This window comes from Furipterus horrens, unplaced genomic scaffold (genome assembly GCF_987537825.1).
Source record: "Furipterus horrens unplaced genomic scaffold, mFurHor1.1.pri manual_scaffold_3, whole genome shotgun sequence".
Classification (NCBI taxonomy): Eukaryota; Metazoa; Chordata; class Mammalia; order Chiroptera; family Furipteridae; genus Furipterus; species Furipterus horrens.
Window position 1 is genome coordinate 167687429 of NW_028327173.1, and position 124296 is coordinate 167811724.

The following is a 124296-nucleotide window of genomic DNA, read 5'->3' on the forward strand; positions in this document are numbered from 1 at the left end:
CGGAAAGGGAGAATCCAAAGGACTTATATGCATAACCCATCAACACGCACTAAGGAGGGGATTGCTGGAAGGAATTGGGGTAGTGGGTGGAGTGGGGCAAAGGGGGAAAATTGGGACAATTGTAATAGTATAATCAATAAAATATACATTTTAAAAAAGAATAAGGAGAAATAGCCCCTAAGTGGGTGGCCAGAAAACAGCAATGACCACCACAATCTCCCTCTGTCACCTCTGTTGGCTGCCCTATGTTCATTCTGTTGCTCCCTAGCTGCAGTGTCAAGTCCAAATTCTTCCAGGTCCAGTCCCCACCTTCCAGGTACATTGAGGAGCTCCCCATGTCCCTCTCTTGTCCCAGGTTGTCTCACGCCTGAGTGACTGTAGCCTGGAATTTCCTTCCTCTACTTCTCCATGTAAAGAAGTCCTGCTCACCCTGCAAGGCCTGGCTCAGTTGTGGCCCCTCCTAGGAGGTGCCTTGTGCCAGCCTGAAGCTGGCCTCTCAGCCTAGCTCAATTTCCTGCAGTGCGGGGTCTTACGTCTGCCCGGAAGCCACCTTCACTGCGCCAGAATTTATGGCTTATGAGCTCTCTGTCCCCATGGTAGAGTCCCTGAGGGTCTCTCCACCTTTAAGCCTTCCTGTGCCCAGCATAGGGCCTGCCGAAGTTCACCGAATTATTTAGCTGCTGAGGATATTCAGAACCTGTGACTCAGATTCTGGGGCCCTGACTCCCCAACCCCCAGCTTTCATCCTTCCATCTTCACCTGGCGCCCAGTTCATCTCTCTGCTAAGCCTGAAACACTTTCTTAATGACAAAAAAATCATATATTAGAAATCTTGAGCAGTAGAACAGCAGATGACGCTGTGTGGGCAACCTCCCAGAGGACAAAGAACACACGTCCCCTGAGTGGGTGGCCTTATAAGGACAGGTTCAGGAGGAGAGTGGGCAGGAGGCAGGGCCACCCGCCAGGAGAGGGGGATTCTGGGGTGGAGATGGATGCCCCACCGCTGGCCTGGGAGTGGAGCCAGCAGGGGTGCTGGCTAGGACCCAGTTCCGCAGGGGAAGTTGGCAAAGCACCACCTCCAGAGGCCGTCATTGGGCCAAAGTCTGCCTGTCCTCCTTCACTGCCATCATCACCAGCACAGGCACTGACCCGTGCTCAGCCAGTTGCCACACTAACCCACACTGCCCGGCTAGCACTGGGAACCCTCCACCTCAGGACAGGCCATTTCTCTTTCTTCGTTCCACGTTCCCCCATCCCTGGTCCCAGCTGGGCCAGGCACCCAGCTGATATGCGATAAAAGCTTGCTGGGTGGAAGAATGAGTAAGTGAAGGATCTTCAGTGGTAGTTTTGGCTCACCAGCTGGGCTGCCTCACCAGGGCAGTGTCTTCTCAAAGGCACCAGTGCAGAGCTGAGTGCAGGGTAGAGGCTTAACAAAGGGTTTGGTGGTGGAGTGGGCCTTGCCTTTGAGCAGAGCTGAATGGTCAGTTCTTGCCCCATTCAGGATCACACTTGTCCCCAACATGAAGGCATGCACACTGCAAAACTCCTCCAGGTAATGCCTGTGGCAGGGGGTTGACTCCCCTTGAGGACAGTGTGTGTGTGAGGGAGAGGAGGGAAGAGAGAGAGACAGACAGGAGAGAAAGAGAGAGTTATTTAGTTTCTGGGAGAGCCCTGGTTGTCGAAGTGTTCCTCTGACCCCAGCATATCTGGGAACAAAGCCAGAGGGCCCTTAGGATCTGAGGGTGAGAAGAGGTGGGCACCAGCAGGTCCCTGTGCTGAGGGAAGGGCTCTGGAAGCCTTTCCCAACCTCATTCGGGAAAGCTTTCCAGAGCTCCCCAAAGACCCAAATCCTCCTGGAGTCTTACCTGAAGACAGCATGGGTGGTCAGATGAGAGGAAGAGCTGTTGGGGGGGCACCCCTTTCCTTTGCCAACTTTTACCAGGCCTGAAACCCCACAATTTATGAGCCATGATTCATGAGTTAAACATTGTCCTCTCCCTAAATCCTCTTAAAAGGCAAATAGTGTTCCCTGCAGGGACCGACAAAGGAATTCTCTAAACACCAGATAAGACAGAAGGACAGGGCAGCTAGAGGTCAGGCTGGGGAGAGGGGCTGGGAGGAAGGGTGGAAGGGAGAGGGCTGACGGGGGAGGACGGTCTGGGAAGAGGAAGCTCCCGACTTCTCCACTTGATCCTGGGAGGCCAACTGTGACCTGAGGGGACACCCCCCTCCACCATCCCCAGAACGGAAGGGTCAGGGCTGAGAAGAGGCTCTGGCAGCCCCTCAGCTGGCCCTGCTTCCGGTGCCAGGAGAATGTTGTCAGCTGTAGGAGGTTGACCCAAGTTGAGGCAAGAGCCCCGGAGGATCCAAGCAGAGGTGAGACAGGATCAGAGCTGGCTGTGTCAGCTTGGGCCTGGGGAGGGTCCAGCCTTGCCTGAAACCCTGACTTCAGGGTAAGGCCTACTGCACTGTCATTCTGCTCCAAAATAGAAATGTCCCTTGTATAACAAAACACAACAAAACTCCTAGATGACTGCCTGAAATTCCACCGTTAGTCATCTATTATTTTGGGTTAAGCATTGCTCCTCTGTGATAGGCTGAAGAATGGTCCCCCAAAGATGTTCATGTCCTAATCCCTGGAATTATGTTACCTTACATGGTAAAAGGGACTTTGCAGATGTGAATAAATTAAAGATTTTGCAATGTGAGATTATCCTGGATTATCGAGGTGGGCCCAATGTAATTTCATTAGAGTCCAGAGGCCTTCTTCAACCTGCTGGCACTGGGCCTCTGAGGAAGGAAACGTAGTGGGGACACCGAAGAGGAAACAGAGCGTAAGAGGACAGAAGTGAGAGCAAGAATCGAGGCAGAACTTCCTTCATTTTGCATTCTTGGTTCAGACCTTGGTTCACAACCTGGCACCCAGGATTTGCCATCCTCCTTGCCATCTCTTCAAGATCCTCCCTTCAGGGAGCTGAGTGTGTTGTCTGCTGCTATTTCAAAGAGCCACTAATGCAGACATCTGACTCTAAGTATTAGCTGTAGAGATTATCATTCTGGTGCTCCCAGAATCCTTTGCTCTAGCCACCTTCTTAAACTGTCTGACCAGAGATGGAGAGAGGTTCTCCCAGGTTTTCTGAGTTTGATTGTAAATGCCAGAGATTTGTTAAGCATAACAATGAGGAGGGGCATGATCAGAGTAAAGGTAGCACTGGTTATGGAACAAGGCAGGGTATAAATATGTATAAATAAGTAGCTACTAGATACATGCCACAAGCCTCCTCTGCACTATCCTGCTTGATCATCCTAGTTGGGAAGTTTCAATATCCATATTTTATGGGTAAGGAACTGAGGCACAGAGAGGTCATGCTTCTTTCAAAAAGTGACACAGCTAATTCATGATAGGACTGTAGTTTCAACCCAGGTCAGACTTCAGAGTCCATACATTTAACTACTACACTATATTATAACTCCTAAAAATATTTTAAATTAATAATGACATCTCTTTTTAAAAGATGTTATTTATTTTTAGAGAGAGGGGAAGGGAAGGAGAAAGAGGGAGAGAAACATCAACGTGAGAGAAAAACATCTTTTGATTGCCTCTTGCTCACCCCCCACCAAGAACCTGGCCCTGACCCAGTGACCTTTGGGTTTACAGGAGGACCCCCAAGTCACTGAGCCACACCAGTCAGGGCCTAACAATGATGTCCTGATGTCTCGTTTTAAAAATCAAACAATAGTTTTCTAGGGATGGGGAGGTTTAGGGCAGGTGGGAGAAGGACAAAAGGGGTGGCATTGGGAAAGGACATGTGACATGTGTCAAGGGCCTGCCAGCTGGCCCCCGCTAGTCAAGGGGGCTTAGGAAAGTGGCACACCGAGGCCAGATTATCTTAGTCAAAACATAAATAGCTTTGAGTTTAACTTTTCATCTTAGAAATTGAACTTAATTTTACAGTCTTTTCCAAGTACACTTATCTTTTTGATCATCTTAAGGACATTTTGCTTATTTTCTTAACATAGTTTTGCATTGCTACAACTTATTCAAATCAAGTTTTAAGGCCAAAGAATATTTTTAATGTGATTTCAAGTTGGCAGGCATCGAGGCTTAGTGGAAGGCACCCAGAGGCTGGATGGGCATCAGGAGACCTGGGTTCTAGTCCCAAACTTGCTGTTTAGGCCTGCGTGGGCCCACAGAAATCCTCACTACATGCTCACACAAGGTGATTGGGTTGAAGCCATAAGAAATATGGAAGATTTTATTTGTTGTTTTTACAGGCCTCAGCTCCAGGCCCAGCTCTGTTTGCTGGGTGAAGGGGGTGAGAAGTTTTTATTTTGCGGAAATTGCTGTAGGCCTTTCACAGGGCCATCTGGGAAGGGCAGGGACACCAGTGTCTTGGCTTATGACCTCTGCTTGCCTAAATCACAGGCTGCTTCAGAAACTGGTTCCCTCAATTACTGGGGGCCTCCAGAGGGTAGGCCTGGGTGACTGGAGACAACTCTGCTCCCAACTGGCCCATTCCCCAAATGAGGACAGAATGAGATAGGACCATAGATTATCAGAGCAGAATGGAGCCCAGATCAGCTGGCCCTGAGGGTCACACACTCTAGCCATAGGTCCATTACAGTGAATAAGCATCCTGAGAGATATTGGCATAAAAATAGACACACAAATCGATGGAACAGAATAGAGAGCCCAGAAACCAACCCACACATATCTAGCTGATTAATTTATGACAAAGGAGCCAAGAATATATGATGGCAAAAGGACAGTCTCTTCAAAACTGGTGTTGGAAAAACTGGACAGCCACATTCAAAAGAATGAAACTCTACCACTACCTTATACCATACACAAAAATTTCTAGAAGAAAATGTAGGTAGTAAGCTCCTTGACATAGGTCTTGGCAATACTTTGCATATGACACCAAAAGCAAAAGCAACTAAAGCAAAAATAAATAAGTGGGACTACATCAGACTAAAAGGCTTCTGCACAGCAAAGGAAACCATCAACAAAACAAAAAGCAACCTAATGAATGGGAGAAAGTATTTGAAAATCATATATCTGATAAAGGATTAATATTTAAAATACATAAAGAACTCAACTCAATAGCAAAAAAAATCTGATTTAAAAATAGGCAGATCTATATAGACATTTTTCCAAAGAAGACATACAGATGCCCAAAAGATACATGACAAGATGCTCAACATCATTAATCATCAGAGAAATCCAAATCAAAACCATGATCTATCACCTCACACCTGTTAGAATGGCTATGATCAAAAAGATAAGAAATAATCTGTTGGCAAGATGTGGAGAAAAGGGAACCCTTGTGCACTGCTGGTGGGAATGTAAATTGGTGCAGCCACTATGGAAAGTAGTATGGAGGTTCCCTAAAAATTTAAAAATAGAAAAACCATATGATCCAGCAATCTTGATTCTGGATATTTATCCAGAGAAATAAAAACACAAACTCAAAAAGATATATACACCCATCCATATTCATTGCAGTATTATTTACAATAGCCAAGATATGGAAATAATCTAAGTGTCTATCAACAGATCAATAGATGAATGGATAAAGAAATTTTGGCCCTGGCTGGTGTAGCTCAGTTTGTTGGTTGTTGTCCCACAAACCAAAACATCTTGGGTTTGATTCCTGGTTAGGGCATATGCCTAGGTTGCGGGTTTGGTTCTCGGTTGGGGTGCCTATGAAAAGCAACCAATTGATGTTTCTCTCCCTCTTTCTCCCCCACTTACCCTCTCTCTAAAATCAATAAGCATGTCCTCAAGTGAGGATATAAATAAATAAGAAATTGTGATTTTTATATATATGACTATTATTCAGCTATAAAAGAGAATGAAATCTTGCCATTTGTAACAACATGGATGAACCTCAAGGGCATTATGCTAAATGAAACTCATAGGTGCAGATAACAGATGAGCAGTTGCCAGAGGTGGGGATAGGAGGTAGCGGTGAGGGGGGTGGGTAGAAATGGGTGAAGGGAATCAGGGACAACAAACAGCAAAAAATTTTAAAAGGTTTTTAAAAAAAGAATCCTCAGAGAGCTTCTTATAAAAACAGAACAGATCCCTAGGGGCTACCAAGTTGAACTTTCTGAGTCAGATTATCCAGGAGTGAGGCCTGGGACTCTTTTAACAAACTCCCCAGGGAATTCTAATGAATGGCATCCAGGTCCAGTCTCTACTTTTCCTGGGGAAGCAGGGTCAGTCATAAGCAGAAACAAAATCAGGAATTAGATCTTTGGACCCACAGTTAAGTGTCCTTTCCACAACAAGACCAGGAGCCCACAGGACCCAAAAGAATAGCCAATCATTTTTTTTGGTTTGTTTTAATTTTCTTAAAATCAAAGTCACTAATGCACACAGTTTAAAGAATCAAATAGTTTTACAAGGCTTGTATGAGAAAACACAGCTCCTTGTCCATGCCCTCCCTTCTGCCCCTCCCCACAGGCAACCACTTTTAGCTCTTTAGTTGACTCTTGTGGTATTGAAAGAGACCACAATGTCACCCCAAAATATGCCTCTTTGACATGAAAATTATTTTTAGCTGAAGACAATGAAGAAGCAGCAAATGCAGGAAAAGTCTCCCTACCTGTCTCCCTTTTCTGTCTAAAGGCAGGATATAAATTCTTCTTTTCTTGAGATAGATTTTTATCCTCCCAGAGATGTGCCAGAGGAATCTGCAAACAAACCCTACTACATGAGTTCCCTCCTGTATGTTTACCTTCCAACAATTTGCCATCCTTGGAAGCCTAAAACTGATTTCTTTTGTCCTGTCATCTTTCTACAAGTTTGTTCTTTGTTGATGCTATATAAGCCAGAGTTCTAAACTGCTGCTTTGAGTTACTTTTCATTAAGGTTTCTCCCACATGATGTGTGCTGCATGTATTAATAAACTGTTTTTCTCTTGCTAATTGGTCTAGCTGAAAACCTAAGATGCCATGTTTTGCTTCCCCTGGAGTATTTTCTCCTGCCCTTGAAATTGTTTGCATTTTTATAATGAATATGCATCACCTTGTTATTCTTATGTGGTCCGTAGTTAGAATGGATTGCTGGGTTGAGCGCAGGTCACTGGGCGCAGGTCACTGGGCACAGGTCACTGGGCACAGGCCACCAGCTCCTCCAGGGCTTGCTCGCGGTGGTTGCCATGGACCAGCAGCACTTCCTTGATGCGGTCCTGCTGGAATCCCATGTCACTGAACTGTTCCCAAAGGCGCAGGAACTCCCCGGCCTGAGGAAGGGGAAGCAGAGAAACCACTGAGGCTTGGACTCCACACTGGCGAGCCCCCTCCCTGGGGTCCTCTGTATCTACTCCCAGAGAGCCGTGGCCTCCACAAGCCAGGTGAACCTGATCCTGGGCAACACCCTGTACCTCTGAAGCGACGTGGGCTTGTACTCTCTTCCTGTGCCAAGGAAGGAGGGCCCCGCCTAGTCACTGGCCTGGTTCTGGCTTTACTCCCTGCCACCAGCTCACTCCGGAATGCCTGTACTTGGGTGCTGGGGCAGGAAGAGGGACAAATACTGGTGCCCAGGGGATACACAGCCCAGGCCCCAAACTCTGCCAAGGTTTCACATGGTACGGCCTCCACTTTCCTTCCTCCTCTGGCCCCAGTGATTTAAACTTCCCTGCTTCTCCTCCCTCCCTCCTCCTCTGTATTTATCCCACCCATCTGTCCCTCTCCTCAGGAGCTGGGACCAGCTGCTGACTGTGGACAGGTCATAGTCACTGACAATGACTCATGGCCACAGCTGCCTGCACTCCGGATTCCAGGTAGGCGGCAAACTCCCTGAGCAGAAAGCCTGTCGCTCCTACCCAGGTGTCTAACAGAGGCTGGGCTTTCAATAACACTTGGGTTGATTCAGTTAAGTAATACAGAAGCTTTGCCTCTGGTTTCCCTCCCCACCTGTCCCCTCACCTCTGTGCTTCATCTCCTTGGGCTGTTTCCTTCTCCCCAGGGCTGAGCAAGCAGGCTATCTCCTTACGGTCCCCAGGCTGGCCCTGGCACCGTGCGCCCCTGCACACCAGGCTTGTGTGGACACCCTCATCCGTCCCCTCCCCTGGGGCCCAGGCTGGTGGCCCAGCTGACCTGGCTCTCAGAGAACTGGAACATCTCCATGGCCTCCTCCACCAAGCCCTCCTCGTAGCCCTGCCGAAGCAGCCGGTCACAGGCGCTAAGGTAGCTGAGAAACTGGGTCAGAAAGGGGCAAAGGGGGAGAGGCGATAAGAGGAGTGGCAGAGGCAGCGGATGGAACAAAGGAATCCCCCAGAGGACTCATTAAGGCTTGAATTCAGACCACCTGTCTAGACAACCCACCACACACGACGTGGCCCCAGGAACCTCTGGAGCCAATAGAAGAGAAACAGAGGCCTCCTCTAGAGACAGGAGGACAGCAAGTCCTTACCAACTATCCCAAACTGAGGGCTGGAATCCAGGGAAAGGACAGACAGGGTGAGCTAAGGTGTTCCTAGAACCTACGTGGGGAGCGGGACAGGCCTGCCACACAGGCGGCTCACCCACCACCGGCCCCAGCCTGCTCACCCTCCCTGCTGTGCACTGACCTGTGTGAGTGCCGTCCACACCTGTGTATCCCCACCCCACCTCTCGACACACACATCTCTGCCACCCAGGACTTCGGAAGCCCCCACAACACAACAGTCCTGGGTCAGTGCTGGAATGGGGCGGGGGCAGAGGAGGAGCTCACAGGGCAGCACACTTGGTCAGGTCACTTCCTGCTTAGTCATCAGGGCTGCTTTTTCTCTTAGGATGAAGTGCTGCCTCTGAACCAGGGCTCAAAGGCCTGCCTGCTCCCGCCCCTGTCAGCCGCCTCAGCTCTTCCCCCCGCCCCCCTAGGCTCTGTATATCCAACCCCCTGACCAATGCCAGCCCTGGGGACCCTCTCTGCCCTGTTCCCAAGGTGCCACGCTTAGCGCTGCCACAGCACATCAGCACATACAACTTTGTAACTGCTCTACTGGGTTCCTCGTCTTTCCCACCCACTGACTTTGCTCCACGAGGGAAAGGCTGTATCAGTCTTGTTCACCTCTGCTTCCCAGCACCCAGGATGTCAGGCAGAAGAAGCTCAATTAATACCTGCTGTGTTTATAAAGGGAATTAAGAGCTACCTTCAAGCTCTGTGGGGGAGATAAACCAGACACAGGGAGTCATGAGGGCCAGGCAAATCAAAGCAGGATTTACAGGGAGTCATGGCAAATGAAGCCGCCAGATCATAATAATTATGGGTATGAGTAGAGAGGAAACAGTTTGGGCTTCTGCAGACCTTCAGAGCTGGGCAGAAAGCACAGATAACACAGACTAATGGTTTTAGCTTCTGAACTGTCCAAGCCACAGGACGCCTAGACCTTGCTCTGAGCACATTTGGAAAATCACGCAGCTGAGCCTCCTTTGCACACTTGAGGAAATTGAGGTCCAAGTAACATGGGCAGCTTGCCTAGGGCCCTGGGACTAGAGCCTAGATCACCTGACCTCTTGCCAGTGCCTTGTCCATCCCAGGGCCAGCTGCCAGAGGAGGGGCTTGAGCTACCTTGGAAGTAGGCAGGGTTTCTGCAGGTGAAAATAGGAACAGGGGCAAGGGCAGGTGGGGGAGGCTCCTTTCACTTCTTAGCTCATCCACAGCAAGGGTTCTTGGCCTTGGTGCTGATTACAGCTACCTGGGAGCTTTAAAACTACCCCAGTAAACCACTGACATTGGCCTTCAGAGTCTCTGATATAACTGGCCTGGGGTGCAGCCTGGGCACTGGGATTGTCAGAGCTCTCCTGGTGACTCTAACATGCAGTCAAGGTTGAGAACCACTTATTCAAGGGACAGCTGACCTCAATCCATACCACAGGATCCCACGCCGGGGTGCACATCAAAGCCATCTACAGATCTTTTAAAATGATAGGGACCTGGGTGCACTCCAGATCCACTGACTGGGACCCTCCAGAATAGGTCCTGAAAGTCTGCATTTGTAAATATTCTGCTGCCTGGTCAGTTTGGGGGCCTATGAGACTGTAAAAACCACCAGGCCTGCCTCAGACCCCAAGATGGGGCCCCCAGAAGTCATTGATTATAAGCACATATTCTCCCTCCATTTTGTGAATAGGAAGAGGCTCACAGAGTGGCCCTAATGTGCTTGGAGTCCCACAGCAAGTCTAGGCCTGGTCTATGGGCCCTCATGTCCTGCACTTTGATCCTTGTGAGAAGAAGGAAGGAGTGATGGACAAGGCTTATCTGTTGTGTCTCCCCCATTCTCCCTGGCTCTTCTAAGTGAAGATCATCTGATGCCCTCCCCTGTGGACTGTCTCTGGCCATAAAGGGTTCACTGTAGTATATATCTTTTAAGGGGAGAAGGAAACTGAACCCAAAGGAGCTGCTTAGCTAATAGTGGAACTTTACAGACTAGAGGGAAACATTAACTTGGTGGGGGAGAATAGATGAAGTCATCTGATGGACCTTCCAGCCCACCCTTCAGGGCCTAGCCCCTGACTGCCCACCAGGGAAGAGGGCCACCCAGAGATCTGGCGGGCCAGGCAGGTGGTCAGTCTATGTCTGGAAACATAATGTTCCCGATGCAGTGGGGCTCTTCCAGCCCACCCACAGGGACGCAGTGGCTGTGCTGGCTCCTGCTGATTTTCAGATCCCCACAGCGATGGCCTGAGACCTCAGCCTTGTCCCAGGACCTAGAGACTGGGGGGGTGGGGGGGAGGAGCATGTCAGAGCCACCTCTATGGGCCTTGGTGCCTCACAATCCTCTGCTAGCTTCCTGGCCACGGCCCTGGCGCTCAGTGGCAGCTGAAGGTGGGGGCAACTTTAGATCCACTCTTAAATCTCAGATCAGTGTCGGGTGCTGCCCTGGAAGGTTTCACACAGAAAATGAGAGAAGAGCACTGTGCAACAAAGATTCAGAGTTAAACCAGCCTCAGTTTCTTCATCTGCAAAGTGGGGATAGTAATAGCAACCATGCAGAATTGAGAGGACCTAACTGTATACTTTCATATTGAGAAACTGGCACAGAGAAGGTGGTTACTAAATATTAACACTACTGATGACTGATTGATGCGGGGATATAAAGATCTGACCATTTCAGCCCCACTTAGGACGACTCTGAAGGGCCATGTACACTCCAGAGCTGTGGGTTTGGCTGATGCTGTTGTTGAGTCTACAAAGCTCAAAGTCTCCATCTATCCATTCCTGCTTCTGCCCACTCCCTTCTCCAGGAGTTGATCCCAACAGCCTCCTTAATAACTATCCTGCATACCAAACTCCACAGGAGTCTGCTTTCTGAATTCAACACACATCAGTGGCTGATTTTCCCTATACCTCCCAGTTGCATCTAAATACCAGGAAGCGCCTGATAAATACTGTTGACTAGATGGATGGATGGGTGGATGAAAAGAGAGATGGGTATGGGCAAACCATTGGTTGAGGGAAGTGGTTAGAGCTGCACCATCCAATGTAGTATCCAGTAGCCACGTGTGATTATTTTTAATTAATCACAATTAAATAAAATTCTCAGTCACACTAGCTACATTTCAAGTAACCACATATGGGTAGTGGATACTGTATTGCATAAAATAACTCTGTCATTGCAGGAAGTTCTATTGGGCAGCTCTAGAAAGCTTCTTGGCTGCCCAAAGCTCCAGCCTCCTGTATTTGGGGCAAAGACCTGGAAAGGAGTAGACAGACTGTCAAGAGTCCCCAAGTGGGCATGGGATTCCTGATAAACTCCCATGGAGACGGTAGCATTAGGACCTAGAAACTTGCTCACAATCCCCAGTAATTAATGTCAGGCTGAGATTCTGCCTCTAAAGAGAAGGAAACAAAACTTCTTCAAGTTAAAGATAAAACCGCACGGCCACACACCTGGTTCCAGCTGCACAGCCCCCCTGGACAATCACTCACCTGGCTCAGGCTCTGCCGCCCTGTCTTCTGCAGAGCCACAATGGCCCTATGCAGGGGATACCCCAGGGCGACCACTGGCCCGATGAGGTCTTGCTCCTCTTGGCTAAGGGCAGACAGCAGGTCAGCAGAATCAGGGTGTGATCTGCGGGCGATGAGAGGCTGGGGCTCCTGCCCGAGAGGTGGCAGGCAGGTGTATGGGCTGAGGGACTGAAATACAGACAAGCTGGATGTCTCAGATATCGTCTGCTGGGCAGGACATTCTTAAAGGTGTCTTTGCATGCCTCTTTCTATAGAGTGTAGGGGTTAAAGCTGTGAAGAGCTTGGAGTCCTGCAGACCTGGGTTCAAACCCCACATCTCTACTCTTTACTAAGTTTACTCATGTGTAAAATGGAGGCAAACATACAAGATACCTCAAGCGTTGTTGGTACAAGGCTATAAGACAATGTGAGAAAAGTAATTAGCAAAAGACCTGGCATACAGAAATTGCCAGTACATGTTAATAATTTTATTTATAGTTTAGAACAACCCTACAAGAGAAATAGGATAGATCCATCCTATTATCTCATTTTACAGATATTGAAATCAAGGTTCAGAGAAGTTAATGACCTGGTAAGCAACACACATTTGGGACCTGAAACCTACTCAGAATCAAATGCAGGGTTCATTATGTCACCAGTTAGGAGGATCTTCCCTGCCAGACCCTTATTCTTGAATTTGGTTGGTCTGAGGCTTGGCAGGGCATAGAGCGGGGCAGAGACTAGACATAGCTGTGGTGCTGGGGAGACCAACACAGAACCTGGGCTAAGATTGGTGACTTAAAGGCATTTCAGTTGGTCTGGCCAGTATCACCCCTAACCCTTCTCCTATGAAGAAGCATCTATCTGTCAGCCCTGAAAACACTGCCTTGTCCCCTCTACCCAAGAAAAGCCCACCTGCTCCTCTGGATCCTGGGGCAGAGTGTATGTGTGTGCATATGAATTCCCCACCCATCCCCATCTGCTCAGTGTTCCTCTGCCATGACTTCAGCTTTGGGTCTGCTCTTTACCCCCCAGAGTGGAAAATATCCAAATCTTAGGATCTGAGTCTACTCTTGTGACCTTAAAAAAGATTCTTAGCTGCTACCTGCCTCAATTTCCTTCTCTACAGAATCTCTGTCCCCAATCTCCCTACCACACACACACAGGGTTGTTGCTAGAGTTAAATTTAATCTGGATCAGGGAAGAGCCATCCTGGCATCAACATCTGGTCCTTGATGTGGACATTGCCCACCCAGGTCACAGGGCCTCTTCTCTGTGTTTGCCCCAAATAGCTGTGGGAACTGTTGCTGGTCCTTTCTACAAGGTAGGAAAGGGATGGCTCAGCACACCTCAGCGACTTGCGTAAGGTCACACTCCAGTGAGTGGAAAAGTCAGACCTGGAGTCTCTTTTGGACTTAATTTTATGTAGACCTTATTCTTTTGCACCTACTGGTTTGACTGTGGGGCTGCTGGGGGGCAGAAAGCTGTGCCCTATCCCCACCTCCTGCTACCAGTCCCAACCCACCCCATCTGAGCTGGATCGAGGTTGTGTGGAGTTTTATGCTTATACAATTTGTACCTCTTAAAGAAAAAAGATAGACATAGTTATAAATATAAAATTAGGTACAAAGCTTTGGAAGGAGCAAAGCCAGGGGCCTGAGGCTTAAGCTTCATTGTTTCCTGGTAAGTTCACTTCTGCTCCCCATTCTTCTGGGTCCAGTCCTGTCCTGAAGCCTTCCCAACCCAGAACAACCCTCCCCTCTCAACACTCCATCACTCCCCTAGTGCAGTGCTGCCTTGTACCCCTACTCCCTTGGGAAATTCTCCTCATCTAGTGGTTTTGATCTTGTCTCTTCTAACCAAGTGTCTGGCAGAAATTAAGGGACAGTGACTATTCCTTGACTGAGTCTCCAGCTCACCCCGTCTACAGCAGGCCTTGCCCCCTGGCAGGCCCTAGATTTGAGTCGCATTCATTAATTCAACAGACATTCATTGAGCACCCCCTATGGGCCAAGTTTGCTGCTGGGTGCTCTGGAAACAAAAATGAATGCAACCCAATCCTTGCTCTAAAAGAATTCATATTCCACTGGAAGAGAGAGACAGGTATGGGATAATTACAATTAAGTGACGTGCCCTAACAGAGGCAGAGCAGACACAATCGGAACCAGGGAATAAGGGCCCTCTGTGTAGGGAATATTTTGGCAAAGGGCCGCAGAAAGAACAGGATGGTGTGCAGGGCCTGGTGAGAGCAGCAGATAAGAGTAGGGAGGAGAAGCGCAGAGAGGAGGGGACCAAGGCTGGGGACCAACAGGCTGGGGACCCAGACTATAGGGGCTTCGCTACTGATCCGCAGCCTTGGAGGGGAGGGCAAGTTCCTTACTGAGACCGTGGGCTTGTGGCTCCGCAGCGGGGGCATGGCACCAGCCGTGGAGGGCCGCGGGGAAGGCGCGGGTACACTGGGGAGCAGGGGCGCGGGGTCCTGGGGCGGCTCGGGGCTGGGGCAGCGGCTCAGTGCCCGATGGCGGATGCGCTGAAGGAGGGCGCGGGGACGCGAGGCCATCTTGCCCTCCGAGAGCTTCCGCCGGGCACCGGCTAGCTCCAGCCTCATGCCGCGCAGCACATCCAGCGAGCTCCGGTGATGGCCTAGGTCAGGGCTCGCCGGAGCGCTGGGCTGGGGGCTGCAAGGACCTGGCTTTTTCTCAATGGCTGGAGAGGCATTTACTTCTTCCTCTTCTTCTTCCTCCTCCTTCTCCGGCTGCTCCTGCGGTCCAGCCTCAGGGCCTTTGGCTGCAACTGGTGCAGGCACCAGCCCGCATTCCGGGCTAACCAGCAAGTACCAGGCAGGAGGGGCTGACGCTGTCCTGGGGGCGTCACGTTGGAACTGGCAGGGACCCCGGACGACAGCCTCCACCCAGAAGAGAGTCCTCCTCTCCAGGCTGAAGTCATGCTGCTGAGAGAAGGCTGTGTGAGGCTCGGCCAGGCAAACAAGGGCTCGAGGGCACACCCTGACCCCCAGGTCTCTGGGGACCCTGTTCAGCCGAAGATTTGCCAGACCTGCACAACTTCCAATTCTGAGCCCCAGGCGGCCATCACAGCCCACCCCCGTTTTAGCTAACACTGGAGTAGATGTATATCAATAATAATTTAACAGGAAACTGCATGAAAGACAAAGTGAAGAATAAGTTAATAGGATGAAATGTAGTGAAATCTAATATCTAAGTTCCTTTGCCATTTAGTATGTAACTGAACAGTAGCAGCTTTAAAGCTTTTTCCCATAAAATTTGTTCTTAGCAAATGCACTTTCACTTGAGTGCAGCGCCATTTGTCAGTAAACAGCCGGCCTTGGAGGCTGTGTCCAGGCGCCTGAGCCTCCCTGTGGACTAATACCTGCCGCATCCTGCTGGCTGCCCTCTGAGGTTACTCTGGGGCCCAGGAAATGTAAATTTCACTAATCTTTGTTGAACCCTACTTAGTAAGTTTTAGTATCATTCCTATTTCCGGATTATGAAAATGAGGCTCATAAAATTTAATTTGCTGAAGGTCAGAGTGAAGGTAAATGGCTAAGCTGGGATTTCTCTGTCCACCTGACTGTAGGGCTTTATCTACTACATAGCAGGCCACCTAAAAAAGCAATATAGAGTACACATAAATAGTCTAACTTGAGAGTTTATAAGCGAGGCAAAAATAAAATATTCCTGGTGCCTATCTTTAAAATTAAGAACCAGGACTATAAACTGCCATTAAAAATATTTTAAATTTTTAAAGATAATTCCAATGCTCTGTGATGGCCAATTAAGGAAGAGAGGCTGAGGGAAATGTGTATGAGGGAAAGGGGAGACAGAAAGACAGACAAAAACAGACACCCTTAGATCACAGGCACTGCTACTTCCTGCCTTTGACATGACCCTAGTTTGGGGAGAGGAGCATAATTTAGCTGGTCCAGTGTGGCTCCCTGACCAAGGTCATGGACGGTGTCTTAGTCCTCTCAGTATCCTCAGGGCCCAGGGCTGGCCTGGCACCGAGTGGACATTTGTAAGTGTGTGCAGAATATATGGTTAGAGAAAGAGACTGGAGCAAAATAGATGAGTTGTGAAAAACAGAAGAAGAAAAAAGCAACTGATGAGGCAGAATTGTAGAGAAAGAGACTAATAGATAAAGATATAGCCAGTGGGACTTAGGAGATAAAATGATACAAAGACCCAATAAAAATACCAACACAATTCATGGAACTCAGCAAGATGCTTCTAAAGTTCATATGAAAAACAAATAGATAAAAATAGCCAGGATAACTCTGGAGACAAAAAGGTAAATAGAACTGGCCGACCAGCTGTTTTATTATATTAAAAAACATCAATAATTAAAACTATGGTACTGGCACAGATAGATTAAAGGTAGAGAATAGAAAGTCTAGAAATAGACCTTAATATCTATGGGGCTTTAGGAAATAATAAAGATGGCATCTCCAGCAATGGGGAAAAGAGGAACTAGTCAATAAATGGTGTTAGCTATCTGGAAGAAAATAAAGCTGGATCCATTCTCACATTATATACACAAGGATAAATTCCAAAAGGATCAAAGATTCAAATGTGTGATATTAAATCATAAAAGTACTAGGAGAAAACAGGACAGAAATCCTTTATAACCTCAAATGGGGGAGGCCTTTCTTACTCTGAATCAAAATCCAGAAGCCATAAAAATGCACACAGGCACATATCCAAAACCTGCATGGCAAATACACCTAATGAGCAAGGTCAAAGACAGATGACAAACCGGGGCAAGGGGAGAGAGCACTCACACCACACACAAAGGCTAACTTTACTAACATAGGGACTAGATAAGAAAAATACCAACAGCCAAACAGAAAATAATGGACAAAAATAATATGGACAGTCCATAGAAAAGGAAATACAAATGACTATTAAACCCAGAAAAAGATGCTCAACCTCACTCATAATAAGAGAAAGCAAAAGAAAACTACACTGAGATTCCATTTACCTGTCCCTTGGCAAAGACTCAATGCCTGATGACACTCTGTTGGGGAGTACAGGAGGTACAGGCCTCCCATAAAGTGCTGGTTGGGGTGTAAATCAGTATAACCTCTATACAGAGTGATTTGGCAATATGCTTAGGTAAATTCAAAAGGACATTTGCATATACTCATTTCCTGCAGCATTGTTTATAATCGTAAAAGACTTGGATGAACCTAAGTGTACATCAAGAGGGACTGGATTGCTAAAATGTGATGTATTCATATATTGTAATACTTCAGTGAAAAACAAAACTGAAGAAGCTTTCTATGTACAGATACGGAAGATTTTTTATATGTGAAAAAATCAAGAACAGTTTATATAAAATGCTACCTTTGGTATAAAAAAAGGAAATAGCTGTATTTGCTTCTATGTACACACATGAGAATCTCCAGAAGAATATATAACAAATGAATAATAGGTCATCAGTGAAGGGGTAGAGGTGGGGAGCAGGGAAGATGGAAAGGTATTAGTGGAAGGGTAGGCAAACTGCCTGGGGGCCAAATTGACAACCCCAACTGTATCTTTGTAAATAATGTGTTATTGAAACAGAGTCATGCCCATTCTCTCCTTTCCCTAATGTCTATAAAAACTCTGGCACTTACTCAAGCCTGCTCTTTCCCTACAATTTTTACTTCTGGCCATTTATTGAAAATATTTGTCAACCCTTGTTCTCTCTCTCTCTCTCTCTTTCTATCTATCTATATACACACACACACACATATATATACACACACATATATACACACAAAAAACAGACTTGAAGAGGCTCTAAGTATGCAAAGAAAGGCTCCTTGAGAAGGAGCAGGGTGAAGATAGACTCTTGTTGGAATCCTGGCTGCATCACTCACAAGCCATGGGACCCTATGGATCATTCCCTGTGCTATGGGTTAGGAACACCCAGCTGCTAAAAGGGTCATAAATGAGACAAAAGACTGAAAATCTAAAGAGTGCCTAGCATGGGCCTGGTGCCTTGCAGGTGCTCAATAAATGGTAGATGTTATTATTCTTCCCTTTAAGCCACTATAGGTTCATCTGGTAATCTAACTACCATGTATAACATCATTATTATTGGAAAATGCATTTCAAGTTCTTAACACTGGGAATACAGCCCATGAACTTGAAGGACTGATCAGGAGAAGCCATATATCATACTTGGAGTCTCTTACTTCTCTATTTGTTAGTTTGACCCAACAGTAAAAGAAATGGAGGCTCAGGAAGGGAAAGAGGCTCAAGGAATTGCAGGGGCCCACCGTGAAATCAGGAGGCAAAACCAGGTCAGAATTTGGCTAGGACACTAGACATGGACTTGACAGAAGAGTGTCTATTTTCTGCTACTAGAAGACTAGCCTCTTCCCAGCTTGGCTGGAGCTCAGCAGGGAAGAAAAAGCTGTGATAATTTACCTCCACTGGAGTTCAGTAAAGCAAGTTCCTCTTCTGAACAATACCAGGCTCTACTGCCAGAGAGAGCATGCTCAGCGCACAGGCTACCAGCGGAGAGCAAGGGCTCCCACCCCACAGTGAGTGCTCTGCGCTTTACTTCGCTTATGTCAACTCTGCAAACCTGACCTGAGGAGCCTCAGTGCAACTTCAGAGTCTGCAGATGAAGCAAAACTGCCCCATATCTCCTGCTCCAGTGCCCCCAGGCCATGTAAGCCCCCCTTCATGACTCTCCCCAGGCCTCTCCTTCCTGGACTGTGCTCTCGGCTCCTGACTTCTTGAAATCTTTTTCTTTTTTCTTTTTCTTTTTGCCTTCAAACATCACCTGTCTGGTACCTCTCATGTTCCAACCTTGCTCTTAGCTAATACAAATGATCTGGAGTCAGAACCTGGGTTTTAGTCGTGCCACTAACTTTGGACAAATTATTTCCTTTTTCTGGGCCTCAGATTCCTCATGTTCAAAATGACTGAGAACTGATCTAGATCCTCAAACTTTTCCACAGAGCACCCTGCACACAATGGAGAACGAGCACGCAAGAGTCTGAGGACTCAGTCCCAAGAGGCCCAATGCCAGTTCCACAGTTCTTCGCAATTTTATTCTTTCACTTTTAAACAATTCATATGAATTTTGCATCCCACCCCCTTGATACATCTGTGTTATAATTTAAATGCAATAGGTTCACCCTAAATCTTCACATAAACTTGATTCTCCTGGAAGTTAAATAATCATGTTTATCCTAAGGCCATATGTGATATGACCACATACACTGGGTGCACATCCTAGTGTGTGAGCCATGGGGTGCTTTAAGGGTGCCTCCAGGACAGACGTGGGGAATAGTAATCCTTTCTAATGTGTCCGAGGTAACTCTGCATTTTAACAGAGGATTGTAGAACTAGTGTCTTAACCAAAAGGAGTCATTCTAATGGTGAAATTTTATTTTATTATTATTATTTTTTATCCTCACCCGAGGACATTTTTTCATTGCTTTTGAAGAGTGAGGAGGAGGCAGGGGGAAGGTGGGGAGAGAGATAGAGACAGAGAGAGAGAGATGTGAGAGAGAAACATCATTTGGTTGCTTTCTCATATGTGCCCTGACTGGGACTGAACATACAACCTGGGTATGTGCCCTGACTGGAATTCAAACCCGTGGCCTTTCATTCTATGGGAAGACACTCTAACCAGGTAAGCCACACTGGCCGGGCCCTGCCTAATGGTGGAATTTTAGACATAACAGCAGGCTGATAGAGAAAAGAGGAACTGGAACATCTGTGTAATGACCCTCATTCACTTTATATAAGTGACCTTCCAGTTATCCAAAGGCTAAAATAAGACCCATTAAAGAATCCCCATCACCAGCCTTCATCACAGGCTGTTTCCAAACTCCCTGGAATATACCAGAGCAGGCCTGGCTGCCCTTTAAAATCAAGGAACAAGGCCCCATGATGCTCAGCGTCAAACCCACAGACCCAGAAACTAGGAGACAGACAGAAAGATACACTTACCATAGAACCCAGCAGAAGCTCCCTGCAGGCTGGGACACTGAGTTCTGGCCCAGGGAGAAGCTCTGTGCTCATCACAAAGCCCTTGGGCACCTTGAAAGGGACACCATCGAGGGCATTCATTCTGTCAGAGTATGGAGATGGCTGAACAGGCTGAGGCAGGCTGCCTGGCGGCAGGGAGGGAACGTAGTCCTGAGGACCAGGCTCAGGCCTCAAGTGGCCTCAGTGCTCTGTGACTTAGCTGAGTCCCCACAGCCAAGACAAAAAAGGCGAAGTGGCCAGTGCTGCGCAAAGGAGGAAATGAATGAAAACAAGAGCATTCAAACAGACAGGAATTGACTCTTTCATGTTCAAGTCTTGCTCTAGGCCACTGTTTCCCAAAACGTGGTCTACAACTCTAGTTCTAAAGTCCTGTGTCAAAAATTTTCACCACCCCAAAGATATCCAGTTTTTGTAATATACATTAAAAGTAGTGAATTAAAAATTTTTTAAAGTTTTCACTCAAACATTTAAGGAAGAAATATCAACTTACAAAACCTTTTCCAAAAAAGAAGGTAGGTAAACTTCCTAATTCATTTGGCATCACCTTGATACCAAACTTGACAAGAAAATTAGAAGCCATCTCGAATGAACACAAATGAAAGGATCTTCACAAAAATAATTATGGATAGAAAAACACTAACAAGTTGAGTTTATTACAGGAATGAGAGGTAGGCTCAACATTCCAAAATCAATCAACGAGAATAAAGATAAACATTAATAGAATAAAAACAAAAAATTATATAAAAATCTCTATAGATGCAGAAGTGCGTGATAAAATCAATACCTATTCATGATTTTAAGAAACAACAAACAAACAAACCCTTTTAGCAACTTATGAATAGAAAAGAATTTCCTTAACCTAATAAAGAACATCTCTAAAATATCTACAGCAAACATCCCACTTAATAGTGAAATACTAAAAGATATCCCCAAGATTAGAAATGAGGAGGTGAGGATGTCCCCATCATCTCTTCTGTTCAACATTCTGTGCAAAAAGAGAGGGGAAAAAAATAGATGTATGAGGACTGGAAAGAAAGAAATAAAGCCACTATTATTTATAGATCACATAATTATATGTAGAAAAAAAATTTTAATCTATGAATAAAACTCTTAGAATTAGTTAATTTATGAAGGTTGTTGGATACACAGGCAATACACAAGAATCAATTATATCTCTATATACAAACAACAAACTATATAAATGCTATCTTTAAAAAATTTCATTTGAGATTGAAATTTTAAAAAGATACCATTTATATTAGCATCAATTACCTAGGACTCAATATAACATAAGAGGTATAAGACAGGAAATTATAAAATTTATAAAATAATAAAATATTAGATTAAATGGAGGGACATACTGTGACCATGGATTGTAAGGTTCACTATTATAAAGATATTAATTCTTCCTGAATTGATTTAGAAATACCACATATCAAAATTCCATCAATTTTTTGGTGTAAGTTGGCAAACTAATTTCTAAAATTCAAATGAAATGTAAAGGTCCAAAAAAAGCCAAGACAATCTTGAAGAAGGAACAACACAGTTGGAAGATGTATACTTCTCAATATCAAGACTTACTTTAAAGTTATAGAAATTAAGACAGTGTAGTACTGACATGAGGACTTGTGAAGGGAGCAACAGAACAGAAAAGAAAGTCCAGAGACAGATCCACCCATATATGGATCCTTGACTTATGACCTTGCACAGCAGTAGAAAAATGAAGGTCATTTTCAATAAATGGTTCTGGGTCAATTGGATATCCGCCTAGAAAATAAAAATCTTGACCTCTACCTCATATCATACACAAAAATCAATTCTAGATAGACTGTAGATCTAAATATAAAAGGTAAAGCTTGAAGATAAAATTGGAGAATATATTCATGGTCTTATAATAGGCAAATATTTTTAAACAGATTCCAAAAAAGACTAACCATAAAGGAAAATACTGGTAAACTGAGTTACATTAAAGTCAAGAATGTCCATTCATCAGACGATACCAATAAGAAAGTAAAAAACCACAGAGTAGGAGAAGGTAGTTACAGTACCCATATCTGACAAAGGACTCATATCCAATATAAACAAACCAATAAGAAAAAGACCCAATAAAAAATAGACAAGAAATTTTAATAAGCACTTCACAAAAAGAGACTATCCAAATAGCCAGTAAACATAAGTTGTTTAACCACATTAGCCATCAGGGAAATGCAAAATAAAACAATGAGATATCACTACACACACAGACACACATACTCAGTTACAGTTTAAAAAGCCTGACAACATCAAGTGATGAGGACGTGGGAACATCTGGAACTCTTGTGCACTGTTGGTGAGAAAGTCAATTAGTGTTAGTCAAAAGTATATATGAACACTGAAATCTAAGAATTAAAAACTCATTCACACATGGCTTCTGGGCCTTTTGGCTAAGATCAAGTGTCGTTTATGTTAGTTTAATAATCACAATAGCCAGGGATTTGATTTTTAAATAATTTTAAACAACATTAAATGAAGATTCTGTTGCCTTAAAAAACACTCATTCACAAGAGTTCAAGCTCATGACTGCTTATAATATATGCTTTCATCCATTGTTGAGTCCTGATCACCGTCTGGCATTTTGCAAAGTCAGGGTTTATTAGACAGTACCTCTGGCTTAACACAATCTGTCCTCCCTACCAGGATGGGGCAAAGCCCTGCTGCTAGGGGTCACTGGGGCCATCCCCATGCCCATATGAGAGCATCCTGTAAAGATGTAGCGTAGGCAATCTGAGTGTAGAGGTCAAATGAGGCCAGATGGGCAAATCCCTTAATTCCCTCATCTCCACTGTAAACTCAGTCCTGTCAATGTCTTACTGTCTGTAAGACTCAAACGACTGTCTCCCAGCACGTTAAGAGTGGCTCTCTGTGCTACAGCATCAGACAGGTCCCAGTGTAACTGTTATCTGCTCCATCACCCTGTTCTTACAGGGGACATTGAGGTATAGGGGTTGTAGGGAACACAAGAAAGTTAGCAAATTTCGGCATTCTCGAATTTATCATTCATGTTTTCGGCTATCATTAGAATTTTGAGCTATGGGGAAGGACCATAATTTTATTGAGACTCAAGTGGGAACTGCCTGTCCTTTACCTCTTACCCAGAATCTGCAACCTAAATAGATATTCTCTACTCATTCTACACTTGCTTCTGAAGTAGTTTAAGAGTTTGAGGATTCTGGAAATACCAAGGGCTACAGTGATCTAGTTAGAACATAGTCTAAAATGATGATCAACACTGCTACACACAAAATGATAAGTACAGATCATTAAGTGATGAAACTTCAGAGGAAAATGAGTGTTCTAGTGCTGGAAGGGGCTGGGAGAGCTTCAGGAAAGATGGGACTTGACCTGGGACCCTGGAGGGTGGGGAGCAGCCTGTGAGCAGGGAAAAGGTGGGGTGAAGAGCAGAAGCCCAGGGAGGGAACAAGGTGAGCCAGGGAGCAGAGGCAGGGCAGAGTGAGGGGAAGCTAAGCTGCTTGACTCAAGTAGACAGTGTATGCTGGGAAGCAGTCTGTAGTAAGAGGGAAAGGGTAGGGAGGTGGGGGTAGTGCTGGGTGGGCCCTGAACTTCAGGCTGAGTGCTGACTCCATTCAGGAGGCGGTGGAGAAAGCTGACAGGGCCTAAAGGGGTGGAGTGAAGGTGGGGGAGTGGGGATATGAGGAACACCAGTCTGTGAAGCTTTAGCAAACAGCATAGGACAGGATCGCTCCAACACCAGTCCCTGGGTCTGTGCCCACTTGGCTGTGTCTGAACCTGGGAACAAGGGGCAGAGTGGATGGGGGTTATAGTTATCAGTCTACAAGGAGCCTGGACAATGACATTAGTGTCATTTTGAAAGGGCTCCATAATACTCTGTAAATTATTTCATCCTTGCCTATAGCTTCAATAATCTATGTGCCAGTGACTCACACATGAAATTATCCAATTCTCTTCTGAGATCAAACTCATGAACACAACTGCCTACAACGCACCTCTTCCACGATGTCTCAAGGGTGCTTCAAACACCACATATCCAAAGTGAACTCATTTTCCCCTTTCCCTGAACCACTCCTCATCCCCTAGGATTCCTTATCCCAAGGAATGTTTAAGGTGCACAAGCTTGGGACTCATTCCGATAATTTCCTCTCCTTCACTGCCACCCATCTCAAATCCCTGCCAACCTGGCTGGTGTGGCTCAGTAGTCTGAGCGCCAGCCTGTGAACCAAAGGATTCCCAGTCAGGGCACATGCCTGGGTTACCGGCCAAGTCCCTGGTTGGGGGCACATGAGCGGCAACCACGCATTGATGTTTCTCTCCCTCTCCTTCTCCCTCTCCTCCCCTCTGTGTTAAAAAAAATAAAAAGTAAAAAATAAATCCCTGCCAAGCAATTTTTCTTAAATCTCTGGAATCCAGCATTTTCATGTTACCTCCACTGTCGTCATGGGAATCCAATCCCCCGTTATCTATCTCGCATTTGGACAACTGGCATCGACGTATCTATCTCATGCCCTTTTATTGTAATTCTGTTTCACACACTGGGGCAAAAGTAATCATTTCAAAGCAGCTGACTAAGCCATTCCTCTGCTTAAAAGCTTCTCACGGTTCCCAGCTACTCTCAGAATCAAAGTCAAACTCCTGACACAGGCTTCCAAAGCCATGCAGTGACCAGCCCTGTCCCTCTCACCTTCTGTCTTGCTCTAGCCACGTCGACTGTCAATGCTTTGATCTCTTGGTCATGTCCTTGCGTGTGTTATTCCCGATACTTGCTACTTTCTTCCTTGTTTCTTCCCCACTAGTTAATAGCTGTTCATTCTTCAGAGCTCAGCTGAAACATCATTTCTTCAAAAAAGGGGTTCCTGCCCTGGCCAGGTGGCTGAGCTGGTTAGAGCGTCCTCCCGTACAAAGAAAATGTTGTGGGTTTGATCCCTGGTAGGCAACCTGTTTCTCTCTCACATCCATGTTTCTCCCCTCTTTGCCCCAAATCAATAAACATATAGGTCCAACTAGTCAGTGGCTTTCAAGACTTTTTTTTATTTTTTATTTTTACTGTGACCCATAGGATGAAATATACTTTGTGACCTAGCATATACACAGGTTAACTGAATAATGACAATTCCTAACCTTACTATATATTTTCTACTATTTCACTGTAATGCATTACGGAACATCCAGTTCGGAAAAAAGAAAAAAAAAAAAAAAAAAGGTCTAATTAGTCTTACAGGACCATATTTGTCCTTCAAAGCACTCAGCACATTTTAAATGATTATTGGGTTGTATCTGTCTCTCTTAAAACCAGTGTTAGGGAGCATTTGGTATTTTGCTTGTTATGATAGCCCTTGTATTTAGCAAATTATTTGAGCCTCAACAATAACTTAATAAATATTTAAACAATGAAAAATACAAATTGGTAGCTAAGTGCTTTTTCTTTTAGCACTTATCACAATTATAACTGACTCTAATTATCTGCATAATCATTAGGCTTCTCTACTCTAGACCCTAATTCCAGGATGGCAGGTATCCTGTTTGCTCCTTTTTATGTCTCTAGTACTTAACATAGTACCTGGCAAATGATAAATAAAAATCATTTCCCAAGTACACAGTTCAAATCCAGGTACCTAAATTCTGTCAAGCCTGAGTTAATAAAGTTGAGAAGTGTCTCCTGCTCTGCATAGTTATGCACTTTAACACCAATTGCCTCAAAGACTTCAATCTTTGCTTCGGGGACTGTAAGAAACCCAGTTTATTCCAAAAGGCAAATGGAACCTACACTGGAAACAAATTCTTCATGGATAGCCAGATGTGGCAGGTCAGGAACTACCCAAAAATAAAGTTAATTATACAGAAATAGCTTATTGGTTATAAGTATTTTTAAAAAACATTAAGTTGGAAATGCCTCATGTAATCTCTAGTCCTTAAGATATATAGCACTGCTAATACTTCATAGCATTCACATTCCTACTATATATTATATATTATACTTATTTGAATGGAACAAGACATGTTTTGTACTTACCTTGTAATTCCCAGGATAGCTTCCCCATGGACAAAACTCACAGAAGTGAGTGAATTGCTACAACAGATGGTATAATCCCAGCTAAGCTGCTTGATACATCCTTGCACAGACGTCACGTGGATGTAGAAACATGAATGGTTTTAAAGTGATTAAGTTGGCTGGCTTCTTTGACGTCATAAACTCAGCCACTCGGGATGAGAAAACTCTTAGTATTTAATATGTAATTAATCTCTTTATTTCATTTTCTATTCTTCCAGGTACTTAATTTCTTAAAAATAAATGCTTTTGTTAAAGTTTCTCACAAGTCCAGGGTCTCCTCTACTGGGACATAAGATAAACAATATTCTTGCATGTAGGACATAATGAATCAACATTTTTCTGGTTAGTCTTTGAGTTTCTCTATTTTCATTAATTTGTGTTTAATATATGGAACATTTATGTACAGATGTAAAAAAGACATGATTTAGAAAAGGGCTGGAGGCTTAACAAAACTGTAGTTCTTAGTTCTAACAATAAAAAAGAACTGCTAGCAATGATCAGTAATAACAATGAGCACCCCTATCATGCAGATTGTGGCCTATATATACATACACCTTTCCCACAGAAGAGGAACCAGGGGTCATTGGAGAAATGACAGCTTCCAGGCCTGGGATAGGAAGTGTGAAAAATAAATATGGAGAATACTGGGATTGAATGGGAACACACAAGGAGCTGAGTTAAAGAGGCTCCCACTGGCTGAAGGTGACACAATCAATGAAGAAAATAATAAAATAGGTTGAAAAACAAGTATGTTTAGATCTGAGTTCATACTAATACTTAAACACAAAATTCACTATTCACCTTTGGATGTGAAACCATTATTCTGAAAACTAGTAAATCTAAGAAATTACATATTTCTCTCTTGCCTTTCCTATACAAATTGTGCCCCAGAGTAAAGAAACAGTTGATGAGGGCATATTTCTTTTTTTAGAAGTATTCCAGCTAATAAAGAAAGAATGGCAGAGTTAAACTCACAATTTTGCAACTCCAACTGAATAAATCTAGGTCTTGATTATCAATGGCTGCTAAGATCACAAAGAGACAACCAGACATTAGTCCTCCTGGAGTACACAACAGGTCTATGAAAGTCTTACCAGAAAATTCCAATCTAAATGTGATCAAGTCTCTAGATCAGCACTGCGCAGTAGAAATGTGAGCCACATATGTAATTGTACATCTCAATTCAAAGTCGATTTCAATTCAAACTCTCAATTTCAGGTGCCCAATAGCCATATGCAGCTACCATATCAGACAGTATAGCTCTAACCACTAAATTATAAGAAATACGGAACAGAGGAATGCGCTATCACAAGGACGCAATTAGCGAAATCCAGACTAGGAACTTTTCAGGAAAAAATGATCTGATTTTTTCAAGTAACACATTACAAGGGAGACAGAGTGGAAGAGTACACAGGAGTAAGAAGGCCCTATATATGATCAGAAACTTGACGTATCAACCAGCAATACAGAGATTTCATCTAGGTCTTGATTTGGGCAAAGTACAAAACACACATTTATGAGGTAAGAAAATTTGATCACAGACTGGATTTTGGATGCTATTAAGGATTTTATTCATTTTGATAGGTGTGATGAGGGCATTATGGCTAAAATTTTAAATTATTCTTTAGAGCTATATATTGAAAAACTTATGAAGTAATATAATGCCCGGATTTGCTTCAAAATAATCCAGTGGTGGGGGTACAGATGAAACAGGATTGTCCATGAGTTGACAAGCTTGATGATGGGTACATGGGAAAAAATTATATTATTCTCTTTACTTTTGATGTGTTTACAATTTTCCACAATAATTTTTCTTAAGACTGTGGTATAAGATTACAGTGACACTGTCCATATTTTCAGATGTTTAATTTGTTAAAGATACCACTGTCTTTCTTTCTAAACCCATGAAGTACCAGAAGTTGCTGCGATGCCACTATCCAAGGCAACAAACCAAGGAAAACTTACAAAACAAAAATCACGCAAAGATAACTCACTTTATTAAAACTTTGTAAAAGCTGCCAGAAAGGAAAGAGGGAATGTTTTTTTCCACCTGGAATTAAATGCCTTCTCCCGAGGTTGTACTGCCTGAGTTTTCCTACGTCCCTGCCCTATCAATGCAGATGTCTCAGTGACAAGGCTGTCCGGACACCAAACATACAACATACAAGTCATTTTTATTTCTACTTTCCCTGCACCTCATCATAGAGCAAATGGTGGAGAGTTATAACAAAAGGGGACACAGGCCTGTGGGGTTATGCAAGGCTAATCACATCAGATTTTCAGGTTTATGAGCTTAGACACACTTTGGAGGCATGCTGGCTCCCATACCCTGGTGACTATGTAATGCACTCTACACACACTTAACAGTGCAAATTAAGCAACAGAAAGGCACAAAGGTGTTAGCATCTTGCACCCAACAGCTTCCAACTACATAAAATCATTTCCAAAGTTGATGGTATCCTTTCCTGTCTATCCAGAGTTGAATTCCACAAAGTCTGGTATTAGAGATACAACTGTGGCAAAATGTCTATTTAATAAATTTGAATTTTAGAGTGAAAAATGTGTTTTATCAATGTGAAAGTCTGTGTAGTGATCCGGAAGGCAACAAATTGGGGACAAAGGCGCCAACTAAAAAATAAAAATAATATTTATTTAGTTTTGTAAATATAAATAACAATAAATGACAAAAAGCAAAACAAAATAAAGAACTGACATGTTACATCACTGATCAACTCCAGGCACAAGAGCATTTATTAATGAATATAAAAAATAAATTGTATTATTTTCATCTGCTTTCCCCCCAGCTTTAACTATTGAATACATAGATATTTTTGGAGCTGGAGTTCCTAAGAAAATTCCATAGCTACACCGGCCCCTCCTGAGTGCATGAGGTCAAGGTCTAACTCCCATTGAGAAATAAAATTTCTATCCTTGGGAATTCTGCACAACCAGACCTCTAGAAACTTAAAAAGTTAGTTCCTTTCATTAGGACCCTTCTAATGTAAGGAGAAAAGGCAGCCATCATCCACTAACATACAAGCTAAATCTGGGTACTGTTCAGGGCTCCTAGTTCTCCACATGACCGGCCGACAGAGCCACCAGCTTTTCTGCCAGCCCAGGCTGCAGCCTACAGCCTCTCAAGCCGCACCAAAAGGGGACCCATAAAACAAAAGATAAAGCATTTTGACCTTTTTTCCTGGAGGTCATAGGGCTATTTGCGTAGGAAGGGTAAGGTTCTGCATCAAGCCTGCCTTCACACTCAGTACTGGGGAAGGGCTGCTACACTACCCAGTGCACACCTATATCGAGTGTATGCCCATCACCACACAAAGAAGTTCGGTAAATTAACAAGTCACTCTGGACCAGGCCCCTCAAAATAGGGGCAAATTCAGTGAACCAAGGCATGTGGCCATAGCCCCAGTTTACCTAGGTCCTCTCCTAAAGAACCATATGAATATCCTGATTGAAGAAGCACTGCTGGTCAGAAGAGAGCGTGGAAGGAAACTGTAATTTCTGGGTAGGGCCACGGCATGTGGAGTCGACAGGTTGTTGTTTAGTCTCTGGCATGAGAAGATGGCAGCATCACTAATATTTAGAGCTGGAAAGAGCGTTGCCTGGTCCACACTCCTGGAGCATCTTCACTATTGCATCTTAATGGCGGTTGCCCAGATGTCGTTGCTGGGGGGCGGGGGAAGGACCCACCCTTGGGGAACGGAGCTGCCTTTAGGATGATCAGATGGCACCAGGTACTGATCCCAATCATGCCTTAATAAAAACATTGTAGAACAACCATTTATTTCTGTTTTAGTGCAAGCAAGATGTTCAGCAACTAAATATTCTATTTCAGGACTTACCTTTTCAATGAATGACTGATGTACTAGTCCACTAAAGAACTAGATTACTGGGAATTATGCAAAAGACTGTAATTCTTAAATGTGCATATAAAAGGGAAAAACCTCCAAAGAACTTATAATCTTACTGATAACCAAATAATTTAATATAGAGTCAATCCTCCTTATTTGCAGATTCCATGTTTATAAATCTGCCTATTCACTAAAATTTATTTGTAACCCCAAAATCATTACTTGTGGTGCTTTTGTGGTCACTTGCCAACATGCACAGGGCAGTGAAAAATCTGAGTCACCCACAGGCACATTCCCAACTGAGGCCGGACAAGGTGACACTCTGCCTTCTTGTTTTTAGCTCACAGATTGTAAACAAGTGTCCTTTTTGCGGTCTATTTGGTACCATATATTTTTTGCATTTTTGTGCTTTTTACTAGTGATTTTGCTATTTAAAATGGCCCAAGTATGGTACTGAAGTGCTAGTTAGCTTGAGAAGACTGTGATATGCCTTACAGAGAATATATGTATGTTAGATAAGCTACACTAAGGCATAAGTTATGCTGTTAGCCATGAGTTCAATGCTAATGAATCAGCAAGATATATTAAATAAGGTGTCTTTTAAAAGAAATATACAGCCCTGGCTGGTGTGGCTCAGTGGATTGAGCACTGGCCTGTGAACCAAGTGTCGCTGGTTCGATTCCCAGTCAGGGCACATGCCTGGGGGCATGCCAAGTCCCCAGTTGGGGGTGTGAGAGGCAACCACACGTTGATGTTTCTCTCCCTCTCTTTTTCCCTTCCCCTCTCTCTAAAAAAGACAAATAAAAAAATCTTTAAAAATAGTAGTGTATAATTTAAAAAAACAAACAAAAAAACAAAGAAAACAATTTCATGTATTGATCAGCTGATAAAAATGTTGTGGCCAAATGCTCATAGAAACCTAACACTGTATTTCCTTTAGGAGCAGCACTTCGTATTCTCTAATTCAGTGTCTGTGGCTCTATAGAATACAGCTACTGTGAGTAACGAGAATGACTGTACTCATATTTAAAAGCTAAAACTTGTATAGTAGCCAGAAATACATACACTTTTCCAAGAACATAAACTTGGTATGCAAAAGAGCAGTGTTTGTGGGAGCTTTGGAAGGAACCTCAGAGATCACTTGGATCAATGATTTTCAATCCAGGCTTTGAAGACCCCCTGAGCCCCAAGTAAATGCCTTAAGGGGTCTCTAGACACAACACAGTGCTTCTAGTCAATAACAGATGCAAGCTGCCCGTAGAACCCATATCTTCCTTCATTCTGTTTTATAAACCGATCTGTCCAAAGATTGCATTTGGGAAGAGTATTATTGCCAAAAGTTTGAAGGCCACATTCTAGTCCACCATTTTCATTTTACAGGTGAGGAAAGTGGGACCCAGAGACCTGCAAAGTTTAGTTCATCAGTAACTGCATGTAAAGATGAGACTCCTTGTTCCTAGCTCTCTTGACTCTGACCTGTAACAACTCACAAGTCAGCAGCAAGGGTCTTAAAGAGTCTCCACAGGCAAGTGGAGGGTCTGTTTAGCAGCAAAAGAGAACTAGACAAAGAAAAATGCTTTGAGTCAGCATAACAGCACAGCCTGGGAGAATACAAAAGGCAAGCCACAAGCTGAGTTTGTTTCGTCCCCTGTTAAAATAGGGACATCTATATACTTTTCAAGGATGAAACAAGACTAAACAAGACATTTGTGGCATCCCTGAAATTTGGAAACTTTATAAAAATCCAAAAGAAACTTGAAAAAACCAGGCACAGGCATCACGGAGAGGGCCCCTCTCACCTTATCTGGATGAGCGCTGGCAGGGAGTGCTCAGCTTGGAGGTAATACTGTCGGAAAGGCTGCAAGAGGTGAGCGAGTGGGAACTCATCTGAAAAAGAAAAGGCACCATACCTCATCATCAAGCTTCCTAGTCCCAATGTGTTTCTTAAGGCAAGATGACTGAGCCTTTGATGACAATAGGATCAAATGTGTTTCATCCTTATCCATGATTTTCAGACCCTGAAGGTGTCATTGTTGCCTACCACCTCTTAGCTTAGGTTGAGGTCGCCCATGAGGAAAAGTCAATCTAGTATTTTCCTTTTCTCCACTGGTGACAGAGGAACTTACCTGGATCCCCAAATAATTTGGACTCAATTTCACGCTTCTGCTGTAAAATTTTCTCTTTTTCTTTTCTCTGTTTTTTTTCTAGTTCTCTTTTCCTCTCTTCCTCTTGTTCTCCTTCCAACATAACTCTGAGAGCTCTCTCTTCAGCTTCATATAGTTCAGAGCGTTTTTTAATGAGTTTTCTCAGTCGCTGAAGATGATGCTCAAAAGTCTCATCTGCTGAGGCTGGAGGGCAGACCCCTGGGCAAAAAAATCCAAATAGTATTTTAGTTACAACCTTTTCTTATCCTTAAATCCGTGTTTGAAGGAGCAGACCCAAAGTCCTACTTACAGTATGAATTTGTAAATTCTAACCAAGCTTCAAGGATGAATTTGATCTTTATAAATCTCCAATCAATCTGACCTTACCCTGACTTTCTCTTTTCCCCAAGTTCTCCCTCTGGAGCATACCACTTCACCTTTGATTTTGTTTATTTCTAATGGTTTTGATCCTGCAGTTAGAGAGTGGGCTCACTAAAGGAACTGTCTTATACTTTTTCATTGTGAAGTTCCCACAGCTATTAAACAACTCTCCCACTGAGTCTGAAGTTCTAGGAGAGCACATGTGGATACTGAGGAAGAAATACACCTAACCAACCACAATGACCTCATAGTCTGCTGCTGAGAGTAGGGTGACTAACTACTTCAGTTTGCCTGGTTTTAGCACTTAAAGCCCAGTGTCCTGAGAAACCTGGGACGGTTAGTCACCCTGATTTATCTGTGAGGTCAGCTGGTAGTATAGCCAACATAGCCACAACTGGGAACATTTTAGGCTGGTTACTAAGTGATATCCAAAAAGTATTACCAATGTTATGTGATAATGGCATAATTGATGACAGGTATTTTATTTAGGTATTGTGTTTTTGTGCACGTGTGAAATTTTTCAAAAAAATCTCATAAGGAAAATCTTAAATTTAATGAATACTCAAGTAGGTTGCAGAGGTGCACTCACTACCATGATGGCCCTGCAACGCAAGAGTTGCTGAAGCTGCCAGGTGAGTCATCCTAGAGTGATGCAAGTGTGGTCCATCCTGTTAGTCCTTGAAGATTTTAATGGAAAATGTATTTATTCTGGCAGCACCTTACCAATACCAGATACACGGAAGAAAAAAAATCCTAATCTCACCGACATAATTAACCATTTTTATCCCCCAACCGTTTTCGTCCATATATTAACAGCTTCACGTAGTTCAACATGTGTGTAATTTCCACATCTCCATATCAATTTTCTACATTCTTTCCCTCTCTCTGTAATTATTTGATGGCTCTATCCTGTTTCACCAAATCAATGTATCTACCATAATTTATGTAATAAGCTCCCTCCTCCTGGACACTTAGGCTGCTCCAAATGACCTGTTGTCATACAATGCTACAATCAACACTCCCGCGCATGTTACTTTTTTCTTTTGTATGGATTATTTGTATAACAAATTCTCAAGAGTGGAAATTTTAAGACTACTTGCAAGATTACCTAAGACCTATGGATAGTGCTAAAATGTTTCTTTAAAAAGTTACACATTTACTCAGTACCTAATACTTCGCACAAAGAAAGTAACAGATAAATACTTATTTCTTTAACAAATGATATTCAACAGGGCTTTGGCACTAAATTTTCCATTTGGCTGAAAATGGCAACTAAGTGGTTGTGGAATTTGCTCTCCTCTGAGGCTAAGAGTTCTCCAGATCATTTTCTCATGACTTCTTTGCTTGAACAGACTTCTATTCATTTATTCCCAACTGAGGATGGAAACTCTACAATTCAGCTCTATCTTCTACTAGGTTGCTGGGCTCTTATTGTCCAAATACAGATACACATAAAATTCTTACGTGCAGAGAAATCTGAGCTGGCACTATGTTGTCTGTAATAATTTCATGGTTTTAGTTTCTATACCTAGAACAGGGGTTAGCAAACTTTTTCTGTAAAGGCTAAAACAGTAAATATTTTAGGCTTGTGGGCCATATAATCTCTGTTGCAACTACTAAAATCTGCCCGTATATTGAAAATATATAGACACTCCTTCAGCCCATAAGTGCTCCAGACCACAGAAGCTGTGGCCTGCTCCTGTCTCAGGATGCTGGGCCTGCACAACCCACCCACATCTCCCTCCACCTTTCATGGATCACTCCTAGGTAACTTGACACATTCGCTTGGAGATGGCACTTCTTGCTCAATCTTCCTCTTGACCCCATGTGCTGACATGGTTTACTCCACCTCTACCACTTACTCCTATAGTTCCTGCAGCTGCCTTTATTCCCCTCCAGCTACCCGCCCCATGGGGCTTCATGCAGTCTTTGGACGTTGGCATAATCAGAAAAAACTTTCCAACTCTGCGATCTTAAACCTGTTATTCTCTTCTCTTACAACTTTGTATCCTTTCAGTAGTCTCACCTTCTTCTCCCATCTCAGGAATCAGATTCCATCCTTTTTATATTCGTTCTCACCAAAACTTGTGGTCACCCACAAAGTGAAACCCCAGCAGCCAGGTGCTCTGTGCTCACGTGCCAGCTGCAGAGTTCTCCTGGAAGAAGCTGTCTGATTGTGACCTGGTGCCAGTGTAATTACCACAGCACCTCCCTGCAGCCGCACTCCCGTGGGTCTCTGCAGTGAGTTCCCTGCTCTCTGAAAGCCCTACTTCTCTACCAACTCTCAGAGCAAACCACCTAACCCATCTCCCGGAGGAGACAGGCCACCGGGCAGGAAAATCCTTTAACTTGCTGCCCCCGATTTCACTCAACCGCATTACTACCCATCCTTGTGTCCCTCCACTGGCATCTGAATGTCACTACCTCCTGCAAGATCTTGAGCCATCAACTATTCCTCTGCTTCTCTTTGACCCTTCACCCTCTATTCATTCCTTGGCTCAGCATTTAAACATGCAAGTTTTTCCCATGACCCCAAGATACTTCCCTATCCCACCCCCCACACATATACACACTGCCAGATGTAGATCTTTCACTCTCCTCTCTTCACATGCAAATGTTAGTAAGTTGAACTCACTGTCTGCTTGTCTTATGCCCTACTCCCTCTTTAAGTCACCCTAGTCAGGCTTCTACTCCTACCACTCCACTGAAACACCCCTAGTGTAGGTCACTAATGATCTGCTGGGTACGGATTCCCGTGGGTGTTTCTCACGCTTTTTATTAATTGATAATAAAAATAAGATGAAACACTTAATACAGCATTTACTATGTGCCAGGACTGTTTTAAGCACTTTACTCATGTTTACTGATTTAACCACAATGACCCATGGGTAGGTACCATTGTTATTCCCTTCTTACAGATGAGGAAACCAAGGCACAAAGAAGTTTAAGTAGACATGCCAAGACTGCACAATCTCTCTAAGCATCTGCCACTCTGCAGAAGAAGGTAGCAGTTCTACCTTTTCCTCCTATCTCTCTGACCTCTCTTGATCTCTTTTGTGGCCTCCTCTTTACTCATCTTGATTTTAACATTCCCCTAGATTTTGTCGTTTTGGCTTTCATCTCAAACTGCACAACCTCTTCAATGTCTGTTTACATGCTGATGAACCCTTATCCAGGATGTCCCATAGCCACCTCACACTTAAGAGGTCCCAAACTGAACTCATCAACCCAAAGCCTCCTCCTCCTCCTCTGGTTTTCCTGGTCAATTAGAATGGTATCATCATTCATTCAGTAGATCAAGCTAGAACCTGGAAGTCATTTTTTTTCCCATTCAGCTCCCACATGCTGAGATCCCCAAGTTACTTATTTATATGTACACACACACAAAAAAACACTCTACTTCATTCATAGCTCTTAAATCTGTTTACTTTTCTCCAACTCACCATCTGGCCCTTAGTTCACCCTCCCGTACTATCCCTGCCCAGACTGTAACAGTCTTACCAGTCTCTCTTGCTGGGTGCTTCAAACCTTTCTCTGCTCTTCCAGCTCTGATCTTTGTCATCACTTCACTCTCTGCTTAAAACCTTGCAATGGTTCCCCTCAGCTTTAAGCATAGGGGAGAAGTCTAGCCCAGCCCATAAGACACTTTGTGATGTGGCCCTACTTACATATCCAGCCTCGTTCTCTCAGCACTTACCTGGAGGTACATACACCTTGAAAAGAGAAGTTACAAAGCTGTTTGTTTTCTTTTAAAGTACACAATGCAACAAGTTGCTAGTTATCAAATCATTTTACATTCAAGTCAGTTAACACCACAGAGCTTGCTTATTTTTATAGATCACAATTCCTCCTAAAATTTCCTCTTTCTTTTGGACCAAATAGAGGGAGACTAATAGTGAGAAATTATGCTGGCAAATTCACTTGGCAAAAGATCATTGGCCCTCACCTCCCGGAGGACATGGAATAGGGGAACATCAGGCAGCAGCTGCGGGTTTTGTATCCTCATAAGGAAGAGCCCTGGGCAGACACAGCAGATGCAAACTCCAGATGGCTCACAGCAGAGGCTGCACGAATGCCCTATGGCACCGTCTGATTCTGAGGCCTAATCTGAATCAGCCACCCTAAAGGCTGGCGTGCAGAGCTCATCACTTAGTGAGTGAATGAGCCTGGCAGAATGCACAATGGTCACAACCCAACAAAACTTTATTAAGGGTCTGAGTCAAAGATTTCCTTTACAGTTTACACCACACAGAGGAATCCATTTGATGTCATGGTATTTGTTAATCTGTGTACTCTCAATATCCCTGGTGATTGTCAATGGCTTACAACCTACCAAATAAGGCAGCATGTGGCCCAAATCAGGTTCAAGTGAAATGGGACAGGAGGTCACCTCAGCCCAGAGCAGAGAAGGACGGTGGATACTGCATCTAAATTTGGTTTTGAAGGATAGTGAGAGCTCAAAATAGCAAAGATGAGACTGGGGGCCCTCCAGCCAGGTAGATTAGCAAGAGCAAAGATCCGGAGGCGAATGGAAAGCACAGCTGGGGAGCTCTAGAGGCTAGAGAAGACCACTGAGATTTTCTGAGTCCAAAAGTGACATGCAGATAAGGGGGGTTGTGGGGAACCCATGCAGTCTGCAGGGCATTCACTCCCTGCTTGGTCCAACTATTCACACCTCTTCAAATATCCATGTTTCAGGTTTGAAATGAATCTGAAGGAACAGGCAAAGTTTTCAACACCTTCTGAAGCACCAAGTTAAGAATAGGACAGGATAGTTTTCAGCCTGGCACATGGGTAAAGTTGACCAGCCACATCCACCTCACTGGGAAAAGTGTGGCCAGGAATGCCAGAGTAGCACTGATGAGGCAAGGGGAAGACGGTGCAGTGGGTTCCCACACCTGCTTCTCTTCTCAACCTTGGCTACAAAGAGCTCAAGTTCTGAGGTACTGCTGACATGCTGTTACCCTACCGGGTGAGAGTAATGAGGTATCAAGCATTTTTCTGTAAATTTTTGGCGAGGGCAAACACTATGGTAAAGAAAGGGAGGGAACAAAGGAAGAAATGCAAGTGGAGATGCAAAGTCATGGTTACCTTTCCTTGCTGCAGCCTCTTTCCTGAGTTTCCTCAACTTCTCCAAGGCCCGAAGAATGTCCACCATTCTTTTGGTGTCTGCTTGCTTTTTCCTCACTTCAGATAAGACACCATCGGCAGCAGCTTTAAGTTCCTGCTCCTGGAAGAGATAGAGAGCCCATGAGAACCACTGCTTGGCAGCAAGATTTTAGAGGATCAGAAAGTCCAAGGGTTAAGACTTTACTGGACCTACGTCACAGTTTCCTGGGCCGTGCATGCAACACCCCTCTAAACTGGTCCAGTCAAAGGATTATCCTCTCCACAGCTTCCAAGTAGGCATTAGTCTTTGTTTCTCCCTCAGTTTCTCCAAGTGCGGTCCAAGAACACCTGCATTCAATTTACCTTAAGTTGGGGCTCTCATTAAAAATGCAGACCTGTGGGCACTAAGATTGAGGTTAGCAGGGAAGATAAGGAATGTGGTTGGAAAGGCCCAGCACTACAATGCTCAGTGACAACCTAAAAAACTGCCAAGGATCTCTTAGACATGACAGCCTTTCACAAATCTGAATACCCTATCCTACTTTTCTTAAGTTGATTCACATGTAGACTAAGTAATTCTGGGTCCTCAAGCCACTACTCAAGGGACTCTATCTCCAACACCCTCTCTATAGGTGGCAGGGAGGATGCTCTTTCCTAAAACCCCCTTGCCCATCTGTCAGATCAGCGCCTGTAACACCACCATTTCAGCTAAAGCATGCTGTTTCACTCTTCTCTGTGCATTACTCCCTGCCTGAGCTGCACCTGTGGCTCACTTGGCTTTCACATTTCCTTCAAGCTCAGTTCAGCTGTCACTTTATCATCCAAGCCTTCCCTGACACCTTCCCCAAAGCACTAGATATTCCTTTTCTGGGCTCTTATAACACCTAGAGTTGAAATCTTAACACAGAATGCTATACAGACATGATCCCCCATGGGGCTCTAAGCCCCTCAAGAACAAGCACTATGTCCTATTATCTCTATCCCCAGCACCCAGCACGGGGCCTGGTACATAAGGGGCCCTCTTTAAATGTCTGAACTGACTCAAACTCTCTTAGATTAAGGCCTTGCCTCCAAGTATTAGTCTTAAAAGCACTGATGTTTTCGGGAGCTTGAAGACAAAGCTGGCCATCATTACACTTCATAGGGAGAGTTAAATCATACTCTAGGGCAGAAGCAGACACCAGGAGGAAGAGGAGGAAACACTAGCTGGTAGAGGAGAGTGGTGGATGGTGGCAAGTGTCTAGAGGCATTCAAAAGTAATGACAATGTCTTAAATGACAGTATGACCAATTTCCAGGTTCACCCTGGCCCCCACTTAAAGAGCTTGAGGTCAACAGACTTTGGAATCACACGATGTGCGCTCGGATCAGGAATGAAACTGCCATAAACCAGTTGTGTGATTGTTGGCAGGTTAACCTCCCTGTGCCTTAATTTCCTAATCTGTAAAATTGAGATAATACTGGGTTGGCCAAAAAGTTTTTTTCCATAAGATGGCTCTAGTAGCACTTAGTTGTCAATAACTTCATTCGAAACAATTTCATTAGACTGTGACAGCTGTCATATCAGCATGCATCTAAAAAACTTACCATACTTGGTGAATTTTTGTATAGCCATTTTAATATTAAATATGGTAGAAAATACACATTTTTGGCATATGATGCTTTATTATTTCAAGAAAGGTAAAAATGCAACTGAAACGCAAAAAAATAAAAGGATTTGTGTTGTGTATGGAGAAGGTGCTGTGACTGATTGAACTTGTCAAAAGTGGTTTGCAAAGTTTCCTGCTGGATTTCTTGCTGGAGGATGCTCCATGTTCGGATAGACCAGTTGAAATTGACAGAGATCAATTCGAAATATTGAGAACAATCAATGTTCTACCACCCAGGAGATAGCTGACATACTCAAAATATCCAAATCAATAAAGTTATTAGTGAAAATGAAAAATGTCTCTTATTTTACGGAAAAAAACTAAATGAACTTTTTGTCCAACCCAATACCGCCTACGTCTCAGGGTTGTTACAAGAATTCAAGATCTGGTGTATTCAACAACCTTAGCATAGCGCCTAGTCTATATAGCAAGTATCAAAAACACCACTGTTGAACTTCAGCCTGAATCCTGAGGAAATCATCACTATTGACTCACCAGCCAATTATGGTGCATGTTCCTTGAGGAAAGGCCCCAGGTTCTCTATATTTTGTATTCTTAAAATCACCCAGGTCCCATAGGCTTATTAGTCTTGACATCCCTGCAACGCCCCTGTGTAATCCACTTTGTTTGCAGGGCTTTGCAGTGCACCTGTGTTGTGTACTATACATCATTAACACGTAATCAGCACGGAGATACGAGGTAGGAAAGGCAAGCTATCTTATTTTACAAATGAGGACATAGGCTTCGTCCTGGGAAATGGCAGCTCAAAGCCTCATGCCCCTTCATGTTGCAAACACCGCTACCCTTACTCTCAGGCGTAACATCTAGTCTTACCCGCTTCTTCTCCTCCACCTCCTGCACGCACTTGACCCTCCAGAGATCAATCTCCTGTTCGCGCTCCGCAGCTCGCGCGGCCTCCGCCTCCCGCTCGGCCTCGCGTTCCCGGGCCCTCTCACGAAGCCGCAGCCGGCGGCGCCGGACCCTCTCCAGCCTCCGCCGGGCCTCGCCCACATAGGCGGCCTGGGTCAGCAACTGCAGTCGCTCAGCCAGTTCGGCGCGCAGAGGCACCGCCTGGGCGTGCAGCAGTGCCCAGGCCGCGCCGTCCGCCTCAGCCTCGCGCAGGGCCTGGCCCAGGTCGCGCAGCCTCCTCACCAGGCGCAGAGCCCCGCGTAACCGCTCGCGCACTTCGCCCAGGCTGGGCCTGGGCGCGCGCGGGGGCACCGGGCAGCCAGCCCGCCGCGGGGTTCCGAACACCGCCTCTAGCCACTGCCGGTCGCGCAGGCGCTGCAGGGACGCGTCCCCAAGCACGTCGGGCGGCGGCGCCTCAGGCCAGCGTGGGCTCCAGGGAGGCCCCGGGCCTGGAGGCGGCGGCCGCGGGCGCTCGCCGGCATCGATCCCCGGGAAGGGCCGGCACTGGGCAGGCGGCGGAGGCAACGGCGGTGGAGGCACTGGGTAGAAGGAGCCGCCGCCCCCGCCACGGGAGGCTTCCCCAGGGGCCCGGGGCTGCAGAGCCAGCGGGGGCTGGAGGAAGGGGGAGGGAGTCCCCGGAAAGGGGCCGGGCCGCTGGGGAAGAGGCGGTGGGAAAGCGGGAGAGGGCAGCGGCGGTGGCGGACAGCCAAAGGGAGCAGGGGGCAGCGGCTGCGGAGGTGGCGGGCCCGGGCGACCAGGGGCGAAGAAGGGCGGCAGAGCCATGATTACCACCGAAGGATTCTGAGAAGTGACTGGAATCGGAGTGGTTTCCCGAGAAAGTCTTCCGGGAGGAAGTGACGTATCTACGCGCGACGCCTGTGTAACGCGCCCGGCGCAAGGGTGGGCAGTCATACAATCCTATTAATACGGGTGGTAATTGAGCGTTCTAAGTGTGGCAAGAGCTGCTTTGCAGGCAATGAGACTAACATACAGTTTCTGTCCTGTGGAACTACCTGTCCAGTAAAGAAAACATTAATCAAATAATTGTGCGAACAAATGTGAAAGTGCTGCGGTGAATATAAGTACAGTAGTCGTCGTCGGCAGCCGTCCGTCTCGAGAGACGATGGTGTAGCTTCTTAAGAGTCTATCTGCACCGCCGAGAATGGCTGTGCAGTCCGACTCGGGAGTGACACGGTATCTGTCTCCTCCCGTGTTGAATCGACATCTTGCGATGACGCTGGAGTGTCCCCTCCAGTGAAGCTGAAGCTACAGAGCCTGGGCAGGGTGATATGGAGGGTCTGCTGTTGCCCATGCAGCAGACCCCCCCTCTCTTCGCAGCTGAAGGGTCCAAGGGAAAGACGGAGTCAATACAGCTTGGCTTCAGGTGCGCCGCAGGAGTTGCCGGTGTTGACTACAACGTCAAACCGCCTTAGGGACTCCGGCTCCGGATTTTCTGTCGGGGTTTACTCCCTTAGCCTTTCCCCTGAAGAGGTATGCCGCAAGGCAGCGGAGGTTTTTTGGAGTCCAAGAGGAAAACAAGGCGAAAAGAGTTTGTAGAAGAATCTGTCAGAGAAGTTAGGAAGGTTGTCCTATGGATTTATGCTTCATCTGAGGAGTTAAATAGAAGAGAGGAAGAAAGCACGGTTCAGATGGGGACAGCATTTGCAAAAGCCCCCTAGAAGACAGGAGTAGGTTTAGTGCGGGGACTGAGAGAATGAATGCCAGTGCGGATGGAGTGCATAAAGCCTGAAGGGAGCCTGGTAATCCCGGGAGGTGGACAGAGATTATAGCCTCCAGGATCTCATATCTTAAGAACAATGGGAAAACACTGGGGGGTTTTAAGCAGAAGAGTAAGGGAAAGCCATGATAACTGATTGGTTTTTAAAAATTAAACTATTTTGAGATCATTGTAGATTCACATGCAATTGTAAGAAATAATACAATACTCTACGCAGTTTCTCCAAATGGTTAATAGCTTGCAAAACTGTAGTACAGTATCACAGCCAGGATGTTTACATTGATAACAGTGAAGATACAGAATATTTATTTTCATCACTTCCAGGATCCTTCATTTGCCCTTTTATAGCCACACCCACTTCCCTTCTTTGACCACTGGCAACCACTAATCTGTTCTCCGTTTCTGTAAGTTCTGTCCTTTCAAGAATGTTATATAAATGGAATCATAACCTTTTGGGACTCCCTGTCTGCACTCAGTATAATCCTCTGGAGATTCATCCAGGTTGTATTAATAGCGTTCCTTTTTATTGCAATTGAAGTGTGCAAAAAAAAAAAAAGTGTGGGTGAAGTTAAACCACATTGTTTAATTATTCACTTGTTGAAGGGTACTTCCACTTTAGGGTTGTTTTCATTTGGGGGCTACCATGAATAAAACTGCTTATAAACATTTGTATACAGGTTTTTCTTTGAACATAAACTTTCATTTCTCTGGAGTAAGTACCAATGAGTGCAATTGCTTGGTCATATGACAGGTGCTTGTTTAGTCTTTAAATAAACTGCCAATTTATTTTTCCCAGAGAGGCTGTACTAGTTTACATTATCACCAGCAATATGAATGATCCAGTTTCTGTGCATTCCCGCATTTTTGGATATTATTTTTTTAGACATCCTGATAGGTAAGTAGTGATATTGTAATGGGGTACAGAGTGAGTGTCCCCTGAAAATAGGAGAAAACCCCCACAATCCTTGGTAGGGGGAAGTGGATGATCTGGCATTTAAGATACTTTGCAAAACAATGGCAAGTTAATAGCCATGTCTTTCCTGAAGGAAAGTGTACTGCCTACCTGGGGTAGAAGGTGTACAAGACTTGTAGAGTGTATAGGGATTCACGACATAGTCAGGGGAGGTGGATGCCCATCCCTGGTGACCCTGTGTCACGGGGAACTCTTGCCCTGACTAAAGGTGGCAGGTGAAAGAAGGTAAAAGATACAGGGGAACTGGCAAAAGTGACACATCACAGGATGGACCAGATATGAGGTCACATAGGACGTTCCTGGCTCTGCATTTAAAATAAGGGTGTAGGTAGTAGAAGCCACAGGGGCTGAAAGGGTATAGATGGGAGTAAGCTATGAGGTCCGGAATAAGACCAGAGCAGAGCTTATGAAGCTGTGCGGGGACCTGCCTAACCAAGCACAGACTGTGGGAGATGCTTGGAGCTGAAATGTGACCAAGAATTCTGAACTGCAGACTTCTCTGAAGTACGTACAGACAAGTCATTCTCTTGGGACGAATGCCTTCCTGAACTCCACCATGACCCAGTGTGACATGGCACATTTTCCTGAACCACTACGTGGAGGCTGAAGACAGTGTACTCACAGAGGTGCTGTGAGAGGATGGTGACTCTGAAACCCACAAGTGCACTTTTCCAGAGAGGATGGAGATCTATTTGTGCAGCTGGCTTAAGAACAGATAAGGATATGGGGAACTTTTGGGCATGGTTTTGGCGTATAGCCTTTTCAGGAGCAAGGGAAGTGCTGGGTCTCATGGGAGAACAATGCTCTGAGCAGGAGTGCTCTCAGCCTCCCTGAGGTTGGAACCCTGTAAATAACCTGTTTCCTTCAACACTAATTGTTGGGTCATGGATGAAGGCACCACCTGGCCAAGCCCCAGGCTGCTCAGTTACAATACCTTTTTGTAGTTTTAATTTGCAATTCCTTAATGACTAAGTATGTTGAACATCTTTTCATATGCTTATTTGCCATCTGTACATCCTCTTTGTTGAAATAGCAGATCATGTCTTTTGACTGTTTTCTAATTTATTTTACTGTTGAGGTTAGAGTTCTTTATATATATCCTAGATACTAGCTCCCTTATGACACATGCTTTGCAAATATTTTTCATTTATAGCTTGTCCTTTTATCCTCATAAATTTTTGTGTGTGTGTATGTGTGTGGAGCGAGTTCTTAATTTTGGTGAGGTCCAACTTACCAGTTTTTTTCCTTTTATGGATCATGCTTTTGGAGTCAAGAACCATGTACTTAGTCTTCGATCCTTAAATTTTTCTCCTGTACTTTCCCTAGACATTTTATAGGTTTACATTTAGATCTGTGATTCATTTGGAATTTTTGTATGAAGTGTGAGGCTTAGGCCAAGCCTGTCCCCTCATTTTGGATGTCCAATTGTTCTATCATCATATAATTAGACCTTTACTTTTTAAAGCAAAGGTAATGGATGCCACCTTGGGTAAGAACCCAGCTCTATACTATGAAAAGAACCAAGCAGAGTCTGACCCCACTTCCCAAGGGACGTCTAATATTTCTCAGAAACTTTGTAATACTCTACACAACATTTATTTGCATCTTACATATTAATTACATAATACTCTATGTAATACTTAAAGGCTAATTTTAAAATTTATTAGGTAATGCATGGCTATAACTTTATATTTTCTAGATAGGTATTCGGTTGTCATTACCATTTATTGAATATTTTTTTCGTAATTTGAAATACCACCATTTCCAATATTGAATACCCATGTATATTTGGGATCTATTTCTGGACTTCACATGCTTTTCCTTTGGTCTCTGTTCATTCACACACTAGTACACACTTAAATTTGTAAAGCTATATATGTGACTTTTTAAAAAAGAGGCAGTACCTCCCCATTCTTCTTTCAGTGTGTTGGTTAAGTAGAGAGGCTCTGGAACCCATCTATCTGGAGTTAAATTCTGACTGTTACTACTTGTGTGACCTTGGGAAAGCTACTTAACCACTGGGCTTCAGTTTCATCTATAAGAAGGGTTAATATAACCTACCTAAGTTGTTGCATTAAATGAACACAGAGTTAAGCACTACATTGAGTACACATTATCATTTTCCTTGTTTACCATTCTTGCCTACTTTTCCATATGAATTTTAGAATCCACTTGTCAATTTTAATTTAAAACCGTATTGGTATTTATTGGAACATTATATATATAAATTAATGTAGGGATAATAGATCTTTTTATAACACTGAGTTCCCCCATTGACGAACATGGGATACCACTTTTCATCAGATTTTCAAAAAGAGCTACCCATCCACTCTTCCACTGCTATCACCTTAAGTCTAATCCATCACCACCTGGGAGGCTTATTCTAATAGCCCCTGATTCAATCCTTGCTCCTTTATAGTCTATTCACTTATATTGCAACCAGAATGGTCTTTCAGAACATTAGAATAAAGCAGCTCACAACATGTGTCCTTTTAAAAATGGCACTGCATTATGGGCACATCACCACACTGACATTCATTTAGTCTGTTTGTTTTATTCAAATGTTAAAACATAACTTTCAAGATACAAATTGTAGTTATACTCAGTCGAGTTTGATTTAAAAACATCAATTATGTTTTGTTAACAACTTCCAAACCAAATGTAAGTTGTGACTAAAATATCTCCCAGTCCATTCCTGGAGGAACCCTCTTAATATATTTAGTAGCCACTTAAGATTTTCACTCTACAAAAAGGAAAATAATGATGCTATAAGAAAAAGATAACGAACAGTAATAATATGAAAGACTTCCTGAGAAAAACTTTAACCATTACTAGGGAGACTCAGAAGGATACTTGTTTCTGTTCCACACTATAGCAACCAGACATAAACACTCTGCAAAAGTGAATTTCTGGTCCTACCCCAGCCATAAATATATATCTCACATCTCTTATTAAACCATAGAAAGCCCAACTCTTCATCAACAGCATTTAGAATTTGGAAATGGCTTAAAGTTCTCTTCCTAAGAAAGATGGGGTAAAAGGAAACTTCAAGAGTCTATAAACCAAAAAATAAAAACAAATATTTCATGTACTCTGATTTAAACAATTGCAAATAAGTTTGAACTGAATGAATAGTATAGAAAATTGTGTCAACATTATAGAAGAAAAAACTTAAAAGGTACCCAAATAATTTAATACTTATGGAAACAAGTAATTTTCATTTTGAAGACCCCGAAATTTCCCCCACTGTTTTAATTTTATTATATACAGGGTTGGGTAAAAGTAGGTTTACAGTTTTGAGTACAAAAAACACAAGAGTTCATTCTTGTATTATTATTTATTAATTATTGTATTATTTTCCATATGAACTGTAAACCTTTTGCCCCACTCTATAATGAAATTACTAACATATTTTAGTGTGAACACATTAACTTATGCTGATAGCAAAGCACAATTTTCTTTAATGTTCTATGAAGCCAAAGAATTAGACCAATATCCAACATGAAACAAAACAAAAAACTAGCTCTGTACTTTTGGTAAATGCACAATATTAGAATATTTTTATTTAGTTCAGCACATGGCTGTTACTATGACTGATGCTGCATGCTGCTTTTAGAACTGGACGTAGTCTTTTTCTGAAGATTTAAGGCAGACTTCAATTCTACTTACTCATGGTATTAAAATGCATTAAAGATGGCAAATAAATCAGACAAGTCAGCAAGAGAATGGCCTTTTTTATAGTACCAATTGGAAAATTAGTGTCATGCATTAGCAGGTAAGACTAAGAATACAGCTAAAAGAATCATGAAAATATGGTTCTTCAGGGTACTTTTGCCATGAAAATTTTAAGTACTTGGAAACTACCTGTACCAATGTTTAAGATGAATAAAATTCTAATATTTTCAGGAAACAAATATGGGTAAAAAAGATTAAAGAATGCTATCTCAATCTTCAATTTTAAAGAATTTATTTTCCCATTTGTAGAGTAACATTATTGTAAAATCCACAGTTACTGCAACACCTGCAATGCTTAAAAGAACTCCTAAGAATTTTGTTTAAGCACATTTTTTAAAAAAACTGAACCAAAATAATGTACACTTTATCTCCGAACACTGTTATTAAAGACCACATAATGTCCTCTGTACCAATCAATGTGATGTTACTTAATATACATGATCTGATTTTTATCCTAAAGGCTTCTGACCATGTATGATATCCAAGATAGATCCAATGCTTTTAATGTCAGACTGTAGAGACAGTCACAATCCTAAACATGAGAAGGAAAAGCTTTATATACAGGACACAGGTCTGACAGTTTAGCTGTTCGCAGCATCTGCTTGGCGAGGCCATCCTTCTTCTTCAACGCCAGAATCATACTCCTCTTCAGAAGATTCTTTTGTTGGAGCCCTATAATAAAAAGCCATCAGTGGTTTTTTGTGTCTTTTTTTAATAAAAATTAGGGGTAAACATGATTTCTAGACTCAATAAATTAATTCACCTTCCTAAAAAAGCCACACCAAAAACATAAAAATAATAATAAGAGCACTCAATATTACGAAGGCTTAGTGCTGAAATATGGGAAACATTTAGACCACACAACCAAGAGTTATAGGTAATTTTCCAACATTTTCCATAACAAATGTACTAGTGAAATAAATTGACAATAAGGCTTCAATTGTTGAGGCTTAAAAAATCAATTTCTCCAGCAAAAAGTTAGAATCTATTATTTCAACTCAAATGCTTGACTTTTTAGCATTTGCCTATGGTAAAGAAGACTGACAGCTTCTGATCAAATCTCACTTGACTAAAACTAATCAAAGTTATGATCAGACCACCACAATCCTTTTTATAGTGATGTTGTTAAAAAACAAAAGGTTGTCTCTTTGAATAATAAAAGTTGTTCAAAATCAATCAACTGCCTCCTAAGTTACCTTTAGAAGATAAGCAAACATAAAACATATCTTGTGAAAGTTAAAACAGAAACCCTAATTTTTGTGTAGGTAAAATTAATGTCAAGCACTGTATAATAAATATTTATGGAATAAATCAGGTCAGTAAACAACATCCTAAAGGCCCATCATCTGTTTTTGTAAATATTTACTGGAAGACAGACATATTCATGTATAGATTGTCTACGGGTGCTATCATGCTATGAGGGCAGTGAGAGTAGTTGTTATACAGACTGTATGGCTCTAAAATATTTATCTAGCCCTTTAAAAAAAGTTTGCTGACCCCTGGAATAGATATAACAGTGAAAAATGTATCAAATTTGTCAACTGGTATTATACAAATGAGAGAATAATTATGTCCACAAAGCTTTGGTCTTATGAAAGACATAAAACAAGTCATTCACAAATTACAGAATTAGCAGTACAGTTCATTTAAATCTCTTCATTTGGATTACTTATATGTCTATTTTAATCTTCAGGAGAAAAAGTAGAGAGCAATTTTGAAGATAACCAATTTTGAAGATAAGTTTTCAAAAGACTCACAAATTATTATTTATAAACCAAAAGTAGAATGTTTTTCTATATAAAATGTATTATTATTGCTTCCTTTATGAATATAAAGATTTTTACGCCATTTTTATGACAAACCACTAGCACTAAAGAGCTGATCTTAAATTTTAGATCTGTTCTAGCTTGACAATATACTTTACCGGATGTATCCTGGTTCCTTTTTTCCTTCTACTACTTCCTTGTCAACCTCCACACATACAATATCAGAATTAGGGACTTCAAACATTGGTTCTAATAACAGCTTTTCCTAAAGAGATAAAAAGTAATAAATGACATGGAAAACAGAGGTTACATACAACATACTTGTATTCTACAGGCTACAAATCAGTCATTAACTCAACAAATATTACTGAGCCCCTATTATGTACCACAAACTGAATGTTGCAAAAGTCAGTGTAAAAGCTTTTATATTCTTCATATTAAAAGTTTCTGACTAAATTCAGAAAGAAGTCATTCTATAAGGGAAGGCTATTTGTCTGTACTTTTCTGCCTGCTTTTGGACTCAAATGTTTCTCAAAAGCATTCCTGGCATATTCTATGACCAAGGAGGTCAACTGGTAATCCTTACTTTGAAAATGATTTAATTCTAAATCATCTCTACTAGGCTCTTCAATTTTGACTATGACTTCAAATAAGCATTTGTCTTAAGTGCTTCAATAGCTCTAAAGTTGCTTACTAAAGAAAACTAGTTTTTCCTAGAGGTAAGGGCTGGATTATATTCCACCTTAAGGAAAATACTGGTTGAGTACATCAAATTTCCTAAAAAATGTCAATGCTATCATCTATTCTTCTATTTGGCATGTTTATATAAATATGTCCTTAATCAGTAGCACCTGAAGTGTAGGCCTTCATTAGAGAGTATAATCTCAAACTGTCCTATTGAGATGACAGAAGTAATATTTAGCAGTGAAATCCTTAAAAGAAAATAGAAACATGATCTTGCTTTGGGAGCATGTAGAGAAACAGTAATCCACTGTATAGCCAGATCTTGCAGGTAAGGCAAAGAACTCTAAGGAAGAGAGCGGGCTGTGGCTAAAAATAGGCTGCGTCTCTAGGACTTGTTAGAAAATAAAAAATAGTTCATAACACACTGAACAATTTAGGGGTACAGCGTCATGGTATCTGCAAGTTAATTTCAAGCAAACAAACAACAAAAATGAGGATTTCCATAAGTCTGAAAAGGCACTCTGGGGATTAGTCAAAAGGCCTGTGTAGAATTTTCGGTAATCCTCTCTCCTTTGATCCTGATTTTTCTCTATGTCATCAATCATACTGTGTGTCTTTTGTTGCAAACACTTTATACAGTTTCTTTCTAGAAAGAAAAATAGAATCTACTGTGACCTAAAAAAAAAAAAAATTTACAAAAACACAGCCAATTCTTTGGGTATACTTCCAAAGGAAAAACATGAAGGGTTAATATTCTCAAAACTCAGGTGAAGACCTGGCTGGTGTGGCTCAGCAGATTGAGTGCCTGCCTGCAAACCAAAGGGTTGCTGGTTTGATTCCCAGTCAGGGCACATGCCTGGGTTGTAGGCCGGGTCCCCAGTTGGGGATGTGTGAAAGGCAACCACACATTGATGTTTCTCTCCCTTTCTCCCTCCCTTCCCCTCTCTCCAAAATAAATAAATAAAATCTTAAAAAAAACAAAAAACAAAAAACAAAGAAATTCAGATAAAAAAATTATCTAGGTTTTGTAATAATAACAGCAACTTACCATTATGGACCGAAGACCTCGTGCACCTGTTTTCCGTTCCAGTGCCAATCTGGCTATAGCTTTCAAAGCATCCTCAGTAACATTCAGTTCACACTAAAAATACATTTAAAAGAAATGAGAACTTAGATAATTTTTGATGGTATTTTCCTAATATTATCATAGAGCAATTGATCTATTAACTATTACTACCTACCACCACTGCTGGTCTTTTGAGAACAAAAAGGAACCAATGCCCTGCCTTTACAGATAAAAAAGTGCCAGAGGGGTATGTACACTGATTCACTAATATGTAGAAATACAGGGCCAGAATCTTGACTGACCCTATCTGTCGCCTTTCAGAATAAAGCACTTCTAGACTATCAATTTCTTACTAGAAAACATATATTTTAGAGTGTTACTAACCCTCTCATCCTATATAACAGAGGTAAAACATTAGACAGTTCTCTCTAAATTATCACACATTTCAAAATAAGAGTTCAAATTATTGAGAATTAAAAAATAAAATAAAATCCAAGTACTTTGGAACATCCTATTTCACAAAATCTTAGTACTAAACAACTTGGTTATTAATGTCTACCTTTAGAAAATGTAAATTTTAAGTGAGGTATTTATCTCTCATGGTTTTTTAGAATATTGACTTTAAGAAGCACCACCTGTTTCTGTCAATTAACCTATAAGAAGGTATCAGTATTGTGAATAACAAGTTTGTCCTTAATCCTTGAGTAGATTTTTTCTTAGATTAACATGGACTTTCTAGGACTTCATTCAACAATCATTAAACCCCTATGTATTTGTATTTTAGAGAGAGAATGATGAATTAGACACCCTCTTTGCCCCCAAGGAGCTTAAGTTTACTGGGTGGTGACAAATAAGCGAACCTACTATTTACAACATAGCATATGCACATTGTGCTAAGGGAGCACCAAAGTAGGGACATCTAAATAAGACCAGGGTACCAATGAAGGATTTTAAGGAGGAGAATAAAATAATTACCTTTGTGTTTATTCATTCAATAAATATTTATTAAGAACTTAGTATCTGTTTGCTGGGCACTGTGTCCAATAATTTAAAAATGATCCACTCCGGAAGTAAAGTGGACCATAACGATGGTGGTGATGGTTGGACACACATTTGAGACAGGGAGACTGACCAACTGGGAACCAAATGCACAGGTCAGGGTGAAGACTGATAAAGGAGCTTGAGCTGAGGTAGTGACAATGGCAACAGAGAGAAGGGGACTAATATTTAGAGATACTAAGGTCATAAAATCCTAAACGTTTACTATCAGATTGGCTGTGAGGGCTTGAGTGACGTCCAGGTGCCTGACTGCAGAGAAGCTGATGTAGGAGCTAATAAAACTTTATAGAAAAAAGTAAAAGTACATAAAAGTACATGCAGTATATCACAACAAAAGCATTTATAGAGTATCAAGGCTGAAAGGACAATCCTGTGTGTCTGACTTAAGGGGTTGAGAGTAGGCTGCTGGAATAATATATATATATATACATATATCTTTGGATTTCAAGCTGTAGTAAAGATTTTAATTAAGAAAAAATAAAGCCAACTCCTAAATGTCTAATATAACAAAATGTACCTTCCCTGATTCCTAGATCCATATTTAGTGAGGAACAGGCGGGTACACCAGATGAACAGGACTGCTTTTTTATTTCTTATGCTAATTTAATGCAGTGTCAATAGCAAAACAAACAAACAAAAAACTCCATAATTTAACTAAGTGTGAAAAAAAAAATCTAACCTTATCCATGCTGAATAAGGCCTGGTACTGAGGAATAACAGCATTACGTGGCTCGGTTAGTATTTGTACAAGTGTTTTCTCATCTAGGCTGTGCAAAGGAACGACCACAGGCAACCGTCCCACAAACTCAGGAATCATGCCAAATTCAATGAGATCTCTGGCTTCTACATGACGTAATAATCGATCTTTTTCTTCAATGTCTTGGTGAGTATTTGATTCGCCACTTCGATTGGCAAGGTCTGCAGCAGCTGCAGCCCTTCTGCCTTTTCCCAGATTAGATGGTGTCCCAAATCCAAGATACTGCCAAAGAACAGATGGATGTTACAAATAACAGATGAAGCCGCCTTGTACTAAGTACTTTGCATGCAACTAAGTATCTTTTTAACATAAGAAAGTCCTATTATCATTCACATTTTACATATGAAGCCAGTGGGCCTAGATAGGTTAAGGATCTAATACTTTGCCCAAGCTCTCCTTGCTGTAAATAGTAAAGAAGGATTTGAACTCAGGTCTTTCTGCCTTCAGAATTTAGAACCTAACCCCTATATAATAATCAACTCTCAAAGAATGATTTCTAGTAAAAGTAGATAAGTAAGAACTATAAAGGGAAGTCCCTTAGAACTCAGATAATGATGTTGCAGGATTTTTCTGAGACCTCTGAACTACTGTGGTTTCCAAAATGTCTAAGAACTGTGGAAATGCAGATAGCAATTACTCTATAACGGAAGTTAATTTTGTAATACTGTAAACAGGAGTGCTGCCTATGGAACAAGCAGCTTTATAAAGAAATTATCCACAAGTATCTTAAGTCACTGCTGGCCCATGATTTAGGGTTGCATACATCAACCTATGAATTAGAATAATTTAAGATTAGAGTTTATAAAGAACATATAAGGATGACGTCAAACAAGAATGCTAACGGCTGCAAAAAGTTGGATATCTAAGGCATATGGTTCTTGTTTCAGTCAATAGAAAAGAATTATACTCTAGGCAATTATCAGAAAATTTAATTTTGATGTGTCATTCAGCTTTAGTCAAAAGTATAAGCCCATGATGTGTGAGAAAATTGCCTAAGTTAAAAATCAACTCCTTTGATTCTCTAAGCTGTGTACTTGGACTGTTAAGTGTATTGGAAAGCAAAATACCTTTCATTCAATAATTTAAACACTTACTAAGCATACCTTATATATAAGCATATATAGTAATAAACACACACATATTTATTATATAAACAGAAACATCAAGCATCATTATAAAACACTGGGGATACAAACCTGAATGGAGCCCTTATCCTAAAACAGCTTGTTTAGAGTGAGAACACATGAGGTAAAAAGTACCACAGATGCAGTAAAGGACAACTGTACAGGAAACAATGGCAGTGGAAAGGAGGAAAAGAGGCACATACAGGGGAGTGAGGGAAGTGGTGATCAAAAGTCTTCACAGAGGAATTTTCTAATCGTTTAACAGTCTTAAAGGATAAACATGTATTTGCCAACTAGACTGAAGGAGTGGAAGGCACAAGCTAGAGGAATAAAATTTAGGCCTACAAGTTTTGGCTGGAATACAGGTACATTACTTAATATTGTACCCAGAGCTTTCAATGAAGGTTGATAAAACAATAGCCACATGCATGTGCTTAATTCTCTATAAAATCACTGAAGATTCTTATGCCTATCTCCTTTTCATAAAGATCTGTGACAATTTTTTTAATCTTTGCCTTTCCTGAAGACCACATATGACCTAAATCTTCCTTCTACATGTTTCCAATCTCTTCTCTCACATTATTTTTAACTGTTCTTTTCTATGTGTTTCTAGCTTCAAATTCTTGTTGAAATTATTAATTATAAATAAATATCAGAACATAGTCCCTGCCACTGGTCACAGAATTTCAAGTATAAAGTTCTCTCTGTCTCTGTCTCTGTTTCTCTCTCTCTCTGTCTCACTCACACACACACACACACACACACACACACACACACACACACGGAAGTAACTTCTTTCTAATTTGTTAGGCTAATTTATTCAGAATTTCAAAACAAAAACTCCCAACAAATTAATAATATGAAAAATAAAAATATAACCCTACCTATGCTGAATAAGGCCTGGTACTGAGAAATAACAGCATCACAGGGCTCTAATAGTATACATACAAGAGTTTTCTCATTTAGACTACGCAACGAAACCACCACAGGCAACCATCCCATTAGCAGCATTACATTTTTACTACTACTAAACTGCTAATGAAACTAGTGCATGCAAAGCCAAGGAGAAAAACTTGAAGTGATACACCAAAGAGTTGATCTATGATATATTCTTTTTGTTTGTTTTTTAACATTTTATTTTTACAGAGGGGAAGGGAGGGAGAAAGAGAGGGAAAGAAACATCAATGTGTGGTTGCCTCTCGCATGCTCCCAACTGGGAACCTGACCCACAACCCATACATGTGCCCTGACTGGGAATGGAACCGGTGACCCTTCGGTTCGCAGGCCAGGCTCAATCCACTTAGCCACACCAGCCAGGGCTATGATATATTCACTTAGGTAGAATATTATGTTATATAAAAGGGATCATTTGTGATTAGCCATTATGTAAAACACAAAAACATGAAAAATACAGGTTTTCTGGGTCTCTATGTCGATATATTTTATTATAATCAATCTACAAATAGGTACCTTGAAGATATGAAGAAATATGTTCCAGTTAAAACCAAGGTTTACAAGAATGCTTAAGAAACATCTATAAAATTATGTGGGATTCACAACCCTTCCTCCAGACCCCAAACTGCTTCCTTCCATTCGTTAACGTCAGCAGTGATTTATAGGCAAGGCAATGGAGACAAGCGCTCCAGTGAACTGAGCAAGGGGAATGAATACAAACTTTACTGACATAGCACCTATCTCAAATAATAAAATAACTCCTTAAATGAAACATAATATTGAAATCATCGTTATACTTTAAAAATGCCCACATATAGGTGATATTTAGAAATCTTCTAATTTACTACTCTGAAATTAAAAAAAACAAAAACTAGAAATATGTTTTTGGTATGCCCTAAGAAAACCTAACTTAAAAATTCACAACTAGCAGCCAGCAGATATGAGAATAAGAACTGAGTGTCCACCCTCTGTAACTTCAAATGCCCTCTATCCCAGTACCCCTCAGAGAAACTTACCTTTTCATTCTTCCTCCTGCTGATGATTCTGTCTAAACCATTGAAAGCACCAGATGCAACAAACAGGATATTTGTTGTATCAACTTGTACTGTTTCTCCACGTAGCTTGCGGGAATTCTTTTCTGGAACATTGACTATTGTGCCTTCTAGTAGTTTTAATAAGCCCTAAATAAAGAGTGAATGATTTATAGCATCATCATAAGTGTATTATTTATTATATTTTAGATAATGAGATTTAATGGGGAAAATATGTGGTTATGGTCAATAAGGGTAACTAAAGATAATTCCCACATTTCTACAACATGTACTAATCATATTAATAATTCATAAATTTATGTGGAATAGTTATAGGACTCCTGATGTATTCAGGAAATTATGGTAAAGACATATTTCTGACATAAAGATAGACTTATGACTCTATAAGATAGTACCCAACCATTGTAGGAACATTCAAAATTTGAAAAAAGTTAAAGATTTGCCTTTCACATAAATAAAAGTTTTATTCTACTCCTAGTATTAAACTTTGATAATACCTATATATTTGAGATATCTTTATAAAAAAATTATCCAGCCTATTTTCTAATTGTGATTTTACTTCCTTATATCTTTGTCAATAAAAGAAAGCAATTTTCCTTACCCTGAAGTTTATGTCATAATTAGTTACCAGTAAAAGGTCATTTGAACAATATATCATTTGGACTTTAATTATGACTCTACAAGGAATGAAATACTATTTTATCCCATCTTCTAACTAAGTGAAAAGAATAAGATACATAGTTCATTGTGTCTAGTTAGAACCAGAACTTTAAGAGTCCTATAGAAATGTTTAACTAGGCCTCTGAGGGATAAAACCAACAAAAATTAAATTTCATTTTTTTAATGTTCTTTAAAATATTTTTAATTTCCTAGGAAAGGTAATTTGGTATTTAGAATCACCAATAGCTTTCTCTTAGGATCTGAACTACTTTAAAATGGTATGTGGAGCTTGGGAGTGGGAAATATTAACAAAACAGAATCTAATTAAATATGAAACCAAACGTACAATATTGGGAGGTTGATGTATTCCCTTCCTTTTAGTGGGCTTGAACAAAATATTCAACTGCTTACTTGCTGAACGCCTTCTCCACCTACATCCCGCAACTGATGAATGCCTGGCACACTGCCAATCTTATCTACTTCATCCAGAAAGACAATTCCTATAATTTAAGGAGGAGTCTATTTATAATATGAAAAAGATATACACAAGATAGATAACCTCAACTTTAAAAGACCAGATAGCCAGAGAGCAAAGTTATTTGATTTTTCACCCTTAACATATTCAGTGGCTTAATAGTATTAAAAAAAACTGCAATCGCTCCCATTCATCATTTTGTGCTAATGTTTTATAATTTATTTTATAGAATATCACTTGGGTATGATAATCAATTCTGTCTGACAATAGTTTTCTGCCCCACTAACGTTTTCAGGTTCTTAATTCTAGCAGCTAAGATAGACGTATAGTGTAGAAACAGGAGGTACCTGCAGTGCTGATACTAGCAAAAGTTTGACTCTTTCCCAACTATATTATTGTCTTAAAGGATTTTGGACAGGAAGCTGTCAAGCTCTTCACATAAACAAGGACAACTGACAGACGGGGAAAGGAGAAATGAAGCATCTATGACATCCTACAGGTAGACAGGCTAATCTGTTTCTAGATTCATCCTGTACCCTCCTGCCCTTGCTCTTGTCCTGCTCCCTTCTCCCCACACCAGCATCAGGAGTCTAGAGGACAGTCAGAGCAGCAAATACAATGACCAATGACAGTATTAAGGATCTAATGGAATAGTAATTTAGACAGTTTTCTCCCAAGTAATCATGTAAATAACAATAAGGCAAAGCAAAGTTTGTGGCCCTTAGTCAGTATACTAGAAAATGTTTAACATGCCTACTTTTATATAATTACAGAATTTTACTCAATTCAAAATAATTGTTAGCGCTTAATATCAGACTGCTTCCTCAACAGACTACATCTGGGGACAGACAAGCAAGCTATGCTGAAAACATACCTTGTTGCGCTTTTTCTACATTATAATTGGCATCTTGGAGCAGTTTGGCAATCACAGATTCAATATCTTCACCTACATATCCAGCCTGAGTCAAAGTTGTACAGTCACAGATAGCAAAAGGGACATCAAGGCATTTAGCTAACGTTTGTGCCAGCAGAGTTTTACCTACAAATAGAAACAGTAACTAAAAGTTTACTAAAAATATGTTGACAAATTCTCTACAAAAATGCAAAATAAATTTGAATAGTATATAATTTAAAAATCACTGTTACATCTTTTCTCCACTTTTATTCAGATCTAATGGTATGTTACTTTTTTTTTTTATCTCTGTTAAGATGTTAGAAGCTGGCCAAAGGGCAATATCAATGCCTCAAATCCAGCTTGAAGCCTATGCAGAAATACTGATAATGAATGCTAGGACTGGCCTTGGGTTTTCTTCTCAAGATCCAAGATCTCCCAATCACAAAATATATATTACAGAATTATTTATATTCTATTTTTAAAAATGAGTAGTAAATTTTTTCAGGAAATTACTTACCTGACCCAGTTGGTCCAAGCAGCAAAATATTACTCTTTTCAAGTTTTATGTCATCATGGGAGGAATCCAATACTTCACCTCCTCGTTTTTCCTGAGGCATTTGTTGATTTACCTGTTGCTGCATTGATGCTCCTAAAGCATTACCATGTGGACTAATTCCGGCAATCTGAAGCAATTCTGAAAAAATGCCAAAGGAATTACTAGAGTTTCATTATATTTCACTTGGAAAAAAATGACCATTAAAACCTTATATCTAAAACCAGTCACTTATTTAGAAAAATTTAATTAGGTTGGCAATCTGTTTTACCTAAAAAGAAAATTTCCAATTATCTAGTGACAAATTTATAAGACACAGTAATTTTTCAGGAAGACTCAAGCAAAGGAAATAGATTCTTTTTAATTCTCCCCTCCTTATTTATGTAAACCTGTATGAAGAATGGACTTTCACTCAAGGGAAGGCAGTATAATGGAAAAAGAATAATGGTAGGACTCAGAAAGCATTTGTTTTGATCCTTCCTTTGTCTCTAAACGGCTATATGATTTGGGGCGAGTTATGTAAACCTTAGTGCTGTTTCCTAATCTATAAAATGGCAATGATTTCTGTGCTATCAATTTAAAACACATGGTTGAAAGGTCTAAGAATAAAATGCAACTGATTTGGAGGTACTTTAAAAGATAAACAAAGGTTTTTCTGTTTTTTCAGTATAAATGAAATGAAACATGGCTATAGAGAAAGATAAAAGCATTGAACTGAAAAATAGAGAACTTGGTTCTAGCCTCAGTTCTACTGCTATGCAGTTATAAGACAGACCATGTCAAATCACTTAACCTTACTGGGCCTGCTTCCTTACAAAGTAAATACAATGAGACATAGGACAGGACCTCCACAGTCCCTTCCACACCTAAGAATGATTCTGTGAGCCTACCAGAGAAACCAAGTGTGGTAAGACTCACTATCCCTGGCCCTATCTGAATCTGATTTTATAGGATCTCAGCTGGATCTTTCTAGTCTCTTTATTAAAGATACAGTGCTTAACTAGATGGGATTGGTATTGCTGGTGAACTATCAGTTTATCAGCAGATCCCTAAAACAAAAACAAAATAAAATTTTATTCTCACTCTCCTTTGGCTGAAGGAAAGAATCCCAATAGTATTTTCAATTGTCCAGATTTGTAAATATCCATACTGCTCCTGGTTCTCAGTATTTGAGATATCTGTGCTCACACTGTACTTGCTCATATTTTCCAAATTAATTTTTAGGTTAATTCTAATAAATGGGTCAAGAATATCAGTACTTTCCATGCATTATTATTTTAATCAAAGCAATAGATAGATGTACAGCAGACACAACTATTATTATAACTATTATTAAGGTCCCATTCCATCTGGCTTCACTTTCAAACTATCACAGTGGTCGCACTTAAGGTGAGGTGTTATTCTATTCATCAAAAATATTAAGCATTTAATAAATATTTGAATTTAATTAAATTGTGCTACATTTGAGAATTAACCATTAGTGACAAATTCACAATGCTATGCTTCATTACAATCCATATCAGGCAAAAAATTTAAAAAAAGTTTTAAATGGAGTCCTCTATTGAGTGTAGTTGGTTAGCAAGCTGTCCCTAGCAAAACTGCTTAAAAAAAAAAAATTCAGCAAAATTTAGTTAGGTATTGTGACAATATAAGAAGGGGCTTGGCTCAACTGTAGATCTATCCGATAAGGAAAAAGTAATTTAACTGAATAATTTGAATAAAATTGCAAGGAGCATAGTAACTACAATGGAGTCACATGATATATGTATATAACTTCCTCAATGATTTAAGTTAAAAAAAAAAGGAATAATTTATATAGTACAGATGTGTTAATCATTATATTTTATAAAACTGTGCCACAGTAAACTTGAGATAACTGTCCTGTTCTCTTAGTCTGTGTTTCTGCATATCTCTCACTGCCTAAGCAACTCTGTAATGAGCAAGACTATGAACAGGCAGGCTAGTGTAGTGGTAAGCTGCACAAAACTCATCAGCTGTGTAGCCCTGGACAAATTACTTAAAATTTCTGTGCTTCAGTTTTATCACCTGTAAAATGAAGGTGAAAATAAGTTTCTGTCTCACAGGTGTTGGGAAGATTAAGTGAGTTAATAACACTTAGAACAGTGCCTGGCAGATACTTTTATAAGTGTCATAGAAGAAACAGCATTGCTATTTTATTAGTGTTCAAGTATTTCTATAATATAACCCTTAAAAGCAAACCAACTATTGAGTTGGCTGAAAATTTTTTTTTTTTTCCCATAAGATGACTCTAGCTTAGATGTCTCTAACTTCATTTGAAACAATTCTATTTAAATTGTATTGTGATAGCTATCTTATCAACATGCATTAAAAAAAAAACACAAGAAATCAAAATGGGTAAATTTTTGTACAGCCATTCTAATATTGAAGATGAAAGAAAATACACATTTTCAGCATATTATGCTTTATTATTTCAAGAGAGGTAAAAGTGCAACTGAAGCACAAAAAAAGATTTGTGCAGTGATAGCGGGGAGTGCTGTAACTGATCGAATGTGTCAAAGGTGGTTTGCAAAGTTTCGTGCTAGAGATATCTTGCTGGATGATGCTCCACAGTTGGGTAGACCAGCTGAAGTTGATGGCAATCAATTTGAGACATTAATTAAGAACAATCAATGTTCTACCATGCAGGAGATAGCTGACAAACTCAAAATATCCAAATCAATAAAGTTATTGGTGAAAATGAAAAATGTGTCTTTCATTTTATGGAAGAAACCATACATATTTCTTGGCCAACCCAATATTTCATCTGGTGCTCCACTTAAGAAAAACATATGTTCCAATGATGAAGGGAAAAAAAATTTTTTTTTTTTTAAGTGGGTTTTCTCTTCTTTTTGTACAAGGAAATGAACAAGCTCCTGGATAAGACCTGGGTAATGTCCCAGTGCCAATTCCCAGTCACTCTGTTCCAAATACAGACTGTAAATTTTTATGGCATGGGGTACTTCTACCATCAGCCATCAGTCTTGTTATGGTAGTATGTTGGTCTCTAACATGTGACTTCCAAAGGAACGTCCAAGATTATTTTGATTATATATGTCTTTGGCCTAATGCCTTAACTTTAGAACTTAAAACCCCACATACAACAAGACTAAACTATACATAGAAATAAATTCTATTTAAGCTTTCAAAAAATTAATTTCCAAGTCAATCTATATAATTATAAATTGTTTTTACCTAAGTTCGTAAATATAATTTTCAAAATATTCATTACAGACTTTACTACTAGTTTCACAAGCAATCTGTCTAAACTTATGGATATAATATTGATAGCATATTTAATTATATTTTTGGATTGGAAAATGTATTTTTAAATATTTTTACTTATTTATTTTTAGACAGAGGGGAAAGGAGGGAGAGAGGGAGAGAAACATCGGTTTGTGAGAGGAACATCAATGAGTTGTCTCTTGCATGCCCCCAACCATGGACCTGGCCCACAACCCAGGCATGTGCCCTAACTGGGAATTGAAACAGCAATCTTTCAGACTGCAAGCCAGTGATCCACTGAGCCACCCAGCCAAGGCTAGAAAATATTTATTGTACATGCAGTTAAAGTGTATTATTTAGATCTTACATTCTTATATGTAATCTAATTCTATTGCACTTGTTTTGTGTCTTAATTTTATCATGCATAGTATAATTATTTTCATACAATTTAAAAATAGTAACTAGAGATAATATAATTTTATTACATATAATCAATCTCATGCCAGATTTGTTACACTGGTTATAGTCTCATGGTGCATCCTACATATATTTAGAAAGTACACTTCAAACAGTAGATTTATAATACTGCTTGGTTCAAAGGCAAAGTAAAAGGATCAAACTTATGAATGAAAAATGTCCAAACTGGTTTATTATTTATTTGCTTGTATCTGTTATTTTAATTACTAAAACAAAAGGCCACATAACTCTTTTTATGATGCTCCCAGAACCTTCACCCTCTGTGCAGCAATTATAACCACCTCCAAAGGATTGGGCAGAAGACACCAGAATGGCTACTATACTGGGTGCGTCAGGTCCTTCCATACCCTCCATCAGACCTGATGCTTAGAGGGGCAATCCAGGGCTGGAAACGCTGAGTTGGGGTTTATTCATAACTTTCAAAGCTACACTAAGCTTCACATATCCCCAAAAATAAACAGTGTGGTTTCTGGCAAAGAGTTGCTGGAAGATAATGTGCCTCCCCCCAAATTTCTGCCACTTATAATTATGCAGACCAACTCTAAGGCAAAAAACACACACACACACATAATGGCAAGCTATAGATTGTTACAAATACAACTCCTGTTAATATGTAGGTCTACATTTAAAGAGAAAAACTATATATAATACTTTTTATCTCTATACATTATCTTTACAAAATACCACAACAGAAAAAATACAATCAAGTATCTGAAATAACCCAATATATACAAACTACACAAATTAGTTGTGAAAAACTGTTCCAAAATTATATATTCTATGTATGATAAACATGTTTAGATAATATACAACATCTTTCTTGGTCATACACAAGCAAATACATGCCCCCATCACTACTGCTGACTTACTTCACTGAGGTAAATCTCAAAAGAAAGAATGATTACAGAGGAGGACCTGAGGTCACTTACTTGTAAATCTGTACTCATCCTCCCGTCTTCTTATTTCTAACTCTAAGAGAGAGGATGAAAATGGCAACATGAAAAGTATTATATATTTGTTTAGGGCAACAGACAAGGAGTATCCCAGTTCTTGTCTCTCTGAATATACTTAAAGAATGTGTTCATTAACTTTTTTTAGCTTTTCAAAACTTTATGAAAGAATCTGTATGCCGCATCCTTTCCATATTAAAAAACCCCAAAAGGATTAATGATGGCTATCCATTTGCTAATAGTCAGTTGTCAAATACAAAGCTGGTATCTACTTCAAGAGTAGTAATAATTTAAGTTTTCAATAAGAGTTTAAACCCCTTATACTATAAATACCATATAACCATTGGTTTTTCTAGAACTAGAACAGCTTAATTATTGATTTGTTGACTAAAGAAACCAGAAAATATCATTTTGCTCTATGACTAGGCAGTGCTATTTGGACCTTATAAAAATGAAGGCTCAAGTCTTCCATTAGCTTTTATGACATACACTTTCTAAAAATAGAGTAACTGATACTACCACATAACTATTTTGCAGTAAGTTTAACAAGTGAACAAGTGTCTTCATTGAGACAGTTATATATTTAGTAGCTACTAAAAGTAATCAAAAGTATTGTAGTTTTATAAATGGAAGAATTTAGCAGAACTCCCTCAAAGCCTAAGTAAGAAATCAGGGCTCCATGGCCAACAACAAAACTTAAAATATTTACATTTTACTCTATTCAGTTTTTTAATAATATCATTCTATTAATGTAACACACATTACTGTCCACAGTAAGCTGAGATTACACAGTGTATTGATATACTAGAATCTATCATTAATAAGAATTATACTGATACTTTGAGTCACTTACAAATTTGCCCCTAATCTTGAGCACTGCAGCTGAGGCCCAAAAAGGATAGTGTTATCTATGTTCTGCAAGAGTTATCTTTCTATGCATATATGACTTAAGCAGATGAAATTCCATATCCTGAAAACAAAAGAAAAGAACTCCAGAGTCATACAGAGCACTGCACTGAGAGGGTCAGGGGCAACTAGTTGTGGTGAGGTCTATAATTTAAAGATGATGTCTCAACCTCTACCCCAGTGACTTTCAAACATTTTTCACTGAGATCCTTGGTAAGAAATATCTTTTACTCTGTGACTCAGAACCCATGCACATATACTAAAAGCAAAAGTTTAAGAAACAATATTTAACTACAGTTAATGTACCCTGGTATTTTCTATTAACATCTATTAACTTTTTAAAAAAATGCTGTTGGAAACCTACCAAAATCATTTAGTAATTCACTAAAGAGAAGTTACCTGTACTTTGAAAACTGCTGTACTATACTAAAAGCATTTTAAGACAAAAGCAAAGAGTTGCAATAAAAATTACTTCTAGGCATAGTAATCTCTATTTTGGCCAATTATCAAAACACTAACCTCTGGGTGTTAACGATGTCTGCTTCTCAACCTCTGCTTGCTGCCTCAGGTTAGCTGGAATATTATTATATATTCTCTTATAATGATTGTACACAGCAACTGAAAGCACCTTCTTAGCAAATGACTGGCCAACAACATACTTGTCGAGGTAGTTATAAATCTGAAAAATAATTAAGTATGAATAATGTAATATCAGCTATCATAAAAACATACAAATTAAAAAGTTACATACTAAGCATATTTGCTTCCAGTTTTAAATTTGAATAGACTCATCAAAAAGAAAATGCCAAGGACATGATACATTATATAGCAATGATTCAAGGCCCCAAGCCCTAAATTTACAAAAACATAATTTATTTGTTCTCTAGCCTAACAAAGTATCACCATCCTCTTTTTAGTGCTACTAGTGCTAGTTTCTACTCTATAAACAATGCCATTGATCCTAATTTTAAAAAGTTAACATTAAAGACACTTAGAATACCTACACATGCCACCAGAAGTCTAAAGGTATCATCATTAATGTAAATCACTAAAATTAATCCTTTCTACACTTCTCTCAAGCATTTGAATAATATTCTTCACAAAGACAACGTACTATAAAATTACTCTTTTCAAAAACAGGCATTATATCATCAAAAGTCATTATACTACCAGTATCTATGTTTTTTAATACAAACATTTAGTTTTTTATCAGATAACTTTAGTGGTACTTATTTATCTACATGGCAAAATAAAAGCTTTATTCTTAGAAGAAACTAAAGCTCTATTCAATACCTGGATATTGCCAACAGCTTGGAACCTGGGGTAAATTCCTTCAGCAAATAGAAATTAACTGTTAATATTCACCAACTCTGGAAAAAGTTAAACTGCCTAATTATTTTCTAGAACTTTGATTCAGGTGTCCAAAAGCTACACAAAGTGGTGGAGAATACAAAGCTTAATAGCTCTATTTTTTATTACATTATTTATTTTTATACAACAAATTTAGTTGTTGACCATATGCATTTTATTACGGTTTAAAAAAAATCTTCCTTCCTCATAAATTATACTCATGAAGAGAAAAATGCATTGGTATCTAAACAGAGTAGAAGAAAATGACACTGAGGCAGAGGGTGAGAAATAATCAGAGTACAAACATCTGAAATGTGGCCAGAACACAGCGCGCACAGTCCATAAGCAGGGCCCCCTGTTCTCAGAAAGGGCACACCAAGTACCCATCCACTGGAGCTGTCGTCAACTCTGTTGTTTCATTCCACCAAATCACAATCTGTCTGAGACTCCTGGAAAGAGCCCATACCACAAAAGCCACAGTACTGTAGAGGACAGTGTCCACACACTGGCCATGGAAAAATTACACTGTTCTATTGTTAGCCTGAGGCTGTTTTACCATAAAATTGACTAATTTAATGGGGGGTCAGGGGGCACAGTTTGCTGACTGGTGTTATTTACATGCTCAAACTAACAAAAATAAATCCATAGTTGTTCTATTTTTAAGGTTATCATTTTAGATTAATTTAGTAGTAACACTATTTTAATAATCATCTGACTAATTTCATTGCTACTGAATACAGTAATCGTTACATGGGAAAAATAAAAAGCAATGGACTCTATACCTAAATTCCAAGTATCAAATATCAAAAATTATTTAGCCAGATATAGTTCATATTAATTACTTACAGTATGTGTTTCGATACTAATATTAGGATCCAATATAAACTGGGGAGAGGGAAAGCAATGAAATGTTTCTAGATAAAAAGCTTGTAAGGCTGAGCTAAGACTTTATACCTTCTTGGGGGGAGGAGGTGGTTTCTGTTGGAATGCCAATTTTACAGCTTCTGCTGCTGATTCAGGTTCTTTAATTATGCTTTTCTTTGAGTCAGCTTCAGATAGCACAACAAAAAAATGATGACATTTTTCACACTTCACAAAACGGGTGGATGCTGTGAAAGAAAAAAAAAGGCATCAGAGAAAATAAATAATTCAGATAGTGTTTCACCTCAAAGACTCACTGCAAATGAAAACCACGTACTTTACAAAAACAGTAGGCTTGTAGTTCACTCCATTAGCTACAACATACAACCTATTTTACATCTAAGATAGATGATAAAGATAATATAGATGAATTTAATAAACTACATTTTTTTTATTTCCATGAGGTTCTTTCATTTTATAACTCATTAGGAGAAAAGACTGATTGAAAGTCTTTCAACTTTCCAAACACTAATTTTTAAAACCACATAAGAATATTAAATATTTATTGAAATATATGAAAAAAACCGTGAAAAGTAAAGTACATTAATCTATTTTCCCAACATTTTATTATGAAAAATTTCAAGCATATACAGAAGTTGAACAGGGGAAATCTATTTTAATCCCTAAAAATATAAATAGTATATTCTTTAGGTTCTTTTCAAACCTATGAGCATTTTATAAAACCTTAACTTGGTAAAAAAATTATTTCATACCTTCCTTATTTTCATTTTTAATACTTCAACTAATTCCTATTTCTCTGAACTAAAAACCACCAATAAACAAAGTAACAACATCCTCAGTCATATTTACCTAATGTAAAGATAATCATACAGCTTTTGAAAACAACACAAGGGCATTTAAAAGTGAGGGTAAAAATGGTTCATTAATGGCAACACATCAGCTATAGAATATCGTGTTAAAGCAAAAGTGATTTCTTCCTTTCTCTCTTTCTAAAACATGGCTTTGGGATGTAGACATATGGCCATACTGTATACTCTTAACCTTCTCCAAGCCTACCCCCACGAAAGGTAACAAGGGATCTCAGAAAGCAGCATAACAGTAGAGAAACTGACACAGACTATTAAAATACAAAGCAAAAGATACATAGGAATTAGTCGCACACTGGCAGGTCTAGGTAATTTATTTTCTGTGTAATCTAGCTGGACAGGTAAAATTGCAAAGAAAAAGAATTTTTTAAATTATGGTAATCTCTCTCCTTTAGGAATATTATAACACATTATAAGAAAAACTATACTGACAGGCATACCTAAATCTTCACAAAATAATCTAAATTAAAAAAAAATAGACAATGCCATAATTAAAACATAAATATAATTATTAATTCAATCAACTTAATTATTTTTAAAAATGTATTGTTGTTCTATTACAATTTAATTCTTATGTGTTCTTAAACACCAGGTCAATCAAAAATACATTTGGGCCCTGGCCGGATGGTTCAGTTGGTTGGAGCATCATCCCGGACACCAAGAGGTTGTGGGTTTGATTCCTGGTCAGGGCACATACCTAGTTTATGGGTTCCATCCCTGGTCAGGGTGCACAGGGGAGGCAACCGATCAATGTTTCTCATGTCAATGGTTTGCTTTCTCTCTCCCCTCCCTTGTGCCCCTGCCCCTCTCTCAAATCAATAAACATATCCACATATCTTCAGGTAAGAATTAAAAAAACATTCTGGATAAATTCTAACAGCAAATTTTAAAGTAGAAGAGCGAGTGCTTACCTAAAGAAAATAATCAAGCGATTCCAAGTACCTTCAATCACCCCAAGCCCAAATACATTATCACAATTTCTCATCAATGGAAAAAAGTCAATGCCTTTATTTTATGAGTCAATTGTTACAATTGTTAGTGATGGTAAACAGGGCAAGGATTAAAGAGCAGAGAAATCTCTGATTTCGTTCAGGCTGCATGACAAGAAAATCTGGCCTGAGAACACAGGAACAAAATATTTCTCTAAGGAAATTAGGTCAAAGGGAAAGAGATTAAATACCAATAAATCACATCCTTCTTTTGCTTACTGTTGAAAGGTTGCTTAAATTCTACTTGAATATTTGCAATACAATTTTACACTGAAACATATTCAACATGTATTCAAGTTCGAAGATGTAATTTTATTTGTCAAAATGCAATTAAAAAGAAAACAAGCATTGCAATGCATATTTTCACTCCTAAAAACTAAGGGCAAAAATCTAATTTTGTTAAATTAGAGGGAACAAATAAACCTCTTATTTTTTTTAATCTCGTTTTCTTTTTTCTATTGTTGTTCTATTACAATTATCCAAATTCCCACCCCCATAAACCTCTTTAAATGATTACAAATATCCTATTTTCCTTTATATACAGAATACTGATCCCAGTAAGCATGTTTGTATAGTATGCCAACAACAGAGACTGCCTTAGTAAAAACTTTTCTAGATTTATTTAAATGAAAGTTTTTCATGATTTCAAAGAAGTTTCAGGGTCTAACATAAAATCTCCAAACCACTGCAGAAAAGTTAAATTCCAGCCCTATGAAATATGTAAGTGCAGTAAGGCTTCAAAAACTATTATATACATAAAAGTAAAAACAACTAAAGGATCTAACTTAAAGTGGGGAGAGTATTCATGTTTGACAAGTTACTTTTTAAACTGGCTAAAGAACAGTATATCTTAGTCATTATAACCAAAATTTTCTTATAGATATTATTCTTATTTCAACTTTCAATTTTCTGTACGTTCATAATGGTATCTATAAAAAATGATCTTTCAACAAAGTCAAGCAAAAAAACATAAAAATTACTACAAACATACTTGTAAGAGTGAATATACAGCAAGGTCTATAAGCTAAAAATAAGTCTTTACATCTTGGAAAAAATGACAATGATAGTTATATGAAATTCAAATTTTAGTGTCCATATACAAGGTTTTATTGAAACACAGCCATCCTCATTCACTTACATTGTCTGTGGTTGTTTTTGCACTACAGCGAGAAAGGAAAATAGTTACAACAGAGATTGTATGGCCCACAAACCCTAAAACACTTACTATTTGGCCTTTTATAGCAAAAGTTTGCTGTCCCCTGCTATACAGCATTTGAAAGGAAAGAACTACCCATAGCATGAGAAAATATTTGGAAATCATATATCTGGATAAAGGTATAGAATTCAGAAGGGTCCTGTAACTCAACAATAAAAAGATAACTCAGCCCTGGCCAGTGTGTCTCGGTTGGTTGGGGCATCGTCCCACAGACCAAAAGGTCACGGTTTGATTCCCAGTCAGGGTAGTTACCCAGGTTGCAGGTTCAATCCCCAGCTGGGGCACGTACAGGAGACAACCAATTGAAGTTTCTCTCTCACATTTATGTTTCTCTCACTCTCTCTCTCTGAAAGCAATGGAAAAAAAATGTCCTCGGGTAAGGATTAAAAAAAAATTTTTAAAACAAAAGATAACCCAACTTAAAAGTGAACACAGAATTTATTTATTTTTAAAATATTTTATTTATTTATTGTTAGAAAGAGGGGAAGGAAGGGAGAAAGAGAGGGAGAGAAACATTGCTGTGTGAGAGATACAGCAATCGGTTGCCTCTCACATGCCCCTAACTGGGGACCTGGTCCATAACCCAGGCATGTGCCCTGACCAGGAATTGAACCAGCAACCTCTAGGTTCACAGGCTGGCACTCAATCCACTGAGCCACATCAGCCAGGGATTAAAATGAACATGGGACTTAAATATTCTTTTCTCCAAAGAAGACATACAGATGGCTAATAAACACATGAAAATATGCTTAACATCTTTACTCATTAGGGAAATGTAAAACAAATTCCTATGGTGGCTACAATAAAAAAGATAATATCTAAGTGTTGAAGAGGATGGAAAAATTGGAACCCTTATACATTGCTAGTTGGGTTGTGGGATGGTAGTCTATGTGGAAAACAGTTTGGCAGTTCCTTGAAAAGCTAAACATAGTTACCATTTCACCCAGTGATTCCATTCTTAAGCATATACCCAACAAAAGTAAAAACACAAAAACATGTACACGAATGTCCATAGTAGCATTATTCATAATTCCAACAAGTAGAAACAACCCAAATGTCCACCAATAAGACAAATGGACAATAAAATACTACCATTCCACCATAAAAAGTAATGAAGTCCTGATATATAATGCAGTACAAATGAGTCTTGAAAACGTGCTATATAAAAGATGGCAGACACAAAATGCCACATATTGTATAATTCTATTTATATAAAATAGCGAGAATAGATAAATCCATAGAGACAACAAGTAGCTTAATGGTTGCCAGGACTGGGAGGGGAAGGGTAGAAAGTGACTGCTAAAGGGGTATAGGGTTTCTTTTTGGGGTGATGAAATGTTCTAGAATTAGACAGGGGTTATAATTTACAACTTGGTGAATTTACTAAAAATCCCTGAAATGTACACTTTCAAAGGGTGAATTATATGGTATGTAAGAGATACATCGATAAAAAAATTAAAAATTAAAAGAGAGGACTATAGATGCCACAAGATAAATTTTATACCTGAATATAATTTTTATTAAATTGTGTATAAGTTTGTTCTTAGAAATGCCATACTACTATTCAAACCAAGTTAAAGAACGTTAAAAAAGAAAAGTTAAGAACTAGACCTGTATGTATTAACATACATAGCTCTCAAAACACTGCTGACTTGAAGGAAAAAAGTAATTTGCAAAAACATGAATATGATATCATGTATGCTTTTAGTTTTATGTTCAATGAAGATATATTACAGAAATATATCTTTAGCTTTATCTACAATGCTCTTTTTCATAAAGAGGTACATATAAATGTATTCCTCAGGTAATTAAAAGTAATTAAAAATGTCCTGGCTGGTGTGGATCAGTGAATTGAGCACTGGCCTGCAAACCAAAAGGTCGCTGGTTCGATTCCAGTCAGGGCACATGCCTGGGTTGTAGGCCAGGTCCCCAGTTGAGGGCATGCGAAAGACAACCAATCAATGTTTCTCTCCCTCTCTTTTTCCCTCCCTCCCCTTCTCTCTGAAAATAAAGTCTTTTAAAAAAATAATTGAAAATGACAAAAAAGTAGACAATTACCGAAACAAGCCATTCACACAAAAGAACAGTAAGTGACCAAAAGCACATAAAAAGATGCTTATGGACTAATATAGATTCAACAAAATGAATAACCTGAAATCAAACAAAACTCTTCAGAAGTAGGATGATCCAATTTTCAATGAGTAGACACAGAAAATCCTTGCATTCAAAAGAAATGCATTCTGAAGAGACTTTTATTATGGATCAGCAAAACCAAAGGAGGAAGGTCTAGTCTCACTGTGGGGCCTGTTACTCCTCAGTAGTCAAGATCCAGAGTACAGTGATATCTGTGAATTTTCTGAGCCTAGCAGTGTCTGACTCAACTAAATTATGTGTAAGTATGTACTCTTCTTTTACTCTTTTCTTCCACAGCCCCCTCTCCATTAGACCTCCCAAAGGAAACAGACTACCTCAGAACTGAGTTGATTAGCGTAGTGTTTTGCACACTAGTCTCACTGTTCTATTTACATATTCCAGAATCCTACCCAATATCTGCAGAATCTTAATCTCTAATAAGTAAAGGAAGGAATCTATGGTTAACAATCACCCTCAGTGTTCACGTAATCACTGTTAAGTAACAGTGACCTGGCAGGTTTTGAAAACATTGCATAATAGAAAAATAAACTATCTCAAGAGGACCTAGTTTATCCCTAAAGAATTCCATTTGGTAGGAATGTATGAGATGGGGAATTCTGAACAGCAAATCTTCACTACTCTGTGTGACCTTGGACAAGTAACTTAAACTTGCTCAATTTCAGCTTCTTCATTGATAAAAATGAGGATATTCTCTGTCCTGATAAAAATAAAATGGTCAGAATAAAATTATAATGTACTGGCATCAATGTTAGTTCCTTCCCTTTTCGATTCTAAGAAATTATTCCTTAGATCTATAAAAGCTAAAATCTTTCTCTGGAAAAAATAAAAGGAAAATTTTCTTGATTAAAATGCATATGACACTGCAATTATGAATTGAGTAATTTTCAGATATTTTGAAAACTTATTATATCATACCATATTTTGTTAATTGCAAATGTTATTTAGAAGTTATATCATCCAGTGCAACTGCTTTCATTTCATGTTGCAATCAAAACTAATATTCCTTCAGACTGATTTTTCTCTTTGATCTCCTACTAGGTAAAAATCACAAATGGAACCTCTAACATTCCAGCTACAGTGTAGAACTATTGGGTTGGCCAAAAAGTTTGTTTAGTTTTTTCCATACAATGGCTCCAGTAGTGCTTGGTTGTCTTTATCTTCATTCAAAACAATTTTGTTAGATTGTATTGTGACAGCTGTCCTATTAGCGTGCATTTAAAAAAACCTTATCAAAATTGGTGACTTTTTGTGCAGCCATTTTAATAATTGAAGATGGGAGAAGATACATGACATTTTTGGCCTATTATGCTTTATAATTTCAAGAAAGATAAAAACGTAACTGAAATGCAAAGAAAGATTTGTGTTGTGTATGGAGAAGGTGCTGTGACTGATCGAACGTGTCAAAAGTGGTTTGTTGGAGGGGAGCAAAGGGCAGAAAATTGGAACTGTTGTAACAATATAATCAATAAAAAACAAACAAACAAACAAAAAAAGTGGTTTGTAAAGTTTCTTGGTCCTAATGACATTTTGGCCAAGTAAGTCTTTGCTGTGGGGCTGTCTTATGCATGGGAAGGTAGTTAGCAGCACTCCTGGCCTCTACCTGCTAGAAGCCAATAGGATATAGCCGACATACTCAAAATAGCCAAATCAATAAAGTTCTTGTCGAAAATGAAAAGTGTGTTTTTTATTTTATGGAAAAAAGTCCATGGACTTTGTCTTTCCAAAACTAAAAACTTTATATATGTAGTACTTTTTCACACAGTGGCCAATTAATATTACTGATAAATGTGAACTGTAACTGAAGTCTCAATATTTGGGTTAGAATACAGAGACTCCTCTTCAGCTAATCATCAGAAACTGAAACTTCTGCCAAACCTTACCATCTACCTTTTCATAATTGGACTATACAGGAAGGCTGACATGGTAGTATAATGTAATTTACTCTTGAGTGATTACCATTAACTTTAATCATGTAGGAAATTAGCTATTTGCTTCACTAAACAAAATATCTGTAGTAACATCTTTGCACTTTAGAGAGTTATTGGCACTAACAGCAAAAGTAGGATTGTAGATTTCTTCCTTCTCTTAGTGTCTGAATCATTAATGATTTTCAGACATTTTCTAGAATTGAGAGCATAGCTCCTCTAAGAAGTACTCAGAGAAGGAAAATATCTTAATATTTGAATGATTGACTTCTCCAGTTTTATGAGATGACCAATAGGTACCTGAAGAATGGAATAATAAGTACAGACTAAATAAGCCTTAGTTCTTCTACAACTTAATGGTCACATGCATGAAAATACAAAATTTGACCCTGTGACCTCTCATTCCCTTTGCTCTCCCCCATCCTCCCAGCCTCTCAACCCCGTTCCACTCTGCCATGCTGTGCTCTGAAGAGACACCTGCCATCTGCCCCAGCAGGAAGATCTGCTGGACTCTCGGAGCATGCCACTGCCACAATCAAGGGGTCTGTGTGGGCAATGGTCTATGACCTGTAGAGTGCCTATGACTATACAGTACCACCTATGGAGAAAACCCTTGTGAAAACCGACATTCAGATAGCTCTTCCTTCTGGGTGCTATAGAGGAGTAGCTCCACATTCTGGCTTGGCTGCAAAATACTTCGTAAATGTAGGAGATGGCGTCATAAATACAGATTACATAGGAACTATTGTTGTTTAATTTTGGCAAAGAAAAGTTTGAAGTAAAAAAAGGTGACCAAATTGCACAGCTCATTTGTGCACCAACGCTTTATCCAGAAATAGAGGAAGTTCAAGTTTTGGATGACACTGAAAGGGGTTCAGTGAGCTTTGGTTCCACTGCTAAGAATGAAAATTTATGCCAAGAATAAAAAAATGAAAAAAGGCACTTTTTTGTTAAAAATAAAGAGCTTTTGTTTAGTGTTTTGCACTTCTGTAAACTTAATAGCTTTAGCTTCTAAAAATACTTGGTTCTCTTACATCAAGGAAAGGGTACTCTGTTAGGACCACATAGAACTTTACATTCTTATGTTTTTCTATATTTGACTGTTATAATTCTGCATGGTAACCTAATCAAATGTACATCAATTACAGATACCCCCACCAAAACTGTATTATTTAATTCACTAAATGCTACCCCTTCAACAACTTATTTTTCAATTACTTTGTAAATCATAAGCAAAGCCTTTCATTCAATAAATTTGAATTCTTTCACAGATAAAAATTATACACAAACTGAACTAAAAGATAATAAAAAGGTAAATTTTAAAAATTTCATAAAATCTGCCCTGGCTGGCATGGCTCAGTGGATTGAGTGCCAACTTGAGAACCAAAAAGTCACCAGTTCAATTCCCAGTCAGGGTATGTGCCTGCGTTGGGGGCCAGGTCCCTAGTTGGGGGCGTGTGAGAGGTAACCAATTGATGTTTCTCTAGCACATTGATGTTACTCTCCCTCTCTTTCTCCCTCTTCTCTTCCCCTCTCTCTGAAAGTAAATAAAATCTTTAAAAAATTTTTTCATAAAATAAAATCCATATTTAAAATACACACATAAGCAAAATAAAGAAGCAAATAGTTTTCTTAAATTCTCTCTTATACCACAGTGCAAAATATTACTAGTCCTGGGGATTTTTCGTATCTGGTGAACAGAGGAGAGAATCACGTTATGTTCAAGAGGAAAATAATCCTGGTTTACAAAATTTATATATTCTACGTAGTTAAGAATTGATAGAAAAAGTAGAAAAAAAGAACAACAGAAGTAATACTTACACACAAAGGTCTCTACATGTGTGCACAAGTCGCCACATTTAGGACAACGCAGCTGGTTTCCACCTTTCCCAGAATTCCCAGAGCCTGATTTTTTACTGCTTCCCTCACTCACTGATTTCTAATGTTTTTAGAGAAGAAAAAAAAGAGTGTCAATTATTTTCAGGCAACCACTTTATATGTAAATTTAAATATAAACAATAGTTTATAATTAACCTTATAATTTTACAATTTCTAGAATGGAATTATTTGTGTAATTTATATCTCTACTATTGCTGGCACATGTAGGTATGTGCCAGCATGTATAATAAATAGCTTTCTTTCAATGAATCAGTAAAAACTAGGGGGAAAAATTACTATAAGTAAAAAACTACATTTCAATGAAATTGAATTGGGAGTTATTATCATGGCAAGTAGCAATTCTTAACTTTCTTAAATCTAACGTTTTTTCATCTCTAAAATGAAAACATTACCTCCTTCAGAAAGTCACTGTTAGGATTAAGTCTGAATATGAGAGCAATGAGCATTTTGTCTCACATATGTTAATTCAAGTATCAGTCAAATTCATATAATAAAAGAAACTGATAATTCACTGACCCAATATAATCACCAATCATCTACTTACTAGCCACAGAGTAGTCCAGCACTGTCATAAGAGATATCCAAGATTTTTAGGTAGAGGATGAAGTGGGGTTTACACTGAGCATGAGCTATAAAAGTTGTGTGAAAGCAGGAAATGATGGCTATTTCTACAATTCAACCCTATTAACTGACTACATGGGTTACTTAAGCTTCTTTTCCACTTAGGGATGTTAATTTTCTTTTTTTTAATCCTCATCCAAGGATGTATTTATTGATCTTACAGAGAGAGAGAGAAACATCAATGTGAGACAGAAACATCTATCAGCTGTCTCTTGTCTATGCCCCAGCTGGGGATCGAACCCACCACCTAGCTATGTGACCTGACCAGGACAACCTTTTGGTGTATGGGATGATGTTCCAACCAACTAAATTACCCAGCTAGGTCTGGGGTGTTAAAATTTTTAATTACAGCTAAATGCAATGCTTATAAAACTATTTTATAGTTCAAACTGAAACACAAAATAAAATCACGTAAAGTTCTTCAGATCATTTTATATATTTCACATTTCCCATAAAAAACATGTAAACCAATGGGATACAGAGTACTATTATTATATTTAATTGCTTAAAGGAGAGAACTCAAATATGTATACAAATGCCAAAAAGATAAAATACCTTATTTCCATCTCCAGAGCCATCTTTACTTATCCCATCTTTTGAGGCTAAGTATGCTGGTGTTTCTGTAAAAGTTCTAAGAGGAACTCTTCGTAGAATCTGAGTTTCAAAGGTCCCAAGTCTTCCTAAAACAGGTATATGAATGCGACCACAAGAAATACCTGAAAATAAGATAAAATTTATTAGCCCAGAAATATTAACATTGTTTCAATAAATCTGGAAACAAAAATTCCTTGAGCATAAAAGAAGTTGGAAAAGCTAAAATTTTCACAGTAGCACTACAAATTGGTAAAGAAAATAGTGATACAGTTAGAGGCAAAGCCCTCTCAAAAATAGGCCAGATTTATGCCTTGGACATTCCAGGTGAATAAAGATGACTTTTTTCTTCCCAGGCCTCTCCTTTGGAAGTGAGAAAAGATCAAGGTCATAATAATGAGTGATTCTTTCCAAGTTTGAGATAAGTAGTTCATCTGCCTCACTTGTAGGGGGAAAGGGATATTTATGTCCTATATTCTTAATTCTTCTCATATTATTTCTACCAATGAGAATAAGTAATTGACATGAATTCTTATCTCTTTGGTTATACTGGGGTAATATCTGCAACAACGGAAACAAACATCAACTGCTCTTTAAAAAGTTATGTGCTATTCATTGAAACACATGTTTTGCCCTGACTGGGATGTCTCAGTGGATCGGGCACTGTCCTGCAAATCAAAAGGTTGTCAGTTCAATTCCTGGTCAGGGCAAATGCCTGGGCTGTGGGTCAGGTACCCAGTTGGGGGGGGTGTGAGAGGCAGCTGATTGATGTTTCTCTCACTTTATCTCCCTCCCTCCACCTCTCTCAAAAAATAAATAAAGTCTTCAAAAAATAAAAATAAAACACATTTTAATGAAGTATTTCAATCCTGCAGAAAGAATATAATTTGGTAAATACTGTGTAACCACCACCATCCACCATTCTGCTTTCAAAGATATTTAATCTTCTGCTATAAAGTTAAAATTCTTTTAAAGAATATAGGTTATTATTTGGCAAACTTTTTCTGTAAAGGACCAGAGTAGTAAACATTTTCAGCTTTGTTGGCTATCTAGTCTCAGTTCCAACTACTCTGCCTTTAACAGGAAAGTAAATGTAAATAATATGTAAACAAATGGATATGACTAGATTGGGTCCATGGGGTCACTGTCTGCTGACCCCTGGATTTTCTTATATAAATACAAAATAAACCCCAAAATAAATTATAGGCGATGGCAAAAGAGCCATACTGCATACAGTGAGGCAGCATCTTCCAAGCTGTCTTTAAAAGTGTTCTCTACACAGAAAATTAAGTGGTCCTAGGTAAAACAAAATTACATAGATTTCAGTGTTGTAAGGATACTCAGAACCTTGCATAAGCTAACGCATATTAATGAATCACCAAGGAAGAAGTTTCCCATGAGTTCACCAGAGTGCTGTTAGGAGGAATAAAGTAAGTAACAGAAAGAGTGTGTTGATATTAACACGTAAATAAATTTAAGAAACTGGTTTTTGCCTCCCTTATTTTATTCCCTGCAAAATTCTCAACTCAGGTTTTAAATTTTTATTTCTACACCTGTTAGAACTTTTAAAGAGATCATACACATAGATATGTATTGCTTCCAAAGGCAAAAACTGTTTTAAATGTATGTCCTTCAAACAAGTCAAAAACAACTGCTTAGTTATAATGTTTTATTAATTCCAATTTTTCAACAGTGTACAATGTTGAACTGTTTTAATTATTTATCATTCTAGGCCAGCGATTTTCAACCGGTATGCCGAAAGAATTTTTAAAACATGCACTATCTTTAAAAAAAAAGAAACGCAATACCTGACTATTTAGTCAGGGGCACTGACCTCTTCTCTCTTAGACTGGCAAATTTAAAAAATGACAACAGCCAACACAACAATAGCTGTCTAGTGTGAATGCCCTGTCTTTAACCATAAATATATAGGTCACATACAGAGAAGGAAAACTCTGACTCCAAAAAACCTCCGCTGCCTTGCGGCATACCTCTTCAGGGGAAAGGCTAGGGGAGTAAACCCCGACAGAAAATCCGGAGCCGGAGTCCCTAAGGCGGTTTGACGTTGTAGTCAACACCGGCAACTCCTGCGGCGCACCTGAAGCCAAGCTGTATTGACTCCGTCTTTCCCTTGGACCCTTCAGCTGCGAAGAGAGGGGGGGTCTGCTGCATGGGCAACAGCAGACCCTCCATATCACCCCGCCCAGGCTCTGTAGCTTCAGCTTCACTGGAGAGGACACTCCAGCGTCATCGCAAGATGTCGATTCAACACGGGAGGAGACAGATACCGTGTCACTCCCGAGTCGGACTGCACAGCCATTCTCGGCGGTGCAGATAGACTCTTAAGAAGCTACACCATCGTCTCTCGAGACGGACGGCTGCCGACAACAACAAATAGGTCACATAATAGAGCTGCATCTTATTGCTCACGTTGCATAATAAGGGTGCATCTGACTGGTTAATTCTTGGTACCAGAAATCCTTATATACAAGTACAGGCACCTGATTTTATAAAAAGTCACTTTGAAGCCAAAAGGGTAGGCAATTACTATTATTATTTTTTTCATAAATCAATCGAAACTATATCTACTTTTTGTCAAGTCACAAAACAATTTTTTGGTGTGCCACAGAACTTTAGTAATCAGTTTACGTTTGCCATGAGATGAAAAAGGTTGAAAGTCACTGCCCTAGGCCATCCCCCATTCCACAAAATACAAAAATAAATCCACCAAACTTCTCAGAAAAGATACGAATAAGAACCAAATGTTCTCATCTCTATATAATAAAGTCACAAAAATTACGACAAAGGTTTAGGGTTTAGGATACCCCAGTCCCTAATCCATAGAATGCAAATTTTGCTTAACACTATTAAACTTGAATATTTGGAGGTGGAAAACTACATTTGATGATTTTATTTTAAGTAATGTATTCAAGACATTTCAAATTTTCTCAAGTGCAATATTTCTATTCTTTGCAGTAAATGACAGTAGCCATTACTCTCTCATTAGAATGATATAAGGTACTGTAGTTCATAAATTTTAAGTTAAACATTGTTTTTCCAAGGACATAATATGACTTAAAGACTAGTACAATATAAAAAGCAAGTCTAGAAAAATTAATGGGGGAGAGGGATAGATGAAATCAAGAATGCAGAAAGTTAATGAACACTGAGGCTGGGTAACAGTTATTTGGTGGTTCATTGTTCTATTTTGTGTGTTTGAAAGTGTTCATAAGTTAATATGAAAGGCAGCAAAATAAAACTATAATCTATGTGACAAGTATATATTTTTAATTGGGACTTTACAATGTACTCACAAAGAGAACTACAATTATAACAAAATTACATGAGGCTATTTGTACTTGGATGTTCAAAACAAAACAACCCTGAATTATCACATACAGTATATTATTTCCCATTTACAATAAAATGTATCTTTTAAAATAGTGTTTAACAATTTACAATATCTAATATTATTAGAAAATAAGCTCAAAGAAAATTATCTTTGGGAACTGAAGAGAAAAATTATGAAAATAATCCTTTTAAAGCCTACTTGAATAGAAAGAAAAATAAGCCCTTCCCCTTAAACAACTTGTCAAGTAATATATGAAATCAATGCAGCCCTGGCTGCTGTGACTCAGTGAATTGATCACTGACCTGTGAACTGAAAGGTTGCAGGTTCGATTCCCAGTCAGGACACATGCCTGGGCTGCGCCCCAATTAGGGGCATTAGAGATGTACCTCTCACACATGGATATTTCTCTCCCTCCCTTCCCCTCTCTCTAAAAATAAATATATAAAATTTAAAAAAAGAGAAAAGAAAAACAAAGAAACCAAGCAACCATGCAGTCATCACAGAAAATGCTATCTAAAAACATGTTAGTGTTATTTAAACTTCTAAATTTAAGAATTTCCTTGCTGGTCCTGATGGTTTGGTAATGTAGTGTTGTTTTAACTTTCTATAACCTATAGACTATGCCACCAAGATGCCATAAATAACCTGTAGTTCTCAAACGTGAGCATGCATCGGAATTACCTGGAGAGCTTGTTAAAACAGATTGCGGGGGAGCTTTCCTCGTTCTGATTCAGAAGGTATGATATGGGACCCAAGAATGCAGTTCTAACAAGTTCCCAGGTGATGCTGATGCTGCTGGTCCGGGGACCACACTTTTAAACCACTGTACTAAACAATTTAAATAACCAGTTACTCAGCAATCATATAAATCTTTACAGAAATCACTGCAGCAAACTAATCCTAAATTTTTCACCTTTTTGTGCCATAGTCTCCTTTGGCAGTCTGGTGAAGCCTATGGACGGGCCCCTTGTCAGAATGTTTTTAAATGTAAAGATAAAATACATAAGAAAGAAAACCAGTTATACTAGTTATCAAAATATTTTTAAAATATTCTTTACTAACAAAATTAATCAACCAGCTCTTTTAATAACTATCATGATTGCAAAGGTATGAAAAGTATAAACAATATTTTGAAATCTAGGCAACTGTAATTAAAAAAACTGTGATTTTGATTGGTGACAAATTCATAAATACTGTAAATGTGGTTTGTTGCCTACATTCAGAATTGAAGGAAATGCTGTATTTCACATCAAGTTTAGTGAAATAAAATTCACAGAACCTCTGAATTCTGTTCCCAGACCCCTTTGGAGGCCTGTAAACTTCAAATGAAAAAATTCTAAAAGCCAAAAAGGGAAGTATTTCTCTAAAGTGTATTTCGAAAGACTACTTGGCAGCAATGACAGAAGACAGTTATAAGTTAAACCATTTACAAAACTTCTATCATACAGATAGTTTCTGAGTTTGAGTAACTTTTTAAAAAGAAATATTAGAATAAGGTACACTTATTTGAGGGCTATTAAAAACTAGGAGTTATTTATTCAACTTTTATATATTTGGTTGCCTATATTCAATCCTGAATTAAACACTCTCCAAAAACATACAAATGATTCTATTTAAAAGATACACCAATCTTTAACTTATATTTTATAGATAGAGTAAAAGAACTAATGAAGACTTTTCAATTATCCATCTGCAGTGACAGTATTTAAGTGTGTAACAATTGATCAAACGGCGAATCAAGTTAAATGCTCACTTAAACACTTGGCCTCTAACCTCTAACACAAATTGGGAAAAAATGCAAAACTCACAAACAAAATCAGTGGTTAAGTACATGCTTATTGTTTTTATTAGCCTCAAAATTTCATTTAATGCCCAGGTTACTGTTTCATGAATTTGGAATACTTTTTAATAAAAAAAAATAATAATAATATTAGTCCTATGATAGCTTTTTTCAAGCTTAAACATGTTTTATGGGTTTTCACTAGGGCTAGTCTGCTGCTCTGAAGATGAATATGCAAAGAAAAGGGAAATGCTGATTTTAAAAGTTTGCAATAAAGATGCTTTATCATTTATTCACTTCGCTTTATTTAAATTGTATTGTATTTAGCTACAAAGAGAGAATAAAAATTAAAGTCTAGGCACAGTATGTAACTATCATAAAAATTATGGATGACAACATGTTTGAGCATCTTCACATCATTACCATATATCCTCATGAGGTGACACCTTTCAAACAGATAAAGACAGAAAGCAGCCAGAAAGCAAATTCAGATCAAATATTGTCATTCAGAATCTTTTAAATGGAATCAAGCACTTCTGAACACACACATTTAGAAAACAAATTGACTGTTACATGTGGAAAGTACATTTTAAAAATATACACAATTGAAAAATACCAGCGACGTGGGTTAAAAAAATATTTAAAATTTCTACTCTACTACGTTTCATATTCAAAGAAACAAATGAGAAAAAACACATTAAATTGGGTATACATAGCCCATAAGTAAAATAGATCCATTATCTAGTGTGACAATTTACCAAGTAAGTTTTCAAAGTACCATATGAAATATTTAAAGTCTAACACGACAAACCAATGGAAATTGAGAATAACATTGTACCTCAGAGGAACTCTGAAATATCCCCCTTTATTAATTCATTTTACAATTTCTTGTTAGAAGACTGTTTTGATCAAGTTCTTTTGTTTTTATTATGTTGTTAAAATTCTCTTAGTTTTATTTATTTTTCCATTATTGTTTATCCCCGTACATCCTCTTCCACCTACAGCTCAATTTGTTGTTGAAATTTTTTACTGTTTATGAGAATAAGAAACTAGCTAAAGTTCAATTCTCATTTGTCTATCTTTTGCCTTTCTTCCTCTTTCCAGGAATCTTAAATAAAAATAATAATCCTGAGTTTTTTAAATCCTTAAAAAATATATTAATTTTGTAGACTTTTAGAGTTTCTATTATGGAAAATAAACACTTTATGTAATTAAATCTTGGGAAAGTCTTAAAACAATGAGATCATTGTTGTCATGTAAAAATATTACATTCTATAATAATCTTGAACACATACATACTTTATTCACTTCTACAAACAATATTATTCTTTGTCTACTCTACTAAATTTAAACTTGAAGGTGAGGACTTGTCCACCACTCTATCTCCAGCACCAAACGGGAGCCTGGCACATAGTTGGCCCTCAACTAAAATATCTGTCACTTTCAAGTGTTTGCAGCTCAAATTCCTGGAATAGGGACATCTGCTTGTTCACGTTTAACAAGGTCTTGGGGCTAAATTCACTCCTTTACATTTACATATCATTTTAGAAAGTGCATCTGCCCACATTTTCATTTAATTCCTCTGAAATAAACTGTAAGAAAATGTACACTTAGTAAACAATAAAAACTTTATAATTAACCTAAAATTTAGGAAAAGGCGGCTTTTTTATTTATCGAAGAGTCATAAGCTGACAAGCCAAAATAAAACGAATTTGTCTAGAAGTCAGTGATCATAACAGGATCTAGCCTCGTAATTTGATATTCATAGATTTAGGGAAGAAAAAAAATGGTTTCTTTTCCGGAACCTCCTGGCTGGAGCCCCACTTTCACAGCTCCTGATAAACAGAAAGGATAGGTAAACAAGCGCCGCCCTTAAGAAACTATCTGGGACTGTCAAGTTGGAAACACTGCTGAGACAACTCAGTACTTAATTTCTGTGGGAATTTCCCCAATCTCCCTAGTGCTTTCCTGTGGGCCCGGGAAGGTTTCCGGGCGCCGGAAAGTATTCTAAGACCTGTTTATGTCGCGGCGTCACGGCCGCACAATGACAGTGACACCGCGCGTCTCGCGCGGCCTGCGTTCGGGACAGCGGCTCGGCACCCGCGGCCCGCGAGGCCCCGACAGTGGCAGCCCCTCACCGGAGTCCTTCTCTGAGCTCCCCACAGGCCCGAAGGGAATTCGGTCGCGCTCCGGAAGAGGAAGAGCACTCTCTGGAGGAGACCTGAGTAGGGTCTGGGGCCATTTTTAACGAAGGGAGGAGCATTTTGTGCCATTCAGGGTTTCCTGCGAAGTGGCCACAGTCCGGCTCTAAAGTCCGGAGGCCTGAAGGTGCACGGAGAGGGGAGCACTGGGGTTTACTTCAAATTTGAGAAACAGCTGTTCCAGAGCTTGGCAGAGCCCCAATCCACGGGGAAGGGCGGGGGTGCGGGGTGGTAGGTACCAGGCGAGGCACTACGCATCCCTCCTATACTTGTGGTGGGGTAGGCCTCTGGCTCTCCCCCGGGTCCCCACCGCCTGCTGCTACGCTCCTGGCCCAGTGGCTCAGGTGAGGTATTACTTCGTTACCTCTCTGCGCGGAGGCGAGCGAGGAAGTGATGAGCCGCGCGGTGACAGCACCGCAACTACAAGCGCCGCAGCCGGACATCTCCGCGGGGCCTAGGCCGGGGCTTCTGCCCCTGCTGTCCTCCGAGGCTCAGTGGCCCGACTCCTATTCGCAGGGTGCGCTGACCAGGCTCCGCACCCGTCCGCCGACACCTAGGCCCAGGGCAGAGTTCCCCGGTCTACCAGCCAGACCTTCGCGTTCTTGGAGGTCCACTGCCGTCTACCCAAAACAGTAGACACCTAACCCCTCTCCCTCCCTCCCCTCCTCCTCCTCCCTCCCCCCAACCCTCAACACCCGCCTACTGGGCCCGGGGAGCGTGCGCGCGCCTGCGTCCTAGTCCTAGGAAGCAGGCGTTGGCACGTGTTGCGTGTGTGTACGTGCGACTCAGACGAGCGGCGAGGGGAAGTGGGTGGAGACCTAGGGGCCAATGAGCAAGCTACGATGGTAGCTGGTCTTAACTACGGGAACTACAAATCCCGAGATGCAATTCTTCTGGAAGCCCTTTATCCTAGTGTTGAAAAGTAGGAGATAGACACCTGGAGATCCGGACCCGGAGTTGTACGTGGTCCCAACCCGTTGCCGTAAAGTCCTGGTCATTTTCGATTGGTGGCAAGGAAGATAAAAGTGAGACCGGTGGCTTAGCCGCCCCACTAGATGCAGATTAAATGAATTCCTTCCTTTGGGACTCCATATCCTGTGCTCCTTATTTTCTTTAGTTTCCTCTCTTGTAACATGGAAGTGGCATTTTTACCAATTCCACTAGCAACAACTGTTGGATGACAGCTCTCTGAGTTTTCAAGCCAGTGGTGGTAACCTGCTGCGGTTGTTAGTCCCTGGCTGCTTTATAATCCTTTATCGGTTCCCAAAACCTTGACCACACCGTGGTAAATCGTTCCTTCATTCCTTAACTCTTCTGTTACCTGTTGAGTCCTTTGTCTGCGTGGCTTGCCCCTCCCTGGACAGCCAGAGCAGATTTCCCCTGTACAAGGTGGAGGATGGTGACAAATTAATCAAGATCTTTTCCCATCTGAGTTGGTGCCAGACTGAGTATTTGAATATTAAAATTATGATTAAGAGGCCCAGAGAAATTGCCAGGTGAGCTTGGATGCTTCTAGTTCTGAGCTTAGGGGAGTGGGAAGAGAGTTAGGCAAGCTAGCTAGAGTCAAGACATAGGTCACACAAGTTGTTTAGCCCTCATACAATCTTGGATCAGAGAAATGTGGCTTCTAGTTCCGTTGGTCTGGCCATGAGAAGCAGCATTGACCTTGGCCCAGGCCCTGCGTATTGTGCATGTTGTGTTTTGTTTTTTCTTTTCTCTCTGGGGAAGCTGACTCCTGGGTACTCCCTCAGTTTAAAGTGGCAGACACCAGACAGAGCCCATGTCTTCTTCAGCTGCCTTCATTAGTAGAATTTTGAGAAAGGAGAGACTCTAAAGTTCTCTCAATACAGTGTTTTCAAATTGTGTTCTTAGAATCCATCTGAAGCCATAGCTCTGTGGTGGGGGTGAGGGGACTAAGAGGGTGGACCTCCTCCTCCATGCCATGGCAAAATCAAACAGTAGCTCTGCTTTTATCTATTTCATGTATTGGGGTTTTGTTTGAAAATTGAGTTCTTCTGCTTTAAAACAATGTTTAAAAACTATTGATTCCAGGACAAACCTTTCCTTTTAGCAGTGACTTAAGCAAGCCACATGTACCCTAACACCCAGTGTAAATATTCATCCCACCTTACCTTCTATTTCAATTACATGCACATTTTCTTCTTATTATATAGATAAAGAAGTCGTTTGCTAAAATATATAGGTTGCTATAAAGCAAGCTGAATAAAAGCTTAGTGAACTCAAGCCTTGTCTAGGAGCACTCAGAGAGTTTTCACTTTCTTTGTCTAAGATTGTGTTTTGTTTTGTTTTTGTTTTTGTCTTGTTTGTTTGGTTTTTTTGGCTTTTTTAACCCTCATCCGAGGATATGCTTGACTTTAGAGAGAGAGGAAGGAAGAGAGAGAAGGAAACATCAGTGAGTTGCATCCCCATATGTGCCCCAACTGGGGACTGAACCTGAAACCTAGGTATGTGCCCTGACTGGGGATCAAACCTGCAACCTTTCAGTATATGGGACGATGCTCCAACCAACTGAGCAACCCTGTCAGGGCTATTCTAAGAGCTTGACTTCTCATTCATTCAGTCAATAACTATTTATTGAGCACCAATTACATGCTGGGCACTGAGTAAATAACATTGAACAAAAAAAATATTGCCCTCATGGAGCTTCCATTCTAGTGGGGAAATATAAGGTAGTAAAAAAATATGTTTATGCCACTGGTGTGATAACATAGGAATATCCTTATGTTGTTGTGTAATATATCATTATGTTATTCCCAGAACAATTGAGCATTTCACTTTATTTATGGGCTGATGTTTTGTGTGTTTTGCCTGTATCCCAACTGAACTATGAGCTTTTTGAAAGCAGGTATTTTATTACATACTTTGGCTGAATATGCAGCAGAAATTAAAAAGTACTTGATTAAGTACTTACCTTGCAACAATACTTTTTCACTCAGCAAAAGCCTGGGGTGATATCTTCAGAAAAATCCTACGTATAATCAGAGCAAATTGTAATTGACAAAGAGGTGAGTGTTAATAGACACAAATTCTACAAATTTATACAATAGTTAATCCAACTGACTGAGTGACCCAGAAGGAATTCCCGGGAGATTCCTGATTAGTGGAGTATGGACTTTGCCCTAGAAAATACAAAACAAAGAGAGCTGTCCATGACTATTTAACTTTTTCTCAGTAATGTGAACAAGGGTCATGTGGCTTTGGCATCAGATTGGTGACGATTGCATCACACAGGCAACATGATTTTGGTAATTTCAATGCAGCACCCCAAAACTGTGCTCTGTGGGTCAGAATATACCTGGATTATTAGGACCAGCACCCAGTGAGCATGGATTGGGACACCAACTTTGTAATAGGCTTTTTGTTGGTGTAAGTCTTGTAGTTGTGTTCAAATTGGGGAACTTCTACCATGGGGATATACCAAGACTTTCCCTTTGGTACTGGAGCACAGAGGGGTATCAAGTTTAAATAAAATAACATCTGTATTAGAAAGGGTTCAAATGTAAAGGAGCCTGTTTCACTTTACAGTGTACATTCCCTGACCGGAAATTCACAGGTTGCAACATTGTCTTTGCTCCAGGGTGTAGTCAGGTAGCCGTGAGATGGAGCAGAGCTTGGGATCTGGTCAGATGCACACTAGGACCCTTCTCTCTCATTTGGCCCTTTGTAGATAACCTCTGGCAAGGTTCCTCTATCAGAAAAGTGATGGCAAATACCTGTGGTCACATCTTATCAGCTCTTTGGAATAAATACTTTCACATCACACCAACTTTCAGCTCTGTTCTGACAGGTTAATTAATGATGCTTAAAAATGAAAGTCAATTGCAGTTTTTCAGCTCAAATAGTTTCCAGGATCTTACTCTTTATCTTGAGTTATTTACCTTTTGTGAACAAACTGGCTGAAGATGCATAATTTTACATGTCTCCATTTTACATAAAAGTCTTTTTTTCCCCTTCTATACTTGATTTTACCTCTCAGGACTGTGAACATTATGAGTTTCTAAGTGAAAAATATTTTCTAGGTTAGAGTCAATGTAGCACTGGATTTTCTGATGAGGAAATGGCATATAAAAAAGCAGGAAATTGACCAAGCTCACATAATGAGTTAGAAAGAGAAACAGAGTCCAAGTCTACTGATTTTAAAATTGTGTTTCTCATTATTTTCCTTTTTAGTCTAAGACTTTTTCTGATAAACATAAAAACCTTACCTTCCCCACCAGAGATTCGGGTACAGCCTCCCAAAGAGCCATCATTCTATTGGGAATCATTGTATCTTCTGAATAAAGGCATAGCTTTTTCATCACTGAACATTGATCCTTCAGATAAGCAGATATTGATTCTGCCAGACATATAACAGGAACTCAACATTGATTTTAAAAGATAAGGACTAAAAAAAGGGCTTATGACTACAGAGAGTATGAGACTTAAAATAATATAGCACTGTGTAGGAGTGTATAGAGTGCTTTCACTCTAATCCCATCTGATTCTCACAGCAAGTAATGTTTTGTTTGTTGTTATCTGCATTCCAATTTTGCAGCTGAGAAAATCAAGACACAGAGGGTTTAAGTGACTTTTCCAAGGTCACAGCAGAACCAGGACTCACACCCTAATCACTACTGCTTTCATTACTTCCCTATGTCCGCCTCCAAAAGCTGGTAAGATGTTTAAGGATCTGTAGTCTTTTTACCCATAAATATCTCACATCAGAAACGAAAAAGCTGCCATTCCATTAAGGCAGTAACCCACCCCCACCTCCCTCCCACTTTAAGAATGACCTGAGTTGTTTGTTAAAATACAAGGTCTGTCCAGAAGGTATCCAGCTGTGTACTATGAAAAAGAGAGATATTAATTGAAGAAGATAAAAGATACAAGAAACATTGTACATAGGACAATGACGCCTCAGTCCCCTTCAAAGTAGTCACCTTGGGATCTCACACGGTTCTTCCAGTTGCCATCAGCTGCCCCATCATATTTTCCTGAAGCTCATTGACGGTCTGAAATCTCTTCCCTTTCAAAGGTGGTTTGAGTTTTGGGAAAAGCCAGAAGTCGCAGGGCGCGCAGTCTGGGCTGTAGGAGGTCTGAGTCACCTGGGTGATTTGATGTTTCACCAAAAAACTCTGAGATGTGATGCATGAACAGGCGCATTGTTGTGATGAAGCTGCCAGTCACCAGTTGCCCATAGCATACTAATCACCCGAATAGTATCCGCGGACGAATGTTCAAGTTTAACGCAAAATTTGATGCAGATTCATTGCTCTACTCGCTCAGTCATTTTGAATGTGACAGCCACACAGTTCATATGGTCACTCAGTGTCTACTGCCCCCACTGACTAGCACAGTGAAGTTATCATTGTTCACGCATGCGCATTCCAGTCCATTCTCCTTGGCTGTCAGGTGGCTGGACTTTTTCCAGAAAGACCTCATCATATACCTAGGCCTCACCACTAAAGATTTTGATAAAAAAGTCTGAAGTGGGATCAGGAATCTATTTTTTACTGCTAGAATAATAGAATCAGGAAATGCTAAAGTATATTTGCAGAAATGAATAAGGTGAATTCCACTTTGGTGGTAGACATCTGTGTCTATTTCTAAAGGTCTGTTTTTTAGGCTCCTTCCAGTTGTCACCACTGTCTCCCTCAGGTAGTCACTGCCCAGCCTTGATATTGTAGGGAGACCAAGGGGTCTACTGCAGGGTGCTCATCATCCTCCTGGGCCTGTCCTTGAGGGCTGGTGGTGACTTCAGATGGCACGAGACCGCCACCTCCACCACCTTGTCCTTGATTAGAGGACAGTTCTTCGTCCTGATGTTCAGGGAGATGGCCAGCAGATGGCACTAACTCACCATAGCTTCCTTCTTTGACTGGATGTGGGGGAAGGGAGTGTGTTCTCAAAGCTAATGTTTGGAAATTTTGGCGTAACAAATCTTGAAGACGGTACTAAGAAATGCTTGTTTAGTATTTTCTAAAGGGCAGTGGTAGCATGACTGGTGTGTGGAGTCCAGCAGAGTCACCAGCCGTGTGACTTCTAGCAAATTACTTCATAAGCCTGGTTATTCAATGATAAATTGGGGTGTTTTCCTAGGGTTAATGTGAGGAATAAATGATTCTTTGACCCATAGTACATAGTAGGTGCTTCATAAATAATAAAGATCTTTTTTACTGTGCAATGTGTAATTTTTGGCTTTCCTACTATGCCTATAAAAAATTTATTTTTAGTTGTGATTCTTAGCCAGCTTGTTGATGACCTCACCCTACTCATTATACATTAGCATTGCAAGGAGCTTGCTTGATTTCTAATGAAAAACTGAAAAAGTGATAAAAGAGAGAGGTTACGGAACCTTGGTTTATGTCTTTTCCAATTTGCAACTAACTTGCATTAGCCATAATATTAAATAATAAACGTGATATTTACTTCAGTAACAACTGTAATAATTTATTCCTTGCAAGCAATATTTATTCATACACAAGCGCCCACTGGGCTATGTGTGTAAACCAGTACCCATTCATAAATTAATCAATAATTAGAAAATGAGGAGAAAAGGCTTGAGTCACCAGAATGAATATTGCAAAGTTGGCACATCAAAGTTCATGTATTTTGCTCATAGCTAGGCTTTCAGAATCTCTCTCTGAGTCTATTTACTCATTTTTAATATTGTTTTGGTCCTAGAGATTGCCACCCTACAAGTGAGTAAATTAGAAATAAGAGAAGTGCTAGGACCTGGTATAGTGACCACAGCCAAAGAGTTCTCTTAAGAACCTGACAATAAAAGGAGGAAACAGAAAAAATGAATATAAGACCTCAACAAGAAGAGTATCTAGTCTGAAGTCCTTTAGTATTGCTCAAATTTTTAATATATTGTATCAGCCCTGATAGCCATTTAATTATACCACCATAATAATTGGTGTTGCTAATACAGCGAGAAAAGATTGAATTATGTTTCTTCTGTTTTATGAAAGATAGAATTTATACTTTATTATAAAGATTTCTACACAAAACAGATCAAAATAAAAGTTAAAAAGTTTAGAGCTTAAATAAAAGGAATAAAATTGTGTTTTCTGGAAAACTACTTCTGCAGAACAACTCAATTTCTATGAAACCACAAGAATGAAGCATTGCCGTATTAAATTTACACAAATTTTCAGTCTTTTTCTTTTCCAGCAGCGTGGTACACAGTAATAACTGTGAGGTTATATAGAGGTTACTGTATGCCATTAACTAATATATACTGTGTTCATATGTATGTTTAACTAATACTTATAACTGTCCCATGAGGTACATACTATCTTCTCAAGTTTATAGTTGAGGAAACTAAAGCACACAGAGGTAAATAACTTGTCCAAGATTGCACTGCCAATAAGTAAAAGAACAAATATTCAGACCCAGGTAGCCTGGTGTTAGAGTCATATATTTAACCACTGCACTACATTCTGCAGAAGTCAGTATTGGATCTTCTGGCATGAAATTCAGTTTATATCACATTGTTTGGCTCACAAAAAGTAAGAAAATTCTTCAAGAACATGCATGCATATTCTTATGTTACTACATAGAATGAAAATTTATAATATAAATGGTTTCAAAATAAAAAATAAACTCAGGGATTGTTTTTAAAATGAGCAATCAATTAGAGTATCAAACATGATCAGATGGTTTTTGTCATTGTTCTTTTTCAAAGCTTTTTGAAAATGAAAAGATAATTGTTAAAATTATATGGATAAATTGAATTAGTATTTGTATACAGTAGTCCCTCTCTATATTGCGTTTCACTTGCCACGGCCTCACTGTATCGCGGGATTTTTAAAAATATTATATTTAATTATTTATCGTAGATTTTTTGCTATATCGTGGGATTTTGCAGTACTGTATACGTATGTTGTTAAAGTTACGTAGGTTTAAGAGTGTAGAGTATGTTCAAGAACATAAGTAGTGTTTATAAAAGTGTGGAAAAGGTTAATAAGGGGCTGGGAATGGTTTATAAGTGTGTGGAAAGGGTTTATAAAGCCTTAAAATATATATAAATACTAAAATAAATGTAAGGTTCCTACCTTGCAGATTTTCACCTATTGCGGGGGCGTCTAGAACATAATACCCGCGATAAGTGAGGGAATACTGTAGTGGCAAAACTATTGAATCTTCAAGCATTAGGACAAAATAAAGACATTTGCAGATATTTAAAACTGATAGAACAAAGTTGAAGGACTCACACTTCCTGGTTTTGAGACTAACTACAAAATTACAGTAATCAAGACAGAGAGGTAATGTCATAAGAATAGACATACAGAGCAATAGAATATAATTAATAGTTCAGAAATAAACCCTCACATTTACAGTCAATTGATTTTCAATAAGAGTGCTGAGCCCATTCAATGGGAAAGAAGAATCTTTTCACCAACTGGTGCTGGGTCAACTGGATGTCCACATACAAATGAAGTTGGACCCCTATCTATATACATGCACATAACTTAATTCAAAATGCATCAAAGGCCTAACTATAAATGCTAAAACTTAAAGCTCTTAGAAGATAATATAGGCAAAATTCCTTAGATAAGATACCAAAAGCAGAAACAACTGAAAATAAATAAACCAGGCTTCATCAAAACAAAACAAAAAATTTGTGTTATAGCAGCCTGAATAAGCTAAGACAATGGACAAAGGATTTGAATAGACATTTCTCAGAAAATATATATGTACAACTGATATGAAGAAGTATATGAAAAGATGCTCAACATTATTAGCCATTAGTGAAATACAAATCAAAACCACAATGAGATACCACTTTACACTCACTAGATGGCTATAACTTAAAATAGCAGAAATGCCAGGTGTTGGCAAGGACATGGAGAAATTAGAACCCTCATACAGTACTGATGGGAATGTAAAATGGGGCAGCTGCTGTGGAAAACAATTTGGCAGTTCCTCAAAACTTAGACATAGAACTACTACGTGAGTTTACTTATATGTGGAATCTAATGAACAAAATAAATGAACAAAAAAAGACAAAGTCAAAGGTAAAAAGATTTTTAAAAGATACTGAGCAAATACCAAAAGACAGTTGGAAAATACATTATTATACAAAATAGGCTTTAAGACAAAAAACATTATGGGAAAAAATTACACAGCAAAAGTAGGTTTACAGTTGTGAGTATGTGAAACAGTTTATTCTTTTATTATTATTTATTAATTATTGTATTATTTTCCATACAAACCATTGTAAACCTACTTTTGTCCCACCTTGTATAATGATAAAAGATTCAATTCACAAAAAGGCATGAAAATTCAATAAAAAAAAAAAAAAAAAGAAAATTCAATACATAATAGGTACCCATTAAAATAACCTCAAAAAGTTGCCCTGGCTGGTGTGGCTCAGTGGATTGAGCACCAGCCTGCAAACCAAAGGTTCGCTGGTTCAATTCCTAGTCATGGCACAGGCTGGGGTTGTGGGCCAGGTCCCCAGCTGGGGGTGCACGAGAGGCAAGCACGTATTGATGTTTCTCTTTCTCCCTTTCCCTCTCTCTAAAAATAAATAAATAAAATCTTTTAAAAAAAATAACAACCTCAAAATATATAAAGCCAAACTGAGGAAACACAGGGAGAAATTGACAAGTGCATCCATCATCTAGTGAACAATTTCAACACACTCCTTATTTATGAACTGAACAATTAACAAGTTTGAGTTAATGGCTTTATATAGAAACCTGCACCCAATGATTAGGAAATACACATTTTTTTTTTTCTCAATCTCACATGAAACTAAAAAAAACAAGTACTAAGTCATGAAGCAAAACTTAGATTTCAAAGAATAGATACCACACGGATCTCATTTGATGTACTTGAAATTTCCTAATGTTAGGAAATGAAAAACCCTAAACTCCCAGTAAGGACAATGATCTGCTCACCGTCCCCTGAAGTATTTATCATTTGAAGTGTCTCCCCAATCAGCAGGGTTCCTTTTCTCTGAGAATTGCCCCACCTCCCCAGCAACCATTGCTATCAGGACTGCCCTTCATTCCCCGCCCCCCACCATTGCCACAGTCCGACAGACTAGAGATGGAGACCCAGGTCAAACTGAGCCAATAAGATTCTCCAAGGAATCTGGGCTTAGGACAGGGCTCTTTTTTGGCTTAAGGCAGTGGTTCTCAACCTTCCTAATGCCACGACCCTTTAATACAGTTCCTCATGTTGCAGTGACCCCCAACCATAAAATGATTTTTGTTGCTACTTCGTAACTGTAATTTTGCTACTGTTATGAATCGTAATGTAAATATCTGATATGTATGATGTATTTTCATTGTTACAGATTGAACATAATTAAAGTGTAGTGATTAATCCCCAAAACAATATGTAATTATATATGTGTTTTCCAATGGTCTTAGGCGACTCCTGTGAAAGGGTCGTTCGACCTCCAAAGCGGTCGCAACCCACAGGCTGAGAACTGCTGGCTTAAGGCAATGGCCACCTCTTCTATGAACCCAGGGAAGCAGAGAAAGCTGATCTGCAAAGAGTAACTAAGGGTTCCTGCAGAAAGAAGAGACTGAGAAACAGACTGACCAGAGAGAGAGACCTAGAAAGAGGAGAGAGAAACAGAGTCAGAGTCCAGAACCAGAGTATGAGGAGCATGACTGAGAGACTGAGAGAAAGTAAACCCCACTGAGTGTGAGAGAAGAAGAGAATCAAAACCAGGGAGAGTGACGGCCTGGATTCTATTGGCTTTGCAGTTCCTGGTTTGAATTCTTCCTGAAGTCTGCTGGCATCTGGTTAGTTGTAACCAAAAGCCTTCCAGTGTACAGTCCCTCCTCTACTCCTTGGCTCCAGCCAATCCCTGTGCCGGAAACTCCACCTATCCTTGCACTGCCTCCAACTTGGTTTGTCTAAGTTTTCTCAATCTCTCAAGACTGTTCTTGTCCTCACTGACATTTTCCTCTATCACCCTAGCTGCTAGAGCTCTCCAAACTATAGAGAGCATTCTGTCTGGAAAACTTCCTTGGTTGGAAGCAGAAGCAGCCTGATTGGTCCTTCTATCTTTCTGCCTGTGCCCTTCCTCCCCTGCCATCTGGTGTCCATTTTCAGACAGTTAACTCTCAGTAACAGGATGGTCAGCCAGTATACAGCAGGCTGAGGCTGAAACCCCAGGGCTTTTCTGAAATGAATGTTTTGTCCATCCAGTGTGCTGAGTCTCCACAGGGAAGGGAACACCCGGTGAATCATCAGTGGTTTGGTAAAGCAAAGGCATCCTGGGAACTGTGCTCTTAACCCCACTGAAAAGTCATGGAAAGGACTTCAGAGATGGTTTAGATTATAATCTAGACCACCTCTCTCATTAAAAAAAAAAAAAAAAATCTATCATCTATCTATCGAGATATAATTGACATATAACATTATATTAGTTTTAGGTGAACAACCAACTCCTTAACTTATAGGTGAGGAAAATAAGTCCAGGGAAACTGACTTGACTTAAGTCACGCAGCTAACAGGCACCACATCTGTCTTTGGAAGCAAGATGCTTAGAAATTAGATGTCATAAGCTCAACAGTGTTTCCCCGTCTGAAAGAGAGGTACCTGCCATTCCCTCCTAGCCTCCAAGCTGTTTCTGCTTGTGTTCCTTGCTCTTGACAGCCACACCGTCGGCTCCTACCTATCATTCAAACCTCAAATTAGATGTCACCTCCTCCCAGAAGCCTCATCTGACTACCACCCTAAATGGTAGTTGCCACTATGTATGATATATTCTATATTACCAATAAAGTTCAGTCCGCTTGCACACATGGCTTGGCATAGAATAGACACCCAATAAATGTTTGATGAGTGAAGAAAAAGTCAGGTTACAGCTGCCGCCTGCTGGAGTGCATTTATTCAGACCCTCAGTGGAGAACAGAAAGGAAAGGGCATGGGGCAAGAGCCCAGCCAGCTCACCTTTCCCAGCACCCCACTTGGTGAGTTGGAAGGAACCGGGGCTGAAGCAGCACTCCTTGGCTCCTGACGCAGTAAGGCATCCGTGCTGCAGATAGCCAAACAATGACCCTTCCGCAGGGGCAGTCAAGCCCCCTTCAAAGCAGCCAGTGAGAGTTGCTCCCTGAAAAGTGTAGTGTGGAGTCAAGAAACAATCACAAGGCCACTGGGCCCCAGCCCTACATGTGCTCACTTTCTTGGAGGTCATGGTGAAGAGGGGGCCAGCCAGAGAAATTCATAATTAATTATGAACCAAACTCCTGGGAGCTAGGCAGATGCTGATCCAAGAGTACAAATCCAGTCCAGGCCAGACGTGGCCAAAAGGAGCTGCATTGGGCCATCCAAGGGATCAAGGAAAGCTTTTTGTCCTGATTATAAATTATACCCTCTCCCAATTCCCATGGCCTTTTTCCTGACAGATTCTGGAGGGGTTGGGAGAGGGTCAGACAGTGCGCCTCACCCAACCCCACACCCCACCACTTGACTGCTGATGCCTCCAAGATTACTCTGGCATCATCCACCAGCCTCTGATTTACTATTTTAAACCAAACACCTTTTCCAAAAACAAAACCTTATTCATTTGGACCAGTTGTTTTACTCAAGGAACAGGGGCTGTTACACACAGTAGAGATCTAGTGTCTGGAAAAGTTAGGTGTCTTTAGAAGAGGTTGGGGGTGGTGGTGTGGGTGGAGAAAGCCCTTCATTTCTGAGTGAGGTCATCCAGCCAGCCGGAGAAGGCAGTAGACCGTGGGGGGTTGCTGAAAGACCACTTGGCCAGTTTGTCAGACCTTGGGCCAAGCCATTGTATAAGCTTCCCAGTACTGGAAAGAAAGAAAGAAAAAAAATTGGGACTTGTGTTTAGCTTTGCTCAGGAGCCCAGAACATGCTCATAACTCCAGGAATCTCTGCTCTTCTCTGCAAGTGGAAAATATGACCCATGAGAACAAGCTTGACTGTGTTTGTGTGTCTAATTCCCCAGCCCCGTCACTAATAGGGGGCAGTGGCTCACGCCACCTTGTGACCGCTTTCCAGAGTCCCCTATGTCTCCCTGAGCAGCTGGCTCACTTTAATAGTTAAAAGATAGACAGCGGCCTCAAAATGAAGTACAAAATGTGCATTTACTGACATCTGCTCTGGGCTGCACTGGGCTTCTAGGAAGAACAAAAACAAATGTAAAGGGAAGCATGCTAAGGTAATCAGCAACCTGGAGCAGTTGTGGATACAAGATGTTCTTTCCAGACTTGGTAGAGAACTATAATTAGCCTATATTCAGTAGCTTAACATTAAATGTGCACTAGAGTACCAGATTCAGCAAAGAAATAACTTATTTACAGTTCAAGTAAAAATATTGGCGTTTATTCCTTTATTTCACCACCATTTATATGCATGAACTGTGATGAAGACCTTGCTTATGTCCTGTGGAGCAAGACCAGGAAATATGCTTTATATTGGTTATTTGATCTTCAACATCAGATTATCATATCATAAAGGTGGGCAAAACCATGCAAAAAGAAAAGGAAGGGCATTTCCATTGATGGCACTAAATGAAGAACAGTCAAAGTCACAAAGTTTGCCAATGGCCAATTTCTGGTGTTTCGTGACTCTTTTAAAGAAAGGATCAAAGGGGCTTTATTTTGCCACTTGGGGGTTATGTGCCAATCAGTATCATGGGACAAAGACAGTAAGTAAAAGGCATGAAGAAACAAAAACAAGCAAATTGCACCAGAACAGATGTGCTTAAATTAACCAAGTGACAGTTTGTGCATCAGTCTCACAATGGCTGTCACGAGAGGTCGGGGGAGAAGTACCACAAGACTTAGTTGCTCAGACCCTGCTGAGCAACTCCAGGAAACCTTAGTGAGGCCACCCTTCTGGGCCTGCTCTGGCTACCTCTACTTGCCTGCTGCTGCCTCTTGGAGGACACTCTTCCTCTGGCAGTGTTGGGGAAAGGGGATCGGACCTGGGTGCTTTGGAGGTACTGGAAGGCACTCTGGCGACCCACCTGCCTCTCTACGCAGTTAAAGGTGAGGGCCACTCCCACATTGCTCTTCATGATTCTGGAGGCACCATCGGATGTGCCATCAAAGCACCGGCTGAGAGCGATCTCCTTGGCTATGCGAGGGTCCTGATCAGTGACAGTGTAGATGCCATAGTTGTGGCCCAGTGGATCCAGGGGTGCCAGCATGGTGTATTCACTGGTGTCGTTGTTGACTGCCAGTGGTAGGTGGTTGACTAGGTACTCATGAAGCATGGAGTTTACACTGGCTCGATGGCAGCTACCTTGGGGGATGATCTTCACTAGTGTGCGGTCCACACGTTCCTGGTCATAGAGCATCCCACTGCATTTGAACTCCAAACAAGCAGATGAGACATTGGCCTGATTCCTATCCCGTGTGCTTTTCACATCGCGGATTCCATACAGCTTCCCTACAGTCTGTGGGTGGGTGCCCCCCATGTTGCGGGATCGCACATTCACTTCCACTGGCCCCACGATCTTCACCTTAATGTAGCAGGCCCTGAATTCCATGGGCTTGGGCCACCATGCCAGGTAGTCTTCAGTCCAGCTCATGGGGTCATCCTCATTGAAGGGGACAGTGTTGTAGTCATACCGATCCCCCTCAATCTGGTAGAACCGGAAGTGAGCTGCACTGGGCAATGCCTCCTCACATGCCCGGAGGTTCTCAAAGGCGTAGATGGGCCCATTGCTCTCCTCAGCTGAGTTGGGCCTTGGTTTGGCCATACTAATCTGGAAAGCTGTCTTCTTAACCCGTGGGTCCTCGTGGTCTGTCCGGCGGTACTTGAGCTTGTTGAGGTAAGGCTGAGGGACACCAATTGCATTTGGGTTGAATTTAGGAGAAGACGCCACTGCTTCCAGTTCTTCTCCAGACAGGCTTGCTAAGACATAGGCAGAGTAGGCATCAGGGGACTGGTCATTGCAGAAGGCAGGCAGACAGGCTCCATTGGGGCCTGTGATGACGCTGTCAAAGCGGCCCCAGGCCCTGGGGTTGGATGAGAAGCCAGTCCTGGGCTCCAAGTTGATCACAGAGACAACGACCCCCTGGATCTGCTCACTGGGCAAGAACCTCTCACTCCTGTAGGCTCTCACCTTGATATAGCATCTCCTGCTTTCAGGGACATCTAGGTTAAAAAGCCTCCTCTCTCGAATCTCCATGTTGCCCACCAGAAAGGTTCTCTCTTCCCTTTTGTTCCGTCTTTGGCTTTCAAATTTGAAGTCACCTTCCTCTTCCCACAGCCCTGTGTCTGGGTTGAGCGACCAGAGTTTCATCGTGGGCACGTGCTCTGGCATCTGGACCTGGGTCGAGTCAAGGTGAACCTTCACCTTGCCAACATTAAGTGACTTGGAGGTGGCCTCATCTGTGAAGTCCACAGAAAACATTCCATATGTCCGAAGGGGGAAGGTGTCTCCTTCATCATTGATGAAGTTCAGGTCACTCTGGGCAGCTGTGGCTGTGGAAATATTGCGGGGATCCAGGAAGGTCACACTGGCCTTTACTTTTCCTGTGTAGGGTTCCCCATTCTGCTTGTAGAAACTCTTGGATGGGATCTCCAGCTCAGCCACAGGGTCTTCACCATCTACCTCCCCCAGGGGGATAATGTTGGTCTCCATGGCCTCCAAGGTGATGGGCTCTTTGCGCCGAAGCATCTTGATCTCATGGAAAACTGCACTCCCCTTCTTGTTGAAGGGCAGCACTTTGGTGGTGTTGACAAACTTCTTCAGCCTGTCCACAAATGTGAGCACCAGCCTCTCTGTGTCCTGGGGGACTTGTAAGGTGAAAGTACCCTTGTAGCCAGTCATGCTCACACGGTTGCTCCCCATGTACACGTAGCCAAAGCGCATGGGTTCCCCATTGTCAGCGGCACTGACACGGCCTCGCACAATACTCCGGGTCTCTGTACACCGTTGGCAGTTACACTCCTTGGCCACCTTGGTGGGCAGTGTGTACCCACTGCACTGAATCTCCCTCTCCTCTGTTTTAGAGATGCCACAGCAGTTCTCCACAGCATCCTGGCACCTGATCCCATTATCCTGCTGCCCTGCACAGGTCTTGACAGGGCAACGGCCCACATCATAGTAGAAGGAGTTGGTGTCATTCTGGAAGCAATCATGGGGCAACCGGATAAGGTAGCTCTCAGGGACTGGGTTGCATGGAGTTTCATCAGGGGCTGTAGAGGAAAATGGTGTGGCTATTAAATGGAAGTTCACATCCTATACAAAGGGCACTTTAACATCACCTCTCTGCAGTACTTGATGGTTTTCAAAGTATTTGCACATCCATGATCCTGATTCTCACTGAACTCCTCTGAGGAAGATGGAACAACTATTGCTAATCCCACTGTATACATGGAGAAACAGAGTTGGTTGCTGAGGTCACTAGAGTAATCACTGTTGTTGAAGGTGTCTTGAAAATCTGTGAGTGTGTGTTGAGTTACCACCCAAACTGGGAGTGCTACTGGCGTATAATGGGTGGGGGCATTGCTGCACTGTGACCTGCAAAGCCCGGCACTTATCTGCATAAAAAATTTTTCTGTATCCTGCATGACTTTCTAGTAACCCACCAAACATTCATGTAGGTGGCAAACCTGTTTAAAAATTATCAGAGCCTAGAATTTTTTTTACTTGGCTTTACTACCTATTGAAGTTTTCAAAAATGCAATTACCATAAAAGTCAAACTAAGGTTGTTCTTTGTTTCGCTTGGAAAAGTACCAAGAATTGTTCCCTATCTCAGGAAAAATCATGTACCTACAACCTTACGTAAGGAACGTGAGCCACCAAAATGACACCCTGTTTCCATCAGTATTTGCAGCTATCACATTCACAGTGACTGGATTCAAATGCAAGTGTCTGACCTCTTGGTTGGCATTCTTGTATAATCATGCCCAAAACTTTACAGATTGAAATACAAACTATTTTGTATGAAAATTACTTTCTTTTTGCTTCTCCTCCTTCCTGGTATAAATTTGGGCTGTTGTGTATATATTTACTTGGCAATTACATGTAGTTAACTTATTATCTATATATTTAACTTCAAGATAAAAAAATATTTTTAAAATTTAAAGTGTTAAAAATTTAAAGTATTAAAAATAACTGTGACAAATAGGGAGAATTGGTCTTATGGGTTGGGAACCACAGCTGACGGGGCTCCGCTGTGGCCAAGGTCCAACTGTCCTGTGTCTTAAGGTCTGTTGCTCAACTTTCTTGGAGTTTGTAAAATTTTCTAAAATCCTTCCAATAACTTTTCTCTTCCTCTGCCTTTTGTTTGGTTTTGTTTAGGCCAATTACTAAGCTATTCTCCTTCTCACTCACTTTCCAAGTGCAGGTTTCTGATTGGTTTTGGCCCCATGTCTTCCCCTCTTCAGCTCACTTCTTGAAACTAGCTATAATCAGGACACCCTTTCTGGTAAAGCCCCTCAGTTTCCCACCTATCCATACCTTGGCTCACACTGGCCCCTTGATCTGGAACTCTCCCGCCTCCATACACACAGTCTCTGGTCATTCTTTAAGACCAGGGATTTACAACTTTGGCTGCAAATTAGAATCACCTAGGGGAGCTTTTAAACTGAGCATACGCAGGCCGCATCCCAAGGCAATAAAATCAAATTATCTGGGAGTAAGACCCGGGAATCAGTATTTTTAAAACCCACCAGGTGACCCTATTGGGAGGCCAAAGCTAAGAACCACGATTTAAGCCCCAGCTGAAATGCTGCTCCCTCAAGCAGCAACCTCAGGTCACTCCTACCTGGAGGGTCTCTGTCTCTCATCTATAGAGTCCCCGGCCTCTTATCTCCTGTTTCAGCTGCCTTGGTCTATCTTTACTTGCCTCTTATTTACAATTCGTCATCTCTCCTGGGGTGGCAGCCCTGTGAGGAGAGGATTGGGGTCTGTGACATCTGTACACAGCACAAAAAAGCTAGGGTTTTTATTGCCCAGTTATGCCCACTGGAGTGCTTCTCAGTCCTGCAGCAGGGGTTCCCCAGAGACCCTGATGGCTTACCTATGACGATCAGCTGGGCGACCTGAGACTTTGCAGCCCCAGCGTCGCTCTGGGCCTTGCAGAAGTACTCCCCAGCTTGGTCCCGCTGCAGGTTCTTCAGCATCAGCTTACTCTCATACTTGTAGAGGGAGGAGTCCAGCAGCGTGTTGTTGTGGTACCTGCAAGGGATGGAGAGGTGCAGCCTGAGGGTGCAGTGCCAGGAGCAAGCAGCCAGAGACAGGTGGTGGATGGGTCCCTGCAGAAGCCAACACTGCTTTTGACGTAGCTCATTCAAGAGCACTGACTAGCCTGGGAGTCAAGGGACTTGACTGAGTCTCAGCCCCTCCACTCACTGGCTATGGATCCTTGAACAAATCATCTTACCTCACTTAGCTCTGGCTTCCTGATCAATAAAATGAAAGCAGTGATTCCTAGCTGGCATCACAGAATCATTGGGAGGGTGAAACAAGACAGTGGCTGTAAAATGTTTGTGAAAGGGAAAGGACTTGCAGCCTCTGGAGACTCTGACCTTGTTTGCCTTTGTCAGGGAAGCAGGGCTGAGGAGTCTTGTTCTGTGTCCCGAGACCACGCAAGTCAGGGCCCAGGGACCAGAGCTGCTCAGTGAGGACCCCAGTTTCTAGAGGACCACAATAGGGCTTGCTCGCTGTCCGGGTGGCCTCAATCCTGCTGGCCCCCATTTAAAAATGCCAACTTCCGGGCTCTGCACTAGGGCCTCACTTGTAACTTGATTCTGTTGGTTAGTGTTATGATTAAAGCTCTGGTTGCCAAAGGAGCATCGGGCAGTGTCTCTGGCAGAACACTTACCAGAAATACTTGTCTGGACTGGGCTTCCCCGTGGCCTTACAGCACAGAGCCACACTCTGCCCAGCTCTCCGTGCTTTTGTCACCGGGTTTTTCACAATGTATGGAGTCTCTGGGACAGAAGACGACAAATGGTGTTTTGGGTTTTCCTTTGTGACAGATTCTCCAGAGCCACAAGTGTTAACATTGTATGACTTCACACACACCCCATCCCACATGCCACCTGCCCCTCTCCAAAGGTCCTAATTAGAGTACTGATTCAGAATCAAGTCCACCTCTTCTACTTCCTCAGCCTAGGACATGCTCCATGGCCTCTCAAGCAGCATCTAAGTGAAGCAGTGGAGAACCAAGGGGATCATGTGCCAGCCAAGATTCCCAAGCGTTGCCATTGAGACAGAGTGAGCTGTTTTAAATAGTGCAACATTCCTGTTCTGCTGCCTCCAACAGGATTTTCTGGCCATTCTGTACCATTTCTGAATTCAATCCCCCCTCCAGCCTTTCTCTCTCTTTCTGACCTCCAAACCTTACACTGTATTGTAACGACTATTTTATTTTTTAATCCTTTTAAAAATATTTATTTATTTTTAGAGAGAGGGGAAAGGAAGGAGGAAGAGGGGGAGAGAAACATCAGTGTGAGAGAGAAATATCGATCAGTCGCCTCTTGTATGCACCCTGACTGGGAACAGAACCAGCAATCCTGGCACGTGCCCTGACCGGGAATCGAACAAGTGACCTTCCACTTTGTGGGATGACGCCCAACCAACTGAGCCACACCGGGCAGGACTGTAATGACTATTTTAGCTAACGTGAGCCAGGGAAGAACTCATCTGAGGGAGTATATAGCAAGTGGAAAGGCCCTGAGGCAGGAGTGTGTCTGTGTGTTTGAGGAACAGATAGGAGGACATCGTAGCTAGAGCAGAGTGACTCAGTGGGAGCAGAGGGGAGGATAATAGAAGAAGAGAGCAGAGAAGTAAGTAGGGGAGCAGATGATGTAGGACCTTGTGGGTTATAGTAAGGATTTTGAATTTTACGCTGAGCAAACTGGGAAACCAGTTCCTACCACAGAAATCCCTTTATTTAAAAGTCCAGCCCTACTCCAGAGAACTTAAGTACCTGCCCTCATGAACTCCGCATTGATGGTAGCTGACTTCAGGCTAGTCTTGGGCATTGTGAGCTTGATGGGAACAAACTTCGCCTTTGTGATCTTCAGGGTTGTTTTGCCATCTGGGCATAAGCCAGGAACTCGGAATCTCCCACTACTGTCCGTCTTGGTCAGTGGCTTAAGTGTCTTGGTCAGCAGATAGACAGTAGCCCCTGAGGCTGGGGCACCCCCAGGAAAGGAGACAGCTCCATACAGCACAAAATCCTGGCACATGCAGGCATCACAGTCAGCATTCACCTGGCCCATGGGGCAGGTCAGATCACAGGCTGTAGAAGAAGGGGCCACATCAGGAAGGCTTATATAGATTCTGGCCCTCCTTCAGCCACATCTCAACCTGTGGACTCACATATGCTTCTCCTCCTCCTTCAGCCTTTGTTACCCTCTCTTATTAGTCTGCATGACTAATTCCTACCCAGCCTTCAAGACAGCTCAGGATACCTCCTCTAGGAAGTCCTCTTTGATTCCCTTAAGCTATGATAATAGACCCTGCTCTGTGCTCCCACATTATCCTGCATATCCCCCAATCAGAGCACATAATAGATGCTCAGTTAATACTTGATGGCTGAATGAATGAATCCATCTCAGTCTGACCCTCTAACCTATTCTAGGCTGCTTCAGCCTCAGCCCCACACTCTTCTAGGAGCAAGAGAAGTACCTGTACAGGCCTGTTCCACACAGAGCCGGCCCTCCTCAGTGGCCTCACTGCACAGCGACACCGTCTCTGCCAAGCAGGTGCGTGTTCGGGTCTGGACCCCAGTGTGACCACAGGCAGCAGAACACTTACTCCAGGGAGACCACGAGCTCCAGGTGCGGTCCGTGCCTCGGTGTAAGGATCCTGTAAAGCAGGATCAGCAGACAGTATGACTTCCCTTCCAAGGGGACTCTGTTGGGAGATCTGACCCTGAGGCTGGTTTTTCTCAGAGAGCAGGGCCTCTGTTTATATTATAGCTGTCACCAATGTGCATATTTACTGCAATAATTTTTCCAACAGATGGAAGTCAAGTGTCTTGAGGAAGTGTTGTCCCTAGTTTGCACAAAGATACCCTATGGGCTAGGGGTGGCCCTGAGAGGGACTTGTTGGCCAAGCACTGGGACTTTGATATACTGTCCCAGGCTGTGCAGGGGCAGTACCAGCTTCCCTCTCCACCAGTATGGAAATAGCTATCAGGGCCCGCGACTTTGGTGATTTAGACATCAAGCCCCCTTCTGTCTACCATCCTCACCTCTGGCCTGAGGCCTGTGTGCAAGAATGACGGCCTCAGACCTTGCCCAGGAGACGTTGCCCAGCCTGAGCCCCTACACTCCAGGTAGCCGTCACTGCCACCTGGGCCTGCAGGGCCAGGCTGTGTGCACTGGTAGAACCCCAGGAGGGGTGAGTGCCCATCCACCAAGTGGGCAGGCCTGCAGCTGGCTCTGTATTATCCAGTGCAGGGAGGGAGGATGTAAAGAGCATAAACTTTGGATGCTGCAAACACAGACATGGATTCAAACCAAAGCTCTCCACTTACGGCTGTGTAATCATGAGAAGTTACCTAACCTCTCTGAACCTGGAGTAACTTGTCAACATAGAGATTCCTCACAGGTCAGTTGTAAAGTTTGAGTGATGTAGATAATTAGCACAGTGTCTAGCACATAGGAACTAAATGGAAACTAACACTAAGTGACCGTTCACCTGGGGTAAGCCCTCTAGATACATTATCTTACTTAATCCTCATAAAGAATCCCTATGAAGATATGCTAATATTACCCCTGTTCTATATGTGAGAAACTTGAGGCTCAGAGAGCATCAGGACATTTGCCTGAGGAATACAGTTCAGCTGGCAGCACAGCTCAAGAGTCTGTGGTCTTCACCACCATGCCACATGCACCCAGTGAAGTGGATTGAATGAGGGGCACCCAGAAACACAGAACGCTGCTGGGAAGATGATGGCTCTCATGACACTAGTGCGTCATTAGTAGGGAGTCAAAGCATGTGCATGTGTGATACCCAGAGTTCCCATGGTCAGAGGCAGGACAGGGAGGGGAGGCGGCGTTCAGGCTCACCTGGTGGGCAGAGGAAGCGCACGGTGTAATTGGAGCAGTTCTGGCCAGGCCGCTGCTCCCTGTTGAGGCACCAGAAGCCCTCACGGGGATTGCCATGGACCACCTGGCCAGTACTGCCTGCAGGTATCCAGTCAGTGGTCCGCGCCTCCAGCCGCAGGGGCCGAGCACACACACGGTCCCCATAGTAGAAGTGAATAGCATCCAGCCGCTCAAAGTCACCCTGTCCACCTGGGTGGTCAATGTTGAACCACGTTGTCCACTTGCCAGGACCTGAGAGATAGAGCCATGTGGGAGAGGAGCCAGGCCCTGGAGCCCCAGGTAAGCTCCAATCCCCTTGGGGATCACCCCTGATATCATTCACGCTCCCACCCAAGCCCCTCCACTGGTCTCAGGTCCTGTCTCATCTCTCTCTCCAGCATGTCTCCAATCTCCTGGCCTTTAGCACCCATCCTTTCTATCCTCATCACCCCCCTCTCCTCACCAGCCTATGCTCTGGCCTCAGCAAGTCCTCCAGCATTCCTGAAACATATAAGGCCGCTTCACACTCCTGGAGTGTCCCATATACTAGGTCACTCTGCCTGGACAAAGATGTAAGCCAAATGCTTTGTAAAAGTGGGTTTCCATGCAACCCTGACATCGTGGCCTAGCTCAGTAAACACCTCCCTGGTGATCTCTCCCAGTTCCAGCCACAACTCACTCTCCAGGGGATCCAAAGGCTTGTCAAAGGTGCTGAGGGTCCTCTTCCCAGGTTGGACTCTTCTCACAGACTGGCTGAGCATCATCTGCCTCCCTGAGAGCCAGGAGAAGTGAGAGGCCAGACCTGTTAGTCACCAGCACCCAGCAGGGTCCTGCTACTTGCCTCTCAAGATGTAAGGAAGCAGTGTGAGGTGGTGGATGGAGCATAAGCACAGGACATGTGTTCGAATCTCCACTTACTGCCTCTGCAACCTCATAAGAACTTTATCCCTCTAAAGCAGTTTCCTCATAAAATAGTGCTGCTTTGATAATCACTACCTCATAGGGTCCGGGGCATATTTGGGGCGATAATGAGTGGGAAGGGAGCTGGCATGTAGTACACGCTCAACAAACAGTCGTTCTTTTTGCTCTTGTTCTAGAAATGGATCCTTGGAGGATGTGGAGCAGCCAGCGGGTGGGAGCTCCTACATTAGGGTCTGGGCCTGTCCTTGCCAGAACAGCCCTGTTTTCCTCACCCGTAAGATGGAGACATTAATTTCCACCTCACGGGGTGATCTGGTTGACATGAGGAGTCCGTGAGGCCACACAAGTGAACATCTCTAAAGTATATGAAGAGTCAGAGCATGAGATCCAGTGACTTTGCCACTTCCTAACTGTGTGAACTTGAGACAGATATTTAACTCATCTGACCCCTGTTCCCTCATCATAAATTGAGGACAATAATAGTTCTTGCCTCAGAGGATTGTGGGGATTAGATAAGCTCATCCATAAAATCCACTTAGAACAAAGCCTAGCATTCAGTGCTTGCTGAATAGCAACTCCTGGTAGCTCTATGTGTGGACAATAGATGTCCATCTCCCTTCACTCGGTGAAGTTGGCTTTGGGAGTCCACCCGCCCCCTAAAGCATATTTTTGGCCTACTTGGAGCAGTAGTCTTCAATTTTCTGACCCCAGGGTGGCAGAGCCTGCCTGAGGATGGGTCTAAGGCAGCTTCCAGCCCCACCCCCACCCCAGAGGCTGGTTGGAGCTCCAGAATGTAAAGGAGACCAGAGAGCAGAGGGTTGTGAAAGCTTTGAAAGGCAATTAACTCTCATGTGAGGAGCCAAATCAGAATTCTCTGTGCCATTTAATTGGGGTAATAGGAGCTCTTTTAATCAAACAACTCTGATTTCCCTTCAGATGGTTGAATTTTAATCATCCACACAGGCAGCAGCTGTCAGGGTGAAAAGAGCAAGGCAGGAAGTGGGCACACAGGGTTTGGCAAGAGGTTGAGCCAGCCTTTGTTCCTGGATCTGTGGTCACAGAGCCTGCAGGGCATGCAGCTTTAAAAGAGGGGTGTGAGCAATTTATTTATTTATTTATTTTGCTTGACCTGAGTACATGGTTAGAAACCAGGAGAGAAAGAGGAGATGGTAGAACTCCCAGGGTAGTGCTGGAAGCTCTGATACTTGGATGCCTTGGAGAGCCCATTAAGCACATTCTCTCTACCTATTCCTTGGAGAACTGTGTCACCAGAAGATGGGGTTAGAGGACAAGGAGACCAGAAGAGGTTCTAGTGTCTGTGAAATTTGGTTTCAGGGTCTAAATGAAATTGAGCTTTAGGCCAAAAGAACTTCCATGAAACTAACACCAGATTGAACTCCAAACATGCTTCTGAGAACTCAGTGATTCCCTTGCGATTTCCTTTTGCTTTGGCTGCCAGGAGGCTCAGAGCTAAATTTATCACACAAGGGTGGTAACCCTCTTATCTTTTTGGCTCTTTCTAAATGACAGCTCATTCTTCTCCTCATTTAAAAGATTCTGTCCTATGAGTTTTACTATTGGGAACCATCTTAAATCTTTTTGGGGAAACAAGTAGGGTATAAATTTTGAATACATCTACAAACCAGCCTCATGTCTTAAGGCAGATGCATAGTTGAGTCCCAAAACAGACATGACTACTATGTCAAGTCAGGGATTTGGGAGACAGCAGATACTTAGCCTGTACCCAACACAGAGGTGACCTCCAGGATCAGGAAGAAGAACACCCAGGCCTTGGTTCCCACCATCTTTCCCGCAGGGCCTGTGAGGAGCATGACGGAAGATGGGTGAGGGTGTTTCACAGAGTCAGGTTGTCCCAGGAACGTGGTTCCCGAGGAAGCTTCTCAGATCTAATGACCTGCAAAGAAACAAAGCCTATCAGGTTCCACATTTCTGAGTCACCTCCTATGGCTTCAGCAGAATTACTTCTTGCCCTATCAAGGTGGAAGGGTGGACAGAGGAAGTCTTGTGGAAGGTGACCCCTGCCAAAGTTGCAAATGCAGGGAGATGTGGAGGCTCAGAATCTGAATTCAGATGAGGCAGATCTGGATTCACACCCTGGGTCCAGGTGCTAGGGTCCCTCATTGAGATGGGGCCCAAAGGAGGGTAAGTTCCTTGCCAGTGAGGAGGAGCCTGGGCTCACTCCCAGCAACCTCTGGGTGAGTCACTAATCACTTCCAAGACCTGGGTATGGGGGCATGTTTTGCTACCCTTTGCTGGAGCTCACATTCTTGCATAAAGGGGCTATGTATTAAGGCTGTAAAGCCCCAGCCCCATCTACAGTGGCCTCTCACAGGGCAGGCAAGCTGCAGGGCACACATGCTTCAGACATACCGCCTCCATGAACACATTCCCAGATGTGTACAGGCTGCAGCTGGAAGACATTTGTGGCCTGCTTACTTGGGGTCTGTCCGGGAGTTACTCAGCCAGGAGCCCACTGAAGGAAAGCAGCGGGATGGATGCACTGTGAGAGTCCAGGGCTCCCCAGTAAGTACAGGAGCGGGAAGAGGAAAGCAACCTGGCAATGAGGACAAGGACCCGTGGGGTGTGGCCCAGGCTCCTGTTCATCCTTCTCGCTCTCCAGAACTCTGGCCATCCCAGAATCTGACCAGTTCTTAGAGGTTTAGAAATGGTTCCCTTCAACTTCCAAAGTTCAAGATATGGTGGGAAAGGGGAAGATTTCTCCTTTCTGGACAAAAGATTCAAAAGTTCGTAGCTGTCCCAGGGGAAGAACAGACCAATCCCATATTTTAGGACATCTAGCTCTAAGCCTGCTATCCCATTACCAGCTGTTTCTCAATCCAGGGAACAGAGGCACGGGCGTCCCCAAGGTCTCCAGCTATTACGCGCCTTGCCCCATGCTCCAGGCCCTGAGCAGGGAGCGGAGCGCCCTGTGGCTGCGCAGCATTCAGTCTGAGGCCGCTCCGGGACTGTCCGGGAGGCCAAGGTGGCCTGAGGTACCTTGTGGAAAAACCATTTCCCATCTGGCAGCCCACGGAAGTTTCCTCAGCATATGCTCTGCTGGTTAGGCGCCCCATCCTACAGTCCTCAGAACTCTCAGACAAAGCAGACTGGCTGACCGCAGGCAAGAAGCAGGGCGCCCAGAGGTACAGAGCTCCTGACTGGGGTCATCTGAGGACCCCTGACCTCAGAAGGGGGAAGGAGAGGACTTTGGGCCAATGGGGGAAAAGAGAGAACTCCAAAGCAGAAAAGGGGTGCTTCTCTAGGGGAGCTGAGGGGCAGTCAGGGGAGGGCAGGAACAGCTGAGCTGGACAGTGAGGTGCAGGGACAGGGTGAGGAGAAAGGGAGTGGAGCTCACCGTGTCCTGGGCAGGACTTCTCGGCTGGGGGGGTCCAAGCTTTCGTCTCTTCAGCAGCCCAGCCTCGGGGCCTTATATAGCACAGCTGGTGGCTCAGGCCGTGGCAGTGCGCCACGGGAAGCGGCCGGGAAACCAGATCTGAGCATGAGGAAGCTCAGCCTCTCTCTCCCCTCCCCACATCCCAGGCAGCTCCCAGAGGCTGGGATTTCACTTCCAGATCCTCAGGGGGAGATGCCGCAGGGCCTGGTGATGGGCCAAGTGGACAGCGCGCTGCCTGGGGATCCACAGGCCAGAGCAGAGAGATGGGTGGGGAGCAGGGGTGGGCACTGGGAGCAGCCCTGGGATGAGGCCAAGGGGAATTGTACATCTGGGCGGGATTTCATGGCTTTGCTTGCCGATCCCCCACACTCCCCTGGCTGTGGCCCACTCATGCAGAGAAAGGACTTTGTTGGTTTTATCACATACTTCAAACTCTCTTAGACACACAGGCCACTTGACCTTTCAGCTGGGTGTGCCTGGTTGGAATTGGACGAGGACTCAGCTTCTCTGGCCTCTGAGGGCGCACTCAGAGATCCTCAGAAGGGACAAGGAACAAAGCAACTGCAGGGCACAGGATGTTACCTGATGGGAACAGCTCTTCCCTGACCCTACCTACTTCCATCTGGGTGCCTGTCTGTGTCCATTGGACCCCCAGGACCCTTGCCTGGACTCTCTGAGACCCTGGGCTGGTCTGTGACTATGCATCTGACTCTGGGTATAGGCAACCACCAGCACCTGATCAGCCTGGTGGCATAGCAGCTGCCTGTGCTTTGTGAGTTCATCCGTCTCCCCCTCAGCATGAGTTTGCCTGTTGTCTCAGGCAACGGTTCTACAATTTTAGCATTTGTCAGAATACCTTGGAAGGCTTCTTAAAACACAAATTGCTGTGCCCCACCCCCCGAGTTTCTGACTCAGTAGATCTGAGGGGAGGTCTGAGACTTTGCATGTCTAAAAGCTCCTACGTGCTATTGACGCTGCTGGTTCATGGACCACACAGGATAGAGTTCCAGCTGGAGGCAGAAGATGGGGAAGGGGTATACACAAGTTGCCAGGGGTTGCCTCCTGTCCCGAGCTCATCCAGCCTATACTGGGCTTTCTGCCTCATGCCAGGGCCTGGAGATAGAGGCCAGGCCCCTGTGGCCTTGCCCCTACACCAGCGTCAGCTCTCTTTTTCCAAACACCCTCATCAAGCTCCTGTCTGGGGCAGGCTCTAGGCTGAGCACTGGGAGGCCACAAGGATCCTTTCCCTAAGTGGGCCTGAGCTGTGAGCTGCACAGAGCTAGATTGGGGGAAATCTGAGACTTTTTGGAGGGAGAGGCTGCTGTTCTCCTAAGCCAGAACCCCAAGATAGACAGACAGACAGACAGGGCTTGGGAGGCAGCCACAGGTCTGGACTGTCGAGCGCCTGACCTGAATGGGTCAGCCCCAGCCATAAGTGGCCATCTGGGGCTTCTGCAGGCCAGGCTAGTCTGCAGTAGCTCCAAGCCTCTGCCTGGAATGCACTGGAAACCTATCAGTCACCCCACCCGTGTCCAGGGGATTGGGAGGGCACTTAGAGCTCAGTGTAGCCAGGCCACCTGTGACCCAAGCATATGGCCAACGGCTCTCATGCTGCTGAGGGGAAAGGAGCTTGAGAACACTGGGAGGGGTCTTCCCTGATGCTGGTGGCTGCCGAGGAAGATGCTGTCTCTAAGACACTGTCTGACCACCTTTCCCATGCTCTCATCATCGCCCCCCTGTGGCCTGGGGAGGCTTTGCAGGCCTGGCTAGGGACAGGCCACGATGATTTCCCGGGACTGGGGCACTTGACGGAAGCTCTGAGTGACCATCAAGGTCCGCTGGACCCAGTACCTGGAAGCTAGAGGCCTGGAGTCCAGGGTAGTGGGAGAGATCCTCTCTGACCTTGTTCTCCTCCCTGTCCTAAATACATTCTGTCACTGTGCCTTTATAGTTTTATTCCCCAGCTTCCTAATTTGAAATACAGCCCTTCCTCTCCACCAGTGTGAACCTTCCCATCTTGCAAAGCCCCATCTCAGTCTCCTCCCTCCTACCACCCTCTCTGACCACACAGGCCCACCTTGATTATTCCTTCTCAGGTCTCCGATGATAATGTTTGGTCACATGTACATGACGCTCTGTAATTTACTAAGCACCTTCATGGTCATTACCTCATCTTGAACCTCACAGTTCAGCTAATCAGAGATGATCACACCCATTTTACAGAGGAAAACTGGGGCTCATGGAGGTGAAGTCACTCAGACAGTAGGTCTTGAACTCAAAGTTGACCCTGGGAATAAGCAGTCTTGTGTAGACCTTGTCATGAGGCCCTCAGCTCAGAGTGGTCACCATGGAAATCACACTCCTGCTGCTTCTCAGTGAAAATATGCTTAGAAGAGCCTGGGTCTGTCTGCCTGGCACACATACCCTGCTTCTTATACATACACTAATTCTACAGATGTTCCCATCTAACATGATCCGGCTATCTATCATACTGTGGTGGGTTAAATAGGGTCACAAATTTTCAGTAACTCTCCCATTATGAGGTGGAGTCTATTTACACACTCTTTTTGGCCTGGGATGACTTTGTCACTTGCTTTGAATAGAAGAGTATGACAGAAGTGACACCTGAACCCAGGTAAGACCAGCACAGGAATGGCACAACCAGCCCAATCATTGTTATAATCTTCTGAGTTTTTGCAGGATTTGTGTGCTTCAATAGATAACTGCTACACACACTCAGAGGAAAAGCTCTTTCAGTTGCAAGTGACAAAAACACAACTGAGATTGGTTTAAGCAGAAAAGGAATCTGATGGTTCTCATGACTGAAGTCCTGAGAAAAAATTGGATCCAGGTTCATGTATCATAAGGACTGTTCTCTTTCCATTTCTCAGCTGCTTTCTCTGAGATTGCTTTATTCTCAAGGAAGCTGTAGCAGTTTGTATTTTCCAAAGATGGCTGCAATGATAGCTTCCATATCACATGACCTTGTAAAATGTGACTGCACTATTTCACCATCAAGAGATAGAATCTAGGAAGTATTTTAGATCTTGCTCCCTGGCATATGTTATCAGTTTGGTTCATATAAACTCTTATAAGCATTATTAAAAAGAAGAGGTAGAATCCAATTTCCCTCCCCCTGATCTGAGCTGGCCTATGACTTGTTTGTAACCAAAAATGAGGTGGACCTTTAAAACTAGGTCAGAAAAGATCATGCATCTTCCATTTGGCTCTCTTGGGACATTTCCCTTGGGTAAAGCCAGCTGGCATTAAAACAGTCTGACTACCTTGAGACCACCACACTAGAGAGGACTGGGGCTGCTGTTCTGGTTAATAGTCCCAGTAGGGTCCAGCCTTTCAGCCCTCACCACCAAGGCACTAAGCATGTCAGTGTAACTGTCTTGGACTCTCCAGACCAGACCGGCTCATCTACCAGATTAGTGCCATTGAGTGGCCTCAATCGATGTCAAGAAAGCAGAATTGCCCAGTCAAGCCCTACATGATATAGTGGCCTACAGAACTCATGGGGTATAATAAAATGGTTGTCATTTAAACCACTAAAATTTGAGGTAGTTTGTTACAGAGCAACAGTGTAGTGTTTGTAGTGTTGGATGTGATCAAGGACGCTTGAGATAATTCCAGCAGACAGAATTATTGGACGAACAGGGAGCTGCTTCACGCTCAGGCAAGTCAGCCACGAGCAGAGTAAGCATCGTCCTTTTATTGAAATCTGAGGGTGGCAATTACAGGATACATACCATAGAAACAGGATACCAGGGTTCAAACATTAACTAGCTTGGAGACAACAACAAAACTATAAGTCCTCAAGGCTAAGCTTCAAACAAGATGATAAGACAAGGGAGCAATGGAGTTCTCAGCAGAGTCTCTTTGTTCTCAGGATACCACAGCTCAGTGGCCAGGAACAGCTTACAGCTGCCGGTGTCAGCAAGTCCAGCTTGCTTATCTGAGTCACAGGACACCTGGACGGAGGGGCATGAAGAAATGCCCCTACCCAGAGGCTTGATTTCCACCAACACAACAGTAACTGAGACAGAGGCTGTTCCCACGTAGTGTTATTTCCAGAAGCCCTAGGCTCCTTCCTAGCCCATCTTAACTCTCTAGTGGAACAAGTATCTCTTCCTCATTTGTTCCTGAGAAGTCTCTCATGGCTCATTCCTGAGCCAGTCCCTATTACTGCAGGTATGAATTAGCCCAGCTCTGAAGCCAGGAGTAAACCATCACACCGAGATCACATGGACTGATTTTTCTCAAAGGCAAATTGTGGTGCTGTCATAGGACTAGGAACAATGGATGCTGGGAAGTAGAAAGTGGCATGTACCTACTAAACACACAACCCCAAACACAAGCACCACTTTCCTGATAGGAGTCAACCCAAAATGCCTAACTACTGACCTTGATATCAGGAGCTGAGTCTTGGTATCTAAAGACCACTTTAATAGCTGTCAACCTCAGAGTTTACCCTCCCTTTGTTCTGTTGCAAACCCACCCATGTATGGCTCTCCCCATCTCATAACTGCGTCAACCCTCCCCAGAAGAGCTGAGCAAAACCGAACCATAATAACAACTCCAGCTTAGAAAATGGAAGAAGAAGAAAAACACCTTCAGGACCATGCATGCCACACGGGTTGCTGCGCATTTTGCAGCCTGCAGGTCAGTGCCCAGGGTGTGCTTACTCTGTGCAGGTTGGAGGTGGAAGCAGGTTCCCTGAGAATAGGCCATGGGTCTGGCAGGTACCCCAAAACATGTCCAGTAGAGCCCTCTGCCTTATGTAATACACTTACTGTGGTCATTGCAGAATGCTCCTTGAGCTTAAAAAAAGGGTCACCTCACAGTCGCTATGGTCACAGTCACAACCTTATGTTCATATGCAGCATCTCTACCGTCTACCATGCTTATCACAATGCGCTCGCTACCCCCACAGGCCCCAGTGTTCCCACCACTGCCTATGGTATTCCCTCCATGTTGCCATGATGCTCTTCACCAAGCTCGCCATGGTGTGCTCATTGTCTCACACTTTATATTGGGTTGGCCAAAGAGTTCGTTTAGTATTTTTCCATACGATGGCTCTAGCAGTGCTTAGTTGTTTTTAACTTCATTTGAATCAATTTTGTTAGATTGTATTGTGACAGCTGTCTTATCAGCATGCATTTAAAAAACACTTATCAAAATTGGTGAATTTTTTGTGCAGCCATTTTAATATTGAAGATGGAAAAAATAGGCTTTATTATTTCAAAAAAGGTAAAAGGGTAAAAACACAACTGAAATGCAAAAATAAAAAGATTTGTGCAGTGTAACTGATCAAATGTGTCATAAGTGGTTTGTGAAGTTTCTTGGTAGTATTAACATTTTGGCCAAATACTTCTTTGCTGTGGGGCTGTCTTATGCATTGGAAGGTGTTTATCAGCATCTCTGGCCTCTACCCACTAGAAGCCAAAAGCGGGAGATAGCCGACGTACTCAAAATATCCAAATCAATAAAGTTATTGGTGAAAATGAAAAGTGTGTCTTCTATTTTATGGAAAAAACTAACGGACTTTTGGCCAACCCAGTAGTTGGCTCACACCCACTGACATTTTAGTGTTTACTGCACAAACCAATGAGTTCATATTCTATATATGGACATCATAGTGTCCCCACAGTGCCCCCTGTATTTCTCAGAAACATCCACCCTCATGATTTTGTATAGGACTTGGGGTGCACACTTACTAGGGTGTCACCTCAAGAGTGTTCACATTTTCCTCCTAACTAGTCATATGCATGTGACATGTTCGCCCCAGTTGTTCATCCAGTTCACCCCCACGCATCTATCAGACTTGCTTCACGTGACTTGAGGCCTCTTTTCATGACTCCCCAAGAGGCCCCAGGTGGCTCTGGGTGTGGTATGGCTACAGCTCTGACCAAGATGATGGCAGCCCAGAAGAGCTTGTGACAGTGATGGGGGTGGCTTTGCTCAGGGATGAGGTGACGCAGATGGCGAGTAGATGTCCTCTCTGACTATATGTTCCTGGACACGCGGCTGTTTTATGGGCTAAAGTTGTGGAAAGCTGAGGGTGAGGAGCCTCCCTCTTTCCAAGCAGAACGTTTCACCCACACAGCACTGGGGCCATAAAGGATTTGGAACTCCCATGGCCAGGAAAGCAGTCAAGCAAGAGGAAATGCAGGTTAGAATGGCCTGAGTGAGCAGTCTTACCGGGCAAGGTGGGACGAAGGGAGACAGATATGTGGGCCCGCAGAGACCGTTCTTAGCAGGCTGGCCTTTTGTTCCAGAAGCAAAGCAATATTCAGAGAGTCTGGATCAGGGAATTTTTTCCCCACAGGAGAACATAACTTTGAGGACAGGATGGTGGGCAGTGACAAGAAAGGCAAAGACAAGGAAGAGCAAATTTTAATTTCACCACCCCCTGTTGTAAAAAATTGAAGTATAATTTTCATACTGTAAAATTCATCCTCTTCAGTGTACAGTTCAATAATTTTTGACAAATGTCAACAATCATGTAACCACCATACACAATCGAGATATAAAATATCTCCATCACCTCAGAAATTCGCTTTGAAGTCATCCCTTGTCCTGCATTTCTAGTTACTGACAACCACCGATCTGTTTTATTTCCCTGTAGTTTTGCCTTTCTCGAGAGTGCCATATAAATGGAATTCTTTGATATGAGCCTTTTAATTCTCCTTTCTTCCACTTAACATGCTCATCCATGTTGTTGAACGTGTCAACGGCTCGCTCTTTTTTTATTGCCAATAGTACCACTTTGGATAGCTTTACCACAGTTTATCTATCCATTCACCAGTTGAAGGACATTTGGGTTGTCTCCAGTTTGGGGGCAATTACATTTTAGCTGTAAGTATTTGTGCACAGATTTTTGTGTAAATATGTTTTTCCTTTATTTTGGATAAACACCTAGGAATGGGGTTGCTGGGTTGTATGTTAACTTTATAAGAAACTGCCAGACTGTTTCCAGAGTGATTGTACCATTTGTATTCCTACCAGCAGTGTAGAAGAGAGCCAGTTTCTCAGCATTCTGATCAAATCTTGGTACTGTCAAAGATTTATGTTTGATTGTTTGTTTGTTTGTTTGTTTGTTTTTTGTCTGTTTTTAGTCCTTCTAATGGATATGTACTGTGATCTCAGTTTGGTTTTAATTTGCATTTCTATAGTGACCAGTGATTCTGAGCATCTTTCTATATTATTTTCTATGCAGTTATCTTCTTTGGTGAAATGTCTGTGCAAATATTTTGCCTGTTTTGTAAGCGAGTTGTTTTCTTACTATTAAGCTTTGAGTGTACTTTATATTTCTGGATACAAGTTCTTTACCAGATATGTGTTTTGAAAATACTTTTCCCAGTCTGTAGCTTGTTTTTCATTTTCTTAACAGTGTCTTTTGAAGAGCAGTTCTTAATTTTGATGAAGTAAAATTTTACAATTTTTTATTTTATGGATTGTGCTTTTGGTGTTGGACCTAAGAAACTTTTGCCTGTTTCATGAGCACAAAGATTTTCTCCTATGTTTTCTCTAGAATATTTTTAGGTTTAGGTTTTACCTTTAGGTCTATGGTTCATTTTTAATTAGTTTTCTGCATGTAGTACAAAATGTGGGTCAAGGTTCTTTTTCTTTTTGGCATATGGATGTCCACTTTGTTCCAGCACTACTTGTTGAAAAGGCTGTCCTTTATCCATTGACCACCCCGGTTTTTTGTTTTTGTTTTTTTTAAACATTGTGGCTGTTTGAGGCATTGGCACAAGAACCCTAGAGCTTTCTCCATGCACAAAAGTCAGTAGCATAGCAGGGATGAACACCTCTCTTACCTGATCCCAAAACAGGGCTATTTGTGCTCCAATAAGATGCAGACTTTTCAGTAAAATGTCTCTCATAGCTTTTACTTACAGCCCCTCTGCTCTCCCCAGGACTCAGACCTGAGTCTGCTGAGAACTGCAGCAGGGGGAGACCACTATGAGACAATCCTGGGCCCAGAACTGCCTCTCCAATGACTCGCTTATCTCCCAGGACGCTCCCATATGCTCAGCTAATCAGCCTTGATGCAACAGAGGGAGATGCCCTGGGAAGACATCAGCTGCTTTTACCTTTCTGACTGCTTTCACCTGTCAAAGTTATTGTGGATTTTCATTTCAACCTGACCCTAACCAGTGAAGGATGGGCACACTGTGCAAGGTGTATGAGACTTATGCCAAGACCTGGCTCTTGTGGAAGCTTAGAAACTTGATTCAGGCTCTAACCCAGGTCGGGTCTCCTAATTCCCAGTCCTCTGATTTTTTCGTTTTCTCACAGGGGCCTCTCATACAGGATGGTGGAGAGAGTTGGTCGCTGCCTGGGATACCATGGAGAGGAGGGGGCTCCTGAACTGGTTATGCACCTCAGGGACAAAAATCATAACTCTCAGGCAATTCTGAGAAAAAAGGAGGATTGTTGTAAAGGTAGCCAAGTCAGGAGCCAGGGCTGGGCAGCTCTTGGACACGCCCCTCTCTCACAGGCAGCCTGGTATTTCTGCTGTGGTATGCCTGCTTCGCTCTACCTGGGAGCTCCCTTGCCTCTTGCTTCTGACAGGTCTATCATCTGTCTTTTCTTAGTTCAAACCCTAGCAGGAGCCATCCTGATTGGCTCAGCGAGTCCCCACCTCTCCCCTCATTGGGTGGAACCTTTCTCATGAAGCCCTTCCCCCAGTCACCAGCCAGCCTATGGATGGACTGGGTTTAGGTCAGATGCTCAGCTTGAGCCAATTGATGGCCACTCCTGGCCAAACACCACGGTGGTACTGCTTCCCCAAGTGGGGGGTTGTGGGTGGGCAGTGAGAGCTAGAAGGGGTCCTGGAGTGTGGTGGTACCATGAGGTTTGCCACGATAATATGAGCGTTTATCCTCATACCTGCAGCACGCACACCCTGCACCTCTCTCTTCCCTCTGACTGCCCAGCCCCAGCCTCATCATTTCCCACTTGGCTCCACCCTGAGTTGAAGAGCTCTTTGCTCTACCTGGGAATACTGTGTCTTCCCTCACTTGAGCTCCTGAAGCATGAAGACTGTGTACTTGGCTCAACATAAATTCACAGATCTCAAAGAGGGGAAGGGGCTTATCTAAGTCCGTTTGTGGAGGGAGGGGCAGAGCCAGGGGTGAGCCCCAGTCTTCCGTTCCACATGGAGGCTTCCTGGCATCTCACTGAGATGAAACTAGGGGACTGCAGTCCCACTTCTGGGTCTGGTGAGGCTTTTTGCTCTGCCCTGAGACACTGAGACATCCTCCCTTGAGGATGCAGGCCCAGCCCTGACGCCTGTGCAGCTCTGAGTCAGTTCTGGGGTGAACCTCCTGCTCTGTGGGATGAAGCCTCCAGGGAATGCTCAGAGCAGACCCATACACAGCATGCCCCCAAGGTCCCAAATGCTGTACTTCCCGCTGTGGGCCACATGATTCATGAGGGATGGAGTGGAGAGGGGAGTGGGCGGGCAGGCATGACCCAGCTGCTCCAGCTTAACGAGGGATGGGAACAGCCTGTCATGTACATGGCGGTAACCCAGTGGACAGCACCTGCAAATGCAGTGGCTGTGTGCAGCACTGTTTATGTGTACTGTGAGCAGCAGTGTGGGAGTGTGCAAGCCTGATTGGGTGTGTTGTGATGCGTATATGCCCATACTTAGCTCTGAACCCGTTCTGGACCTCAGTTTCTTCCACAGTGAAATGAGAGGATTAGATGGCCTCTAAAGCTCCTTCCTCTTCCTCTTCCTCTTCCACCACTGCTCCTTACACCCCGCTCCAGAACTTTCTCCCTATTTTCAGCAGAGCAGTCTCCCCAGCCTCTGAAACCCTGTCCCTGAATATTTCCAGCCACCAGGAACTTTACCTTCTACTCCTAGTTCTTACTAAAATCTTTCTCTTATCGGAACAGCTCTCTCACTGAGAATTCTGATACGTGCAGCACTATCTCGTACATGTACATGTAATTGTTTGTGACTACAAGTTTGTCTGCACTTTAGTGTGTTTGTGGCAGGTAGTAGGAAAGGGAGAGATGGCAAGGGCCCCTGTGGGGAGAGTCCATTTGCTTGCGTCTCTGTGTCTTCTTTCTCAAACACTAAGATACATTCCTAAAGCCATGTACCCGCATGACAGCTTTGTGCACATTCTCACAATATCAATTTGTAGCAAGACTCAGTCAGGTACCACCTCCTCCAGGAACCCTTCCTTGTTGCTCTGGGCTGAGCTGACTGTCCCTCTTCTGTCTTCTAAAAGCCTTGTGCATTTATCACATTCTACTGACATTGTCTGTTTTCCTGCCTGCTCTACCTCTACAGTGAAACTCTTAGAGGACAAGGACCATGTCTCGCTCTGTCAGCATCCCAGCACCCACACCATTTAGGAATTGTGTGTGGTCCAGGCTGACCTAACCTCATGTTGTACTCCCAGGAAGATATCCCAGCTCCAATGGCCCCACCCCACTATGCCCACCATCCCCTCTGGTATGCGGGGTAAACTAAACCCAATATACCCATGGGGCCTCCCCTGTGGAGTCAAAACTCTGAGACCTTTCTCTGGCCCAGGTGAGGCTTGTTCTAACCTTGAACATGGAGGTCCCTGGGGTGCAGGGCGTGGACACCTGGATGATCCCACAGCCTGGGGGGCCTCCACTACAGGGAGCTTTCCTCCTCTTTTCTGAACTTCCTGGCCCTGGTGCGAACCTTGCTGGCGCCCATGGGCTTTTAATATTTTCCATTCCTGGCTATTATACAACATTTCACCTCAAGAATGCATCCTCAGCAAAGGACACGCCTTTCCAGTGAGAGGAACCAGGAGCTGAGGGAGTGGAGGTGACCCACATGTTCTGGGCTTGGAAGAGCCCCAGCCCAGTGCTGCAGGGAAAGAGGTGACAGAAATGTCTTCACGGCCAAGGGAGACTGGCTCCCAGGCCATCCTGAGGTCTCATGGTTCCATCAAAGCCTCAACCCACGGCAAACAGGGGCCGTCTGCTTGTTCCATCTGGAACTCCAGTGCCACCCTTCCCACTTGTCCTCTGACCTTGGCCAAGTGCCTTTACCTCTCTAAGCCCCAATGTCCCTGCCTGTACAGGGGGGATAACGACAGTGCTTGTCTTTCAAGGTGTTTGTGAGGCTCGAAAGCTGCCCTTGCGGGTCCCCTGGGGAGCTTTGAGACACCCTCAGAGGTGCTGACTTCATTGGTTGGGGGGTAGCCTGGACATGGTGTCTTTAAAAGCTCTCAGGTGATTCTCACTCACAGCCACAGTGGAAAACCACTTGCTCTGATGGGAAAGCACTTTCTAAGGGGACTTCTGACAGGCGCCAGCTGCTGGTTTGTTAAGCTAAGGCAGTTCACCACCCATTTTCCAGAAAACACGACCCTGCAGATGCCTGCAACCCATGGGCAGGGGTGGAGGGAAAGCACTTATAAAGGCAGAGAGGGGTCCTGCAGGTGCGCTCTGTGACTTGAGAATTTCTAAGCAAGCCCTCCCCACAGACAGAGGTCTTTGAGCCACCAGTCTGTCCCAGGCCAGGACTCAACAAACCTGCCCTGGTGACACTTCTGCTGAGTGGGCCAGATCCTCCCCCAAGGGACTCAACCTTGTGGCTGAGCGACAGCCTCCCCTGCCCAAACACAGGCCCTGAGCCCCAACAGTGGGACTGAGGGTTGAGACCAACCTGCTCCCATTACTTCCTCATGGCCTGTTGGTGTAAAGGGCAGCAGTCACTAGAGAATTAAATGAGGAGAGAGCCAGTTGCCCTGTGCAGGCGGAGGAGGGGCTGTCTGGGGGCTTGGTTGGAAGAATGACATCTGCTTTCTTCATCCTGAGGAGAGAGGATCTGCAGGAGGTTCCACAGCCCAGAGGAAGAAAGAGGCCAGAGAGCCAGGTGCCTGGGGAAAGAGTGACAATAGCATCCTCCCCAGGGCCATAGCCCAGAGTTAGCAGGCCTTGGACAAAAGAGGAGAGGACAGGTTCTCTCCAGGGGAGGCCCAGCCCCTACGTGGGGAGCAAAGTCCAGGCCCCGCAGTGGGGGCCAGAGCCCCCCAAGCCCAAGGTTCTTCAACGGAGCAGTGAATGGGCTGGGGGACTAGAGCCCCTGTGGGAGACTTTGGCCACGGGAAGAAGTGGCTGGTTTTCAAATGAGCCGTGGTTGAAAACAGGCGCTCGCTAGCTGGAGACACTGTTTTGAGATTTGCTCACAGAGCAGAGCCCCAGGCTCCTGGTCAGAGGGAGGGAGGTACAGGGAGCACAATACGGCCCACCTCCAAAGGCAGGAAGGAGAGGACAGCAGAGCTCCGGAGCCGCCACACCAGAGGGCACCCAGGAGAGCAGAGGCCACAGCGCCACTTCAGGGAACACTGCTCTGTCCAGGTTCTTTTTTCCAACTGAGGGCACACCGAAAACAGGGCACAGGCGGTGTGGGCACAGGGGGGATCTCAGCCTCTTGGGCCGGGCTGTGGCCTCCAGAGAAGCACATATATCTTCAGCAAGACCAGAGGCAACAGGGAACTACTGAGCTGGGGAAAACAGTCTCAACAAGTCTGCCTCCACCCCCTGATATCTAAGATAGAAAATGCGTAGGTTTTCAAGCCAGAAACATCTGGCTTAAACCCATCACAGATTACCTGTATTCACACAATGATTCCTCAGATATTTCTAGCTTCTAATATGTATCAGGCCCTGAGCTAGGTGCTGGGTATATGGAAAAGAATGAAGCACAGTTGTTACCTTGAGGAGCTTACCTCATAGAGGGGGAGATGAAGCCATAAACATATCCTTGTAAAGCAGTGTGTATGTATGTATGTATTTCTACCCTATTATTTTGTATTTTCCCCAAACTTTTCTAGATTTCTTTCTCTATTCTTTCTTGCTTTCTCAATTATTTTTTATTATTCAATTTTTTCTCCTTTATTAGTTTGCAAACTATGCTTTTTTGCTATTTTTAGTAGTTACACTGTCCCTGGCTGGTTTGGCTCAGTGGATTGAGCGTCGGCCTGCGAGCTAAGTGTCGCTGGTTCGATCTTCCAGTCAGGGCACATCAGAGAAGGAAAACTCTGACTCCAAAAAACCTCCGCTGCCTTGCGGCATACCTCTTCAGGGGAAAGGCTAAGGGAGTAAACCCCGACAGAAAATCCGGAGCCGGAGTCCCTAAGGCGGTTTGACGTTGTAGTCAACACCGGCAACTCCTGCGGCGCACCTGAAGCCAAGCTGTATTGACTCCGTCTTTCCCTTGGACCCTTCAGCTGCGAAGAGAGGGGGGGTCTGCTGCATGGGCAACAGCAGACCCTCCATATCACCCTGCCCAGGCTCTGTAGCTTCAGCTTCACTGGAGGGGACACTCCAGCGTCATCGCAAGATGTCGATTCAACACGGGAGGAGACAGATACCGTGTCACTCCCGAGTCGGACTGCACAGCCATTCTCGGCGGTGCAGATAGACTCTTAAGAAGCTACACCATCGTCTCTCGAGACGGACGGCTGCCGACGACGACGACGAGTAGTTACACTAGGAATTTTAACATGCATATTTTATTTGTCTAAGTCTAAATTTAATCAACATTTTAAATATTTTTCATAAATAAAACAAGGACCTTAGAGCTAATTCTAATTTCCTTTCTCCTGGCTTACATATTATTGTTTTTATGTATTCAAATTTTACCGTTTTTTAAAGCCTACACGACATCGTTATTATTTTTTACAATATTTGTTTCAGTTTATTCCTATATGTACCACTTTGTTTGCTTTACATTCCTCTTGTCTTTCATTCTCTCCGTCTGGGATCACTTTCTTTCTGCCTGCTGATGGCAGATGCAGTTTTTGTTCATCTAGTCATGTCGTTATTTTTTCTTCTTATTAAAATATCTTTCCAGGGGGAAATTGGGACAACTGTAACTGAACAACAATAAAATAAAATAAATTTAAAAAACTATCTTTTCACTGCTTTTAGAATTCTTGGTTTATACTAATTTTTTCTCAGCACATTGAAGATATAATTCAGCTATTCAGAAACCAGCTGTTTCAGTCTAGTTGTCACTACTTTCAAAACAATCTGTCCTTAAAAACAGTCTGCCCTTAATACTGTCTCTGTCTCTGGTATCCTGCGTTTCCACTACGATGTATCTACTTGAATCTCTTCGGGTTCTTAAGTATTTGAGCCTGAGTATCCCTCACTTTCTTGGCAGCACAGCAGTGCAACTTTAAACAATTTCTTCTATCCAGAACTGTTTTTTAGAAGGAAGCTTATTTAGGGTACTTAGTCCACCTTATTACCAGAAAACATAAGGTCCTCATTTTCTTAATGTAGAAATTGAGAGAGTTGAACTAGATCAGTAGTTCTTACCACTTTGGGGACACAGACCTTTTAAGAATCTGATAAAAATTAAATCCTGGAGATCCTCTCCCCAAGAAAATGCACACACACAGAGAAAAAAATGTATGGTTTTGCTACCCTGAAACCATGTGGGAGTTCAAGAACCCCTGATAACAGGAATACTCTGAGGTTCCTGCCAGAGCTGACTTTTGATGACCTCACCATGTTCTCTGTCCAGAGCAGAGAGTTTCCACATGTCTATCACCCCCTTGGGTGGGTATGCTAAATCCAGACCTCTGAGTTTCTGAATTGGGGTTTCCGGGATCTCCAGGACCTCTTGGAGAAGGAGAAACTGAAAACTGTCAACTAAAACTTGTGCAGAGCTAAAGCAAAGGCAATATTCCTTCAACCAGAGCTCTCCACATTTATTCATTCAATAAGTATTTATTGGACTCTGTTCCAGCTATCTACTGTTACGTAACACATCTCACCAAAACATAGTGGCTTATATAATAATAACAACTTGATTTTTATCTCTCACAGTTCTAGGAGTAAGTGGGCTCCGCGAGGTGATCTCGCTTAGGATCTCCCATATGGCTGCAGTCAGACGGCAGCCGAGGACGGAAGCATCCCAAAGCTTTCCTCACTGCCCGTCTGGCCATTGCTGCTGGCTGTAGGCTAGGTTT

General features: G+C 42.0%; 4 protein-coding genes and 1 pseudogene across 7 annotated transcripts; 1 reads left to right on the forward strand and 4 right to left on the reverse strand.

Annotated features, from left to right (window-relative positions):
* Nucleotides 1–6402: 6402 nt before the first annotated feature.
* UBAP1L (ubiquitin associated protein 1 like) lies at nt 6403–20031 on the reverse strand. Of its 2 annotated transcripts, none has more exons than XM_090272035.1 (5): nt 19912–20031; nt 14322–14888; nt 11924–12130; nt 8107–8208; nt 6403–7250 (listed from the first exon to the last, which is right to left on the reverse strand). In XM_090272035.1, exons 1-5 carry the CDS (start codon nt 20029–20031, stop codon nt 7116–7118), a joined length of 1131 nt encoding a protein of 376 aa, XP_090128161.1. In that variant the 3' UTR covers nt 6403–7115. The 2 variants fall into 2 exon arrangements, with proteins under 2 accessions (XP_090128161.1, XP_090128160.1); XM_090272034.1 differs by having other exon boundaries at nt 14322–14891.
* Nucleotides 20032–28643: 8612 nt separating this feature from the next.
* PDCD7 (programmed cell death 7) lies at nt 28644–40909 on the reverse strand. The gene is made up of 5 exons (XM_090270773.1): nt 39994–40909; nt 37494–37632; nt 32004–32240; nt 31677–31764; nt 28644–29779 (listed from the first exon to the last, which is right to left on the reverse strand). The coding sequence occupies exons 1-5, from the start codon at nt 40849–40851 to the stop codon at nt 29656–29658; spliced, it is 1446 nt and encodes a 481-aa protein (XP_090126899.1). The 5' UTR covers nt 40852–40909; the 3' UTR covers nt 28644–29655.
* Nucleotides 40910–45313: 4404 nt separating this feature from the next.
* Nucleotides 45314–83615, reverse strand: CLPX (caseinolytic mitochondrial matrix peptidase chaperone subunit X). 2 transcript variants are annotated; one of them, XM_090270774.1, is made up of 14 exons: nt 83326–83615; nt 75593–75753; nt 74339–74456; nt 65440–65594; nt 63655–63814; nt 62209–62250; nt 57524–57700; nt 56986–57150; nt 56048–56136; nt 54941–55105; nt 51769–52068; nt 50013–50105; nt 48439–48545; nt 45314–47186 (listed from the first exon to the last, which is right to left on the reverse strand). In XM_090270774.1, the coding sequence occupies exons 1-14, from the start codon at nt 83402–83404 to the stop codon at nt 47096–47098; spliced, it is 1902 nt and encodes a 633-aa protein (XP_090126900.1). In that variant the 5' UTR covers nt 83405–83615; the 3' UTR covers nt 45314–47095. The 2 variants fall into 2 exon arrangements, with proteins under 2 accessions (XP_090126900.1, XP_090126901.1); XM_090270775.1 differs by lacking the exon at nt 62209–62250.
* Nucleotides 72112–73442, forward strand: LOC150016644 (deoxyuridine 5'-triphosphate nucleotidohydrolase, mitochondrial pseudogene; annotated as a pseudogene).
* An 11899-nt stretch (nt 83616–95514) lies between the features above and the next one.
* Nucleotides 95515–109446, reverse strand: CILP (cartilage intermediate layer protein). Of its 2 annotated transcripts, XM_090270777.1 has the most exons (10): nt 109259–109446; nt 107627–107797; nt 105641–105733; nt 104944–105213; nt 103556–103735; nt 102852–103166; nt 101742–101850; nt 100938–101095; nt 96925–99107; nt 95515–95743 (listed from the first exon to the last, which is right to left on the reverse strand). In XM_090270777.1, exons 2-10 carry the CDS (start codon nt 107712–107714, stop codon nt 95705–95707), a joined length of 3435 nt encoding a protein of 1144 aa, XP_090126903.1. In that variant the 5' UTR covers nt 107715–107797; nt 109259–109446; the 3' UTR covers nt 95515–95704. The 2 variants fall into 2 exon arrangements, with proteins under 2 accessions (XP_090126903.1, XP_090126902.1); XM_090270776.1 differs by lacking the exon at nt 95515–95743 and having other exon boundaries at nt 96672–99107; nt 109259–109444.
* Between the last annotated feature and the right edge of the window lie 14850 nt (nt 109447–124296).

Coding starts and splice junctions, on each gene's coding strand:
- PDCD7 (XM_090270773.1), bottom strand. CDS start 40,851: ATGGCTCTGCCGCCCTTCTTCGCCCCTGGTCGCCCGGGCCCGCCACCT. Junction 37,633..39,993: donor AGGTGGAGGAGAAGAAGCGG/GTAAGACTAGAT, acceptor TATCTCTTCCAG/GAGCAGGAACTTAAAGCTGC. Junction 29,780..31,676: donor CCAGCGCTCATCCAGATAAG/GTGAGAGGGGCC, acceptor GTTTTTATTAAG/GCATGATTGGGATCAGTACC.
- UBAP1L (XM_090272034.1), bottom strand. CDS start 20,031: ATGAATGCCCTCGATGGTGTCCCTTTCAAGGTGCCCAAGGGCTTTGTG. Junction 14,892..19,911: donor AGCTTCTGCTGGGTTCTATG/GTAAGTGTATCT, acceptor GCCTTCTCTCAG/CAGCATGACTTCAGCCTGGA. Junction 8,209..11,923: donor GGCGGCAGAGCCTGAGCCAG/GTGAGTGATTGT, acceptor TTTCTGACCCAG/TTTCTCAGCTACCTTAGCGC.
- CLPX (XM_090270774.1), bottom strand. CDS start 83,404: ATGTCCGGCTGCGGCGCTTGTAGTTGCGGTGCTGTCACCGCGCGGCTC. Junction 57,701..62,208: donor GGATGAGTACAGATTTACAA/GTAAGTGACCTC, acceptor GCATTTTTTCAG/AATTGCTTCAGATTGCCGGA. Junction 55,106..56,047: donor GTGGAGAAGGCGTTCAGCAA/GTAAGCAGTTGA, acceptor CTCTTTATTTAG/GGCTTATTAAAACTACTAGA.
- CILP (XM_090270776.1), bottom strand. CDS start 107,714: ATGCTCCTCACAGGCCCTGCGGGAAAGATGGTGGGAACCAAGGCCTGG. Junction 105,734..107,626: donor GGAGGTCACCTCTGTGTTGG/GTACAGGCTAAG, acceptor CCTGGCTCTCAG/GGAGGCAGATGATGCTCAGC. Junction 99,108..100,937: donor CGCCCAGCTGATCGTCATAG/GTAAGCCATCAG, acceptor TTTCCTCTACAG/CCCCTGATGAAACTCCATGC.